General features: G+C 42.5%; 1 protein-coding gene, 1 non-coding gene and 2 pseudogenes across 2 annotated transcripts; 3 read left to right on the top strand and 1 right to left on the bottom strand.

The window, feature by feature from the left end:
- Window positions 1–26,605: 26,605 nt before the first annotated feature.
- Window positions 26,606–114,561, bottom strand: Baz1a (bromodomain adjacent to zinc finger domain 1A). Its single transcript, XM_028781608.1, has 26 exons — window positions 114,375–114,561; window positions 113,903–114,044; window positions 101,302–101,580; window positions 83,885–84,028; window positions 75,862–75,963; window positions 73,231–73,318; window positions 67,908–68,042; window positions 62,410–62,509; window positions 61,677–61,843; window positions 60,696–60,791; window positions 59,903–60,041; window positions 57,772–57,918; window positions 53,210–53,305; window positions 52,700–53,090; window positions 52,383–52,490; window positions 49,461–49,585; window positions 47,248–47,847; window positions 44,033–44,196; window positions 43,181–43,332; window positions 42,266–42,414; window positions 33,856–34,103; window positions 33,547–33,773; window positions 31,501–31,967; window positions 29,303–29,445; window positions 28,037–28,124; window positions 26,606–27,557 (listed from the first exon to the last, which is right to left on the bottom strand). Exons 2-26 carry the CDS (start codon window positions 114,013–114,015, stop codon window positions 27,361–27,363), a joined length of 4,665 nt encoding a protein of 1,554 aa, XP_028637441.1. The 5' UTR covers window positions 114,016–114,044; window positions 114,375–114,561; the 3' UTR covers window positions 26,606–27,360.
- Window positions 30,474–30,578, top strand: LOC114634285. The gene has a single exon (XR_003713305.1). It is a non-coding gene; the product is annotated as a U6 spliceosomal RNA (small nuclear RNA).
- Window positions 114,562–116,956: 2,395 nt separating the features above from the next.
- On the top strand, window positions 116,957–118,403 carry LOC114633757 (annotated as a pseudogene).
- A 9,394-nt stretch (window positions 118,404–127,797) lies between these two features.
- LOC114634293 lies at window positions 127,798–127,895 on the top strand (annotated as a pseudogene).
- The last annotated feature ends 9,808 nt before the right edge of the window (window positions 127,896–137,703 follow it).

Below are 137,703 nucleotides of genomic sequence, written 5' to 3'. Positions count from 1 at the left end.
CCTCTGCCCCTCTGCCCCTCTGCCCCTCTGCCCCTCTGCCCCTCTGCCCCTCTGCCCCTCTGCCCCTCTGCCCCTCTGCCCCTCTGCCCCTCTGCCCCTCTGCTCCTCTGCCCCTCTCTGCTCCCAAAGTGCTGGGCTTAAAACTGAGTGCTGCCCCTCCTGGGTAGGTCTGTTTTTGAGCACTTCCTTTCAGTGTCCCCCTACTGTTCTAGCCTGGAAAGGAGGGTTCGAACAGCTCTGGAAAGAACAGGTCTGCTGATGCCAAAGGAGGGACACCAAAGATGTTAATGAGCCTCCCACAATGGCTTTAACCATTATGAAAGCCTGTGTCTCCTGAGACGTAGTTCCTATCTCCCATGCTCTGTGTTTATTCCCCAATGCACTTTTTGTCTCCACACATATTTTGCATTACACTGACTTGTTACTGCCATCCCATTGACTATAAGCTACCTAAGGATTTGAATCCACCTCATCTTTGAATTTCTAGAGGCTGCCACATAGTGCTCAGGAGATGCTGAAATACTAAAGTTAAACTAGTTTAGTGCTATAACGAGGGAAGCTGGGGTTGGAGCTGCATCTCATTTGGTAGAGTGCTTGCTTAGTATATGCAAAGCCCTGGTTTGATCCCCAGTGTACTAGCTGGTTTTGTGTGTCAACTTGACACAAGCTGGAGTCATCACAGAGAAAGGAGCCTCCCTTGAGGAAATGCCTCCATGAGATCCAGCTGTAAGGCATTTTCTCAATTAGTGATCAAGGAGGGAGGGCCGCTTGTGGGTGGTGCCATCCCTGGGCTGGTAGTCTTGGGTTCTGTAAGAGAGCAAGCTGAGCAAGCCAGGGGAAGCAAGCCAGTAACATCTCTCCATGGTCTCTGCATCAGCTCCTGCTTCCTGCCCTGTGTGAGTTCCAGTCCTGACTTCTTTTGATGATGAACAGCAATGTGTAAGCTGAATAAACCCTTTCCTCCCCAACTTGCTTCTTAGTCATGATGTTTGTGCAGGAATAGAAACCCTGACTAAGACAACCAGTATCCAATTGTGCTTTCTATCCAACTGTGCTGTACCTGTTAACCGTCCTCTGTCAGGTATAGAATGACAATCCCAGCACTTGGGAGGCAGAGGCAGGAAGATCAGATACTCAGGGTCATTGTCAGCTACATAGAGTTTAAGGCTATCCTGGGCTACATGAGACCCTGCTTCCAAAAAAAAGGGTGGTGGGTGAGGGATTCCTGGAGTGATGGCTAGTGGTTAAGAGCACTTCACCTGCTTCTTATACAGATCCAGGTTCAATTCCCAGCACCCATATGATGATTAGTAACTATCTTGAACTCCAGTTACAGAGGATCTGACACCTGCTTCTGACTTTGGGCATCAGGCACATGCATGTGGCACACATAGATACACGTAAGTGAGACACTCACACAACATCTAAAAAGTTATTTTGTTTTGTTTGAAAGAAGACAGATGGGCATGACAGCTTATGCCTGTGATCCCAGCACTTTTCTTTGTTTTTTAAAGACAGGGTTTCTCTATGTATCCCTGCCTGTCCTGGAACTTACTCTGTAGTCGAGATTGACCTCAACTCAAAGATCTGCCTGCCTCTGCCTCCCAAGGGCTGGGATCAAAGGCTTGTGCTACCATACCCATCTTGATCCCAGCAGTTAGGAGGCAAAGGCAAGAAGATTGCTGTAAGTTCAAAGCCATTCTGTTCTAGTCTATATAGCATGTTTCAGGCCAGCTGCATATGGAGACTGTTTAAAAAGCATTGCAAACTCTAACCCAGTCTTTCTATCCAACTGTGGTGTCCCCGTTAGCTGTCCTCTGTCTGTAACCCCTCTCCACACACTTCTCAGCCTCTGTCACCACTCTGCCATGCTGTTTCTCTTTTTAAAGCCATATCATCAAATACTTGTGAAGCGATGGTCTCACCCACTCACATGAAATAGAAACGAAATAACCTGACCCTTATTCCACCTGAAGGCCCAGATAAAGTTTGTTCAGATTCTTTGGAAACTGGGAAAGGTGAATATTCCCTAATTTCTCCCAAGGAACAATCAAGATGGAGAGCTTATGACAGGATAAAACTTTGAAAATCATTTTTAAGATCTTTCAAACAAGCCGGGCGGTGGTGGCGCATGCCTTTAATCCCAGCACTTGGGAGGCAGAGAGAGGCGGATTTCTGAGTTCGAGGCCAGCCTGGTCTACCAAGTGAGTTCCAGGACAGCCAGGGCTACACAGAGAAACCCTGTCTCAGAAAAAAAAAAATCTTTCAAACATGATGAATCCGAGCCAGGCTAGTATGTTCAAAGGCCTGAAATCCCAGCTTCTTGGGAGGCTGAAGCAAGAAGATTGCCATCAGTTCAAGGGCCAGTGTGGGTTACACAATGAGCTCCCAACCACTCTAGGCTGAGTTGTGACTTTGCCTAAAAATCTCCCTCACCCCTCCAGAAAGAAAAAGGATGAATCTGGAAGGCCCACAGAGGTGATTCCGAGCTGCCTGACCTGGGTGTTAGGAAGTGAACTCAGGTCCTTGGCAAGAGGAGCAAGTGTTCATATCCAATGAGCAATCTCTCCAGTCCCTGTTTTGCTTTGAGTTTCATTTTCGTGTTGTGAGACAAGGTCTTCTGTAGATCAGGCTAGCCTTGAACTCACTGACTTGCTGAGATTGGCTTTAACCTCCTGATCTTCCTGCCTTTGTCTTCCAAGTGGGAGGACCATATATGGTAGTGCCCAGCTTTGGTAAAACCACTTTGAAAAGTAGTTTGATAAATTTAAAAAAAGTTTTTGAGATAGGGTCTGACTCTATAGCTGTGGCTGTCCTGGAACTTGCTGTGTACGTCAGGTTGGCCTTGAATTCACAGAGTTCCTCCTGCCTCTGCTTCCTGAGTGCTGGAATTAAAGCCATGCACCACCAAATCCTGCAAAACTTCAACCTCCTGGAAAGCTCAGTGAGTCCATTCTGATGTACATCTCTCAAAGACACTAAAGCTGGAAGTATCATTTATAACAGCTCAAACTGCAAGGGACTGAAATGTCTCCCTACTAATGAATGGATAAAGGAAGTGGACCTATGCCACAGAATTTGATTAGCCATAAAAGGAGAGAAGGACCTGTAATATTGCAACCTGGATTTACCTAAAAATGTTGTTCAAAGTGAAAAAATCCAGTTCCTGAAGACCACATATTACATACTGGATCCAGAACCAGAAAACTTGCAGCCTGTAAACTAGTGTTGTCTATGGTGGGAAAGAGAGGGTGTAGGGACTGCGATGGACAGGGGGGTTACTTCTTCTGGGGAGATAAAAATGTTTTAAAAATTAGATAATGGTAATACCACACAACTGAATTTAGTGAAAACAAGATGATACATGTAAAAAAGTGAATTTCGTGGTCTGTGAATAGCTTTTATTTAAAACTACATTTGAGGAGCCGAACAGGTAGCTCAGCAGTTAAGAGCAGGCACTGTTCTTCCAAAGGTCTCTCTCACGGTCATCTCCAGCACCCACATGGCTGCTCTTTACTCTCTGTACCTCCAACACTGTCTTCTGGCCTTCTCGGGCGCACATGTGATACACAGACCTATGTGGGGCCCCCTGCAAAGATCATGTCCAGAAGAGAAGACATCTAAGCGAGGTAAGGATTAACTTGGATCAGCCGACTTACTTAGCAGGTGCTGGGCCAAACATCTGGAGTCTCACACTAGCACAGAACAATTTCGGAAGAATGTTTTCTGATGACAGTTAACTCAGTTCCAAGTGTACAAACAAACCTAAGTCATGTTTATATTGAAACTCTTTACAAAGTACATATGGCTTCTTCCATAAAGTTGGATTCTGTTGATCAGAAACCGTGCTCAGCGCAAGGATCTAGGAAAAAATGATGGAGTCAGGACAGCCTGGCCCTCAGAAAACATAGAAGTCACTTAGGCTGTCACAGCACAGGCGACATCTCATGAGGATGGGTTCTGTCGATGGAGTAACAATGCTTAAGAACTAGGTGTGTGTGTGTGTGGGTGTATCTGGGAAAAATAAACACAATATTCTGGGGGATTCAGGTGAATCTGAGCCCTACAGATAGCAAAAGACCCCATTCTTTCCCAGCATTCTCAGAGCAAGACAGGTAAGCATTTCCTTCCTTTGAAGAGAAAGCCTGCACAGACTCTGGCTTCTCCAGGGCTTGTCTCTGTGCACAGGACCTCTTGTCCTCTATAGACATACATGTGAAACCCTCATAAATAAATGAAGAATAAAACTGAGGCCGAAGGGGATTTGCGGTGGTTTGATTAAGATTGGCCCCCAAAGGCTCATACATTTGAATGCTTAGGGAGTGGCATTAGGAAGTGTGGCCTTGTTGGAGGAGGATGCATTACCGGAAGTGGGCTTTGGCGTTTCAAATGCTCACACTGTCTCACTCATCCTGCTGCCTGCCGGATGTAGAACTTAAAGCTACCTCTCTAGCACTATGTCTGCCTGCATGTTATCATGCTCTCCAACAGCATGACAGGGAAGTAACCTCTGAACCGGATGTCAAGCCCCAGTTAAGTGTTTTTCTTATAAGAGTTGCTGTGGTCTTGGTGTCTCTTCACAGCAATAGAAACACTAAGGCAGTATTGCTTGGTAGTACATTGCTTTCCTAGCATGCTCTCAGTTGCTTCTTGGTACTGTAGAAAAAGGGAAGGGTGGAAGGGAGAAGAAAAGAGATGGGAGAGGAAATGGGTGGGGGGGGGGGGGGGGCCGAGGCAAAGGAAGATGAGAAAGAGACGGCGGAGTAAGAAGCAGGGGGAGGTGGGGAGGGGAAAGAGGGAAGGAAAGCAAGTTTCAAAACCAGGCATAGAGGCACAGACTTTTAATCCTAGCGTTCTGGAAGCAGAGGCAGGAGGATCAGAAGTTCAAGGCCATCCTTGACCAGGTAGGCTACTTAGTGAGAGCATTCCTGTTAAGACAGACAGCAGCAATAGCAGCAAACTCAGATGTTTATAAATCTCGCCTTCCTAACCACTTGCAGAATAAAGTTCTGACTATATATACAATTGCCTATAAGATTTAGAAGATGCAGTATCTTCTCCTTCCTTCCTTCCTGACCAGTCCCAGAAGCAAAAGCACAAACAATTCAGGATTTCTTTCCTTTTATTTTATTGATTGATTGATTGTTTGAGTCTCACTCTCTAGCCCAGGCTGATCTTGAATTTATGGCAATCCTCTTGCCTCAGTGCTAAGACCACAACCAGAGGTCCCCACATTCGTTTAGTTGAGGTTTTATAATAAGGGGCGTTTGAATCTGAACTGTGTCCATGAGCTAGTAAGTTAATAACTCGCAGCTGGTGTGCAGTTACACCATTGAAGTTGGCGGGCATGACTGGCGTTTGAGGCCGTGTGGAATTGCGTCTCACCACTGCTGCTGCCGTCAAGCCTCCATGTGACTCAGACTGCTAAGTTCCTTTCCTGTGAGGTCATGCTCCCGAGTTAGAAAGAACTAGCAATGAGATGTGTAAGAACCCACAGTGGGTTGTGTGGATCAGAGAGTGAGCCAGAGCTCAAGACTATACAGCCCATGGTGAGTGCTGTTTATTCTCTAGTTCTAAGTTCAACTTGAATGTAGAAGAACATGAAGCCCCCTTAACAGCTTGCCAGTGGTGTAAGGGGTAAGAAGCAGCAGGTGGGAGATGGTGCCACACGTGCCTTTAGTCCCAGCTCAGAAGGCAGAGACAGGGAGGTCTCAGAGTTCAAGGCCAGTCTGGTCTACAGAGCAAGTTCCAGGATAGCCAGGACTACAGAGAGAAACCCTGTCTTGAAAACCAAAGAATAAAGCATATGACAGGGCTGGGAGACATAGCTCAGTGGTTAAGAGCATATACTGCTCTTCAAGAGGACCCGAACCTTTCCTACATTCAGCAGGCACCTGACCTCAAATGTATACACACCCATGCAGACACTCATGTCTTAGGGTTTTACTGCTAAGAACACCCCATCACCAAGGCAACTCTTATAAAGGAAAGCATTTAATTGGGGCTGGCTTACAAGTTCAGAGGTTCAGTCCATCATCATCAAAGTGGGAACACGGCAGTGTCCAGGCAGGCATGGTGCAGGAGGAGCTGAGAGTTCTATATCTTCATCTGCAGGCAGATAGGAGAAGACTGGCTCCCAGGCAGCTAGGAGGAAGGTCTCAAAGCCCATGCCCATGGTGACACACCAACTCCAAAAAGGCCACACCTCATAATAGTGCCACTTACTCACTGGGCCATAAATATCCAAACCACCACAATTCATATACCCATGATTTAAAAATAACTAAAACGAATCTTACAAACAAGAGTTTGTACCATTTTATAATCCTACACACAAGGTAAGATTCCAGACTCCGGTCTCTCCAGCCCTTACCATCCTGTCGGTCACATCTTCATCATCCTAGAGGTTGCGATGTAGATGTCCTTGTGGTTTAGTTTTTCATTTTGTTTGAGAATTTCATATACGAATGCTATATTTACATCATTCCCCTCCCTCTCTTCCTTCCAGTTCTTTGCGTGTTCCCTTGACTTCTTCTCAAATAATGGTCTCTTTTTCTTTACATAGAATTGACATATATGTATCAACTATATCATTATAATATATATATTCATATACATGTGCATATATATTCATAACTGCAGTCTGCTGAGCTCCTTACTGCAGCTCGTATGTGTTTACAGCTGACCTTAGGGATTGGCTAACCTGCCATGGGGCTTATTCCTGAAGGCTGACTCTTTCTCTGTAAGCCACCTTAGCTCTTGGAGGGCTCAGCCTTGTGAGAGTTCCCCCATCTATGTTGCCATGTCAGTTGGTGGTGACATTTTCTGGGTCTTGCTTAGTAACAGTATGTAGTGAACATTGTGGTTTCTTTAAAAACCCAGTTATGTTATGTGCTGATGTTTTTGTTTTAATCCCAGCTGTGGGATACGGGATGACTTCAGTGTGTCCACAGTTTGTCTTGTGCTCTAGGAGGGGATGACTTTTTTTTTTTAGATTTATTTATTATGTATTCTGAGTTCTGCCTGCATGTATGCCTATATGCCAGAAGAGGGCACCAGATCTCATTACAGATGGTTGTGAGCCACCATGTGCTTGCTGAGAACTGATTTTAGGACCTCTGGAAGAGCAGCCAGTGCTCTTAACCTCTGAGCTATCTCTCCAGCCCTACTATGGAGAGGGAAAGCCAGAGCCTCGGGATGGAGGGAGGCGCTCTGAAGAACAACGCTGCTGCTCTCACTGCTGTCCCTGAGCAAAGAGAGGTAAAGCTGGAGATGTCCTGACTACGAAGATTAGAATTATCCCAAGGAACCCAAAGACCTCCATCAGCAGGAAGTAGTCTATTTTGTTGGTTGAAAGAGGTTTATACCCCCTTTCCCCTCTGACCTTCTTTCTCTCCTACCTAGTGGAGGGTTGGAAGGATTAGGGTGAAATAAAGGTTGGAAGGGTGAGAGAGATGAGAATCCATAAAATAATAAAAAAATACACTAACAACTATACTGTTGTGCCTTTTTTTTTATAATGTAAAGAAGCTTCTTTGAGGAGAGCAGAGAGCTACACTTATCTGTGAATAAGTATTTACAACGCACTTGGGAATTATAGTGGTTTAGGAAAGGCAGGAGTGGGTTCTGTGCTTGGCCTCACCAGCCATGCGTAGTTTATAGAACCTGGCATGAATTTCCCTCCTGTCAACTGAGCCTTCAGGCCCAGGATGTAAGAGCCAGGACTGCACCTTCTGGGATGTCTTGTCGTTTGGATCATTGTTGCTGGTAGGTGTCACATCTAGGTAGGATGGTTGTTTTCCTCCACTGGCTGTTCCTTCTGATTTTTTCTTTCTTTCTTCAGGACAGGGTTTCTCTGTGTAACGTGACGGCTCTGGCTGTCATGGAATTTACTGTATAGACCAGGCTGGCCTTGAACTCAGAGATCCTCCTGCCTCTGCCTCCTGAATGCTGGAACTAAAGGTGAAAGACATCACACACAGCTGGGGTTTTGTTAGGTAGTCTTAGAGGAACATTGTTATCCCAAGGCATAAACTGTAAGTTTAGATGTTTAACTTCATTTAAATGTATATATAATTTAAAATAAATGTAATAAGATCTCCACTGGCTTTTTCAAACATCCTAGTGTTATTGAGCCCGCTTCTTCTGTGTTGTCTTCTTTCCCAGTTCCCAACATTCCTCTCTTTCCCAGCCACTTCATAGCCACTCCCCTCTCTGGAGATAAGGTCTCACTTGTATAGTCTAGGCTGTCTGAACCATTATGTAGCCCAGGCTAGCTGGCAACTTGCAGTCCTCCTTTCTCTACCTCCTGAGTACAGAAGTCAGTCATAAATGTGAGTTCAGTCTCCTCTCATGTTCTTTCTTCGTTCTCTGTGGAAAAATATCTGCAGTCTTAGAAATGGGTTACCTTTTTAAAAAAGAAACACATTTTACAGATTTTGATTTACGTGTGTGTGCAGAATACGCATATAGATGTGTGTACATGTACGTGTGTAGGAAGCTGTGATGTTTAGAAGTGGACATTGGATCCCCACAACTGGGATTGCATAGCATTGTGAGCCACCTGATGTGGGCACTGGGAGCCAGGCCATGGTCAAGATCAGCAAATGCTCGTAATTGTTGAGCCATTTCTCCCTGGCTTATCTTTTTTTTTTTTTTTTTTAGCTGGCTTATCTTTTAATTGACTTATAAGAGTTGTTTATATTATAGATATAAGGCTCTTACCAGATACATAGTTTGAAAAAAAAATACCTTCATTCTGTGGGCTTTTAGTTTTCTTTATAGTGTCCTTTGTAACACAAGATTTTAATTTTTGTTGTTTTCTAAGAGGGTATCACTGTATAGCCTAGGCTAGCCTCTCAATCCTCCTGCCTCCACCTCCCAAGCACATGCTGGCCTGGAACTCTGTAGACCAGACTCATACTTACAGTGATCCTCCTGCCTCTGGCTCCTGAGTGCTGGGTTAAAGGCATGTGCCACCATGCCTGGCATTGAAGGTTAACTTCTTGTTAATACAAGCCTTAAAAAAATGTATTGAGGCCGGGCGGTGGTGGCGCACGCCTTTAATCCCAGCACTTGGGAGGCAGAGGCAGGCGGATTTCTGAGTTCGAGGCCAGCCTGGTCTACAGAGTGAGTTCCAGGACAGCCCGGACTATAAAGAGAAACCCTGTCTCGAAAAACCAAAAAAAAAAAAAAAAAATGTATTGAGTGCTGGGTGTGGTGGTGCATACGTGTAATCCCAGTAATGTGCAGGCCAAGAAGAAGACCTGTTCCAGGCAGCCTGGGCTATATATAACAATGCCTCAAAAGTAGACAAGAAGTACTGAGTTCCTACTATGTGCATACTAGCTGGGAATAAGGCAGTGAGCAAAACATGCGTCATCCTTACCCTGTGAATCTTGTGGTCTGATGAGAGAGCAACAGGGGTTCTGTGGTTAGCACAGGGGAGGTAGGGAAGGTGGCTGCAGGTGGAGAATCAAAGGCAACAATGACTGAACTAAGGGTGAGCATCAATCTTCGGAATAGCTAAAAGAACTGGATCATTGCTGATGGGGGATGTCTGAAAAGGCTGCCGCGCTAACAGGCCAGTTTATTAGACGCCTGGGAACTACAAGTCAAGCTGCTCTGTGTCCCTTATTAAACCGCTCCTTGTGCCTTGAGGGTTTAAATCTTTTCTAGAGATGCATTTTGTTTTATTTCCGTACATGTAGATGCACACAGGTAGCTACAAAGGTCGGGAGAGGGTACTGGATCCCCTGGAGCTGCCCCAGTGGTAGTGAGCTGTCCCATGTGGGTGGTGAGAACTGAACTCTGGTCCCCTGGAAGGTCAGAACTTGATCTTAACCCTGAACTTTCTCTCCAACCCTGTATTTAAATGTTAAGGGAAGCACAGCGACACCTGTCGGACAACACAGGAACTTGATCAGGTTTTGTTTTTGAATACTTTTTTATTTTTTAAGTAATTAATCCAGATCACAGTTTCTCCTCCCAGGTTTTCTCCCCCTAACCCCATCCACTCTTCCATTTCTCCTCAGAAAAGGGGAGGCCTCCCATGGGTATTGTCCAGCCTTGGCATATCAAGTTACAGTAAGACTAGGAACGTCTTCTATTGAGGCTAGATGAGGCAGCCCAGTACGGGAAAGGGTCCCAAAGACAGGCAACAGAGTGAGAGACAGCTTCTGCTCCCGCTGTTAGGAGTCCCACGTGAACACCAAGCTACACAACTGTTGCATATATGCAGAGGGCCTAGGTCAGCCCCTTGCATGCTCCCTGGTTGGCAGTCCAGTCTCTGTGGGCCCCTATGAGCCCAGGTTAGTTGATTCTGAAGGTTTTCTTGTGGTGTCCTTGACCCCTCTGGCTCCTACAATTCTTCCTCTCCTCTCTTCTGCAGAATCCCCGGAGCTCTGCCTAATGTTTGGTTGTGGGTCTCTGCATCTGTTTCCATCAGCTGCTCTGAAGTGAAGCCACTCTGCTCTGCCTGTAAGTACAGCAGAATAAAGTGTCAGGATAGGCTCCCTCTTATGGCATGGGTCTCGAGATGGACCAGTCATTGGTTGGCCATCCCTCAATTTCTGTTCTACTTCTACTCCTGCACATCTTACAGGAGGACAAATTGTAGGTTGAAGGTTTTGTATCTGGGTTGGTGTCCCAGTCCTTCTACTGGAAGTCTTGCCAAGTTATAGGAGATGGCCGGTTCAGGCTTCATATTTCTCACTGCTGGGAGTCTTAGCTAGGATCACTGTCATAGATTCCTGGGAGTTTCCATCACCCTAGGTTTCTAGCTCATCCTTGACATACCCTCCCTTCTAGTTTTCTCTCCCAATACTCTCTCCCTCCCTACCCCTACCCTCATCCAGTTCCCCTCTACCTTCCTCCACCCAACATTTCTATCCTATCTCCCCTTCTCAGGGAGAGTCTTGCACCTCCGACCCCATCTTGAGCCTTCCTTGTCACTTAGTTCTTTGGGTCTGTGGACTGTAACATGGTTATTCTTTACAGCTAATACCCACTTATCCGTGAGTGCATACCATGTGTGTCTTTCTGGGTCTGGGTTACCTCACTCAGGATGCTATTTTCTAGTTCCATCCATTTGCCTGCAAATTTCATGATGTCATTGTTTTTAATAGCTGCGTACTGTACCATTGTTTAGATCTACCTCATTTTCTTTATCCATTCTTTGGTTGAGGAACATCTAGGCTGCTTCCTGTTTCTGGCTGTCAATAAAGCTACAATGAACATAGTTGAGCAAGTGTCCTTGTGGTATGATGGAACATCTTTTGGGTATAAGTCCAGGAGTGGTATAGCTGGGTCTGGAGGTAGATCCCAGTTTCCTGAGAAACTGCCAAGTTGATTTCCACAGTGGTTGTACAGGTTTGCCCTCACCAGCCATGGAGGAGTGTCCCCTTGCTCCACACCCTCGCCAGCATGAGCGGTCACTTGATCTGTTCTACACTTGCAATCATGTGATTTTCTGTTCTTTGTAAGGAAAGGCAGGTCGCTTGGGGAAGCCAGCATTGAGAGATGATGCCTCTGTCCACTCTAGTTCCAGGTTTTGAGAAGTTATGCAGTGCCCTGCAGTCAATAGGTTGATAAGACAACACACATTTATTTGATTAACTAATTAATTACATTTAAGAAATGATCTCATAGTGTAGCCCAGACAACCTGTGACTCAGTATGTCCAGGTTGCTTCACACTCTCAGTGGTCCTCCTGCCTCAGCTTCCTGAGTAGTGGAGTTATAGATGTGAGCCATCATGCCTGATAAGATATGGACATTTATTACTGAGGCAGTGTGGAGTGAACCTAGGGTCTTAGGCCCTGTACATCCTCAACTGTCAAAACATTTACAAGCTTATTTTGACAGGTATCAATACTTAGTGTCTACTGACCTGGAACTCTCACTCAAAAAACAAAAACAGAGACAAAAACCTGAGGTTGGAGAGATTGCTCAGTGGTTAGAGCACTTGTTGCTCTTGCAAGAGGACAGGGGTTCAGTTTCCAGCAGCTCACAATCATCAGTGGTTCCAGCTCCGGGGGATTTCCCCAGAGTACCCACTTTTGACCTATCAGGTCACTAGATACATATGTGGCACACAGACACACAGACAAAATACTCGTCATACACACAAAAACAAAATTATTAAATAAAATCAGACTCACAAGTCAAAAAATTATCTTACTGAAACTAGTTTTGACTAGAGAAAGGAAAATGGGAGGAATTTGCCTTGCATGTTCGTGCTCATTGCTGCACTATTCATAGCAGTCAGCCTAGGTGTCTTTCAAAGAGTGACTGGATAATGGACATATGGCACATATACACATCGCAAGTCTAGTCGGCTATAAAGAAAAGTGAAATTATGAACTTTGTAGGAAAAGTGGATGGCACTGGAAGATGGTGAGGTAACCCAGGCACAGAGAGGCAACCACCCTGCATTCTCTCTCATGCCTGGAGCACAGCTTTGAACTTTTAGGTTTGTGTGTTTAATCTGGGCTGTGTGTGGAGATCAGGAACCTAGGAGGACTTAGGAGGGGGGGGGCATAGGCCCTGTGTGTGGAAAGGGATAGCAGAATACATGGAGAGAACAGTAGAAGGGTTAAAGGTTTAAGCAGGGGTCAAGCAGGGGCCTGGAGAGGGGTGGGGACGAACACCTTCTTGATGAGAACCCAGCTGGTTGCTGTGGAACTGTTTGGGAAGGATTAGAGGGTGTGGCTCTTGAAGGAGGTGTGTCACTGCCTTTGAGGTTTCAAAAGTCTAGGACAGGCCTAGCCCCCTCCCTCCGTATTGCAGATAATGTATAAGCTCTCAGCCACTACTATCAGGCTTTCCACCATAGAAATCAAGAACTTACCCGCTAAAACCATAAGCAAGCAAGTCCTCCGTGAGACACTTTATAAGATGCTTTGGGAATGGTGTTTCGTCACAGAAATAGGACAGTAACTATGCACTTTGCCCATGCTCTTTGATGAAAGGCCACCAAAACTAAAGATCAATAAGAAAGCCATATAAGCCGGGCGGTGGTGGCGCACACCTTTAATCCCAGCACTTGGGAGGCAGAGGCAGGTGGATTTCTGAGTTCGAGGCCAGCCTGGTCTACAGAGTGAGTTCCAGGACAGCCAGGGCTACACAGAGAAACCCTGTCTCAAAAAACCAAAAAAAATAAAAGCCATATAAAACCCACTATTTTAAAGTCTAATTTAAAATGCAGCAAAAAGGGAATATGGCGTGTCTTTAATCCCAGTACTCGGGAGGGAGAGGCAGGTGGATCTTGTCAAGGCCAACATGATCAACATAGCAAGTTCCAGGCCAGCCTGTGATACACACTGTGATACATACTAAGGTGTTACCTTAAGGTGTTAAATAAGTAAATGACCATTAGGTTTTTGTTTCTGACATGTAAAAATTCTTTCTTTTTTTTTTTTTAATTATTTCTTTTATGCCTATATGTCTATATTCCAGAGGAGGGCAACAGATCCCTTGGGAGTACAGCTGTAGATAGTGGTGAGCCACCATGTGGGTGCTGGGAAATGAACCCAGGACCTCTGGAGGAGTAGCCAGTGCTCTTAACCTCTGAACCATCTTTTCAGTCCTGACCAGTGTTTTGCAGAACATAGGAAAACTGGTTGTAACTGACCTGTAAACTTCTCTGGTGGTTTGAATAGGAATGACCCCCATTGGCTCATATATTTTACTGTTTAGTCACCAGGGAAAGGCACTATTTGAGAAAGATTAGGAGGTGTGGCCTTGTTGAAAGTGTGTCACTGGGGGTGGACTTGAGGTTTCAAAAGTGCACACTAGGTCCATGGCCTCTCTGTCTGTAGATCAAGATGTAGCTCTCAGCTACTGCCCCAGTACCTGCCTGTATGTCACCACGCCCCCTGCCATGATGATAATAGACTCATCCTCTGAAACTATAAGCAAGGACCAATTAAATGCTTTCCTGGAGTCTCTTCACAGCAATAGAACAGTGACTAAGACACTGTCCTTACTGCTGGTCATTTTTATAGTGTTGGAAGGTGTTATGAAGTTTCCTGGGGCGGGGGTAGGAAAGGCCATCCACAGTCTTAACCAGCACTGGACCCTGATCTACTGGATAAAACGTGCATCCGTGTAAGAGCCGCATGACTGCTGTAGGGTGACCAACCAAACTCTGCTCGAATTCAAGGCCAGTTCTACAGGAGGAAATTTACGTCAGGGACTGTAAATTCCAGTCAAAAGCTCGTGGCTGGGAGGTTGTATGCCCTCGGGGTAGGGAGGCAGCTACCTTTGTTGTTTTGGTAAAAGGGACTGTTGTCAAACTGCCTTCTAAACACTTAGGTCGGTGCTTGTACACTGCTCCTGTTCCCAGCCTCAGTCAGAGGCTCCTTGCTGCAGGCAGCAGTTAATGCAGAGGTGCACAGCTGGTTGGATGCACAGCCATGGATGAGAGATCAATCTTAACATCCCAGCCCATGGCTCAGGGAACACTGAGGGGGAGACGGAAAGACTGAGAGGCAGAGGATGGGGATGAGCGCCGTGACACGTGGTCTTCTGGATATGTTTATCTACTGCACCCATGGTCTCACAGTAGCCATGTTTAGACTCTGGTGAGATCAGGCCAGTGAACATTTTAACATGAACAGAGGAGGGGCTCAATGAGGCCTCAACCCTAGCGGAAAAACTATTGGCCATTGATGGGTACTGGGGAAATTATCTCCGTTTGGAGGTGTGACCACTGGTAGTTTGCTCCTTAGATGGACCTCCATCCATGTGTAAAAGTAACTTTTATTTGCTTAATGTAATTGTGGTCTCCAAGGCTAACTGCCTCTGTCTGCTAATCTAGGACTAGTCCTGGAAGCTTCTAGCCTCCGTATAGTCTAATTTAGGTCTACAATGTTTTCAGCCTCTGAGACTTACTGCTGAATAAGCTCACAGATTCCTAATTCTTTCTGATCTCTGGTTGGACTCAAAACTTCCCCATGCTGACCGATTCAAACTGGCTTCATTCAGCTTCAGACTGAATTGCTCCGCCTGGCCTCATACTAACTCTGACAATCTGTTCTAATCTTCCGTCTCCTTCTCCTTCTCTGGCTCATTCTGTCTTTACCTGTGTCTAGTTTGTTCTCTCTCTTCAACCTGTCTCTGTACAACTGTCTCAGTAAAAAAAAAAAAAAAAAAAAAACCTCTCTCTCCTGCTTGACACTGCTCTCTCTTAAGTCATCTTTCTTTCCTCTCTTTTCCCATGAGAGTTGGGCATGTCCTACTGTAGAGTGAAAAATTATAGATACCGGGTATATAGAATCCTTTTTAGACATATAAAATATTCTTTAGGCTTTCTTTATAAAGACGTAGAAGCAAGTTAGGAATGTGGAAAGACTAGTCACCATTACTGGAACTGGCCTATCGAAAAGAGAAAGGAAAGAATGCAAGTGAACTAGGTGGAACCAAGCTGGGAAGCAAGCTGGGAACCGCAGTCACAGGGCAAGGCCAAAGTAACAGGGCAGGACCACATTCTTGAGAAAGATAAGCGTACAGAGAGTTTTCACCTGACCCTGAATCATGTAGGTTGGGTTCCTTTGGAATGTTCCACTATTTTTATGTTATGCCACCTTAGCAACCCCTCATCCCCCTCCCCATTCCTTGGTTTGTGGTTTTTCCCCTTAAAAACCCCTCTCAAACTGGCTGTCAGGGTCAATTCAGCTCCTGCGTGGGCATACGAATTGACGGGCAGCTAGCTGTCACGCCCTAATAAACCTCGCTATTGCTCCGGTACACGGTGTCTCGAGCAGATTACTGGGTGGTCACGACTTTCTGAGACTTGAGTGAGGGTCTCCCCTCTGCGGAGGTCTTCACTACTTTATCAAGTCTTTCTCTGATTTGTCACTTTGTCTGCCACTCACTTTTAAACATGGCTGCTTCCTTCTTTTTTTTTTTGTTTTGTTTTTGGAGACAGGGTTTCTCTGTGTAGCCCTGGCTGTCCTGGAACTCACTCTGTAGACCAGGCTAGCCTCGAACTCTCAAACTCAGAATTCCACCTGCCTCTGCCTCCCAAGCGCTGGGATTAAAGGCGTGTGCCACCACCGCCCAGCTCAATTATTCTTAACAACAAAAGAAACTTGGAAAGGTTCTGTCTTAGTTAATGGTTTCATTGCTGTGAAGAGACACCATGACCAAGGCAAATTGGGGCTGGCTTACAGTTTCAGAGGTTCAGTCCATTATTGTTGTGATGGGAAACATGGCAGCCTATAGGCAGACATGGCACTGTAGGAGCAGAGAGTTTTACATCTTGACCCAAAGGCGTAGCAGGGGACGCTTTTGTAGGCAGCCAGGAGAAGGGTCTCTTGAGAATAGGGCTTCAGAGCCCACCTCCACAGTGACACACTTCCACTAACAAGGTCACACCCACTCCAACAAGGCCATGCATCCTAAGAATGCCACTTCCCATGGGCCAAGCTATTCAAACCACCACAGGCTGTCGTTGTAATGTATGTAAGAAATTGAACTGCCCTAGTAGAGTTTCTCCAGTAAAGGTAAAAGTTAGTAAATACTTTCTTGAGAGAACTTAGCACATTAAAAGTCGTAAACATGGACTAGAGAGACTGCTCAGTGCTCAGTTAAGAGCACTGGCTGCTCTTTCAGAGGACTGGGGTTCCGTTCGCAGCACCCACAAGGCAACTCACAACTGTCAATAACTCCATCTCCAGCAGATAAGACCTTTGCAGAGACAGACACATAAGCAAAAAGCCAATTTACACAGAATAAGAGTATATACATCATTTAAAATATTTTTTTAAAGAGTCATAACTATGGTAGCTGGGTGTTGATTACGCATGCCTTTAATCTCAGCACTTGGAGGAGAGGCATTGTGGATCTCTGAGTTCTAGGATAGGTAGCCAGGGCTATAAAAGGCACAAACAGGGAGTAAAAACTTCTGATTTTTAAAACCAGATGCTCCTTTTTGACAGCCTTCATTACAGTGCCGTTGCTTCACAGTTCCTTGTAGAGCAAATCCCATCTGGAATCTACTATGATTCTGCTATGGAGAGAGAAGCTGTGTTTCAAACACCTGAGCTAAAGGTGCCTGTAGCCATTTGTTCCTGAGATTCCAAGTGTCCTGGGTGTCAGGGAGCCTTCAAAGAGCCTTTAGTTTTCCAGGAGGAAGTTATAAAATGAGCATCATTGTCAGCTGTGGGAACGGATGGTGTGAGAGAACTTGGGGAGGGAACATTATCATCTCTCACAATGTGTCCCAAGCTGACTAGCTTGAACTCAGGGCCCACTGGATTTTATATCCAAGCGCATTACCCTGACATCAAGAGACTTTGTGTGCTGAATCCAGAATTAGGACATGTATTTTCTTATATTTTGTTTAAACTTTTTTTTTTTTTGGTTTGTTTGTTTTTCGAGACAAGGTTTCTCTGTGTAGCCCTGGCTGTCCTGGAACTCACTCTGTAGACCAGGCTTGAACTCAGAAATCCACCCTGCGTCTGCCTCCCAAGTGCTGGGATTAAATGCGTGCGTCACCACTGCCTGGCTAAGCTTTTATTTTTGTGTATGTGTGTGTCTTTGTGTATATGTGCACTTCTGCAAGGTGCCTTCAGCAGCCAGAAGAAGGTACCAGAATCCCCTGGAGCAGGAGTTACAGGCGGTTGTGAGTCACTTGATATGGGTTCAAGGACCCAAATCCAGGTTCTCTAGAAGAATGCAAAGGCTTAACAGCTGTCTCTCCAGGCCCATTTTCTCATATTTTAGTTGAGATTTAAATTTTTATAATTTTATTGTGTGTTCAGTTATGAGTGTGTCATGTGGTGGTCGGAGGGCGGCTTCTGGACCTGGGTTCTCTTCCTCCACCTTTACGTGGGTTCTGGGGGCCTGATCTCCATCACTCCAGCTGTTGGGCTTGCACAGCAAGCGCCTTTTATACACAGTCATCCTGCTGACTCCAAGAGATTGGTTTTTAAACTGGGCTATTTATCTCTTAGAAATTCTCTTGCTAGAAACTTCAGCTAATAAAACTCCACACTGGGGCTGAAGATGTGCTCAGAGAACTTATAGAGGAAAAAAGGCCAGAAGTTCAAAGCCATCCTTGACCACATAAGTCTGAGGCCAGCTTGAGCTGCATGGGACTCTATCGCCAAAACAAATTTCCACACTGTATTTGCCATTACCTTACTCCAAATCCTGGTTCCAATTTGGTTTGTTGAATTTCAGTCTCCTCTCTTCTCCCCTCCCCGCCCCTTCCCTCTCCTTTCCTCTCCTCTTGCCTCACCCTTCCTTTTGCCTTGTAGTATAGAGAATGAACCCAGGGCCTTACCCATCACCAAGTTACAATGTCAACCCTTTTTACTATTATTTATTAAATTGGATTTTAGAAATAGAATCTCAGTATATAGGCTTGGCTACATACTGTGGATCAGGCCGGCCTTAAATCCACAGAGCTCTGCCAGCCTCTGCCTCCGCCCTTGCCTCCTGAGTGCTGGGATTAAAGTGTGAGCCATCATACCTAGCCTTTTTGATTATTATGTTTTTATTTTTTGGGAATGTGTCTCATGTAGCCTGTGCTGGCCTTGAACTTCTGGTTCTCTTGTCAGCACCTCTGAAGTGATGGGATATGTGTTCCAGCACACTGGGCAGTAGGGTTGAACCCAGGGCTCTGTACATGCAACACTCAACTCCCTTTTGTCTTTACCCCCTTCCTTCTCCCTTTCCTTTTCTGCCTCTGTATTCCTTTCCCATCTGAATGATGATTAAGATATTTGACAAATTAAGAAAGTCGTTCAGAGCTGGAGAGATGGCTCAGCGGTTAAGAGGATTGACTGCTCTTCCAGAGGTCCTGAGTTCAATTCCCAGCAATCACATGGTGGCTCACAACCATCTGTTATGGGATCCGATGCCCTCTTCGTCTGAAGACAGCGACAATGTACTCATATACATAAAGTAAATACATCTTAAAGAAGAGAAATTCGTTCAGCTAACATGTTCTAACAGTACGGTGGGCATTTTTGTTTGGAACCCCCTTTCTCTTAGTGATACATCTTGTGATATTTATGGAAGCAGTAGAGGAATGAATGGGATTGTTTCATTACACTGTGGGGGAAGTGGTGGGAAGGGCAATAGAATAAAGCTGGTGGGGAACTGATGTTTGTTTAAGCTGGGGTGATGGACACAGGGAGATTATTCCATCCTACTGACTCTGTATATATGAAGAGATACATATCCTGACATACTACCTTCCTCATGTTTTATGTGTGTATGTTTGTTTGTATGTGGGTATGTGCTTGTTTGAATGCAGGTGCACTAGAACAGGGTGTCAGATCCCTCTGCATCTGAAGATGGAGTTACAGGTGGTTGTATTAGGAACTGCTCCTGAGTCCCCTGCAAGAGCACTGTGGGCTCTGAAGTGCTGCACTCTCTCCAGACCCATCTTACTCTGTTATTTTTTTTTTTTTTTTTTAAAAAGGGCGTGTGTTGGGCAGGGAATGGCCCGAGAGATGTTTCAATGGTAAGGACACTTGGTAGTATTCCAGAGGACTTACTTGGGTTTGGTCCCCAAGACCCAGATGGTAGCTCACAATTGCCTGCCGCCTATAGCTCCATGGGGTCTTCTGGCCCTGGAGAGCACTGCATGCACATGGTGGACATTCTGACAAAGAAAGAAAAAAGATGTGTGTGTATATGCTGGGGAAGGGATATGCACGTGGGTGCAGGTGCCCTAGAGGCCAGCAAAAGTGTGAGCCACACATCACGGGTGCTGGGGATTGAACTCCAGTTTTCACAAGAACAGTATGTTCTTTTACCTGCTAAACCGTCTTCAGACGTGCCCTCAAAAGGTTTTGGTTTTGCACCTTTCTAAGCTCTTGGTGACTATGAAGGAATGTCATAGGAGACCAGAGGACAATTTGTTTTGCTTATTGTTTTTTTTTTTTTTTTGTTTTGTTTTTTTTTTGTTTTGGTTTTTTCGAGACAGGGTTTCTCTGTGTGGCCCTGGCTGTCCTGGAACTCACTCGGTAGACCAGGCTGGCCTCGAACTCAGAAATCCGCCTGCCTCTGCCTCCCAAGTGCTGGGATTAAAGGCAGGCACCACCACCGCCCGGCGTTATTGTTGTTTTTTGAAACATATCTCTATCTCTCCTGGAATTCACTTTACAGACCAGGCTGGCCTAGAATTTACAGAGAATCCCCTGCCTTCCTTCCTCCTGGGTGCTAGGACTAAAGGTGTGCACCATCACATCTGGCTGAGAACAAGTTTTTGATAACTTATCGTAAAGAAGTTTAGAGAAAGACTTGTTTGTATGACTGGCCAGATCCTGTGAAAGTCTTTGTCTTAGGAAGGCTCTTCTCAAGCTCAATTGCTTCAGCTGTGTGAAATCACACTTTCTTCTTTTTTAAAGATTTATTTTCAAGGTTAGGTGTGGTATGTAAACTTTTACTGTCAGCACTTGGGAGGCAGAGAGGCAGAGAGGCAGAGAGGGAGGCAGAGAGGGAGGCAGAGAGGGAGGCAGAGAGGGAGGCAGAGAGGGAGGCAGAGAGGGAGGCAGAGAGGGAGGCAGAGAGGGAGGCAGAGAGAGAGGCAGAGAGAGAGGCAGAGAGGCAGAGGCACCTTTTGAGTCCATACCAGTCAGGGTTACACCATGAGACTTTGTCTTAGGGTTTTTGTTGTTGTTGTTGTTTTGTTTCGTTTTTCCAGACAGCCATTATGTACCTCTGGCTGTCCTAGACTCTGGACTCAACTTTGTAGACCAGGTTGGCCTTGATCTCACAGAAAACCTTCTGTCTCTGGGGTTAAAGGCGTGTGCCACCACTGACTGGCAAAGAAAAAAATTTAATTTGAATGTGTGTTTTTCTAGCAAGTGCTCCTAAGCACTGAGCTGTCTCTCCAAGCCCACGGAATCATGCTTTCTAACACAAATTTGGACAACGAAGGTCGTTCTCTTTTATGAAGCAGAGAAGGAAGCATTTGATGCTTATTAAAGATTTACAGGTCTGGAGAGATGGCTAGCTGGGAAGTGCTTGCCATGCAAGCATGAAGACCAGTGTTTGGATTCCCAGTATCCACGTGAAAAGACGAACTAAGGGTTTACACCTGTGCCTGTGGAGTCAGCGAGGCAGAGGGGCAGGCTGCTGGAGCTCACTGGCCACTCAGCCTGACCAAATGGGTGCTCTCCAGGTCTCCGGAGAACTTGTCTCAAAAGAGAATAGGTGAAGGATTGAAGACGACACTGATGGCAACCTCTGGCCTCCATGTGCCTGAGGACGTGTGTGTACCCCCCCCCCCACTGTGCACACACAAATACATATACACACATATAATGAAATACTATTCAGTCTCACAGAAAAAGAAGGGCCAGGCAGCAAGATGGCTCAGCATGTAAAAGCACTTCCTACCAGGCTTGACAACATGAGTCTGACACCTGCGACCCACACGGTAGAAGAGAATCAATGTCCAAAAGTCAATACATATAATAAAAAAGTATTTTTTAGAGACAAAGGAAATTCTGTTATTTGTAATGAGTGATGTGATGGAATGCATTGTCAGGTAAGATAGGTGAGGTACAGAAAGATGGTGGGTACCCATATACCTCATCCAGATAGGGACTGCTCAATAAAGCTGCTCTCCAAGATCAGAAAACTAGAATGATGGCTTATCGGTGTTTTGGGGACCAGGCATATGAGAGGTCTGGGGAGAGATTTTTATCAAAGGACACAACATTTCAGTTAGAGTAAGCTTGGAGAGCTACTGTACAATATATTGTTAACACAGTCTCAAGTATTTCTAATAGCTGGGCGTGGCAGCTTACATCTAAAATCCCAGCACCAGAGATGTAGAGGCAGGAGAATTTCTGTGAGACTGAGGCCATCCTGGTCTACATAGTGAGTTCCTGCCCAGCTAGGGCTGCATATTGAGACAAACAAACAACAAAACAAACTCCAGAAACTTTGAATGTTCTCATAAAAAATGAGGCAATGCACATTAGTGTACACAATGCATGCACATATTTGAAGCATCTCATATAAGTGTGTATGGTGGTCTGATCATGCTTGGTCCATGGAAGTGGCGTTAGTAGGTGTGGCCTTGTTGGAGGAAGTGTGTCGCTGTGGGGGTGGGCTTTGAGGTCCTAGGCTTAAGCTCCGCTCAGGGAAGAAGACAACTTTTTCTTTCTGCCTGCAGAAGATGCCTTCAGATCAAGATGTAGAACTCTCAGATTCTCCTCCAGCACCAAGTCTGCCTCGATGCTGCCATACTTCCTGTCTTGATGATAATGGACTGAACCTCTGAAACTGTAAGCCAGTCCCAATTAAATGTTGTCCTTTTTAAGAGTTGCCTTGGTCATGGTATCTGTTCACAGCAATGGAAACCCTAACTAAGACACTGTGCATTTTAAAAACAAATTAAAATACCTTCTTTCTTCAAAGTAACATGCATGCTTGAGCAGAGAGCTGCTTCTGATTTTTTTTTTTTGGGTGTGGCAGATGTTTTTCTAGCTCTGCTTTGAAGTGTAAGCTAGAATCTTTTTGATCTATTGGAATTCCTAGCACATGTGAGCTCTTAATATTCTTTCCAGTTCCACCACTGCGGCCACATTGTACACAGTGAGCCTATCAACTCAAAACCTGGGGCAATCAGTCCCCCGCTCTCTGCTGCACAAAATGGGGTTCCAGATCTTTTGAGTCTTGGTTTGTCTGGATCAGTGGTTCTCAACCTTCCTAATGCTATGACCCTTTAATACAGGTCCTGATGCTGCGGTGACCCCCAACTATAAACTTATTCTTGTTGCTACTTAAATATAAATTTGCTGTTATGAATCATAATGTGAATACCTGTGTCCTAGGGTTCACTGCTGTGAGGAGACACCATGACCAAGGCAACTCTTATGAAGGACATTTAGGGCTGGTTTATAGTTTTAGAGGTTCAATTCCATTATCATCAAGGCAGGAAGCATGACAGCATCCAGGCAGACACAGTGCTGTAGAAGTAGCTGAGAGCTCTACACCTGGATTGGCAGGCAGCAGGGAGAGAGACACTAGGCCTGGCTTGAGCATTTTAAAACCCAGAGCCCACCCCCAGTGACACATTTCCTCCGGCAAGGCCGCAGGTCCTTATTCCTGTAGCACCATTCCCTAATGACCAAGCATTCAAATATATGAGCCCATGGGGACCATTCCTACTCAAATCAACACAGTAGGTTACATTTAAAAGTCCTATTTAAAGCTAGGGGGTGGTGGCACATGCCTTCAGTCCCAGCACTCAGAGGCAAAGGCAGGCTGGATCTCTGAGTTCCAGGACAGCCAGGCTACACACAGAAACCCTGTAAGCAAAGCAGGACAGAGCAACAACAAAAGCCCTACTCAAAATACACACATACTCAAACCCCTAAATGATCTTACTTTTCAAAAGATTTCTTCTAACTTTTGAGTTTGTGTGTCTGTAGATTGAGAGGTTGTGCATGAACACTGGGTTCATGTACCCATGGTGGCCACAAGGGCGCACTGGATCCCCTGGAGCGGAAGTATAGTTGTGAACGGCCCGATAAAGGTGCTGGGAACTAAATTTGGGTCCTTTTGCTAGAACTCTTTTTTTTTTTTTTTTCGAGACAGGGTTTCTCTGTGTAGCCCTGGCTGTCCTGGAACTCACTCTGTAGACCAGGCTGGCCTTGAACTCAGAAATCCGCCTGCCTCTGCCTCCCAAGTGCTGTTTTTTTTTTTTTTTTTTTTTTTTTTTTTGTTTTTTTTTTTTAAAGACAGCATCTCACCTGTGTAGACCTGACTGGCCTCAACTTGGTTGTAGACCAGCCTGGTCTCAGACTCAGAGATCTACCTCTGTCTGACTCCTCAGTGCTGGGATTAAAGGCACTTGCCCATGCCTCACAAGTTTGCTTCTAAAATCACTCTGTGATTATGATGCATTTGCGGAGGTCAGAAGACTACCTTTTGGAGTTGGTTCTCTTATGATCTAGAGATTAAACTCAGGTCATTGGGCAGAGGCAAGCACTTCCCTGCCAGGTCTTCTCATTGGTTATAATTTTTCAATTTACAAGTGTAAATTGAAAATTTCAACTTATATATTCTAAGTGTTTCCTCAAACAGTTTTTGGTAGCAAGACTTGTTATCTTTCACGACAAAATTGCTACCAAGAAAAATAATGATGTAATTACTCAGTCATCTAACATGTTAATACATTGTCTACTGATGGTCCTGGGTCTCTAACATGCTAGTGCATTACTTGTACAGATGGTCCTGCATTTATTTTTTGCTCTTCTCTACCACCCGTCCTCTTGAATGGCAAGCACAATGGCTAATGTGGGATCCAGGATAAGTGTAACCTTCCTCATGCTGTTACTAAAACTAATTGAAGCGGTCTGCCATTTCCCTAAAACCAATGTAATCAGGGTGTGCAAGCGACTGTATCTCCCACTTTTCTCTAAAAAAAAAAAAGTAGAATATTCTTAACACTGACAACAGTGAATTAGAGAACAAATTTATATTGGCAGAATTTGATACCTTCAAAACTATATGAGTATTAACTGTCTGTTTCCTGCTGGGTCTGGTGACTTACTCCTACAATCCTGGCAACTCAGGAGGCTGAGGTAGGATTGCCATGAATTTGAGACCTACTTGGGCTACACACAGTGAATTCCAGGACAGCCTCAGCTGAAGAGTAAGACTTTGTCTCAAATAACAAACATAGGGCCAGCGATGTGGTTCAAAGAGTAAGGACACTTTGCAAGCAATCCTGAATTCAATCTCTGGGACCCATTCCCTAGCAATGCCCTCTGACCTCCACCCATGCTGAAACGTGTGTCCACACACACAGTAAGACAAAGTGAGACACAAGCACCCATGTCTCTCACGCTTCCGCAATATGCTTAGACATTACTGAGGACCCTGGAACCGAGGGGACACAGCTGCAAATCACAGCTCAGAAGCTAGCTCCTTTCCAGGACTCACACATTTCAGCATACAATCTGACAGCACTAGGTAAAACTGTGCCACACAGCTGTGCCTACCTACAACTACCTACCTATTAACAAGGCAGACGAGGGTCTGGGATGGAGCTCAGTTCCTAGCAACATGTAAGGCCCAAGCTCGGTCTCTAGTGCTTGAAAGGAGGCTGGGGTACAAAATGAAAAAAGCCAGATCATGACTATATGCCAGCCATTGTCATTGTTTTGTAACTTCCTACAAAGTGAGGTAGCTTGTTATTTGATGACGTATGTATGTATGTATGTATGTATGTATGTATGTATGTATGTATGTGTGTCATCTGTCTGTCTTGTTAACTGGTAGGTTAATTTTCACCCTATTTCCCCTTCTATTTGACCTCTTATGCTCTCCACAAAGATAAAACTGTATTCACATTTTCCTGAAGGTACCTGAATGAATTAAAAAAAAAAAATTGACCTGAGTTTTAACCTCTTCTGAAAAATGGAGCTGGAGAGATGGCTCAGCAGTTAAGAACACTGACTGCTCTCTCAGAGGTCTTGAGTTCAATTCCTAGCAACCACATGGCGGCTCACAACCATCTCTAAAGGATTCTGATGCCCTCTTCCGGTGTGTCTGAGGACAGCTACAGTGTACTCATATAAATATAATAAATCTTTGAAGAAAAAAAGAAAGACAAATGAAAAATGGAGCGACTAGCCAAAAAAATCTTGCAGAATTGGTTTATTTAACACAAAAAAATTTCACAGTTATTAGGTACAAAGACTACCAACCCTGACATTGAGGGGCTAGGCACACAGTAGGATGTTTTGGCTTTTTTCCCACTCAGCATTCCTTGCAAATTAAAAATCAAACAATTAAAAGTCAATCAGTACTTTTCTGTTGCTGTGATTTAACACCATAGCCAAAGCAATTTATATGAGGTTATTTGGAATCCACCACGACATAACTTTGGCAGCAGGCATAGGAAACAGCAGGCATCTGAAGCAGGGGGGCACAAACTGGGAGTAAAGCAAAGACTTAACTAAAGCCCCGCCCCTAGTGATTCACTTCCTCCACCAAGGGCCCATCTTCTTTCCTTTCTTTCTCCTCTTTGTGTATGTGTGTACGCACTTGTATGCAAGTGGTTTTTGAGACAGGGTTTCTCTGTGTAGCCCTCAATGTCCAGAACTCACTCTGTGGATGACACTTAAACTCAGAGCTCTGCCTGCTTCTGCCTCTGGAATGCTGGGATTAAAGGCGTGCACAACCACCACCCAGCTCGGCACATTTCTTAAGCCTCCCCTTACAGAAGCTACTTGGACTCGTGTTCAAATACAGAGCCCATGGGCAACATTTACATTCAAACTACAACAGGCGAGTTCTCACTGTGTAGCCCGGGCAGGCTGGTTCTGAACTTGTGATCCTCTTGCTACAAGCATACTGAATGCTAAGATTCCAGGCCTCCACCACCAAGACCACTCAAATCAAGGCTTTGTTTGGACTCAGGCAGTGATACATGTCTACAATCTCAGGGTTCAACATGCTTCCTCTCCTTAGTCAGAATCTGTGCAAGATTATCACTGCCACCAACCAGAGGCATCATCTACCCAGACAATGAAACACTGTCTATATGGTTTTTATGGTCTTTATGTATAAATAGACAAAATTCTGTTTTTAATTTGCAAAGACTTCAGAATGCAGAAAACTTGAAAAAATGTATCATTTTATTTGCACACTTAGAAAAGTTGTACACAGAAACTTATCATTTGTAAAACACAACTGTTAGAGAGGGTGACATTTTTATTTTTAAATCATTAAGACTGGTCAAGAAATAAAACAAAAACATAGTAAAATGTTTAAAAAATTAAAGAACATTTTTCCAAGTATAAATTTTATAAATACAAAACAAATTCACAAATGACTTTGAATGCTAAATAAATATCTAGTTAATAGATTCAGTCGACACTGGCTACAGCACTTCAGAGCTGGAGAATTGAATTCATTCATGTGTAGTGTTGAAACCATGTGCTCATGAAACAGTCTTAGGACACATTCTCTGAGCTGTGGTCTGGAAGACGCACTGTGGAGACAAAGCCTCCTTACTACTGAAACTAACTCCTAAAGCTCAATGACAAAATAAATCATAGATGAAAAAATATTTTCCAAGATACCTGAACACATGAATGATCTCAAAATGTACAAAAGCCTCTGTAAACCAGTACTGTACCCGATCCATCTATAGAACTTAGTAGATACTGAACAAAACTGTAGCAAAGGAAGTCTTTCCTACATTCTCCTGAGTGCTTAAGAGTAAATTGAGAATATAGTGCAGGCCACACTTGGATGTGGTCAACCAGCTGTTATTGCTTTATACACACATCTGCTTTAGAGCATGATTTAATGTTCCATTTTCATGAACGATTCATGTTTTTCTTCACGTATAGCCTTTAGAAGGACAAAATTAGATCCGTGACTTCTTTGCAGCGAGCGGCATGCTAACCTGGTCCACGTCACTGGGTGAGACATGGAGTCCAAGCTTTTGAGCCTGAATATGAAAAAACGCTTGCAGCCGAGTTCCTGCTTTCGCTTCACTTGTGTTCCGTGGGTTGTATTCAAAGCAGTTTGAAAACATTAACTCAATATCATCAATAAACTCAGCTGGAGAGAGAAAAACAAACAAGAATTAGGGATAAAAGTAAGCACATCAGAAACAAGTTTTGTATACTATAACTTATTAAGAAAAGGGAATCCAGAAAAGAAGAGACTGAAACAAGATAACAGAACTTGAGCTTAAAATTGTTCAATTATAAATATTTTAAATTGTTTTGGAGAACCTATGGCTTACACTCATTATGTGTTCACACAACTCCTGGCTGGAGAGACAGAGCCCTTGCTTAGCTTTCTACGGGGCCTATGATTAATAACTGCATCAAAACCAAAAAACTTCTTCCACTAAGACCAGACTCTAGAATGTCCCTAACTAACCCAATCATCTTTCACCTCAGTATGTACTATAAGCATTTGAGGGACCTCGAGGGCTGCCAAATAGCCACCTATACTAATGAACATTATTTAAAGCAAAATAAAAACAGCAGCGTCTCTTAAAAGTACTAAAAAGGAGACAGTGAGTTACTCACATGCCAACTTATATTCACATTTATTTACTTTTTCTCGAATGATATTTAAGGCGATGGGCTTCTTAATGATGTCGTAGTAGTCTGGGACCTGCAAAACAGAGTTTCGTAGTGCAAACAGATTATTGGACATATACGGTTAAATTAATTTTATACCTGAAAAAGCAACAATATCAACTTCTGAATACTATTACTCCATTAAAATATGTCACATATTTTGAGTCATTATAATGATATAGAAGCCTGTTTAATACCATCATAAATGTAATTTATTTATTTATTTATTTTTGTTTTTTCGAGACAGAGTTTCTCTGTGTAGCCCTGGCTGTCCTGGAACTCACTCTGTAGACCAGGCTGGCCTCGAACTCAGAAATCCGCCTGCCTCTGCCTCTGCCTCCCAAGTGCTGGGATTAAAAGTGTGCGCCACCACCGCTGGCTTAAATGTAATTTATTATGAAAGGAAAAAAATTATATGCCCTTAATATTTATTAGGGAGCATTATTGCATTTATAGTAATGAATAAAATGTGACAATGTTTACTTAATTGAGGACAAAAACCATCTATGAAAAATTAAAGCTGGAGTTCATGGCTATATTCAGCTACAGAGAAAACTTTAGGCTAGACTAGGTTGTTTGAGTAAAAAGAAAAGCTGGGCAGGAGAGATGGCGCAGTGATTAAGAGCACTGACTGCTCTTCCAGAGACTCTGAGTTCAATCCCAGCAACCACACGGTGGCTCACAACCATCTGTAATGGGATCCGATGCCCTCTTCTGGTGTCTCTGAAGAGAGTGACAGTGTACTCACATTCATGAAAAATAAGTAAATCTTTAAAAAACAAAAACAAAAACCCAGTCCAGTAAGACCCCTCAGGGTAGAGGTTGGGCAACGGCACTTGCTACTAAGACTGCTACTGATGATGTCATTTCTAACTCAAGGTGGGGTCAATCTGTCCGTCTTCACCACTCAACTGGTGGAGTGTTCGATCACATACACACAAAACAAACTATTAAGATGTAATTCTTAAATAACTATATGTTATTCTAAATTAATCCTTCAGATTCTTGCTCTGGAGATCTCAAAGTCGAAGCTAATATGACTTGGTAAAGAGTATCGACTTCTTCTCCAGAGGACCTGGGTTCAAGTCCCAACACCCGCACGGCAGCTCTCTCACCTATCAAGTTTTCCAGAAAGACTACATCATATAATACAAATGTAGATCAGCTAATATAAACATCGTTTGTAGAGTCCAGTTAGATAAATAGTATTACCTGGATTTTAGAAACAAGTTTCAAAAAGGGCCAGCTATCATCATGCCGTACCAATTCCACAACAAGTTGTTCAAAAGCAGACAATTCATGAACACCTCCTTGTCGGCCAGAACTTCTTCGATTCAGTGGTGCAGGAGATGACTCTGAATAAGTAAGACATTTTAGGCAGTATCAAAGCAAAATATAGATTATCAGTTAAGGCGGTTACACTGAGATTTTTGCCTTTCAAGTGTCTGTGGTGTCAGTGTACGGCTGCATGCCTGCATGTATGTGCACAGGGACATGTGGAGGTTTATGCTGGCACCAGGCTCACTGACACGGAGCATGGTGGCTGGCTGACTTGGGACGCCTTGTGTTGGCCCCGTGGGCTCAAGTGTTACAGGAGGGCCCGGCCCCTACTTCCTCTGCCATATTTGCATGGGTTCTGAACTCCTGGTGCTAATGCTTGGGTTTCAAGCACTGTAGCTGAGCTATCTCCTCAGGTCACCTAAGTTACTCTAAAAGACATAGAAATCTGAACCAAATACTCTTAATTTCCTTTTTGATTTAAAATTTTCCAAAAAAGTTTTTTTTGGGTTCTTACTTTTACTAAAGCTACTCTAAAATAAACAAATCAGACTGAGCAATTCTCCAATAGCTCTTAAACCAGACCTTGTATAGGGTGTGGGCACACATTTCATCTCAGCACTCAGGAGGCAAGTGCAAGTGAATTTCTGGGAGTTCCAGGACAGCTAGGGCTATAAAAAAAACCAGAAACTTTAAGTGGTCCAGTGATATCTAGAGTATAGTATGGTTCATTCGTGAGCTCGGGGGTGTAAATCCCTTGCTGTGTGGACCCACAGATTGTCTCACCAGCCCCTTCTCTGCAGAATTTTAAAAAATAAAAGCATTAAAATAGAGCCAGGTGTGGTGGCTCACACCTTTAATCCCAGAGGCAGAGGGGCAGAGAGGGAAAGAGAGGCATGCAGATCTATGTGAGTTGGAGGCCAGCCTGGACTATAGAGCAGTCTGGGACAGCTAGGGCTACACAGAGAAACCCTGTCTCAAAAAAACAAAACAATCCCCTTAAGCCAACCAAGTAAAACAACCAACAATCCTCAAAAAGAAAAACAAAAAACAAACCAAAAAACTAAACACACCCCCTCTAAAACCAAACCACTAAACCTTAGGGAGTCTCTTCAGCAGCATATGTACAAAAATTACAACAATACAGAGATTAGCATGGTCCTGTGCAAGGATGCTACAAACATCTGTGAGGCGCTCCATACAGGTTTTTTGTTTGTTACTCTGGATACAGAATCTCACTAGGTACCTCTGGCTGGCTTGAGACTATCTGTAGAATAGGCTGTCCTTAAACCCAGAGATTCACTTGTCTGTCTCATGCATGCCGGGATAAAATGTATGTATCACTACAACATGCTATTTCCATATTTAAAACAATGATTATGTTCTTGGAGCTCACTCTGTAGACCAGGCTGGCTTTGAAGTCAGGGATCCTCCTGCCTCTGCCTCCTGAGTGCTGGGATTAAAGGCATGGGCTACCACTGTCCAGCTTCAGAGGGTAATATCTTATCAAACAAGGTAATGCTCATGTCTACTGATGACTGTGTATGTTCTGAGGGAGACAGAAGTGGGAGAATGAGATGAACAAGGCAAGCACTCACCACTAGGCTTTATCTCTAGCTCTGAAATGTGTTTTGTTATACCAAGTAATCAAATACTGACTACATTTCTCCATTAACAATGGAATAAATACTAGGACTGGAGAGATGGCTTGCTGGCTAAGAGCACTTCCAGCCTCCAGGACCTGGGTTCAGCTCCTAGCACCTGTATCAGGCGGCTCACCAATGCCTGTGACCGTCTGACCTCCAGCAGGCATCTGTATAAATTTGTTATACATTAAGGGCTAAGGAGACGGCTCTTTGGTATAAAGTGCCTGCTGGGCAAACATGGAGATTTCCGGGTAGTGGCTTAGGCTTCCTCTGGCCTCCACACGAATACAGGCATGCTACTTTCAAAGTTAGGACACCGCCCTGCACCAGGAGAGACACGGATGCACTTTGTCTTTACTTAGCAATAGCTGCCTCTTCAATGATATATGCTTTAGGTCAGACTGTTGTGAAGCATAGGAACAGCTTTTAAAAACTCAGAAAGGACTCAAATTGTATTAGGTAAGGAAGAATAGTTAGACTTCATACCTGTAGACTGTCTTTTCCTGCCTCTTCTCTTAGATTCACTATCCTGGAGAGAAAGTCTTTCAGCAGAATTTAAAGGTATCAACTGTCCGCTTGATCTGGAGGTGCTGACCCTGAAGTTAGTGAAGCTGGGATTGTGTTCTGGGGTATTATCAGCACTCTTCCTTACTCTGCGTTTCCCACGAGGACTAAGCAGTTCCACAAACACATCTGCTTGCAGTGCATTAGGACTGTGGCGAGTGGAGCGACTACCAACTCTTAGAGATCGAGTTTCTGTGGGAGGAGCAGATCTGCTTTTCCTTAGGTTTCTGCCAGCAGGTTTAGAAGCAGTGGTTTTGGGCGTGTTCTGCTGACTCCTTGAAGGGTATCTTCCAGGGTCTTGTCGTTGGCTGCGACTTGAGAAAGAAGGGCCAAATCTTCCTCTTGTTTTAATTGGCAATCTAACTTGGGGTCTTCCTCGTTTTGGTGGGCTACAAATATTGTTAAAAAGTATAATAATTGTACAATAATGAACAATGAAGAAAATATGGCTACTTGTACTTAATCAGTGAGTTGTACATAAATTAATTTTGCATATAAACTTATGCTATAAGTCAAGTCAGTCTCTCTCTCTCTCCCTACCCCCCCCCAAAAAAAAACACACAGGTACACTATGGTATCAAGTCTTGGATTGTGATAAACTAATAAAATCCTCAGGAGAATTGTAAAGAGACCCAGTCAATATCTCTAAAAACACAGGAAACTAACGGACTAACCTTGCATTGTGTTTCCCCTGTGCGATTACCACTAACAGAGGTGACCGATAGGTTAGCCAATGGCTAACATAAGGTAGGTCTCAAACTTATGGTTCATGAAGACCAAGCCAAGAACCTCTTTACTACTTTCTGATTCTGAAAATACAAAACCACCTTATTTTTTGAGACAGGATCTCACATTAAGGCTGGAACTGGCTAATTAGGCTAGACCAGCTAGCCAGAAAACTCCTGGGATCTGCCTTACTCCACATCCCCAGATCCCAGGGCTGGGGTGAGAGGTGTATGCTGCCACACCCAGTTTTTATGTGGAGGCTGGGAATCCAAACTTGGGTCCTCATGCTTACAGTCTTCAGTTTATTGACTACCTTTCCAGGCCTCCAGATTATTTTTTGTTATGCTTAATATAATAGTGCCTTCTAAGGCCGCATATGGTGGTAGACAGCCTGTTAGCTGGTACTCTCTTTGAAAAAAATTATTTTTATTTTATGTGCATTCATATTATGGCTGCATGCATGTCTGTGTTTAGTTGTCAGATACTCTGAAGTCAGGGTTACAGGCATGTGGGTGCTAGGAATTGAACATGGGTCCTCTGGAAGAGCAGCCAGTGCAGCAGGGTAGAACAGGAAGTGGCTTTGACGAAAACCCACATGCATTATGAAATCCTCAAATAAAGAAGAAAAAACCTTAATCTCAACAAAAGAGAGCGGATGGCTCTATTTTAATTAATTTCCTCTGATGGTCGTTTTTGTATTGGACACTTCCATGGCATTGGTACAGATGAATAAAGATCACAATATGATGTCCCCACTGTGGTATAACCCTCTACTGGTGGAGAACTGGGACAGAAATATTCCCAGTAAATATGAATTTTTCTTATTTTAGTCCTGAAACGGTCAATCTGAGTGTGGTGGTATAATCTGAGCACTTGGGGCGCTACAGGCAAGATCGCTTCAAGTTTTCAGCTAGCCTGAGCAACAGCGTGCGGCTGTTTCAAGGAGAGACTCGAGGGAAGACTACCCCAGTGCTACCACAGCAGGAACATCCAGCCTTCAAACTTATGCACAAGGCCCGAGTGACAGCTCGCTGTATCACAGAAGAATTGTTAATTCTGGGGGTAATGGGGTGAGAGCACAGAATACAACAACGTGCACAGCTTTGGAAATATTCTGAAATATTTATAATATGTAAAAAGCACAGGTATTTCTGACATGTTAGTTTCAGGACGGTTATGACTCAGCTATCCCTCGGTCTGAAGAGTCACAGGTGAGAAGGGCCTTCCTCTCACTGTACTCACCTGAGCGCTTCCTCGTCCTCAGAGTCCTCCTCATCTTGCTCCACCTCATACTCTTCCTCCTCACTTTGACCCTCCTCATCATCGTCATCAGCTTCGTCATCATCAGCTTCCACACCCTCTTCCATTTCTTCATCACTTTCCAAGGATGGCCTCTGTCTAGAGGAAAGTCTTCTAGAACGTTGCTTTGGACGACATTCTGGACAAAACCAATCTCCATCAGGAACAGTCTGAACAAATCACAAAAAATGATCATCATCTACTGTTGAAAATCTCAATTTCAATGTGCCCACCTGATAAAGATAAAAATACCTTGAGCTTTGGCCGGATGCAGTAGGTGTGATGCCCCCGGTCGCAGCCGTCACAGAGCACCATGTTTTCAGCGTCTCCTTTTTTCCGGCAGATCTTGCAACGTGCGTTCAGGATGGACTTAGACCACATCACACTACGATCCAAGGTTGATAAATGCAGAAAGACTTGGGATAGACTAGCAGAGGAAAGGAGAGACTCTCTCCAACGGTCCAGGACAGTTTTATAAGAACGTCCGCTGTCACTGCCATCTTAAAATGAGAGAGGAAAGTGATTGGAGTTCCTGGGCAAAGGTAAATGTCTACTAGAATTACTTTCTTGGTAGTTTAAGTAGCTCTGATGTCATGTTCCTTCTAATGTTTATCAAAAAGACTATGCTTAATATTGAGAACTAAAGTTCCATGTAACCCAGCACTTGGGAGGCTGAGGCAGTTCTGTGGTTTTGAGACAGGCTGCACTATGCAGGGAGTTCCAGGTCATTCTGGGTTGCAACAGAGTGAAGCTATCTCACCCACAAGCTGTCCAGGACTAATGTTACACTAGAGAACACATCTGCTGAGCCAAATTTTTAAAAATTGACATAAGGAATTACTTAAATCCATACACTGAAGGCTTGAGGTTTTAATAGTTAAAAGAGAAAAGAATTTAGGCAATGTGTTCCCAATCTATTCTTTGTATCAAATCTTGGTCTAATTTAAAACTGGTTAAATAAGTTACTATTCCTTTGAATCAAGTATGTTACTTCCCCATTGCCAGAAAAATGATTGACTGTTCTCTAATTTCAATATCAAACACACATAAGGTTTCTTTTGAGCTGCTAGTACATGTTCTGATATAGGTAAAAGGTGTTGGCTCAATGTGTTCCTTAGGGTGAATATACTAAACACCACTGTGTAGTGTAATTCAGAAAGTTTACCACAGTAACACTGTTATTATCCCAGCACTCAAGAGACTGAGGCAAGAGGGTCACCCAGAGGGCACCCTGGGCAACATACTAAGTTCAAGGCCATCCTGGGCTACTTTGCCCTATCTCAAAACAATGAAACATGCCTCCATCCTAAACTAGCCAACCAAACAAAACAAAAAAAGGAAACCACAGCCAGCAGCAGGTAAACGTGCCTGAGGATGTGGAAGGAAAGAACCAACTCTAGAGAGAGTCCTCTGACCTCCTACCATGCTGTGCGCACTTGTACACAGATACCGCCCACAAACACTAACTGGAGAGTCCCCTGACCTCCATACCATGCTGTGCACACTTGTACACAGACACTGCCCACAAATACTAATTAAGACAAACAAAACAGAGAAAACCTAACCCATACAAGGTTTGAATGGCTCAGAAGAAAAATGCTTCCTTGCATTGCAGTCCTGGTTTTCCTCCCCATACATATCTACATCCACATACCAGCAAACCAAACATTGTAAGCCCTAGCAGAATCAGACCAATAAAGAACTCAGATATCAGAACTATATAGAATTGGAAAAACTACATTGAGTATGTTTTATTTAAGAGTTCAAATCAGGTATTTCTCAGAACTCTCCCACTCAAGTTCTTATTTTTCTTTAACAAATCTATATTTACTTTGCACAGATCAGGACGTTTACATGACTCAGAACTCTGGCGAGTGTGCACCTCAGTGGTAGAGCATGGCCCCACCAGGCATCAAGTCTTGGGTTTGACTTTCCATTTTTCTCTCTCTCTTTTTAGACAGGGTGTCTCCATGTAGCCCTGGCTGTCCTGGGACTGTTCTGTAGACTAGGCTGGCCTCAAATTCAGTGATCTATCTGCCACTGCCTTGTGAGGACTAGAATTAAAGATGTGCACCACCACAGCCAGTGAACTAAACAACTTCAAAGCTTGAGACAATGAAGTAGGTATTCAGGGCAACACTATGTAGAATGTGAGCAGACAGTATTCCCACCGCCATCTTTTCGAGTCTCTAGTGTGGCTCACATAATTCCCAAGGACTCCATGTGCACTACAGAATTACTCTACCCCCGAATGAGCCCACACCCCACGGGATCTTCTGTAGACGGTATATGAGCAAGTTGAATTCTGAATTCTGATTTCAGCTCCTCTCTACCTTTGGGTACTGGCTTATCTTTGCCCCTCACTCTGTGCTTCTCATTAAAAGGCTTCATGGAAAGCTCTAGCATAAACAGTATCCCCAAGGAAGTACCAACAAGCACTACTAGTTAAAAGATCATGAAGACATCTTTCTGGACAAATCTGCACCAGTTCTTATTCGGTAACGGCAAAAAATAAGGCTGGAGAATGGCCAACACGTTACAGTAAATGACAAGTCACTTAGGAGAGGCTTGTGTCTTGGAAATCATTCTGCATGATTTTAGTACACGGATTGGTGAACTTTTTTCATTTTTTTTCTTTTCAAAGATAACAGCTCAGGCTAGCTTCAAATTTATGATCCTATCCACTCAGCCTCTTAAATGCTGGGATAACGGCTGTACTACCCATTCCAGGTGTAGTGTAGTGTAGGCACAATCCCAGTTCTTTGGGAGTGGAAGTGGAAGGAGGATCAGGTCCCTGTCACCCTTGGCTGTCTAGCAAGATTGACATCTGTTATGGCAACTTAGCACTGGGACTATTTGCCCACATCACCATCCTAGGCTTTTTATGTGAGTGCTGGTGATCTGAATGCAGGTTCTCATGCTTATATGACTGAGTCATCTCCCCCAACCCTCTGTCTCGCCCCTTTGTGGATATAGGGTCTCCTCAGGCTCAGGCCACTCTCCAACTCCCTACAGTTCTTAGAATGGCCTCCACTTCCTAAGGCTGGAGCACAGTTGTATACAAACACTTCCAGATGTGGTTCCTTCACCAGCAGAAACAAGCTTTAACTAGCCCACCACAGCTTGTTTGTTTTCTAAGTTACATGATCATCAAGGGTAGAATGTCTTGCTTCTTTTATCTTCCATTTGCTAGTCTGGATATACTCTTCAAGAAATTGCTGACTAAAATGATTAACATAAAATATATACCAAGATTCCATACAGTTCTCCTGATGTTGTTAGTAAGATGCTGAGAACATCTTAGGTCACACAAGTGCAAGCTCCCTTTTTATATCTTGGGAGCACAGTTAAGTGTACTAAGATTTACTCTGCACACATCAGCTTTGAAGAGCTGTAAGGGGCTGGGAAGATGGCTCAGCAGGCAAAGGTACTTGCTGCCAAGCTTGATACCAAACGTCCATCCTGGGACCAGAGAGACCCAACTCCCCAGTTGTCCTCTGGCCTCTATCCATCCATGTACCACAGCATGATGTGCATGCACAGGCATATTCACACAATACATACATGTAATGAAATAATAAAAAATTTGATTATTTAAAGTGTAAAACGAAGTAGGCAACTATTAATAATAATTGTTTTGTAAGCTTGTCTCCAAGCCCATTCCTTTCTAAAGCATTACATTCAAGATTTTCCTTCAAAACTAAATATGCACATTAGTATTCAGCAACACAGAGGTAAAATAGCTCTTATAAGACAAAACACACATTTCTGTAAGAAGTTAAAAATTTACCATCTCTCACACTAGATTGATCGTCCTCTCTCTTTTTCTTGTTCTTTTTTTTTCTAGCTCCCTTTTGATCTTTATTAATTTCTGTGTTACCTAATTTCAAATTGACAAAGTTAGTCAAAATTCCTATTATAGCTTAAGGATTTAACCATAAGCACATTATGATGAAATTACCAACCCAAAACAAATACTTCTCACACCACCTCATCTAAAATAATTAACTGAACATGATTCTCCTCCCCAAATTAAAAAAAAAAATCCATAAGCCCATTTTTATCAGTGCAATTAACTACCATCAAAAGGTTTGTACTCTTTCTCTTTTCCCTTGTGTACTAAGGATTGAATCCAAAGCCTCACACATACTAGGCAAGCACTCTCAGTGGGACTACATTCCTAGTCTCTGAGACAGGGTCTAATAGCCCTAGCTGGCCTAGAATTCACTATAATATAGACCAGGCTCCTGCTCTGTGTCTAGCCTCTACTTCAACTGTGTATATGAAAGAGAGAGAGAGAGAGAGAGAGAGAGAGAGAGAGAGAGAGAGAGAGATTGATTTTGTTTTTAACAGGCAGCTACCTGTATTTACTTGATATACATGTATGTGCATGTGCCACACAGTGCCTGTAAGGCTAAAGGGCAAAGTTTAGAAGTCAGTTTTCTCCTTCTACCTTTGTGAGTTCTGAGGACCGAGCTCACAACATTGGGCTAGTATCACAATGCCCCTACCTGTTGTATCATCTCCCTGTCTCTATCTTAAATTTCATTTTGAATGTCAGGTGTGTGGTATATGCCTGTAATCCTAGCAGGACTTGAGTGGTGGAGGCAAAAGACTGCAGTGGATGCAAGCTCAGAATACACAGCAAGACACTATTTCCAGAAACACCGCCTAAACAATTATTCTGTGAGGCTAGACTTGTTTTGAATTTGTGATCCTCCTGCCTCAGCCTCCACAATAGCTGTAAAAAAGGAGGAAGTACTAGGTATATTGAGTGAATGTATATTGTTGGCATGAGCGTGGCCTCACCAAGCACTCCAAAGTCTCAGCCTCACAGGAGTGGCAACGCCTTACTTGCGGTGAGGGTGATACTGGCAAAGCACTCCTCAGGAGTCCCAGTGTGAGCGGATCACCAGTATGCACAGAGCTAGCAACCATACCAAGCCCCCAAGGTTTCCAGCCTGAGGCCACTGGCCTACAGAGATCCTCCTCCTGAGACTAATAACCGCCCTCCCACTCCCCATTCTATACATAATAAGCAGGCTGAGGTTCCCAACTGTTGGCAGTCGTAGGTGCCTCCCATCAGGGGTAGCATACCCACCTCAACACCAGCTTCCCTGTATGTGTGTCTTTATGTGGGGTCCCAGGACCTAGGCCATGCAGGACACAGTAACAGCTATAAGCACGGATGCGTGCCACTATGGCCAGTGTATTTGCTATACAGAGAAACCCTGTCCCCAGGAAAAAAAAAAAAAACAAAAAAACAAAAAAACAAATCTTTGAGGCTGCTTAATTTCCTATGTTAAAATTTTAGAAGAATGTAGCATGTATTCTATCTCAGACATTCATAAAATGGAACCCCCTTTTCTCTCTTCCAGATGCCCTGCAGGCTTCTGCCATGCTGGCTTTGATCCAGCTTCTAGCTCTTTCTGATCACAGGGATTACAGCCACGTGCTCGGCCACCTTTGAGCTTCAGTTAAGATCCCAAATTAACCCAGTTTCTTTTATCTCCCAGTATGAAATCTAAGTTCTAAAATGACTATATGTAAATAGGCATAAGAATCACGGTGGCCCTCCATAATTCAAGAGACAACTCCCACTGGTTTTCCCTGGCCCAAAGCTTACTAAGAGATATAGAAGAAAACACAGGCTAACAAAACAACTAGATCTCATTTCCCTTTGAATTTAGAAGCAACTTTCCCCCCTAGGCTCAAGCAGACTGGAGGCTTCTCTTAAATCCTTCTCTTAGATAGTTCAGGGAGCGACAAAACCTTTTATGGGATACAATGGCACGACAACCTGAGGCAACGGTGGGAATCTCTGGGCTAGGCAGGGAAGTTCTCCTGTTCTTCCCTTTCACACTAGAAGTTGAGCATACTTACTGTTATCCTTGATGGACATGCCATGGCTCTGGCACCTCCAATATCTGGGGTCTTCACTGCAGAGCTGAGCCTTTACAAATGATCTCTCCTGACCCCTCCCCGGGACGGGACGCCAACCCTACCGAATGATGCTACACCTCAGCCACTCTTCATGACTCCCTCCTTTTCCAAGGGTTCAAAACCAGGACATATGAGCCTTTTACACACTTCCAAGTTCTGCTGCCAGCTTGAGATAGAGCCTTACACTCTCTGGACACAGCAACCTCTTCGTGCTGACCCTGAGAAAATACTTTCCTATTGTCCCAAGGATCCGCAGACATTTTTACCTCAGTGGTGTTAGTCTCTTAATAATCAGTTGATGAGCACACAGACTTTTAGTCCAGATAGCACAAACAACCTCTATCCCAAGTGAACCTTTGCTTCCCTCTGAAACCTCCGCCACGGCCCACTGTCTGCATTTCTCTCTGTATTCTTCACTCCTAAGCGCCACTAGAAGGGCCCATAAGTTCTGAGCACACAGGCTAAGCATGCACTCTACCACCAAGCTGCGTCCCCAGCCTTCCCCCAAACCTCTCCCCACTACCCACCATCCCTATCACCCCCACCCCTCACATACGTATTTCTTCCCCAGGCTCATGACTTCTGTCTTGGCTTTGTGATCCATGTAACTGGGGTCACCGCATTACCTGGACTGAGAAGCCACTGGAGCCTGTGGACTGGGTACACAGCTTACATAAGGCTCTCCCTGAATCAGCAAATAGTTCGTCAGTGAGAGTCCATCCATCTCCTCGTCTTGAAAGTGATCTGGATATACTGGGGTAGCATCTGCACTTTCTTTTTTGATAAGAATTCAAAGGAATCTGACTAACCTTTGGCCTGAGGGTATACCACCAGCTGAGAGGAGGACACCGAGTTCTAGGCCTGCCTGGGCTACAGAAGAGTTCAGGTCATCCTGGGCAACTTAGTGAGACCCTGTCTTAAAACAAAAAGTAGGAGGAGAGCTGGGCTACAGCTCAATGGTAGTGTTTACCTAGCATGAGTTGAGACCAGATTCAAGCCTCAGGACCAAACCCCAACAAGCAAAACCAGCCATTAGACAGATGATAAGAGAAAGGCCTATGACTGCTGTCTTCAATGTGACCTGATTTAAGTTTTAATAATAATATCAACTTATGAAAATATGAATAGGTTTATAACAATAGGATATTAGATATAAATTCTTCAATCTAGGTACATTATATAAATATATTTACATTCCGAAATTGGATTATACTGTTAATAGCAGTGGTTCTCAACCTGTGGGTCACAACCCTTTTAGGGGTTGAATGACCCTTTCACAGGGGTTGCCTATGACCATCAGAAAACAAAGATATTTACATTATAATTCATTACAGTAGCAAAATTATAGTTATGAGCTAGCAATAAAAATAATTTTATGGTTGCGGTCATGACAACATGAACTGAATTAAAGGGTAGAAGCATTAGGAAGGTTGAGAACCACTAGTCTATAGGAAGTTAAAATTTTGTTTTATTTCTACTTTATGTGTATGAGTGCTTGTCTGAATGTATGTGTGTGTATCACATGCACTCCTGCTGTCCACAGAGGCCAGGAGAGGAAGCTGGATCCACTAGATCTGGAGTTACAGGAAGTTGTGAGCCACTGTGTTGGTGCTGGAAACCGAACCGGGTCCTTTTAATGAAGATAAGTGCTCTTAACCAGTGCTCCAGCTCTCTGGCTCTGACACTTCACTGTCATTAGTCCTCACATAAGTTATCTGATTATTTAAAACATCTAACACTCGGGTGGCTCTTTCCAATGAGCCACAGAAGTATGGTCTTTATCTTCTCTATTACCCCGGTGAAATATAAACTTCCAATGAGCCATAGATGTATGGTCTTTATCTTCTCTACTACCCCGGTGAAATACTAACTTTTTTAAAAATTAAAAACAAGGTCCCACTATGCATCCCTGACTGGCCTGGAACTGGCTATGTAGACCAGGCTAACCTTAAACTCAAGAGATCCACTTGTCTGCCTCTCTAGGGCTAGGATTAAAGGCATGTGCTACCACATCTAGCTAACATGATGAGTTAACTTAAAATCTGAATTAGACAACATGGAATTAGAAGCAAGGATAATGTTAAAATTGATTTGAATTTTGAAATCCATATATTTTGAAGACTTAATAATTAGGTTCCTGGGTTGGCCCTGAAAAGCCTAGTAACTGCATAAACTGCCTACAATGATAGTGTTATTTCTCTGATTCCAGCCACAGCCTGTAGCTCACTGACAGAGTCTGCCTAGCACACACGAGGTCCTGGGGAATCCCAGCACCACCCCCGCACACACACACCACAAATGGTAGAGCATAGTCCTAACACTTTATATTTCTAGCTTAATGTTTCTTAGGTAATGCATATTTTTAAACCAAATATCCAAATGGAGATGTAAATCACTAACAAAAAATTTTAAGTTACTAAAAAAGCCTGTTTTTACCTAATTTATATTATTTGAAGTCTGGATAGTAATACATTTTGGTAAATTTTTTGAAACATCACACAAAAAGAACTAGGTTTAAAAACCATTCACTATAACAAATGTTTCGAGGAAGCCAGGAGGCAGTATTTTACTTAAAATACATCTTACCTGAAAAGTTCATCTTTTAAAAAACGAAAACCATTTTAGCCTATCAAGTTCATTGTGTCAGTCCACAAGTCCCAGGAGGAGGAAATTTCACATTATTTAAAATTCAACTAGTATTTTGAAGTAAGATACTCACCAAGTGGAGCTTTGAGGAAACGCCGCTCAATGCCCTGCTCTATCTGAAAGAGTGCCAGGGCCAGATAATGAACCACATTGCTCACCGACTGAGGTGTACTGGTACTAGTTGAGATGGTACTTGGAGTTTCTGTTTTAATCCCCAAAAGCCTATAATTAAAATAAAAATGGTTTATGATAGTGAAAAATCACAATTTGGTGAAACCTGGACCAAAAGTTTATTTGTGTGTGTAGATGTACATGTATGACAAAGTGCCCCTGAAGGGTTTATTTGTGTGCATTTGTGTGCATGGCTGTGCGTTCATGACACAACCTCAGGTGTCAGTTGTTGCCTTCTGCCTTGAGACAGGTCTGTTCTTTTGTTGCCTGCCATTGCAAATGCCAGGCTAGCTAGCATGAACTCTCAGAAATTCTGTCTCTGCTTCCCATCTGGCCAGTGAGAACACTGGGAATGTGTCCCACTTTATGTGATTTCTGGGGATGTTAACTCAGGTCCCCATTTGCATGGCAAGTGTTTTATCCACTGAGCCATCTCCCCAGACCTCCAAGGTTTATTGACACTGATGTTATAGAGTTTCCCAATCTTTCTGCACCCATTTCTGTCTCCACATAGAAAGACTGGGTTTGCAGACATGTGGCACGGTTATTTTTAAATGGGTTCTGGGTTCAGGTTCTCAGGCTTGTGCTGCAGATGAGCCTTTTACCTGCTGTGTAAGCAGGAGGAACACAGTTCAGATCCCCAGCACACACAGAACAAGTGCCTCAGTGAAGAATGAGAGGTACTGATTTCTGTTTTCCACACACACACACACTGTCCCCAAATAATAGAGTGAAATTAAACACACTTTCTAAAGAACTCAAACAAAAGAAGCTAAAACCTAAGCCAGGACTGACGGTCAGTTCGGCAGCCATTTACCTGTCTCTTACTATGACCCTTGTTTGTTCGACTTCCATCTCCTCCACGTCTTCATTCACAGTTCTAATCACGCCGTTTTCCTTGCTCTCCTCACTTAACAGCTCATATCGTCCACTCTCCAGGGCTGATCTCCAGACTTGTCGATCTGTAACCTGTAATGAAACCCAGAGTTACTAACCCTGAAATATGGCAATACGTTACTCCTAAGAGGTATGTACTTCTAAGGTAAGATTAATTCATGCACATGTTAGAACAGAAGAATCAAAACACCATCAAAAAAAAAAAAAAAACAGAAATAAACTTATTCAATGATGTAATGTAATTTATATGTTTCATTTGCATATTAATCTATGTGTCAGACACTTAAGTGTCTGATTCCCATGGTGGCCAGAAGACAGTGTCAGCTTGGGATGGGAGTTACAGAAGGCTGTGAGCTGTCACTAATTGAAGCTGGGTCCTCTGGAAGAGAAGCAAGTGCTCTTAAACACTGAGCCGTCTCATCCAGCCCCTTCAGAGATGACTCCAGGGGGCCACAGTATAAAAGACTAATTATGGTGAAGGCATGAATATAACACATGAACAGGCATGGTGGTACAAGCCTGTGATTCCATCACCAAGACAGAAAGTTCCAGTCAATCAGAGCTAGTGTAAAATCATGTCTCAATGATAAAGACATCAACAGCTGGAGATATACTTGTTGTTTAGTATCTATGAGGTCTTATTAGTGGGGAACAACCAACCAACAAGAGTAAGCAGAGAAGGCAAGAGCTGGTTAGGGAAGACAAAAAATATAAAACATTTAGAAATATTTACATATAGCAACTAAGGTGTAACTAAACATGAGGGACAAACCTTGATGGCTCCTAGAGTCCCCTGATAGATTCTGTCCTCAATATCCAAGAGAAAGTCTCTGAGCCTCAGTTCAAGCTGCCTCTCTGCAGACATCTGTGATGGGTCACATGCTCCAGAGGACCGTCCCCGAGAAGAAACAGGCTTGCTCTCAGCCTGAGGTTTCTCTGAAATAACCATCAAATATCTTTATTAAGATTTTCTCCACATAAAAATAACAATTTTGAGATAATTTACATGAAATAACCACAAATTCTCAATAGTGTGTCTATGAAAACATGACATGATCTGATTTTTAGTAAATCTGGTAAAGGCCTTTGTCTTAGGGCTTCTGTTGCTGTGACAGACACCATGGCCAATAGCAACTTGGGAAGGAAGGGGTTTATTTTAACTTTCAACAAGTCACAGTCCATCACTGAGTGACGTCAGGGCAGGAACTCACAGAAGGCATCTGGAGGAGGCAGGAGCTGAAGCAGAAACTGCTTGTTGGCTTGCTCCTCGTGATTTGCTTAACCTGCTCTTATACCCTCCGTGACAACCTGCCCAGGGTGGCACAGCCTGCCAGGCCAGCCCCCAGCGAGATGGGTCCTTCCACATCAATCATATCAAGAAGCCCTGCTTCCTTACAGACTAATCCACGGAAGCATTTTCTCAGTCTTTCTTCCCAGATGACCTTAGCTTGTGTCAAGGTGACATAAAACTCGTCATCACAGTCTTGTGTCCAGAACATACAAAGAACTGTTACAATTCCATAAAAACACAAATAATCCATTTACAAAATGAGCAAAAGATTTGTATAGAAATTTCTTTGAGGAAGGTATACCAATGGCTCCTCTCCAGGGAGGCTTCACACACATAGGATGGCTGATACACAAAGTTAGACATTTACAAGGAAGTAAAGAAACTAGAAGCTTCACGCAGGGGTGAAAACATAAACGTGTAGCTGCTTTGGGAAACAAACCAGCAGTTCCTGGAGTATTAAAGTTATTACAAGACAAAGAAATTTTACTCCTATCTATCCATAAATGGATAAATAAAATGTAGTGTATGTATAAAATAGAAGATTATTTGGCCACAAAAAGTAATAAAGTTTTCAGAACATTAGAAGCATTATTCTTATGACACTAGCCACAAAAGATAAGATTCCATTCATAAGAACCTGTCTGAAAAACTAAAACCAGACCAATCCAAACCAAACCAAACCACCTCTCCCCTCAAAAGAAAACCTAGAAAAAAGAATATCAAGAGAAACCTTAACAGACACTGAAAGACTTGTGACTGTCCAAAGTTAGAGACATGCATGTGTGTTTCTTGCAGCTGACTGTCCTGTCTCCACCCCATCTTACTGCAGGAGTGGCAGGACAGAGTTACACCACCTCAGCTGGCTTTTTATGTGGGCTCAGGGAACTGACCCCAGGTCATCAGGTTTATGAGGTAAGCACTTTTAGCTTGCTAAAATATAATATAATTGCTAAAATATAATATAATTTCTTGGCCCACAGAGATTCTTGTTTGAAGCAACAGAAGTGTTTTAAGATGTACAGTGGGGTCATTGTCCATTTGTGAATATACTGAATTGTACACTTTCAATTGGCGAGTGTCTGATCTGTTGAAAATATATAAAAATGGTCTAAACTTAAGGCCCACCCCAGGAGGCAGAGTCCATGCCCAACACTGTCTGGATAGCCAGGACCTGGCAGCTGGACGGCTAAGAGACCTAGGGTAGAACCAAACATGTCTACATCCCCCACCCCAGAGTCAATGAAACGACTCCTAATGACAGTCTGCTGTACTCACAGATCGGTGCCCAGCCCAGTCACTATCAGAGAGGCTTCCTTGGGCATAGGGACAGGTGCCTTTAATCCCAGCACTCGGGAGAGGCAGGAGGAATCTATGAGTTCAAAGCCAGCAAGCTCCTGGACAGCCAGAACTTGGGAGGCAGAGGCAGGTGGATTTCTGAGTTTGAAGCTAGCCTGTTCTACAGAGTTCCAGGACAGCCAGGGCTACACAGAGAAACCCTGTCTCGAAAAACCAAAAAAAAAAAAAAAAAATTATATATATATATATATCTCCTGCTCTTGGGACCCTTTTCTTCCTATTGGATTGCCTCATCCAACCTTGATAGGGAGGTTTGTGCCTAGTCTTATACTGCAACTTGTTATGCTGTGTTTGGTTGATATCCCTGGGGGCCTGATTGTTTGTGAAGGGAAACTGAGAAGGAATGGGTCTGGGGAAGAGAGGAGGTAGGAGAGAAAGAGAGAGGAGTGGAGGGAGGGGAAACTGTGGTCAGGATGTATATTATAAGAAAGTATAATAAATAAAAAAGAAACAAACATAAAGGAAAATATATAAAGTGTGTGTGACACAGTAACATGCCCCAAATGTTCTCCAAGACTCTCATAGCTGAAACTCACACCGCATAGAGATGCTTTTCTTTCTCCTATCTGCCATCAGTGAGTCAGCCTCCCATAGGAAGTACTGCAACCTCATCTGCCCCAGCAGCCACTCCACCCAGAGACCATTCATGCATCTGGCTGGGACACAGTCAAAACATTAATCTTGTTCACCGTAGTAGCTTCAAAACTTCTGGGTCTTGGGCACAGAGGTATAGTAAAGGATACCCCAGGGGTGTCTGTGAGGGAGTCCCTAGACTTTAGTGATATCTATGACATTAGCCAGTAGCAGACAGAGGGTGTAAGAACCACCTCGGAATGGTGGCACCACCTCAGTAGACTGGAGCCCACATGGGATAAAAGGGGAAGGGGGAAAGCCAGCTGAGGCTGGTCTTCTGTTTCTAAGCAACCACTGTGGCGCTCGCTGGCTCACTCCTGCCAGCCCCCAGCCTCATGTTTGCCCAGTTTTCTGTGCAGGTGCTTCGTCATGATAATGCAGAGCTGAGATATACAAGTAGCCCGTCCACTGTCGAGGAATGAGAAGATTGACAACATAACATTTTGAGAACCTTGTCGGTATGAAGAAATGTACGGTAACTGTGTAATTTGCAAACTAAGAATAGGTCAGAATGAAAGCTAACATATTTTAACATATGTGTAACAGCTTGAAATAGGTTTAATCTAGGAATGGCAGCACAGCCCTTTAATCCCAGCACTTAGGAGGCAGAGGCAGACAGATCTGAGTTCAACACTGCTCTACAGTGAATTCCAGGAAAGCCAAGGATATGTAGAGACATTGACTTAAAAAACAGAACAAACATTTACCTGAAAAATGGAATTTCTCTTCAGAGAAGTGAGTGAGCTGTGCGCATATTCTGCTCTTCTCCTGCAGCAAGGTCTCTTTTAAGGCACTTTCTCTGTGTCCTCTGGAGTTGAGCGCTTCGATGAGCTGGTCGAGCTGTTCACAAGAACTGTAAAAGCACCACCTGTTTGGCTTATGCACTGGTTTTGGCAGCAGCACAGAATCATCGAGTGGACCTTGGTCGAGGCTGGAGGTAGATTCAGACATGAAGGACTCTTCAGTTTTAATAGAGACCCGAGGATCGCAAGGCTGCGCGTCACTGTGAAATGATGAAGGCCTAGGCAACAGCATGTCTTCAGTGAGACCTGAATAGTCCTCCTCTATAAAGAGACCAGGAACCGAAGGGAAGATCCAGTACCGCCTGTACAAGCGGTCACGCCCCAGGGGGAAGATGTTGGTACAGGCGATGGCACTCTGGATCTTGTCCAGGAGTTCTTTCTCTTTCTGTTGCTGCTCCTGTCTCAAGGCTGCTTCTGCATCGGCAGTCAGAGGCTCCTGCTTTATACAGTAGTTCATCTCTTCTTGCTTTATACATTGTTTAACTGCAGTTTGTCCCACTTTCCCTGCATTGAAATAAAATGTATCATTATTGTTATTGTATTTATTTATTTTATTTCTTTGTTTTTTGTTGTTATTGTTTGAGACAGGGTCCCGTTATGGAGCAGACTCAGAAGCCCTGGAGCCCACAGAGATTCGCCTGCCTTTGGCTCTCAATGGCCTCTGCCATCATATCTAGCCTTATTATATTTTCAATTTTCACTAAAGAAATATAAGATACAGCAGGTGATGATGGCACACACCTTTAATCCCAGCACTCGGGAGGCAGAGGCAGGCAAATCTCTGTATCTCTGTTCTACTGAGTGAGTTCCAGAACAGGAGGAGCTACACAGAGAAACCCTGTCTTAAAAAATCAAAACAAAACAACAAAAAATAAATAACTATGAAACACAAAGCTAACCATGATTTACTGTGTTACAAACTGAACTGTGTTTTACTGTGACTCTATCTGAAGTTGGGGCCTTAACCGAGCAGGATTGGTATTCTAAGACCAGGACAAGTAGACCTCCTCCTGCCTGGCATGCAGAGAACACGTTGTGTGAAGACACAAGGACAGGTCTTTGTGTGTAGGCCTGCACATTATTTTAAACAATAAAGAGTAAAAACTAGTAAAACCAGACTCAATAAAACTTGCCAGGGGCTGGAGAGATGGCTCAGCAGTTAAGAGCACTGACTGCTCTTCTACAAGACCCAGCTTCAATTCCCAGCACTCACATGGAGTTCACAGCAATGCCAGTCCCAGGGGATCTGGCACCCTCATACAGACATGCACACAGGCAAGACATCAATGCACATAAAAGAAAAATCTTAGAAAACAAAAGACTTGCTAACTAAAATCTGAAATTACTTAAGTGGCAGAGGAAAGTAAGACCTAGTCTACATAGTAAGTTCCAAGCCAACCAGGGCTACAAATTGAGACCCTGTCCCCACCTCCCCCACACCACAGTTGAGGTTAGGAGACACTGATCTATGATAGGCACAGTGGGGATCTACAGTCCTAGCACTTGGGAGGTAGAGGCAGGAGGATTAGGACTTCATGACCATACTTGACTATATAGCAAGTTCAATGTTCAAGGCCAGGGTATACTATATGTAATCTTGTTTCAAATAAACTGGAACAAGGAAGCGGGGGGGGGGGGGGACGACGGACATGAAAAGGACCCATGAAAGAGAATATTGTCTCTCTTCCTTAATGACTTGTAAATGAAGAACTTTCATAATATACTATCCCCACTGTGGAATCACTTCTCTATAATTGCTCTACTTAGGACAACTTCAAGTTTGAAGCCCGCCTCAGCTACAAAGAAAGTTCCAGGCAAGTCTTGGCTACATAGTTAGGCCCTGTCTTGATGCAATACAACACAAAACAATCCCATAAAAATAGTAACATTTTTTACAACATCATTCTATAACAAATTGGTCAGTGTCTTTACAACTCATCAAGGCAGATGTTTAAGATACCACACAGATAGACATGGTGGCATATATCTATTATCCCCTCGGAGTAAAGGCAGGAGAATCCGGCCAGTCCTAGGTACACAGGTTGCCGTGAGTAGAGCTGAATCAAGACCCAGCCATTACACACAAACAACCCTGCTGTGAGGGAGCCGACAGATACCTCTTCTGCTCCTTTTATGTGACCCGGGGTCATCTTCCTCTTCAGTGACCACATCAGGATCCAGGTCTCTCCGCCCTACTTCTTTGCTCTCAGCACTAGTATCAAAATCTTCCCTTCCTTCTTCCCTGAAAGGAAAAGGAACGAGCTAAAATCTCGAGAAAGTGTAGTAAGAAGAGTGATCCAAGATATGGGTGAGAAACAGGCAGAGTTAAACCATGCTTGGCCCTAGGAGCAGTGCAGGGAAACGAGGGTTTACATTTACTTATTTTACACATATGTGTTCTGCCTGCGTGTATATGGGTGAACAATACATGCTCCTGGTGCCTGTGGAGGGCAGAGAAGTAGGCTGGATCCCTTGGACCTGGAGCTGCAGATGGTACTAAGTCACCAAGTGGCTGCTGGGAATCAAACCTGGGTCCTCTCTGCAAGAGCAGCCAGTGTTCTTCACTGCTGAGGCAGCTCTGTGAATGGGACAGTTTAGAGAAGGGAAGATGGTTAGAAAGCATGCCTGCTACAGTGAAGGTGGGAACATGAATGGAACAGAGCTCTCCGTGGTCAGGGGGCTGGCTACCTGCTGACTACAGCTTAGCGTAGGAAGAGATAGGAGACAACAGTCATCCTTCAGATACAGTAATGAGTGGAACAAACAGAATCTGCTTATTCCATTATGTTGCTCAAATTTAAACAAAAATTATATGAACTTCAGGGGGAATTCTATCATTTAAACTAGGTGTAGGGGTCCATGCCTGTAATTCCAGTACACCAGAGGCTGAGGCCTTGAGTTTGAGGTCAGCCTGGGCCTCACAGGGAATATCAGGCCAGTCAGGGTAAACTGCAAGCCTCACAGACAATAAAATATATATGCTATCATTTTTGTCTCTACATCCAAAGTGAAGTTTTGCAGGCTCACGTTTTTATTCATTGAGACAACAGGAAAAAGGCATATGAGGGAGGTGTTAAAAAAAAAAAAAAAAAGGAGCTGGCAAGATGGCTCGGGGGAAATGTGCTTGCTATGAGCAGAGTTCGAGCCTCGAGCCCAGAATCCATGTAAAGGTGGAAGGAGAAGACAAACTCCACTCCCCTTCCTCCAGTCATACAACAACAGCATTTAAAATATGGAAAAGTCAGTTGTGCGGATAGATGCCTGTAATCCCAGCACTTGGCAAAGCTGAAGCAGGAGCCCCAGGCAGCGATGGCTACATAAAGCCCTGCCAAAAACAGAAAGACAGGGAAAGGTAGATGTGTATTCCATGTCTATTTGTATAACTAGTTTGTTTGTTCAGACAGTAAGAACCTACAGCCTGCTAGGTTTAGTCCCCAGTACAAAAAATTAAAAACAACAATCTATATACTATGAACATCATGTCTTTAATCTGAGAACTTGGGAGGCGGATCTCTCTGAGTTCAAGGGTAGCCTGGTCTATATAGTGAGTTCCAGGACACCCAGGGCTCTGTAGAGAGATCCAGCTTCAAAAAACCTAAACAAATAATTAAGTAAACCTCTCTTTATAAAAAAGAAAATCGCCTCCTTCCTTCCTTCCTTCCTCCCTTCCTCCCTTCCCTCCCTCCCTCCTTCCTTCCTTTTATTCCTTATTTCTTTCTTTCTGCCTTTCTTTTGTTCTCTTTGTTCTTTATCAAATACAGTCTAACAGGAGTCAAACTGAGAAAGGAAACTTCAGTTGAGGAACTGTCTCCATCAGATTGTTGAGTAGACAAAAGATCACTGAGTATTTTCTTGATGATGATTTATGAACAGCTGGAATAAGAAATCAGTCTGCCCAAGATAGTAATTCTAGTCTTTCACGACCTCTTCTTCAGTGCCTGCCTCCAAGTTCATGTTTGATTTCATGTCCTGACTACCATTCATAATGTACTGTAAGATATAAGATAAAACAAACCCTTTCCTCTCCTCGCCACTGTTTCAAGATATACAATTTAGTGATATTTCTAGTATATTTACAAGATTGCCTGTAGTGGTTTGAATGAGAATGGCCCATAGGCTCATATATTTGAGTGTCTAGTGTCTAGCCCGCTGACTATTCAGGAAAAGATTAGGAGGTGCGCCCTTTTGAGGGGACTGTGTTACTAGGGGTGGGCTTTGAGGTCTCAAAAGCCCAGTGAGACAGTCTTTTTCTCTATAGGGATGCAGAAGACACTTACCTGTTTATATTTTTCATTAATTGATTAACATTTAGCTTGTTACTTTTTACACTTTACCATTTACTGTTAGGAACACTACTAAGCCAGGTGTAGTTGTATGTACCTATAAACTTGGGAAGCAGAGGCAGGAAGATTTATGTTCAAGGCTATCTTGGTATTTGAAAAAGATGGCAGAAATCAACTTTCCAATTTAACTCTATTCCTCTGTGAGGCTCAGAAGCACTACGAAACAGTGTACCTATGTTGGTGGTGGCTCTGTGTAAAGGGGAGAAGGAGAATGAACTATTTAGGTTAAAAATAACCCATTGAGTTGGACATGGAAGCACAAACCTTTAATCCTGGCAGAGGCAGGGGGAGACTCTTGAGTTTGAGGTCAGCATTATCTACAAAATGAGTTCCAGGATAGCTAGACCTGCACAGAGAAACCTAATCCTTGGGAGGGAGAGGACACACAACCCATTGAAAGCTTTGTAGGAAGTTACCATTTACATGAATTTTAAGAGACAAGTGATATTCCCCAAAATTAGACTAAAAAGTAACACATGTGTAACTGATTAAGAGTCTATACATAAATTTCATAGGCTTTTAAATATAATCATAGAAAATTAAGTTTTTAAACTCTGAAAGCACTTTATAGTTTCAGGTGTCTGGCTTTTATTTTTATTCTTTATGTGTAATGAGGTGTTGTTTTTCTATATTAAAATTTCTTTGTATATGAGGTGAATAGATAAAGCTACATGGGGAGTAAAATTCAAACCATACCCTAGATCTTCAGCTGAATTTCTCTGTTCGTCTTCCTTCAGTTTTTCTTGTTTCTCTTTCATTTTCTGTTCTTGTTCCTTAAGTTTTTCTTCCTTCCTTCTACGTATTCTGAAAGTCAAATAAAAGTCCATCTGACACACAGATACTTTTCACTGAGCATTTTGCCTTTGAGCTAAAGACAGTGGGTGGAATGCTGTTACAAGCCAAGCTGGGAAAGCTCCCCCTGCAATCTGGAAACACAGCTGGTGCTGTGGCTGAGATGCTGTGGTGCACACGAGCTTTAACCGGCAGCGTGAGCGGGAGTGAGCAATGCTTACCGAGCAGCTGTGGCCTCTCTCTCTTTACGGTGCTGTTCTGCTTTGAGCTCTCGGAACTCCTGCTTGGCCTGTCGTAACACGTCAACATAATCTTCAATGAAGTCCCTAGTAGAAACTAGGGTCAGTAGCTTCCCACAGAGAGCATGAAGTATCTTCATTTTTTCTCCTGGTGTCAGGTCGTACACAGAAGTGCTGGACAGCTTCTTCACCAGACTGGGACTACTCAAGCGAAGCTCCATGCAGGCGTCATCCGTAGCATCAAATCCCCCTCGTTTCTGGTACCTGTACTTTGCATTTGCTGACGTCACATCAGCACCTGAAGCTAAGATGTGCAGTCTGAGGATTTCAGAAAGAGTGCAGCTATCAAGATCCAAGCTTTTCAAACTGCAGCCTATATTGTTAAAAATGAAACAGCCGTTTAGAAGACAATGAATACTCAGCAATGTAAATGTACCTTTATAAAGTAAAATAAAATGCAAAACAACAACAAAAAACAAAGCCCACACATACCCTGGTGTAACTGTGGCCATGCAGCAGCCAAGGCTGCAACTGCAGACAGTGCAGATTTTGTGGGGTCTGCGTCCTCATCCAAAGCCTCTGTTAGATCTTTAAGGAAATAAACACTTTATTCTAGTGTAAGAATATTTGGGAAAAATGCCCCTTTAAAACGATCAACAAAACAGCTTAACATTCAGGAACCTCAGAAGAACCAACACCCGGCACAGCGTTATTCACATTCTCTTGGTCTCCACCAAAGCAACAGATCCTAGAACACAGACTGTACACTAACATTTCCTTCCAGAGCACACAAGAGCATTTCCAAATTACCAGCAAGATGCACTTACATATTACAAAAATGGCAAAGTGTATTTTAGAATTAAAACAAATCACTCATTTAATATAACCTGAAAAGTCTACTTTGACAATTGAGTAAAGATACCCAGTCTCCTAAACATCTTAAGACTGAACACAGCACAGCACAGGTTGTCATCATCACTAAATTGCCAGCAGACCTTCAAGCCTGCACTGCTGTCAGCTACTCATGCTTTTCATTCACAGTCCCTCACTTTCAAAATATTCAGTCTAAGAAGTAGGAGGAAGACTTCCCTTTACTTTCTAAGAGAATAGCTTTAGTTTTGAAAACCATTTAAGTTACAGTAGATCAAAACAACAAATCTACTGGTATAAAAATATAAGCATCATATAAACAACTCCTTCCAATTGTAATACACAGATAAAAACCTCAAGTGCCAACTGTACCCCTCATGTTTTCTAGAGACAAACCCAAACAAACCAACCTGCTGACTATATTCCAGTACAGTGTTTATTCTAAGTTATTCTCATCAACAGGTCATGTCTTGTTTTAGCACTGCCAGTACACATTCTTTCAACAAATCAGTTCATCTGGGCTTTATTTTTCCTAAAGGGGTGAGTCTAGATAAGGAATCTAAGTTCTTCAAATATTTATTAGAAGCTCAATAGAAGAAAAGCCTAGGTTAAAATGAGTGAGAAGATCAGACTTCTGTCCACCCATCTTGTCACCTCTCCTGCACTGCCAGCAAGGACCTCAGGCTAATCTGGATCTGTGTTTCCATAATGTTCTAGCATGATTCAATTAGTAAAATTTCCAGGTTGACAAAAGGAACCCTAGAGAATAAAGTGCATAACTTTTCCAGGGAAAAGGCAACTCTGGGGTCAAGTCTGATCACAATTACTGATGATGTTAAGATACAAACAGGACCACATAGAAGTTACCTGATTAAATTTATTGTAAATGCTGAAGTCACACCTACCAGACCTAACTCAAGTAACAGGCAAATACTTTACCTAAAACTTCACATTTTCGATTTACATATAAAGCCACAACACATTTAACATTAACATGCACTATGATTACCCACACTGCTAGACACAGCCATACAAGTGGGCTAGACCTCTTCCTCGGTAGACAGTATCATGTCCACCCTCTACCATCTAGAAGAAATCAGCATTTTAGAACAAAGGCGACAGAGGCCTTAAGAAATGAACCAATAACAGAGTGATTGTTTTTACAGTCATATAAAATGACATGTTAAAATACTATTCTTTTACATTAAAAAAATTACATGTGTGTGTTCACCCTTGTGTATCTGTGTACCATGTATGTGCAGGTGCTAAAGAAGGCTAGGAGGGGATATCTGATCCTCTGGAATAGGGGTTAAAGACAGTTGTTGGTGTTTATGTGGGTGCTGCGATTCAGACCACAGTTCTTTGCAAGAACAGCCAGTGCTCATAGCTGCTGGCCCATCTCTTCACCTCAAAACATGTATTCTTAAACTGTATTATCTACTACATGGCACTCTAGAGAATTACAATTGTCTCCTTAGAATCTCCTCAGTATTCCCTGGGTCCTTTCTCGCAAGAGAGCATGGCTGAACTGTATTCCACATAACTGTACGAAACAGTTACATTTATTAGTTTTGTTTTGTGACAGGTTCTCTCTATATAGACCAGGCCAGCCTCCAGCTCAAGAGTCCTCTGTCTCTGCCTCCCTTATTATTACATGTGTGCTGATTCTTACAAGTGGTGGGTTAAAGGACTGTGCCACCAAGCCTGACTTTATTAAACCGTTCTAATGTATAAAGAGGTTTATATAATTACAACATTCGGTAACGATATCCCAGAAAATAAAAGCTCAAAACTGTTCCATTTAAGGAAGATGCTCTTGTCCTTCAAAGAATTTTAGGTTCATTGTGTAAAAATAAAGACATGGTTATGGTTATGGTACCATGGTTATGGTAGAACATGACCGTGATTCCAGCATTTAGAACATGGAGAAAGGAGGCAGGAATTCAAGGTCAACCTCAGCTAAATTCCAAATCCAAGGCCTTATGTGGAGAGATCTTGTCTCAAAATAGCAGCAGCATCAACAGGAAAAAACTAAAGTCAGGAATAACTGATATGGCTAGAACAAGACTTTTAAAACTGACATTTCTAAGATTTGATATGAAACAAGGATCCCAAGGGCTAATGAAATTAGATATGGGCAATGCTAAGAAGACAAATAATTAGCTTTTTAACTCTGTTATCTATTTTGAGATGATATATTATAGTCATTAGGGGGTTATAGTTCAGATTGCCTAAATTTGTGGTCCATCACCTCACTAGCCACAATTCTTTTAGCTACATATGGTTCTTTGTACAGAAAATAAAACCAATCAAAGTAGAAGTTTAAAAAAAAAAGCCAACGCTATCTCCCTGTTTATAAGAAGACTTTAGAAAACGTTTCTGTTATTGAGAAGGGAGGAAACAGTCACTCCTGTGGTACTTGCCGTCACTGAACCATATGTAACCTTTATTTTGTAGCAAGAATTTATGCAGAGATCCAGTCTTTATTTTTATATTTGAGATTGTTCTGTATAAGAACAGAGATATAGAAAGAATAGATCAAGCAAATCCTGACTAGAAAAAAAAATGGTAACACAAACACCAACAGCTTTCTAATTTTTTTCCTTTGCACTAACTGATTTTCTCACTCAAGTTCCCTTTCATTCTTTTTCTTTAAAAAAAAAAATCATTGTACTTATCATTATTTCATGCTTGTGCATGCCTGTGTGTGCAGGCACACGTGTAGAGGTCAGAGGGCAACTCCTTCAGACATTGGTTCTGCTTATACTATGGGCTCTAGGGAACCAGCGCTGGTCACCACTGCTGGTCACCAGGCCTGCACAGCAAGTGTTTCCATCTGCTAAGCTAACTTGCTGGACCCACTTTTCTTATTGCACTAGAGCTTTCAAAATGGCAATCTTCTGTTTTAAATATGGAACTAAACACAGCTTAATGTCTTATGTTAAAGTCAGAACTTTACCAATAATTCTGTAGTGTTATTGGCTGACACAACACAATGGCCATGTGAATACTTTCATTTGATGAAAATGGGGCAGTCATGCTGCTAACACGACCTTGATATGGAACCTATGGTGATCGACACTTAAGCCAGAGAATACATTTCACTTCAACTCAGACCATAAAATCAGAAGGCAGATAGCATTAGACACAAATTTATCAATCTCATTGATCCAGGAACTAGGCACAGAACTCAAACTACCTACACATCTCCTGGCATGATTTCCTTACGAAGATTTTTACGTAACAGATGGAAGCATTATTTAATCAAGCTCCTAGTCCACAATCACATAAATGTTCATTTCCTCTGACTACAGGAGGTAAACAAAACAGTGCGCATAGTGGCTTGTTGAGGAGTCTCATGTGTCCCAGGACGCAGCTCAGCACATTACTGACGATGACCCTGAGCTTCTGACCCTCCTGCCTCTACCTCCCCAATGCTAATATTATGGTATGTTCTCCCATGCCCAATTTTATGAGGTCCTGGGAGTAGTTAGCATTATCCACACAGTTTTTAAGCGACAGGCATAGAAACAGTTTATTAACAAGGTGTAAAAGGAAAGGCACATCAGGGAACAGAGTGGATTAGATGGCGGGCCCAGCCCAGTGCTTTGAAGGACTAGTGAGCATAGCTGCAGAAGTTTTCTAAAGGCTTTTCAAAGAAAATTTTGCTATGTTAACATATTGTATACTGACCTTGGATATTTAAGAGCATAGAATTTAAAGAACAAAATTTCTAAATCAAACTATCCAGATAAAAAAAATATCCTAAATGTTAGTGCAAAAAGTGTCAGATCTACAATAAAATTAGCAATAGTATTTCAGTTGAAAGTAGTTATAAGAATTTAAGTTTTCCCAATAAAGGGCAGAGGGAAAAGGCTATTTAGCAGAGTTTCTTGGCATTGCAGATACCGGACAGTGAGATGTTTCTAAATTACAAGGGAAAATATAAAGAAACAAAAGGAAGACAACTCGGGGAAAATGTCTCAAAGGCTGTCAGAAACATCAATATTAAGTTTTTACATATATCTGGTAATATGTTGTTAGCATACTATGACTTAGCATCAGGTAAACTGAATATCTATATTTTCTAACTGCAAAAGAAAAGTTAGTTGTGAAATAATCCATCAAAACCCAGTTTTACTACAAAGCTGCTAGCTCAATCAACAGCGGTGTTGAACTCTGACCTTTGGTGTCAGCATCAGTTATCTGCTCTTTGGCTACTTCCTCCTCTTCTTCAGCCATCGCCTGGAAGATTGCAGTCAGGAAGAAAAAAAGCAATTCACACAGTGGGCCTTCACTGTCATTTCCTACAAGAGCTTCCTCTAACACTTCTGTGAATAAAACGTTTAAAAGGAATTTAAAGTTCTGTCATGACTGAAGAAACAACTCCATTGGAAAATAATAAACATTCAATCAACACAAGCCTGTGCACTGTTCCCTCAAGTGCCTGATTATCAAAGCAGAGCCAGGTCTTATCTGAACCAAAGTCAATTCAAGTCGAGGCACAAGCTTAGCTACACCTAAAAATATCTTTTTATAGGAAGTGGTGATGAAGTCAGATTGTTCTACCAGTCTACATAGCAAGCTCTAGATCAGCCAGAGCTATATAATAATACTGTCTCAAAAATCAAAATAAATAAACAAAGAAACCCCATAAAACCATACTTCGTTACTATTGCCCCACTGTTGACGAGAGCTAGGTGGGATGCTGCTTACCAAACAGTACAGGAAAGGCAATTCTCATTGTTAGGCTTTAGTCCTAACATTGTGTGGATATTCAAACGTTCACCAATTGTTTAGATGCTCACGATTCATATGGCATCAGTGCTGCATGCCACAGACCTCGCCCTTAAGGAGACACTCGAGGTCTCGGGACCCCTATTGGTCAATGCGTTCTCTTAGTAAAGCAAGAATGACAAAGAAACCTGTGTCTCCAAGGCTTCTGCATGCAGCTTAAAAAACTTTATTGGATAAAAACGTAAAATTTGATTCAAATTCCTTCTCATATTGGACTCTATTATAAATGTTTATACAAATTTTGTAAACCCACACGTAAATTAATTGTAAATTAGAAGTGGAAACTACTTGTCTGTAAACTCTCACATGGCATTCCTCACTCAAGAAGTGGGTCTATTCGCCAGCCCTTGAGTTCTAGGTCTATGACTGTTCTTACGAGGGCCCATGGCAAAGGTAAGGATGTACCAGCCCCAAGCCTAGGTAACAGTTCCTGTTTCCTAGTGGGAGTCACATGGAGAGGACTGAAACATGTACATGCAAAACCATCTTAAACAACTACCCAGTCACACCTTCATCTCAGTCCCAGCCACTCTTTGACTGCAATCATACTCTAAGAGATGTTCAACGACCCTACAGAACTGTGAACGGTCACTTACTCTTTAAAAAAAATTATTTTTATGTTTATTTCTTTTTACTAATTTATTGAATAAACATACAAGACTGTTTCTTAATGATATTTTCATGCATGTATATAATTGTGTGTTTGCATTTCGCCTCCCCACCATCCTTGATTGTCTTCCTTTCTCCCTCTAGCTGTTCCTTTTCTGGCTCTATATTGTACCCCACCTGCTTTCCTGGAATATACGTGTGTGTGTGTGTGTGTGCGTGTGTGTCTGTGTGTGTGTGTATGTGTGTGTGCCCTGTATATCTTTTTTTTTTGTTGTTTTGTTTTGTTTTTTGGTTTTTCGAGACAGGGTTTCTCTGTATAGCCCTGGCTGTCCTGGAACTCACTCTGTAGACCAGGCTGGCCTCGAACTCAGAAATCCACCTGCCTCTGCCTCCCAAGTGCTGGGATTAAAGGCGTGCGCCACCACTGCCCGGCCTGCCCTGTACATCTTTAGTGTGCCAGTTGTTTTTGTTAACTTGACACAAAACTAGACCTATCAGGGAAGAGGGAGTCTTAGTTGAGCGAATGCTTCCACCACATGGCCGGTAGCTGTCTACAGGGCGCTTTCTAGTTGATGTGGAGTGCTCAGACACTGGGAGTGATGCTACCACAGGAATGTGGTCCTGGATGCTGTGAGAGTGCAAGATGAGTAAGACAGTAAAAAGCACTTCCCCAAGGCCTCTGCTCCAGCTCTTGTCTCCAGATTTCTGCCTTGAGTTCCTGACCTCATTTTCTTTGATGATGGACTGGTGTGGAAGTGCAAACCCCCACCCTCACCACCCCCACCAAGTTGCTTTGGGTTATAGTGTTTTATCACAGCAATAGAAACCCTAACGAAGACAGCTAGAAATCAAGCAATACATTATGTCAGAGTAAACTGTCACGAAGCAACAGGTAACTTGAATACTTGCCTAAAGTTACTCCCTCAGGAAACTCATCTTGAAGATCAAAAAGTTCCCCAAATGCATTAAGGAACTCCAAAACCATCAGAGCATCACCGAAGACTTCAGGAGGTAGTCTAGTTTTCACGGGCGTTGGTTCTGGAAGTTCCTGCAAGGTTAAATAGTACATGTAATGTTTAAAGGTTTAGATACTTTTTATTTCCAGAAATAAATGAAATCCTTATTCTCTTAACCAAATAAACCTAAATGCATGCCTGGCCACAGCAGTTATTGGATGCCAGGTATCATAAAGTCTCATCAACTATTTTGGCAGAATAACCACTGCTACAGTAACAGTGCATCCCTGGAAAGCTAAGAAAACCATCTATCTATATAGCGGCTGTTTCCTTTCAGTTAAATGAGGAAGATGCACTTCTATCAAGAAACAACCTTTTCAAAAAAAAAGAAACAACCTTTTCAGCTAGGTGTCCACTATGGACTTGCAATCTCAGCACTCAGAAGAGTGACACAGGTGAATAGGAGCTGCAGCCTGCCTGGTCTGCACAGGAAGACCTTTCTCACTGCTAACAAACACAAACCCAAACCCAAACTCACCCCCAATTTTTTTTGGGATAGAGTCTCAGTCTGTAGACTAGAATAGCCTCAAACTCACAAGAGATCCATCCATCCGTCCACCTGTCTCTACCTACCAAATGCCAGACTAAATGCATGTGTTACCATGCCCAGCCAAACCAACCATCCTGTCAGCAAAGCCACAAAGGACACATGAAATACATCTGTGGCAAGCACTGCATGGTCATACCTTAAGGTCATCACACTCCATATCTTCTCTGGGTTTACTCCACTGCTTTAAGTATTCCATATATTTTCGCTTTTCTTCACGTAATTTCTCTCTTTCCTAGCAAAAAAGATTATAAAAATTATTAGAAGAAATTTACCTGTCAATATTAACATCACCTGAGAAATGTTAATAAACACTGGAGCTAGGCAGCTCAGCTAGTACAGTGCTTGCCCAACAGTCAAGTTTGATCCTCAGTACAGTGTAAAATGAGGCTTGGTGGTGTACACTTGTAATTCCAGTACCTAAAGGTATTGGCAAGAATTCAAGGTCGTACTTGGCTACAGAGCAAATGTGGGGCCAGCTTAGGTTACACAAGACCCTGTCTCAATTAAAAACAAACAAAAAAAATCCCTTGGAACTAGGGTTTCATGAAGATGGCTGTGAGCTGCCATGTGGGTGCTGGGAATCAAACCTGGGTCCCCTCCAAGAGTGGCCAATAACTTCAATCCACTGAACATTTCTCTAGCCCTGTTTTTAGTTTTAAGGCTAAGAATGAAGACTAGAAATAAATGAATCAAAGTATTATTTATTTATTTATTTATTGTGTGTGTATGGACTATGTATATGTTGTACGTGTGTGTGTGTGTGTGTGTATGTGTGTGTGTGTAGATCAAACAGTGTCTTCAATCATGTTCCATTTTGTAACTTTTAAAAAATTTAAAAATGCAGCCAGGGCTATACAGAGAAACCCTGTCTTGAAAAACAAAACAAACAAAACAAAACAAAACAAAAAGTTGAGTATTGAGTATTAACCTCTGAGCCATCTCTCCAGTCCCCTGGGGAGATTAATATTTTTATCTGTGTTCTATGTAGGCTCAAAAATGTGAATGAAAATGGTAAAAGAATTTAGTTTAAAGAATTAGTGACACATTTAAATATGTAAATTTCTATTATATGTAAGAATCACAGCTATATATATATATATATATGTATACTGAATACCTTTTCTCTTTCTATTTTAAGTCTCTCTTTTTCTTCTTTTTTCTTTAGTCGCTCTTCTTCTACAATTTTCTTCAATTCTTCCCTCTTTTTCTCCTTATCTTCCTTTTCTCTTTTTCTTGCTTCCAGAGCATCTGCTTTTTCTCGTTTTAGTTTAGCCTTTTCAAAAGCTGTGGAGAAGGTCAAATTTAAAACTATACACTGACAAAAACAGAAATTCGGTTTAAAAAAAAAAATCTAATAAAAGAGGCTTTAAACTAATTTAGGTTAAATGAGAGTAGTAGAGATTCACAAATTCTTGAGGGACTAGCAGGTAACTGATTAAATGGTAAGCTACCCACACCAGGACAAACATATCCTGCCTCTAAAACCAAAGACAATAAAACATATACAAAGAACGATAATTAAGTAATCTACTTGTTAAGATATGGAATCACAGCCCTCACAACCGGAATGTATTAATCCCACTGAACTAGATTCAGATGCAGTCAAGCTGGGAGGCAGTGTCAGGAAAGGCCAGACCACTCAGACCCTTACAACAGCTAGCGCTCAATCTAGCACTAAGCAGTCGGGGGGTGGGGGGGATACTTAGAAGAGATGAATAAGGGCCATTCAGGGGAAAAAAAAAAGGCAGTAATCTCTGAGAGATTTATCATTCAGAAATATTCCTCATTTGGGCCCGAGAAATGTTCGTCTTTATCCTTAAACAGTGTTTGGAGGGAATGTTAAAACTCACCCAGTGCCCTCATTTCTTCTTGTTTCAAAAGCTTGTCTCTTTCCTTAATAGCTTTGCTCCGACATCTTGCAATAGTCTGCTTACTAGCAATGTTGTCTTCCTAAAAAATAAATGAGGAAACTAAAGTGGTACACCACAAACTACATAAACTCATAAGTCTGCCAAGTTTTCTAGGTAAGGAAAAAACAAAACAAAACCCCAAAACCCCAAAAGCTCTCACCAGGCCTGCAGTCATAGGTCGGTGGTAGAATACCAAGTTCACATAAGTATCTTGAAGCCCTAGATTCAAATGCCCAGAACAGAAGAAAACCAACAAAACCATACCAATTACAGCTTTCTGTAAGTATTAAAATGAATTCAAGTATAAATGGATAAATTAGTCATTCTAATCTGTACTGGCTGGTTTTGTGTGCCAATTTGACACAAGTTGGAGTTATCACAGAGAAAGGAGACTCCCTTGAGGAAATGCCTCCATGAGATCCAGCTGTAAAGCATTTTCTCAATTAGTGATCAAGGAGGGAGGATCCCTTGTGGGTGGTGCCATTCCTGGGCTGGTGGTCCTGAGTTCTATAAGAAAGCAAGCTGAGCAAGCCAGGGGAAGCAAGCCAGTAAGTAACATCTCTCCATGGTCTCTACATCAGCTCCAGCTTCCTGACCTGCCTGAGTTCCAGTCCTGTCTTCCTTTGGTGATGAACATCAATGTGGAAGTGTAAGCTGAATAAACAAACCCTTTCCTCCAACTTTTTTTTTGTGTGTGTGTGCAGGAATAGAAACCCTAAGACATAATCAAGCCGGGCAGTGGTGGCACACACCTTTAATCCTAGCACTTGGGAGGCAGAGGCAGGCGGATTTCTGAGTTTGAGGCCAGCATGGTCTACAGAGTGAGTTCCAGGACAGCCAGGGCTACACAGAGAAACCTTGTCTTGAAAAACCAAAAAAACCCGGGCAGTGGTGGCGCACACCTTTAATCCCAGCACTTGGGAGGCAGAGGCAGGCGGATTTCTGAGTTCAAGAGTTTGAGGCTAGCCTGGTCTACAGAGTGAGTTCCAGGATAGCCAGGGCTACACAGAGAAACCCTGTCTTGAAAAACCAAAAAAAAAAAAAAGACATAATCATAGAGATATATAGAATATGAGTCAATCTCCAGACCTAAAGAAATTTAAAAAAATCTAGTACTTTGGTAATATATCAAGAGCAATAAAAACTATACATTAGAAAAATAAATCCTCAAGATTGCTTTATAATCTAGATGATATAAACATCAAATATGAAAGACATGTCAGGAGGATTTTTTTTTGTGGTCAATATTAAGCAATCTCAAATTTTTATTTTATTTTGGGACAGTATTCTTGCTATGCAGCTCTTTGCTGGCCCGGAACTTTCTATATAGACAATGCTTCAGACGGCCTCAGGGTTGCTGTGACAGTCCTGCCTCTGCCTTGTACCACAGCTGGCTCTCTAATAATCATTTATAACAAAACATAAAATTCATTTTACTATTTAAGTACTTGGTAAGTACTAGGCCAGTGCTAAATAACAGTGATAAACAAGGTAGACTTGGCCCCTTCCCTCGTGAATAGTTTATTAGAGAAGTCAGATCTTAGTAAGTAAAATATGAGAAAGGTTTTGACTGCTAAGGTTCAATATTCTAAGTAAACACCTTATTTCAAAATTTGGATAAATTCTGAAGTGGAAATTCTAAACAGCTGAAAAAGATAATTACACTTGAACTGTAGCTAGGAAATAAAAGTAATTAACTGGTTACTATGTTGAAGGTTACACTGAAGGAGAAACACCTTTCCTCCACAAAGACTGGAGGAGCTCTGAGAAAAGTGACAAGACTTCCCACAAGGAAGGAACAACTGGATGTCTCCACCGAAGGCTTTTCAGCGAGGAAGAAACGTTATCTGTCCTACTTATTCTTTTTATAACACAGACAACTCTTTCAGCCAACACTTAACAGGAGCCTGGAAATGACCAAGACACTTCAATAAATTCTAAATTATACTGTCTTAGTTACGGTTTTACTGCTATGAACAGACACCATGACCAAGGCAACTCTTATAAGGACAATATTTAATTGGGGCTGGCTTACAGGTTCAGGGTTCAGTCCATTATCCTCAAGACAAGAGCATGGCAGCGTCCAGGCAGGCATGGTGCAGGCAGAGCTGAGTTCTAAACTTCATCTGAAGGCTACTAGTGGAAGTCTGACTTCCAGGAAGCTAGGGTGAGGGTCTTAAGCCCACACCCACAGTGACACACCTACTCCAACAAGGCCACACCTCTGAATAGTGCCATTCCCTGGGCCAAGCATATACAAATCATCACATTCCACTCCCTGGGCCCCATAGGTTTGTTCAAACATATGAGTCTATGGGGGCCATACCTAAACTACAGCATAATGCAAAATATATTTTGTTCAACTTCCAAATTCCCCATAGTCTATAGCAGTCTCAACAATGTTAAAAGTTCAAAGTCTCTTGAGATTCATCCAATCACTGTAATTCCCAAAGCAAGGCAGGAAACAGCTGGGCAAACTCCAAACTCTGCATCTCCGTGGCTGAGGTCAAACCAGTGTTCAGATCTCCCAACTCCTTTCTTTGTTCACTGCAACAAACCTCTTTCTCCTGGGCAGGTTCTACTCCCTGTTAGCAGCTTCCCTCCACAGATAACCCACAGCTCTGGCATCTCGAACATCTTGGGGTCTCCAAGACATTTTCAATGTTACAGCTTCTTATTTCAATGATCCCTTCATGCCTTTGAAACCAGTACCACCTGGGTGACTCTTAGACATTACCAAGTACAGCTGTAGCATGAGGTACAACCTTGGCTATCTCTGGAACACAGCTTTGTGCTCTCAGAAAATACATCCCAGAAGATTTCACCTCAGTGATGCTGGTCTCTTCTTAGTCACCACTAATTTCTTAGCTCCAGCTAACCAGCATCAACTGTCCCAGTAGTGTCTTTCTTCCCTTGAATATAAAGCCAGAGACACATGACCAAAGCTGCCGAGTTCTGCTGCTTACAGAAGCTGGAATATGGCCCCCTTGTTCTATCACTATCACTAGCTTCCTCTTTCCCAACTCCTTCACTAAGCTTGACTGTCCTGGATCTTGCTCTGTAAATTGACCTACAACTCAGAGATCTGCATACCTGTCTCCTGGGATTAAAGGTGTGTACCACTATGCTTGGATTTAAGCTTTTCTTCACCTAGAACTTGCTCTGTCTCATGCTGGCCTTGAACTCAGAGATCTGCTTGGCTTTATCTCCTGGGATAAAAATATGCACTACCATGACTGCATCTAAATTTAGCTGGGTAGGATCTTGACCCAAAATCCCACTCCTTTAATCTGTTATCTCCTACAACACAGGATTTGGCTCAATTTCACTTCCTGGTGCCCCTTTAATACTTGAACCATATACTTTTTTATTTTTTTCTTTTTAAGTTTGTTACCCTTGATCAAAACATTCTTCATGAGACTACCAGATAAAAAAGTCTCTGCTGGACTTTTTTGAGACTTGCTTTGTCAATGCAATTAATATAAATCTCTTTACCTCACACTCAGGTAGACTCTTCAGACAAGGGCAAAAAGCAGCCACATTCTTCACAAAAATACCACAAAAAACAGTTTCTAAGCCATATACTGAAATTCTTCTCCACTGAAACCCTCTTAGGCCAGGTCTGCACAGTTCAAATCATACTCAGCAACAAAGTCTTCCATATTCCTACTAGGTTAGCCCACTAAGCCCAACTTAAAAGTATTCTACTGCTTTCCAAAGTCCCAAAATCCACATCCCTCCAAACAAAACCATGGTCAGGCCTATCACAGCAATACCCCAGTCCCTGGTACCAACTTCTGTCTTAATTAAGGTTTCACTCCTGTGAACAGACACCATGACCAAGGCAACTCTTATAAGGGCAACTCTTATTGGGGCTGACTTACAGGTTCAGGGTTCAGTCCATTATCCTCAGGACAAGAGCATGGCAGCGTCCAGGCAGACATGGTGCAGGCAGAGCTGAGAGTTCTATATCTTCATCTGAAGGCTGCTAGAGGAAGACTGACTTCCAGGAAGCTAGGGTGAGGGTCTTAAGCCTACACCCACAGTGCCACACCTACTCCAACAAGGCCACACCTCTGAATAGGGCTACTCCCTGGGCCGAGCATAAACAAATCATCACATATACCAAACACCCTCCAAACTCCTATTAGAAGCACTGGAAGCTGGCTTGCAAATCATTATAGCTATCAGCAACTTCTAGTCAGAAGAAAAGAACCAGCAAAGAAGGAGGGTAAGAGAAAACAAAAATGCAAAAGGAAAGAGAGTCCAGGATCAGAAGGATCCAATTACACTCCTTCTAGCTCTGAGACCTGCATAGGTTATTAGTTTGTCCACTTCCAGACACTTCCATGGTGTCTCTGTGGGGAATGACAATGATCTGATGAGGAAAAATTCTTTACTGCTATAACAAACAAAGGTAAACTGAGAAGCAACTGACACACTTTTCATGCCACACTGCCCTTCTCATTCTAAAGTCTCTAAGAGATTTACTGTGCAGTCTAGGGCTCTCATTACACACACCTGTAGATTGTTATGTGCTTGGATTTAGGCCACCACTTTTTGGTTAAAGTCTATTTTTAGTAACTACATAAACAAATTGGATATTATATAAAGAATATTAGAACCATTTGATTTGCAAAATGTAGCCTCAAGACTACACATTCTGCTGGCTAGCCCATGAGATCTCTGTGTGTTTATAGATCTGCTATGCTATGTGCACGATGAACGTTCTGCAAAGCAATGCTGAGTCCCTTACAACCATGTTCATGTCTCAAGTACCCTTCCACCCCTTTGCCCTATGGCTCAATGTCTTAGCCACTGTTCCACTGCTGTGAAGAGACACTATGACCAAGACAACTACTGTAAGAGAAAACATGGAGTTGGGGGCTAGCTCATGGTTTCAAAGGTCTGGTCATTATCATCAGGGCAACATGCAGGCAGACCCTGGAACAGCAGCTGAGAGCTACATCCTGAACCATAGGTCTAGACACCTGGTATGGTGTAGGCTTTGGTAACCTCGAAGCCCACTCCCTGATGACTAAGTATTCAAATGTATGCACCATAGGAGCTCTTCTTATGCAAACGGCCAACTCTTGGGATTCATTTAGGCCTTTCTTAAAGCCCACTGGTCAGAACTGCTCTGAATACTTGAATGTTATTCTAACGTCCTGAGTTTCTCATCCCACTGGTTTTTCTGGAGTAACTGCCTGTAGACTCCTCCCTTGGTATAAGATCTGTCTCCTGAGACCCTGAGTCCACACAACAAACGTCATAAATTTTAGTGCTGAGCAGCATCGAGGGAACACACACTCAGATCTTCTTTATGAAGTAAAGGGCACTCTTCTTACAGGTTACAAGGGTGACAGGAACTACACATTTCATTGATTGCAAATCCTGCTTTATTAAGCTAAGGGTAGTTTAGACTTTTCTTTACCTACCTGACCAAAAGATATTCGTTTGGGAGGTCTTCCTCTCCGTCGGTTAGCAGGACTGAAGATAAATGTAGGTGGGTCATCAGGGAAGAAATAAGAAAAATCTTGCTCTGCTATGTTATATGTTGAAAAAGACGATGCCTTAATTAAAAACACACAGGGTATAGTGACAACACATTAGTGTACTGTATACAACGTGTTCCATGTCATATGACCACTATTACTGCTGTTAAAGACTAAGCCAAAAACATTGTGTTTCAAATACACTTATGTAGTTGGTTTATGTGATCCTTTTCTACATTAAATAATTTGTCAGAAAGATACCAGATAGAAAACTAATTAAAGTTTATCATGAACTGAGTATTGTGATACATGCCTGTAATCCCAGCATTTGCAAGATAGAACCTCAATGTTCTTGGCTTCACAATAGCTTTAAGATGCAGTTCCATGAGACTTAGCCTAACAAAACCAAACCACTTTTCCACAAAATAGCAACAATGTTTCTACAGAGTTTTAAATACTGACAGCTATTTCAATGTGTTTTTTAGATTTATTTTATTTTTACTGTCAGGTGTTTACGCTGTATGGGTATGTGCATATATGAAGGCGGGTGCTGGAGTTACATATTGGCAGTTGTAAGCACCTGATGTGGGTGTGGATGCAGGGAACCAAATTCAGTAAGAGCAGTAGTTATCTCTTAACAGTGAACCATCTCTATAGATACAGCTCTGTTTTTTTTTAATATTTATTTATTTATTTTATTTATGAGTATACTGTCGCTGTCTTCGGACACACCAGAATAGGGCATCCAATCTCATTACGGATGGTTGTGAGCCACCATGTGGTTGCTGGGATTTGAACTCAGGACCTCTGGAAGAGCAGTCAGTGCTCTTAACCGCTGAGCCATCTCTCCAGCCCGTTTTTTGTTTTTTTTTTTTTTTTTTTTTACCAATTTTGTCTAAATTTTCTATCCTTCTTTTTTTTTTTTTGGAGATGGGAACTCAGTATGTACCTTTAACTAACTTTGACTTGCTTTTTTAGTTAAGGCTGGTCTTGAATTCAGGCATTAGCCTGACTCTGCCTCCTGAGTGCTGGAATTGTAGGTATACACCAGCATGCCTGACTTGAAAATATTCAAGTTGTACATTTAAAAACTCTGTTATTTTGCTTTTACTTGGCACATAATAATTTCGTATTCTTTACAAAACACAATATAATGTTTCAGTACTCCAATAAATGTCTTCCTCCTTCGTGTTGCTTTGTTCTGTTTTGGTTTCTAAGACAAACTTCTGTGAAGTCCAGGCTAACCTCACACATGCTCTTCTTCTGCCCCAGTCTCCTGAGTAGGATTGCTACTACCTGGCTCACAGTAAATCTTCCAACCATTTTCCAACTACTGAACATTTTGATTCTTTGTCGGGGCTAGGTAATGACTTAAATACTTTATATATTAAGATGAGTTGGTCTTGATAAAAGCAGAAATTCAAATTGCTATAAAGTCCCAAATAAAAAATTTTATTCTTACCTGAGCTGTAAGGTTCTAAGATATTCACCACATTTGAGATTTACCTTTTACTTTCTATCTAAAATTTGTTTGGAACAATGTTTAGAGCATGCTCAACCCCAGATTTTTTGACTTAGTGGACAGATTATAATTTTTTTCCCCTTCCCTTCTCCCTCTTGCTCCAGCTTCCGCTTGCAAGTACACTGTAGCTGTCTTCAGACACCCACAAGAGGGCATCAGATCTCATTACAGATGGTTGTGAGCCACCATGTGGTTGCTGGGAATTGAACTCATGACCTCCAGAAGAGCAGTCAGTGCTCTTAACCGCTGAGCCATCTCTCCAGCCCCAGATTATAATTTTTAACCTCAAAGAAAAATGTCGACCGGGCGGTGGTGGCGCACACCTTTAGTCCCAGCACTTGGGAGGCAGAGGCAGGAGGATTTCTGAGTTCGAGGCCAGCCTGGTCTACCGAGTGAGTTCCAGGACAGCCAGGGCTACACAGAGAAACCCTGTCTCGAAAAAGAAAAAAAAAAGAAAAGAAAAGCAAAATGTGATTTACAGAAATGGTCCAGGAAAGCAAAGCTACAGAAATGTCAATATTATCCAAACAGGGAGAGCCCTACTACACAGCTCATATATTTTGCTGGTAGAACACAAGTTTTAGCATCTAAAACCCTGTCGATCCTGATCATTCTAACAGATCAAGGACCCATGACATTTCTACATTAGACTGTATCAGCATGGTCATGTACTCATACTACAGCATGAGGACCAGAGTGGGTTCTTCTCAAGTACACGACGATCGTGCTTTTTTGGAAATGCCCAGAGCCTAAGGATTTCATATTTTTAAAGATTTTTTTAATGTTTGCAAATATACAAGAAGATATCTTGGGGAGGGGTGTAAAATCTAAGTGTAAATGTGAAATTCATTTGCACAGGAGACTGGACAGCATATCTGTATGTAGTACACCACAGTCACACTTGTGATCTCTTACCTCGGTATCCTGAGCTTACGGGCGTGTCCACTGCACCTGGCCTATACACACCTTCACATACTTTAAAGGTTATCTGCATAATGTCTTGAAATAGTTTGAGATTTATTCCTTTATTTTATGTATGTGGATGTTTTGTCTGTATGTATATCTGTATACCAAATGCATTCAGGCCCAAGAAGGTCAGAAGAGAATTCTGGGTCCCCTGGAACTGGAGGTGGACAGTTGTGAGCCATCATGTAGGTGCTGTGATTCAAATGTGGGTCCTTTGCAAGAGCAGCCAGTGTTCTTAACTGCTGTGCTATCTCTCCAACTCCTTTATGATACTTTTAAATTTTTTGTACGTACCTACATTTAATAGCGTAGACATTTCCATACTTCAGTAATAATAATAATAGTCACCTCAATAATCAACAAGGCTGAAATGCTTTAGGACGTAGAGTATTTTTGATTTTCTAAGTAGGGATGCTCAACTTATATATTTACTCAGAAAATGCCAAAAATACTTCTTATACTTTAATAATGCTTTCAAGTTTTTATATGGCAAACATTACATTTTAAATTTTATTTATTTATTATATGTAAGTACACTGTAGCTGTCTTCAGACACCCCACAAGAGGGCATCGGATCCCATTACAGATGGTTGTGAGCCACCATGTGGTTGCTGGGATTTGAACTCAGGACCTCTGGAAGAGCAGTCAGTGCTCTTAACCACTGAGCCATCTCTCCAGCCCCACATTACATTTTAACCATGTTAACTTTCTCAGTTTCTCACTAGGATGCTTATGTATTCTAATAAATTTTAGTTCTTTATTGTGCCCACTGCAGGTGTTGTCCATACAGTGCTTGCTGTTGGAGGCATTTCACTGATGGCATTTTCACCTGCTGTGTCCACTGTCGACAGTCTCAGTGGCACTGCAGTTGCTGCTCTCTGCAGCTCTGTAGCGAGCATTACCTCAGCACTTGTTTCATTTCATGTATACATGCATGCACAGCTGTGTCTTCAAATGGCTACCCAAGTGTCCTGGTTCTATTTTAATGAATAATTTGTCTAAATATCTGAAATATCATTTTTAAATATAAATTCATCTTTTTTAATTTCTTTTCTTTTTGTGATTCACATTTGCACACAATGAAATACACACCTTAAGCACCAGTAGCTGATTAAATGTATGTTTCTAATCTGTCCTTCTGCACATGTGGTATGCTTGCCTGTACATGTATGGGCTACAGGTTGACAACGGGTGTCTTCCTCTATCGATCTCCATTTTAGATTTGGGACAGGGCTGTTGGGGATTTGTTCTAATGCTCTGTCTTACTTTGGCTCCCAAACGCCATGCCTCCAATTGCTGAGGGTCCCTGCCCCCACCTGGCTTTGACTGGTAATGAAGAATTGCTGTATAGAAGAATTGGTAATGAAGAATTGCCGATGGCTGGGCAGAGAGACAGAGGTGGGACTTTTAGATTACAAGGGACTAAGGGGGAAGAACAGAGAGAATAGTCATGACAGGGGGCTGAGAGATCAGACTTAAGGTCGGGCAGACAGGTAAGAATCAGGGTAAGTGGCCACTCCCCTTATTGGGACTGGGCAACAAAGATAAAATATAGATCTAGGAATTGTTAACTAAGACTTAGGGGAGGGGAGTGTATACTAGCTGCTGAGAGGTTTAGGAAGTGCCCAGCCATTCTTCCCCCCCCCCCCCGCTCTGTCTCCCTCCCTCCCCCCCCCCCCCTCTCTGGCAGGTGGTTAGAAGCTCAATCACCCACTGGGAGCTCAAAGCAACTTAACAACTTAACAATTCATTGCTGCACAGGGCCTCTTGTGAACCCCAATCTTCCCCTTTCAGGGGGCTCAGGGATCCCATGAGCATCTGGAACCCTCTCCTCCCTGCTTCCACCCCAGAACTGGAGTTACAGATGGCTGCTGCTCCCCTGGCTTTTCCAGGGTGACTGGCTTTCTGAACTCAGGCTCCTACTCTTGCACAGCAGCCCTTCACTCACTAAGGGGCCGTCCCCAACATACACATGCTCTTCTAGACAGAATCGCAACACATCTCAGACTAGTCTCAAAATTACAATCTTCCTCCCTATGTCTCTGCAAGTGTTAGAATTATAGGTATATACCACTATGTCTGATTATTTTTATATTTATTTCTCTAATGTGATTTAAACAGTTCACATTAAAAACTAATTTTTATAATTTTTGACTTTTTATTTAATGCACAATGGAAGGAATATCTTGATTTTCAGGGCTGAGGATGTAGTTCAGTTGCTAAAGTGCTTGCTTCATGCACAAAACCCTAAATTCAATTCCCAGCACCACATATACCTATATATGCCTATATGGGCATATACCATATATGCCTATAATTTAGCATGTAAGCAATGCAGGAGGACCATAAGTTCAAAGCCAGTCTTAGATACATAAAAATTCTATTTCCCTCTTAATGGCCATAGTAAAATCTAATGTATGGGGTTAATGCATGGTCTAGAATGCCTTTGATTAGTTCTCTTAATTGAGCATTTATTTAGCACTATTCTGAATCCTTCTGTTCTCTGTAAGGCAGATAAAATACATAAGTCACTAAACAGCTTTTCAAGCTCTCCTCGTTTCCATCTGCCTTAGTTGGTCATCTGTATAATAAAGAGCAGTAATAACTGAGCCACCCGATTCCATAGAACATGTAAAAAGCGCTAAAGATTAGCTCGCAGGACAAAATGACAGCTGTTTAAGTTACCTTTGAAATACTATTTTATCAATGTTACAAATTTATAATACTATACATTTATTTTTATTTCTTCCCAATACATAGTTTCATTTTTTAAATTACCTTAATTTTAATGACTCCATCTTGTGGTTCACAGTGTTGCTTGAGAAAAAGCTTTAGTTTATCACGAGAAAATAGGTGTTTTCTCCGGCTGATGTTGGGGGAAGAAGGCAGTATTAATACTAACAATTTAATCAGAATTCTATAATCATTATACATTTGAAACTTGACTTCTACACCCAGGCGTCTACACAGTGAGAATATTCATCCTTCAAAGATACTTAGTAAACTTTATTAGAATTCTACACAGAGAGATTATGCCAGAACTTAGAAAAAACAGAATGGACCAATTATAAAAGGCCTGCTACAAAAACAACGCATGCATTTGCTGTTCAAAACCACAGAGAAATAAAGTAAAGAGGAGAACTGTTTTTAAAATACTATTTTAAAAATTAAAATTAGGCTGGTCAGTGATGGCGCATGCCTTTAATCCCAGCACTTGGGAGGCAGAGGCAGGTGGATTTCTGAGTTTGAGGCCTGGTCTACAGAGTGAGTTCCAGGACAGCCAGGGCTACACAGAGAAACCCTGTCTCGGAAAACAAACAAACAAACAAACAAAAACCACACACTCACACAAAATTAAAATTAGTAGAAAAATTAAAATAAAAATGATTAGCTATGACATAGCATCAACTAATCACCTGTTCACATATGTATTATAAACAAAATATAATAAGACCTTAGCAAATTTTAAAGCACTTTGTGTTTAATCTCCTACAACAACCAACAAATTCAAGATTAAGTTAAAGAGAATTAAGATTAGATTTCGAACAAGCAATTTCAATTATCCCCTTGATTTTCCTCAAAAGCAACAAGAGCAGTAATAAAAACCACAACAAACAAAACCAAAACAGTCACAAAAAAAAAAAAAAACCAAAGGAAAACAAACCCAGCACACAACAATTCTGGTAAAATGTAATGTTTTAATTAAATTCAGTATATGTCTTTCAAACAAAAGTAGAAAGTCTCTCAGTCAATAAACACCCCTCAAACTGCATTTGTTTCCTGGTCTTTAAAGGTTTTTGCCAGCTGCTGCCCAGGACTTGGGAGCAGCTGGCTAACAGAAGGTAGTAACTTCCTGACAATGGACACATTGACTCCTGAAGTCGGCACTGTCTGACATACTCCCCAGTAGCCACAGCTGGATTTTCATTTTATAAAGACATTAAAAAGTTAGTTCCTAATTTTCACTTCAAATAAGGACTCAAAAGCTATAGGTGGCAATTAGCTGTCATTGAACAGTACATAGGACATTTCATTTAACAGTGTTACAAGTTCTCTAGTGTAGCAAGTCTTTTACAGGAAAAGTACTGTCTTTCAGTGAACAAGACAGTACTTTTGAGCCCAATAAGAGCTGTAAGTTAGAGGCTGGGGAAGGTTCAGTGGTTCTGAGCACTTGTTGCCTTGCAGAGAAGACAGCCCACGGTGGTAACATAAAATTAAAAAAGAATCTAAAAAGTAAAAAACAAAAACCAACTGAAGAGTGTGGAAGAGTTGTGTGTATTTTACTGCTTCACTGTCAAGCACAATTCTCACTCTAATTTAGCTCATCAATGAAAAATATAAAAAAGAAAATGAGCCAGCAGGGATGGAACCGAAGTCTAGAGGAGTTATCAACTAGAAGCCAAAAAGTAAATAGGCAAATGAACAATATTACATAGGAAGCAAAGCTGTAACTGCTATCTCTATTTTGAACTAAAGATAAAAGGAGACAAAAGAAGTCAACTGTGAGTGAGTGAGGGTATGACAGACCTCCACTTCCCAGTCACTAGTGCGCACACCGCATCAGCGCTCGGTGCCTTAGGCACCTTCCACTGCTGACACTGCTATACAACACTGGCAGCTACAAAGGTCACCCTAGAGAACCACACAATTGAGTTCTAAAATAAAGATTCTAAAATAAAAATTTTAAATAATAAATTGTAACATTTTAAGTACGCTTATGATTTTTTGTTGGGCTAAATGCTGAAATGAGTGTGGATCCACTGGCCGTAGGCTGGACATACCTGCTACAGACCTGAAACTAATGACGTGGCCTGCCAAACAAACCAATCACACACCTCACTGCAACTACAGAAGGGGATATACCTGGGCTGTTGACTGGTGCAGCACAGCACGCAAACAGCACTTGATGCCAGGCCTGCTGACCTAATTTTGATCCCTGGAATTTAACATAGCAAAAGTGACTCAAGAAATGACTCCAGCAAGCCGTCCTCTGATCTATGTGTTACACGGCATGTGTGTGCATGCGCACACACGCACACACATGCACACACGCACACACACACAACGTGTTTAAAAGCTCTTTGTTTTGTTTTGACATAAAGTGGGATCTCACACTGCAGGTGGCGGTACACATCTTTAATCCCAGCTCTCAGGAGGCAGAGGCAGGAGAGCCTTTGTGAGTTTGAGGTCTGGGCTACAAAAAGTTCCAGGATAGCCAGGGCTATCACACAGAGAGTCACTTCTTAGGACTGTGTCCTGAGCTCCCTAGCTGCCCCAAAATAAAAGCAGGTGATATCTCTGACTCAGGATCTACCTAATACATCACTTTTCTTAGTGAAACATAGGGCAAAAGGGAAGGGGGAACAAGTAAAAATTATTTTACAACAAATGTCAAGTACTGCGTTTTACCTGATTTGTGTTGCTTTAACAACAGCAGACTCATAAATCTCCTTTTTAGTGGGTTGTACCCTATATCTGAATAATAAGGGATCGATTGCATCTTTCTTCTTCCTAAAAAGAAGAGGGGACAGACCGAAATCAGTTAGTTAGTCCTTTGAAAACATGAGGTACGTAAAGCTTCATGTCTCGGCACACTGTTTCTTTTGAAACAGGGTCTCATATGTAGCTCTAGCTGGCCTGAAAGAGCAGCCTGCCTCTGCTCCCTAAGCACTGGGACTGAAGGTGTGCTCGACTATGTCAGATAGAATATAGTCTTATGTGGTTGTATTTTAACTAAGTTTTTTTGTAAGTTGCATAGCCTTTCTACATTGTATTAGACAAAACACTGTAAGGCATAATTTAATCTTAGGTAGGCATTTTAATTATTTATTCAATAAAATTTCCTCTGGTGAAATTAGTACTGGAATTAATTAATAAATTACCTGGAAATAAATTAGTACTTAGTACCATTTAAGTTAGGTTTTTTGTTTTGTTTTGTTTGTTTTTTCTTTTTGAGACAAAGTCTCGGACACTCAGGGCTGGCTTTGAGCTCATTACATAGTTAAGGATGATACAGGACTCACCATATAGCTGAGGTCCCCTAACCCTGGTCCTCCTGCCTCCCCCTTCCTGGGGCAGTGTTACAAGCATGTGCCACCCGTTCCAGTTTATGGAATGTGACTGGGGAATTGAAAGCATCTTCATGCACGCTAGGTTAAGTATTTTACTAACTGAGCTATCTCCAGCTCCTTTGTCAGAAAAGTTTGTAGAAAACAATGTCACAGGAAGATAAAGGGAAAGTGAGCCAGAGGCACACTGTCTGTAGTCCCAGCACCAGGGAAGCAGGTGTGAGGGTCAGAAAGCCAAAGTTAGCCTAAGGGGCACAGAGGGCGGCAAGCTAGCCTGGGAATCTGAAAAGAAAAGGGAATTATACGGTTACTGGAATCACTTTTCAATTTTCTTCGTAGTGGCCGGCTGGTGTGTGCGGCCTGCATTCAGGAAGCTGAGGTATGAGATCAGGCTATAAAAGTACAAAGTACAGTCAATATGTACTTTAAAAAAGGAAGTATAGGTCTGGTAGAATACTTGTCTAGTTCAAGCACACACGCAAAAGACAAATACACCATACAGTTAATCCTCATTCCAACTACCTTCTCACCAAGCTTTAGGGTGTGTCTATTCATTCACCATTCACTCAGCAGTGGAAAGCCTACCGTATTGCTAGATACTCTCTGTACTGACAAAAGTCAGCAATTGCTATGACCGAAATGATGAACAATGCAAGCAAACAAAACAAACAAAAACCCAAAACCCAAAAAAACAAAAAAACCCACTACCTTATATGAATTTATATCAATTTATAAATTGACTAGCTAGGCCTTCCAGGAAGTTGGCATTTAGAGAGGTGCGTGTGGTGGTAATGATGGGGGAATGAAGAACAACCCATTGGGAAGTCTCAGAAAACCTTCAGAGGAAGAAGAAACCCTGAAGAACTTGAGGTAAAAGTGTGCACATTTAGCACAGGAAGCAAGATCAAGAAGAGGAAGAAGATTCATTCAGTCAGAGGTGGCGACAATACAACTAATGGAGCTTTGCTGTAGCCCTTACATTAAAGCTTCCTTTGAGATAAAATCCTGACTGCGCTCTAAGGAAGCATGACAACCAGTCAGAGAGCAACAGAAACAGTTCCTACTACAACTCACCTACCAAATAGGAAGAATGTACAACTGACTTCCATTTGTGGTACTTTGCTCTCTTGCTACTCCATGTCTAGGTCTACACAGAGGAGAAATTTCACTCAACTTAAGTATCTCAATGATAGCTGTTGAGCCACCACCAGCAAGGAACTGCAGGGACAGATCTGTTTCTTTTTGTACAGTGACATGCTAACACCAAACATACTTCGTGGTCCACGTAAATCACTGGTCCAGTGAGTCAGCCCTCTATACCAGGGGATTCAGTCAACCACACTTAAAAGTATGCGGGCCAGGCGTGGTGGTACATGTCTGTAATCACAGCCCTTTGAGGCTGGGATTATTATTAATGGAGTTATATGAGTTCAAGGCCAGTCTGATCTAACATAAGGAGCTTCCAGGATGCACAGTGAGACCTGTCTCAGAAAACCAAGTATTGGGGGAGGGGGGAGATGCTCATCTGTATTAAGAATACAGAAAAGTTTTTCTCTGCCACTATTCTCTAAGCAGTACAGTATTATGCCTATTTACATAGCACGTACAGTGTATCTGAAATTACAAGTAACCTATGGATGAGTTAGACACACATGTATATGCAAATACTGTGCCACTCCATATAAGGAGCTTGACTGAGCATCTGAAACTTCTTTATTTGAGGAGAAGGATGGTGATGAGTTCCTGGAAGAAATTTTCCATGGATACTGGGACAATTCATTGTATTTACTCACAACAAAGTGTTATTTTATATAAATGTTTCTTTCTCATATGTATGTGTGTATACATATACATATATATTCATTCTACCAAAAAGCAATATATTTATATTTGATAAAGGAGAAAAAAATTAAAATTTTAATAGTCTAGAAATAACCAATAAAAATCTACTGTATTTTCAATATAAAAATATCTTTTAAAGAAATTATCAAGTTATGTTCACTACAACTCTTCTGCAATGAGAACCCATAAATGAGTAGTTTCAGCACAGATAGCTATTTACAATAATACTCACACATACATATTATGTTCACCTCAACTCACATATTATAATTTCATGCATAGAACTACAAATAATAAAACAATTAGGACCAGTTCTTTAAAAATATCTCTGCTGAGATGGCTGAACAGGTAAAGGTGTTTACTATCATCAAGCCTGACTTCAGCCCTGCAGCCCACATAGAAGTAAAGAACTAATCCCGCACGTTGTTGTCATCTTCGTCGTCTTCTTCATCTCCTTCTTCTCCTCTTCCTCCTCCTCCTCTTCCTTCTCCCCCCCTTTCACACACACACACACACACACACACACACACACACACACACACACTCCACATCATCTTAAACTAACAATTCAGTTATCCTGACAGCCAGATTATATTATATAAAAGGAATTCAATGAATGTAAAATCTTGAAATAAGTAAGGCATGGTGGAGCATATGTATAACTCCAGTACTGAGGAGGCAGAGGCAGGAGGATGGCAAGTCTATACCAGACTGAGTTACAGTAAGTTTGCAATAGCTTGGGCTAACATAGAAGGATCCTCAAGGAAACAAAAATTTATATATATTATCTGTATAGTAGTAATATCATATAGTTACATATTAATATATTAACAAATATGCATTATATTTTCATCCAGAGGTTTCTGAAATAATTACCTCTCCTTTTGTTCCTATAATCACCATCATGATTGTATTTTATTCAAAATATACTCTATTTAGTATGTCTGGCCAGGATAATAATTTTTCTTTCAGCCTACTTCAACTTTAGATGGTATCTGTTTAGAGATGACCCCATAAAACCCTTGATTCATGAACCAGTTTGGGGGCTGCAGAGATGGGTGAGATCCCTTGCTGCTTCCTCTTGGAGAGGACCCAGAGTCAATTCCCAAAACCTACATACTGGCCCACAACCATCTGTGAACCCCAGTTCCAGGGATCCCAACACCATTTTCTACCCTATTCCAACTTTCCAAGCACACACTGCACACAGACAGACATGGAAACAAAACCAGAAAACCTATACACATAAAATAAATAAAAAAAATTTAAAAGGTTGTTTGACGGCTTTATCATACAGCAGAGTATATTAGATATGACCTAAATCTAACTATACTGTTTGGAAATAAACTGAATAAACCCATACTTGCCACCCCTTACTCAGATAGAAAGCTGTGAATATTTTAGCCAAGAGTATCTATCAGTTTAGCTCAGTTTTTGAGAAACCTTGTGGCTATAGGTAAATGTCAGCATTTGGCTATTGATGTAACTGTTAGGTCCACTATGTGACAATTACATACATTGGTTTCCCTACCTCTAAAACAGTCCAAATGTTTATCTAGTACTACAAACAGCCAAGAAGCCAACTTTCATAAAAAGCTTGAAATACTTAAGATGGATATGTAATTCTAAACCCACGGTGTAACGTCTTGTGCATGCTACAAGAAGGACTCTAGTGTTATCTCAATCCTATTCTACAGTCTTACGGGGTGGGAGCCAAGCATGATGCTAGATATTTATAATTCCAGCACTTATGAGGCAGACACAGGCGGATCTCTGTGAGTTCCAGGCCATCTAGGGCTACATAGTGAGAGCCTGTCTTAAAACAGAAACAAATTGAACAGAAAGAGTCAAAGACTATAAAGATGCCCAAAGCTTCAGTAAACACAAACTGTGCTTTGTGATGGGAGGACCAACAGAGATTCTTTGAGAAATATAGTCTAAAAAGCATGTGCACAGGACTGAGAAGCTAGCTCAAGAGTTAAGATAACAGGCTGCCCTTCCAGAGGACCTGGTTTCAAATACCAGGCCCTCATGGCAGCTCACAATTGTCAGCTCCAGAGGATTAGATGCTTTCTTAAACATACATGCAGACTAAACACCCATACACAAGAAATAAATAATTGCTAAAACGAAGTATGTCTGCATGTTCGGGGAGGGGAGGCAGGGAGAGATTGAGAGAAAGAGAGAGAGAGAGAGAGAGAGAGAGAGAGAGAGAGAGAGAGAGAGAGAGAGAGAGAGACAGAGAGAGAGAGAGAGAGATCTGATCTCCCAACTCGATGAGTATTAACCAATAAACCCTGATCTACAAAGGAATATTGTTTGGATGATCAGTCTATCATCCATGTCCAGACAGATAAGTAAGCTAGTATGTTCTGAAGGAATTCAATTGTATATTTATGTGAACTGTAAGCCATCCCTAATTAAATATTTTCCTTTATAAGAGTTGCCATGGTCATGGTGACTCTTCACAGCAACAACACCTTAACTACGACAGAAGTTGGTACCAGGGACTAGGGCATCTCTGTGATAGGCCTGACCATGCTTTCATTTGGAGAAACACAGACTTTGAACTAGAAAAGCAGTTGAATGCGTTAATGGGGCTTAATGAGCCATCCATGTTAGTAGGAACATGGAGACAGCGGTGTGGGGAAGACTTGAACTGTGGAGGTTAGGCTCAAGAGGTTTCAGAGAAGAATTTCAGTACGTGGCCTAGAGACTATTGTGAAGCCATATTTTGGTGAAGAATACGGCTGCTTTCTGTCCTTGTCCCAAAAATCTCCCTGAGGCTAAATTGAAGAGTTTTGGATTAACTGCATTAGCAGAGGAAATCTCAAAGTAGCCTAGTTTGGACTATGTGGTTACCAGTATTCACTCTTACACATATCTATAATGAAAAGAAGCAAGCTGAGAAAGGAAAATACAAAATGTACATTTTGAAGACAAAGGAGTCACTAGGAAGTAGAATGGAGCCAAGCCCAGTGTTCAAGGAGATGAACAGACTGAAGAAAAGCCCAATGTCTGAAGGAATAAAGGACTGGTGACTTCAGGAAAAGACCCCACCCAACTATGTTTCAATTTATGAAAAGAATGGAAAAAAAAAGAAAAGCTTGTAGCTGGTGTGCTGGCTGCAACCTTTTATATCTTAGCACTCAGAAAGCAAAGGCAGACGGATCTTGGAGTTTGAGGCCAGGCTGGTCTATATAGAGTTTTTGGACAGCTAAGTTGCTAGCAGTGAAGGAAACCATTGAAAACAGAAAGCTAGCCAAGTGGTGGTGGTGTATGCCTTTAATCCAGCACTTGGTTGCAGAGATAGGCAGGCAGATCTCTGTGAGTTTAAAGCCAGCCTGGACTACAGCTTGAGTTCCAGAACAGCTAAGGCTACAGAGAGAGACCCATTCCCTAGAAGAAAACAAAAACAAAATGACAACAAAAACCCAGAAAGCTTGTGAAGATGAAACAAGGGGGCCATGTTCCAGCCCAAGCAAGCAGCAGAAGTTGGTAGCTTTAGCCACAGGGTTCTGGCTTTAGTGTCAAGAGTAGAAGAAACGGGGTTATGGACTCTTCCTCCACAGCTAAGGAAAGCCACTGAAGCCAGGCCTAGAGCGGCCACTGTGGGAAGCTGGAAAGGTGAAGCATGGATGCCTTGGAGACCTCAAAATGTTGGGGATGCCAGAGTCCTGGGGTACCTGTTGAGGATAGCTGCTCTCAGGGAGTGGACACAGCCAAAGAGAGAGAAGTATTTTGCAGTCAACAGCGCTGAAAGGACTTGGAGATCTGAAGAGTGCTTCAACATCAGACATGGAGAGAGACACAGAGTTTGGTGCTTTCCCTGCTGGTTTCAGTCTCGCTTTGGTCCAGTGCTTCTCACTACGTTCCCTTCCTCCCTTTTGACACCACAATGTACATCCTATGCCATTGTATTTTGGAAGTGTGTGATCTCCTTTTTCATTTTGATTTTACAGGGAATTACAGTTAAGAGATTGCTTGAATTTTAGAAGTCTTTTTAAAACTGTTATAGATTACGGGGACTTCTGAAGTTGGACTAAATGGCATTATGTAAAATGAGGTGCTTTGGTGATGGTACAGCTGCCATGGAAGATGGCTGAAACTAAATATGGTAGATGGAGAGCTAGCTCAGTGGGTAAGGTGCTTGCTGTACAAGCACAAAACCCTGCATTTGATCCCCAACACCCATGTAACAGAGCTGGCTACAGTGGAATCCCAGTGCCGAGGAGGCAAAGACAGGGCAAACCTCCAGGGCCTTCTGCCCAGCCAGTCCAGTGAGCTCCAGGTCCTAACGAGAGAACCTGTCTCAAAGAGTAAGACAGGTGACATATGAGGAGGACTGGAAGTTAAGGCTGTCTCTGGCCTCCAAATATCATGTGAACATACATCTGTACACACATGCATGTATATCATATGTACCTACAAAATAAAATTTAAGAAAAATTAGCAACAAAAAAATCAAAACACGCTCTTGTGATTTAGCACTCATATTCCTTGATATTTACCCAAATGTGCAAAAACCTTACACCAACACGGAAGCCTGCCATGTATGTTCATCATGTATGTTTATTTCAAATAAACATCAGTGTTTATTTGAAATTGCCAACACATAGAAGCAACAAAAATGTCCTTCATCCAGTTCTCGAGAAGCAGAGCCAGGTCTGTGTGTTTGAGGCCAGACTAGTCTACAGAGTGAGTTCCAGGCTAGCCAGGACTATTAACACAGAGAAACCCTGTCTCAAAACAAACAAACAAACAAACAAACAAACAAACATGTCCTTCAGTAGCTAAGTGAAAAACAGTGTATGGGGAGTAGAATATTAGGCTGGTGAGATGACAAAGCAGGTAAAGCACTTTCCCCAAGGACCTGGGTTCCATATCCAGAGCCCACACGGTGGAAGGAAAACACTGGCTCCCATATATCCTATGACGGTCATAGAGAAGCTGTAGCACACATGCACCAACACGCATGAACAAACAAAAAATATAATAATATTTTAAGATAATGTAGTATTATTCCATACAAAAAGGAAACAAACTATCAAAGTTCTTATAAAAGAGACCTGGTGAGAACTTAAATGCGCATGCTCAAGTGAAAGAAGCCAGTCGGGAAAGGCTCCTTCTGGGAAGGGCAACAGGATGGAAACTACAGAATAGTGACTGCCAGGAGTGCAGAGCAGTGAGACCCACCTGTGTGGTAGGTGGGGCTTGTCTACACCACTGGTGGGTCTAGGGTCAATCCCAGCTAAACATAAACAAACTGTGGTTTAGCTTTTGTTTTGGAGACACTGGCTGACTGTGTAGCCCAAAGGCAAGCGCACTGTCACACCCAGCAAGGGGACTGTTCTTAACAGCTAATTAGAGAGCTTAACTAGGGTTATGTTTTGAAAATTCTAACAACTGTTGTTGAAATAGATAATTTAAGGACAATATGACTAGAAAAGAAAAGGCAGGAAAGAAAATTTATATTTTAATAGACGATCACCAATCTGATAGCTAAAGTACAAACTACTTACCCATGTTGAAAAGAGCCGCTTTGTGTTTCTGAGTCATCACTGTCACTGATGACAATAGTCTCCCCCTCGGCACTGCTCATGTGTCCATTAGCAAAGCCATTTTGATGTAACGGAGGGAGGACTTCCAAGATTCTACACTGCAGCCTGAAACAAACAGTCACAAGATGCAAGTTATGTCAGCTGAGTACTGTGTCTAGTTGTAACAGGGTCTAAAAGAAACACATTTTACTAGCAATATAACCCAAATTCATTCACAAACTACATGGGTCTATGTTCTGAAGACTATGGCTAACTAAATACTTCAATTAAAAAGAAAATATGACATCTGATTTTAAAATTCAGTTCATCGGATTCTTGAGCTGGTGATATTGCCCAGCTGGTACAGTGCCCGCCAGCATACAAAGTTCAACCCCTCGGGTATTACACACAGTGACAGTAACAAAAGAACATGGTTTTCACTGTTTCCAGAGGAGACGGAGCTGTGAATCAGCGGGACTGGAGGGGCAGATTTGCCCTCCATGTTGGCAGGTATAGCCCACTTAGCTTCTCCCCATACCTAACAAAAAGGCAGAGAGACGGTAAACTCACTTTCTTGCTGGGCTACCTTACTCTACCCTGGAAGAAGAGTGCTCCGAGATCTCTGGGCTCTGGTCCTGCAGCACCCTTCCCGCTGTCCCCAGGCAGGCCTTCATCTTCAGACTGACAACTGCACCCTCAGCCTCCTGATTCTGCTTTCAGATATGGACAGCAATGCTAGACTCCCAGCCTCTGAGTGAGAACTATGCTTTCAGAACCTAGGAAGCCAATTTTTACATCTTCTCTCTCTACCATCTGAAAATACATTTTCTATCTGGAAAATGTGATTAATACACTTATTTATCTTTTTTAAATCTAGTGATGCTGCCGGGCGTTGGTGGTGTACGCCTTTAACCCCAGCACTCGGGAGGCAGAGGCAGGTAGATTTCTGAGTTCGAGAGTTCGAGGCCAGCCTGGTCTACAGAGTGAGTTCCAGGACAGCCAGGGCTACACAGAGAAATCCTGTCTTGAAAAAAACAAAAAAAATAAATAAATAAAAATCTAGTGATGCTGAATTACTCCTAGGAATTGTATTTGAGACAATTTCAATATGCATATGAGGCTAGCCTCAAACTTTTGCTTCTCCTGTTTCAGCCTCTGGAGTATTAGGGCACATGCAGTGTGCCACCAAACCCGGTCAGTAATTACACTCTTTTTTTTTTTTTTTTGCTTTTTCAAGACAGGGTTTCTCTGTATAGCCCAGGCTGTCCTGGAACTCACTCACTCTGTAGACCAGGCTGGCCTCGAACTCAGAAATCCACCTGCCTCTGCCTCCCAAGTGCTGGGATTAAAGGTGTGCACCACCACTGCCCGGCATAATTACACTGTTAACTAATGTAATTGCTTAGAAAATAAAATTAAATAGCCAGGTGGTGATGGCACATGCCTTTAACCCCAGCACTCGGGAGGCAGAGGCAGGTAGATTTCTGTGAGTTTGTGGTCAGCTTGGTAAACAGTGTTTTAAGACAGCCAGGGCTACACAGAGAAGCCCTATGTCCAAAAAAAAAAAAAAAAAGTCATCACACAGAATGAGTCATAGTTCTTCAAAGAGCCAATATTTTAAATTCTGTAAGTCTCTTGACCACATTTTTTATTTTTATCATAAATCTAGTGATTTTGTTTTTGATCTCTGGAAATTTTTTCTACTCCCTAATTCTGTAACCATCATTCTGACGTTCTCTTAATTAAAAACAACAAAACGAACAAAACCCTACCATTATAGTTGTTATTTTAGAATGCTGGGGTTCAAACGTGGGCATCTCATACGTACCATACTATAAGACATATTCCCAGTCCTAACTTGGCTTCCTTTTACTCTGCACTGATCATCTGGATTGTATGGGACCAATTACTGACCCCTTTACTAATTAACACTACTTAATCCCATTACTATTGGGTCAACGTTCAATGACAGAAAAAAAAAACCCATCACTTGCTTTTTCCATAATCCCTCTAGCACCAACTTCCTGTCTAGTTACCACACACACCACACACACGTTAGAAAAGACACACCATTCCTCACGTGGCCAGATATCTTAATAAAATGTCTTCCCCTTTCTGAATTCAACCTTGTGTCCCTATGGTAGAAGGAAGGAATCTATTCCTGGAAGCTGTCCACTGACCCAACATGTGCACTGTGGCATGAACACATGCAGACAGACAGACAGACAGACACACACACACACACAATGTGAACACTGAGGCATGTGCCCATAATCCCGTTACTAGGAAAGCTGAAGCATAGGAAGGGTGAGTTGAATGGCAGCCTGAGCTACACAAACAGATAACTGTCTCAAAAGGAATTGCATACGATACATATAATGTGGACCTTATGCTAAATGAAAAGGCCAGGCACAAAATGTAGGACTCTCTATTAGTGTCCAGAGCAAGAAAACTCACAGAGAAAGGAACCAGATGAGTGGATGCCAGGAAGCGGGGGTGAGGGGGATGGGGAGGTGGGGTGGGGTGCATAGGGGTAGTGGAAACCGGTAATGATTTCAACCACACACACAAGCTTCTCTCTAGGTGTTGAAAATGTTCTAAAATTAGACTGTGGTGACGGTTGTATAGCAGTATGTCTTCAAGACACATTTAACAGTGTAAATTTCAGATAGGCTAATTTTATGAAAAGTAAAAAATATATTCGAGTTACTAAAACACTGACAGTTGGGATTGGAGAGATGAGTCAGTGTTTAAGAGCCCTTGCTGTTCTTCTAAAGGACTGGGGTTTAGTTCCCAGCACACATGGGTCACCTCACAACCATCTGTAACATGGTGCACAGACAGAAATGTAGGTGAAACACTCATATACATAAAATAAATGAAAAAAAAATCCAGGTAAAGCAGACATGTAGAACATAGTAACCAAAGAAGCAAGAGCCAGCCTGGTGAGATCTCATCCCCGGGCCCTTGCAGCTCAGACAATCGAGGGTAGTCTCAGTGAGAATAAGCATAGACATTTCTAGCAATGAGCTAATTCCATGTCCTCTGAGGAAAAAGGTGGGTCCATGTTAGATACTGTGCTATTCATTTACATATCTCATTCAATGAACAAGGCTGTGTGTGTGTGTGTGTGTGTATGTGTGTATCAGCATTGACAGGACTATTCATTTGCCAGCTCTTCTCCTAGAAATAATGATAATCAATATATATATATAATATTTATATTTGGGGGAGGAAAGATGGCTCACAAGTTAACAGTATACACTGCTCTTACGGTAGACCTGAGTTCGGTTCCCAGCACTGACATCACCTGGCTCACAGGGCCTATAACTCAAGCTCCAGTGGAATCCAATATCCCTGGCCTCTGCCGACACCTGAATTCATGTGCACAAACCCACATGCACACATGCAATTTAAAATAATAAAAATAAATAAATAAATAAATATTTTTAAAGGGCTGGAGAAGTCATCAGTTATGAGCACTTACTGCTCTTGCAGAGGACCTGATTTCAATCCTAGCACCCACACCAGGAGACTCTCAGCTAGCTGCCTGTAATTCCTGCTCCAAGGAGATCCAGTACCTCTGGCTTCCTCAGGCATTGAACTCATGTGCACACACACACACACACACACACACACACAGATACACACACATAGTTCTTTAAAAATTTAAAAATCATAATCACTGAGCCATCTCAATATTTAAGAGCAGTTGCTACTCCTGCAGAGGACGGAGGTTCAGTTCCCTGGTCCACATTTCAGCTTACACCACCACTGCAGGGGATCTAATGCATGAAGTACCCACGCACACACACAGTATCCATGCACACACACAGCAATCACACAAACATAAAACTGAGTCTTTTAAAAGACTGAAAAATAGAAAATACTTTCTAACTCATTCTAGAATAAATACATGAAGAGTTCTTACAACTGAAAGAAAAACAATGAATTTTTTAAAAAAAACTAGTAGGTCTGAGTAGACACTTCTCTGAAGAAGATATAAATGGCAAAGAGCATAAAAAGATGCTTGTCTCATCTGTAAAGCACAGAATTAAAATCACAGAAAGTAATAGACCATATATCCAGTAAGGTGGCATTTATCTCAAAAGCAAAATCTAACATTAAACAAGTACTGGTAAGGCTGTGGAGAAATAAGAACTGATGCAAACTGTAGAGAGAATATATCTGTATGGATGTGGCACCTGCCAATAATAATTCTGATAGCCTATGGCTTAGACAAAAAATAGGAGATGGGACACCTGGGAGGCAGAAAGGATTCTGGGATAATACCAGGCTCGGGAGATTCACACAGGAAGATGTGGTAAGATGGACCCATGGTACCAGAGCACAGGTAACACAGGCACATGGCAGAATGTAGATTAGAGTAAATGGGTTATGGTAAGTTATGATCTAGTCATAGAAGAACCTAGCTATATGGCCAATGTACTTGTAAATATATTTTTGAGTCTGAGTCTTATTTCTGGGAGCAGGGGACTGCGAGGATGAACCAGGGCCTAACTTCTACAGCAGATGTTATAGAAAACAGCATTTCCATTTCCCCACAAAGTCAAACACTGAATTTTCATACAACCTATCAACTCTATGTAAAAAATTAAAAATTGAAAAAAGAATTTAGATACTTGAACACCAGTGTTTCCACTAGACAAAACATGGAATCAACCAAAAAGTCCACTGACAGAGAAACAAAATGTGGCTATATAAACACAAGAGAGTATCCTGACATAAAAACAATGGCATTCTAATAAATCCTAAATATGAATGGACCCTGGGAACAGTCAGCTACAAAAGGACAAATACCTGAGCCTGCTCTCATGAAGCAGTTCATAGACAGAAAGCAGAATCAAGGGTACTGGGGTGTAGGAGGGTCAGAATGGGGAGTGATTGCCTAACAAGAACAAAGTTTCTGTTTGGATGATGAAAATGTTCTGGAAACAGTGGTGATAGTTATACAACACTGTGAACGCCACTGAATTTCACAATTAAAGTGATTAAAATGGTAAAGGTTTTTTTTTTTTTAACACAAAACTTAAACCTGTGCTAGTGTCCTAACAGAAAAGCCTGGGAGAAAAATTCAATGAACACATCCACATTGCCAGCAAGGGACAAGAGAGAAGTTGATGTAGCTTTACATGAATATTATTTGGAAGAGAGGCAGCTTATAGTGACAGAAATGTTCTGTATCCAAATTATATCTATCAATTCTTATCAAGAGCCTGTTATCGTTATCATAATTTTGCAAGACGCCGGGCGGTGGTGGCGCACGCCTTTAATCCCAGCACTTGGGAGGCAGAGGCAGGCGGATTTCTGAGGTCGAGAGTTTGAGGCTAGCCTGGTCTACAGAGTGAGTTCCAGGACAGCCAGAGCTACACAGAGAAACCCTGTCTCGAAAAAAACAAAACAGAATAATAATAATAATTTTGCAAGACAATACCATTGGGGAAAACTTTATTGTATTTCAGCCTTATGTGAAGCAATAATTATCTCAAAACAGTAATTTTAATTTTAAAGTAATTTTAAATGTTAATAACAAATATAAAAATGTTAACTCTGATTACACGTGTTTATTTCATATATGAGAAATAAATCAATAAGGGATGAAAATAATGGGTAGTATGCATGTTACTTTTAGAATAAGCTCAAAGTCAAAGCCAGCCTGGGCTACATACATAGTGAGTTGAGGCCAGCCTTAGGCAACATAGTAAGAATCTATCTCAAACTTCCGTTGCTGCTCTCTCCTCTCTCTTTCTGAGCTGATAGCGCTCCTGCCAACATGGTGAATGTTCCTAAGACCCGCTGGACATTCTACAAGAAATGTGGGAAGCACCAACCCCACAAGGTGACCCAGTACAAGAAGGGCAAGGATTCCTTGTATGCCCAGGGAAAGCGGCGTTATGACAGGAAACAGAGTGGCTATGGTGGGCAGACTAAGCCTATTTTCCGAAAAAAGGCTAAAACTACAAAGAAGATCGTGCTGCGACCGGAATGCGTCGAGCCCAACTGCAGATCTCAGAGGATGCTGGCTAGTAAGAGGTGCAAGCATTTTGAACTGGGAGGCACAAGAAGAGAAAGGGCCAAGTGATCCAGTTCTAAGTCGATTTTGTTATGAAGACAGTAAAATCTTGACCTTTCACCCCCTTTGATTGTCTTTGGTGAGGGAATAAATTAAAGCTTTCATAAATTGAAAAAAAAAAAAAGAATCTATCTCAAAAAAATAAAAACCAAGTCTACTAGGATAGCTCTTGGGAATTGGTAAAGGCACCTGTTTGTTACCAAGCCCGATAACCTGAGTTTGATCCCAGAACCCACACAGTGGTGGGAGAGATCTGACTCCTCCATGCGGGAGGCCCCGCCACCCCAATAAATACATAAATGTAAAAATAAAAACAACTATCCTGAGTAATTTTTTAATTAAAATTTATTTTATCAGGCACTGTTATATGCCTCTAATCCCAGCTACTCTGGATGCTGAAGGAGTAGGACCATGAGTTCAATTCTAACCCAGGAAACAAAGCAAGATCTCATTTCAGAAAGCAAGTAGGCAAACAAAAACTATCATTATCTTAGGGTCATCAAGAAACAATGAAACAGACGTCAGGATGTCGTTTAAGACACCACTCCTTGGCAGGCACTAGCAGTCTGGCCGCATTATAGGTTCATCTGTGTTGCTGTGACAAAACTTTGACAGAAAACCAGCTGAGGAGACAGGGGGGACTTATTTTAACTCACAGTTCTGAGTTATAGTTCATTATTTTGGAGAGGTCAAAGGAAGGAACTCAAGCAGCTTGTCACATTATAGCCACAGTCAAGGGCAAAGAAAAAATAAAACATCCTTCCTTGCTCATCTTAGGAATCTCATCTTAAGAAATCCCTGCCCACAGAATGGTACCACCTGCAATGGACTAAGTCTTCCTTTATCAATAAACAACCAATTCCCAAGACATGCCTGCAAATCAATATGATGTAGGTAACCCTTCACTCCTATATCAATTAACAGCCAAGACCATTCCCAAGACACGCCTGTGAATCACCATGATGTAGGTAACCCTTCACTGAGACTCCCTTCTCAAGCCCTGCAGCTTTTAATCCCAGAGCACAGGGATCTCTGCTGGAGACCAATTGGTTCACACAGGAAGTTCAGGATAGCAAGGCCTACACAGGGGTCTTCGTCTCAAAACAAACAAGCAAGCCAAAGCAATGAATGAGAGGAAACAAAAAACCAACCAAACAAACAAACCCCAAAGAGTCTTCCTTATAGGGAGAATACTGGTTCTGTCAGCTTGACAATAAAAACTAATCAGCACAAGCATTAAAAGATCAGTTGTAAACCAGAGTGGGTGTGGTGGCTCATGCCCTTAATCCCAGCACTCAGGAAGCAGAGGTACCTGGATCTCTGTGAGTTCAAGGCCAGTCTGGTCTAGAGGGAGTTCCAGGACTAAAGCCTCTCTTGAAAAATCAACTAAACAAACAAAACAAAACAGGTCAGTACTATATGCTAGCCAAATTAAAGCCTTAAAAAACAAAATAAAACAAAAAACAGTGGAGAGCTGGAGAGATGGCTCAGAGATTAAAGTTAGGAGTGCTGTTGCTGTTGCTATTGCAAAGGACCTGCGTACAGTTACCAGAATCCCCACGGTGGTCCTCTTATGACCTCTATGGGCAGCAAGCATGCATATACTGACCAGAAGGCAAAAAAACATTCATGTGCATAAAATAAATAAACAAACTTTTTAATTAGGATGTTGCTAGAAGCCTCCCTCCTGCATTCCTGTCTGATAAGCCCCTTCCCCTATCTACACCCCCAACCCCTGCTCTGTGTGTGTGTGTGTGTGTGTGTGTGTGTGTGTGTGTGTGTGTGAAAGAAGAGAGGGGAAGAGGGGAGGGGGAAGGAGAGGGAGAGGGGAGGGAGAGGGAAAGGAAGAGAGGGAAAGAGGGAGAGGGAGAGAGAGAGAGAGATCCTTTTAAAGTTCTAATCAAACTCAAAAGCAGTAAGACATCTGTAATTCCAGGCAGACCAATCAAAAGTTCAAGGTCACCCTTAGGTATGTAACAGATGTAAAGAAGACAGCCTGGGTTACACGACACCTTGTCACTTACAAACAAACACCCATTTCTAGTTAACTCTTTTCCAAAAATGTCTTATCAACCTCACCAGGACCCAGTCACAGGCATTAAGCATGTATATGTTTAAATCAAAATAACTCTAAGTGTTTCATTTGTTCTCAATGTGAATACATTTTACTCATGAATCACATTGAAGACAGTAATATAAAAGAAAGCTCAGGCTGGTAAAGTACTTGCTGTTCAAAGCCAAGAGCCTGAGTTTGATCTCCAGAACCAATAGAACCGACATTTCACACGTGTGTGTGTGTGTGTGTGTGTGTGTGTGTGCGTGTGTGTAAGGAAGGGAGCTCTCTGTTCCTCCTTGTTCCTGCTCTTCAGTTCTGCAATGTAGATGCTGCTGCCACCCATGGCCCCTTCACTGACATCACTACATGGTCTACATACACATTCCAGGATGATCTTATCCACACAGTCGCAGTCAGACTGAGAAAGGGAAACTTAACCAACGGGAAGGCTATCTTCACCTTCCCGGAACAAGATCGCACCAACATCAAATGGGATGATTCTGGTGCCAAATACGCTGGAGTCCACTGATGCCTTCACCACCATGGAGAAGGAGATTGGAGCCAAAGTGTCAATCTTTTCCCCTTTGGCTGTTCCCTCCATGTCTGTGATAGGCCTGAACTACGGGAAGTATTGACAACTCACTCAAAATTGCCAGCAATGCCTCCTGCACTATCAACTGCTCAGCAACCCCCGACCAAGGTGACCCATGACAACTTTGTGGAAGGACTCATGACCACCATCTACGCCATCACCACTGCCCTGAAGACTGTAGATGGCATTATGGAAAACGGAGGTGATGGCCACAGGGTGCCCGGAACATCATCCCTGTACCCACAGGAACTCCCGAGACTGTGGGCAAGGTCACCCCAGAATTGAATGAGCCCACTGCTGTGGCTTTCTGGGTTCCTACTGGCAATATGTCTGCTGAGGATCTGACCTGCAGATTTGAGAAGGCTGCTGGGCACAATAACAGCAAGAAGGTGGTAAAGCAAGAATCAGAGGGCTCACTAAGGGCACCCTGGACTAGCTGTAGTGAGAAGCAGGTTGCCTCCCATGACTTTAACTGTGACACCCATTCCTCCATCTTTGATGCTGGTGTGTTCTGGCATTGCCCTCTGTGACCACTTTATCAAACTCATTCCTGGTATGGGATAACAACAAACTTGGCTACAATGGCAGGATAGTGGACCTCATGGTCCATGTGGTCTCCAAAGAGTAAGAAGTCCTGGACCCATCAAAGACACAGGTGAAGAGAGAGGCCCTCAGCTGCTGAGGAGTCTCTGTCCAATACCAGACCCCAGCACTGAGCAGCTCCCCTCACAGCTTCCATACTAGACCTATGGAAAAAGGGGAGGGACTTAGGTAACCCTATTCTCCTAAATACCATCAATAAAGTTCATTGCACAGGGGGCTGGGGTCGGGGAAGAGTTGGGCAAGAAAGTACGTGCTTGTAAGCCCAGCTTTGTGAGGCTGAGGCAGGAATCCATGGGGTCCACTGTCCAGCCAGCTTGGCCTAGGTGGTGAGTGAGCTCTAGGCCAATGAGGGACCTGTCTCAGTACGATGGCACTTTAGGAATGATTCCTAGGGCCATGCACTTAAGACATATAAACATAAAAGAAATCTAAGAGAAAAATGCCCATTTTCTCACTTCTAACTGTACCATACCCTGAGTGCCCACTCCTTACATGTCTTTGCTCAAATTTTCTCTTATTAGTTCAAGTTACTGAAAAAATATTGCAATAGTTGACATGTTCAGAGTAGTAATATGTTGGTCACCTTTCTCTTTTTTAAGCCAAACCTCACTATGCACAGTTCAGGCAGGTCTGGGATTCACAACCCAGAGGCCTTATCTTGCAGAGACCTTTCCACATCTGCCTCACAAGTTCTGAAACTACGGACAGGCACTACCATTTTCAGTCTGTGGGCCACCATATGATGCTAAAACAGATATACTTACAAGGTTAAAAGAAATCTATATTTACTTTCCAAGGTAGTTTGAAAAACAATATTGAAGTATAATAGCTTATGCTTTTTTTTTTTACTAAATAGTATTTTTTAAAAAGTTAATTCCATAGGGCTGGAGAGATAGCTCTGCAATTAAGAGCACATACTTCTGTAGAAGACCCAGATTTGATTTCCAGTACCCACAAGACAGCTCACAAGTGTCCAGACCCAGAGAATCTGATAGCCTCTTCTGGCCCCCATACATAGTACAGCAGACACACACACACACACACACAGGCAAGAATACACATAAAATCTCCTTTAAAATTCTTTAAAACCTTAAGCCCAAATAGTACAGGGATCATCATATTTAGGAGCTCCCTGGAGATCAATTAAACATTCTAGTACAAATCTAAATCTGCTATGTGACTTATTGACCTAGGTTGGTAAAGACAGTCAGCTAAAAGTCTTTTTCTTTTCTGCAGCCTTGGAGAAGGGCAATATCCAATGGTGGTCTTAATGAACCAACAGTTTAATCAGGTTCTACAAAACCAGTTAGAAACAGTATACATTTAAGTGCCTTGGTATGTCTGCTTGCTTTCTAAGAAAGGTTCTCCCTAAGTTGCCCCAGCCTTCCATGAGCTGGGATAACAGATGTGTTACTACGCCCAGTATTCTGACACAAGAAACCATCCAAACTATTCCTAAGTGAAAAATCAGTTTGCTAGTTTTTGAATTAGTACAATATAGGAAAAAGTAATAACAGGAGCACATGAGAAATGGACTCTAAACATGTCATATTTCTTTCATATATATTATTTTAATAAGTAAAATTATATGACAGAATTATATTGGCATCTAGAGTTTAGGGCTTCCCAAATAACATGGTGTGTGCGCAGACACGCACGCACACACGCACACACGCATGTTTGTATGGAGAAGGGGGGATGAAGACATATCAAGATCTTATTTTAGCCAGGCAGTGGTGGTGCACGCCTTTAATCCCAGCACTTGGGAGACAGAAGCAGGTGGATTTCTGAGTTCGAGGCCAGCCTGGTCTACAGAGTGAGTTCCAGGACAGCCAGGACTACACAGAGAAACCCAGTCTCGAAAAACAAAAAAAACAAAACAAAACAAAACAAAAATCATACTCTGAGCAAGTAGCATATAGCATTTTAAAAAAAAAAGTTCTGGGTCAATTAAATCTGACCATGAAAAGTAAAATAGTAAAATGAAAGCACCTAGTGCTGGGCCTGCCAGACCTGCAGGCCCAACATTCTCCTATGTTTTCAGTTCTGTAATGTTCTAACTCTACAGCTTGCAAAGAGACTCTGCCAGTATATTTTTTCCAGCTTCTCTTCTAGTATTAGTGATCACTTCTTGATGTTGTCACTGTGCTTTAGAAATGCCTTCTGACATCTATTGTTTCAAGTCTACTGTGAACTCTTCCAGCGCCATCATTTAGTGAGTTATATCTTTTCAGTAAGTTACAGGACAGTTGAGGCCATTTTTTTTTTAAGCCAGTAGAAGTTGACCTCTGCACACACCCCAACCAAAATTCCCAAAGCAACAAACCAAATAAACAAACAAAAACCCCAATCAATTTCAAAATTATCCTATAAAACTGTGTAGTTGGGGCTGGGCTTGGTGGTACATGCCTTTAATCTCACCAGTTGGAAGGCAGAGGCAGGTAATCTTTGTGAGTTTGAGGCCAGCCCGGTTTACATAGTAAGTTCAAGTCAGCCAGAAGCTATACAGTGAGACCTTGTACTGGCTGGTTTTGTGTGTCAACTTGACACAAGCTGGAGTTATCACAGAGAAAGGAGCCTCCCTTGAGGAAATGCCTCCATGAGATCCAGCTGTAAGGGCCCATTGTAGGCGGTACCATCCCTGGGCTGGTAGTCCTGGGTTCTATAAGAAAGCAAGCTGAGCAAGCCATGGTCACAAGCTAGTAAGTAACATCCCTCCATGGCCTCTACATCAGCCCCTGCTTCCTGACCTGCTTGAGTTCCAGTCCTGACTTCCTTTGGTGATGAACAGCAATGTGGAAGTGTAAGCTGAATAAACCCTTTCCTCCTCAACTTGCATCTTGATCATGATGTTTGTGCAGGAATAGAAACCCAGATTAAGCCAGGCATTGGTGGCGCACACCTTTAATCCCAGCACTTGGGAGGCAGAGGCAGGTGGATTTCTGAGTTTGAGGCCAGCCTGGTTTACAGAGTGAGCTCCAGGACAGCCAGGGCTACACAGAGAAACCTTGTCTCAAAAAACCTAAAAAAAAAAAGAAAGAAAGAAAAAGAAATCCAAACTAAGACAGACCTTGTCTCAAAACAAGCAAACAAAAACCTGGAGGGGGCTGGAGAGATGGCTCAGAGGTTAAGAGCCTTGATGCTCTTGCCAAGGTTTGTAATTCACAGGATCAACATGGTGGCTCACAACCAATCATAGCTCCAGGTCCAGGGAATCCAACACTACCTTCTGACTTCCAAAAGGTGTCCGGTATTCAAATAGTGTACAGACATACATACAGGCAAAATATTCTTACATGTAAAATAAGCAAATCTAAACAACAGAACAAAACCAAACAAAGAAACTATGGTGGATGCCTACAATTCTCAGCACTTCTGAGGTACAGGCAGGAAGATTCAAACTTCAAAGTCATCTACAGCTACATTTCAAGTTTGAGTAGACACTTGAGCTACATGTGACCTTTTCTCAAAAAAATGTGTGTTGGGGAAATGAAGTTATAGCACCAGCTTTCTAATGTTAGAATGAGAGTCAGGTCAATAGGCCCTTGAGTAGTATGCACAGTCTAAGCAGAGGTAAAGCACATGGGTAAACACCAAGCAGTGACCTTCTATCCAATTTTGGATTTTCAGTTCACTTTAAGTTCACATGTATGGTTCAAAGGATTGGGACTGCCCGTTCTTTTTGTTTGTTTGTTTGTTTTTGTTTTTTTTTCGAGACAGGGTTTCTCTGTGTAGCCCTGGGGGAGATTGCCCGTTCTTCTAGAAGACTTACTATCATCTTTCTTTTGGGGGGGGTTTTGGTTTTTCGAGACTTACTATCATCTTAAACACACTGAAATTATTAATTTATTCTTAAATAAATCTGTTCTTCAATTAGTATTTCCATGGACAGACACACTCACTCTAGGCACCTTCATTCAGTTTGGTCTAAATCTTACAGTATTTCTTTACTTACTTATTTAGATATGTAAATTATGTCACCCAGGATAACTCCTGATCATCCTGCCTCAGCCTCTCAGGGATGAGATTACAAATGTCATGCTGGAAGCTATTTAGTCTTTATGTCAGGAAGCAGTGACTCTTTCCTAGACGCACAGTAGTCTTTCCTCTTTTTGAGAGAACAACAGGTGGATATGATTCATGATTCACTGGACTGGAAGGAGAGGAGCTGGATATCTGTAGTCAAGTTTTTCAGGGCTACCCGAGGGAAAGCTGAGTGCAAGTTACAACTGTATAGGCAGGACAGTAGTATGGTACAGTAGCCCTATCTCTCTCAAGAGAGAGAGAGAGAGAGAGAGAGAGAGAGAGAGAGAGAGAGAGAGAGAGAGCGAGCCAGCCATATGGCACCTAACTTAAGACACTGAAACATTATCAAGACACTTATATATAAAATAGCAATATTACATAATACAGTTAAAAGATTCACATTTATTGTGCCCGTGCATCCTGTGAGGCAAACCTATATAGCAAAGATTCGCTTAGTAGGTTAAAAAAAGATGGGCTAGAGAGATGGCTTAGTAGTTAAGAGCATTTGCTCCTCTTGCTCTTAAAGAGGACCCCATGTTTGACTCACAGCATCCATATGGAGACTCATAACCACCTACAGTTCCAGGGGATCCAACACCCTCTTCTGGTCTCCACAGGCACCCCAAAACATGTAGATTTGTATGCAGGTAAAAATTCATAAAATGTACAATAAATCTTAATAAATACAACTCAGAGAGCTTAAATTTCTTGCCCAGAGTCATATAACTGCACATAAGTGATAGAACTCAAAACCAAGGAGACTGGTAAGAAATGATGCTGTAAGTCAGTCCTATTTGAATTTACATCTTGTAACCTGTACTTTTAAGGCTAGAATGAACGAGCCAACTATTCCAGTGTAAGGAAATGTATACTAAGCCAGTGGTGGTGCATACTTTTAAATTCCAGCACTCAGGAGGCAGAGGCAGGCAGATATCTGAGTTTGAGGCCAGCCTGTCTACAGAGCAAGTTCCAGGACATCCAGGGCTACACAAAGAAACAAAACAGAACAAGAATACTAAAGGACCTAGGCTGAGTCCCCAGACCCATATGGCAAGTCACAGTCATTTGTAACTCCAGTTTCAGGGGCTCTGGTGCCTCTTCTTGCATCAGAGAGCACCAGGGATGCACAGACATCAATGCAGGTAAAACATACATGCATATAAAAATGAAATAAAATAAAAATTAAGGAAAAGGGCATATATGAGGCAAATATGAGAGCACTGAGATGAGCCAATCCGGAGTACCGAACTCATTCAATAGAAAAAAGGCCATTTCTCCGCATGCTCTTCCCAGTAAGCCTAAGAGAGTCAAGCAATTTTAAATATTTGGCCAAGACTTATACAGGCATGATTCCTGATGTGTATAGGGTATATTTTAGCCAAAATTTAAGTGAAAAGAGTAAGAGCAAAGACTGTATTCAGTAACCTCGAGTCTGAACTGAAACAGTGTGTCTTTTGAGTCCATGTGGCAGACTGACCATGAACTCATTTTGTAGCCAAGATCACCTTGAACTTCTGATTCTTTCTACCTCTTCCGCACTCAGTTTATGCCATGCTAATAATGAAACCCAGGGCTCCCTGAGTGCCAAGAAGCACTCTACAAAGTGAGTTACATCCTTTGCCTAAAAATAAAAGTTCATCCAGTAACAGAAGAAAAATATTAGCAGACATAAGTCTACTGAGTTAAAAGCAGCATAATTTCCCCAGTATCTATTTATATGAAGATTCAGTATGTGTACAAACTTTCTTCCTCTCTCCCTCCACCACCCTCCTTCTCTCTCATTTTTATCTTTGAGATGACTTCCAAAGAAGTCTGTGTAATTCCAAGCTTCAGCCTTTCACTATCAACATCTGTCTCGCAATGAAACTAAAAATTTAAGGTCAGCAAGATGGCTTAATGGGTAACGGTGTTTGAGAGCCAGCCAGTCCAGTCATCTGGGCTCACATGGTAGAAAGAAAGAGAGAATCAACTCTCACAGACAACAGACACACACACACACACACACACACACACACACACCTCCCTCTCTCTCCTCTCAGTTGAACTCAAGTGGATCTCGGTCTCTCTCGAGTCTACAACACCCAGCCTAGGACTTAGCCTGCAGAGCCCAAAGTAAAACATATACAGTAAAAGGAGGTAAACAACTCCGAAGATTGTCTTCAGACCCAGCGCGCGTGCGTGTTCAACCCTTCCCTAATCCTTTTCAAAATCAAGACTTCCACCACTTCTTCGCCGTCTGGCTTCCCTTTCTATGTATTTTAGCTACTTTCCTCTTATTGTGACAAATATCTGACAAGAAGCAACCTTTGAGGAGGCACTGAGGCTTGGCAGCACAGTGGACGGCAACAACCTGCTTGTAACCTAGCTGACTAAAAGCAGCTTTCTTCCCCCTCCAAGTAGACAAATCTAATCCCGCTATAAATTCCCCAGCCCTGGTGGCTTTCTGGAATGCTGACGACGCTTCCGTGAACTTCTCCACCTGACATCTTATACACCTCTAAAGCCAGCACAAAAGAGATACTGCCACAGTTTCGGCTGCCTGGACCCTATGGACCACAGCTGCAGTGGCCTCTATAGCTAAATCTAGGGAAACACTTCTAGACAGCTGCTTTCCAGCATGGCACCCCAAAGACTCTACCTAGTCAGGCTTTGCCCTAGGCAGTTATTTTCTAGCAGGATGCCCTGACAGTTCTACCCTGTTGGGCACTCCCCTTTCAAACGAATGTCATACTCTGATGTGTCCATGGATGTCTGTCTTGCCCTCATGACCCCCAGTCTCAGTCTACGGAGTGGCAGAGAATATAGGCATGAATACAGGCATGTGCAGCTATGCACAGATATATGCATCATTGTTAAAGAACATCACTTTCTTGTTCTATCTAACAGAGGGAAAACTTTAGGCATGATCTCAAGAGTAATCAAATCCATCACTGGGAGGTGGAGAAAAAATCAGGAGTCAAAGGTCATCGCTGGCTGATAGCAAGTTCAAGGCCAGCCTGAGATATACAAGACCCTGCCTCAAATAAATAAAAGAAAGGGGGGGGGCTGCAAAGAAAACTCAGTGGTTGTTTAAGAGGACTTCTGCTCTTACAGGACCTGGTTTTGGTTGTTAGCACCCACATGGACTCCAACAACCATCTGTAATTACAGTTCTAAAAGAACGGAAGCCCTTTTTTGATCTCTGTGAGAAATAGGCATGCATGAAGTGCAGGTATTTATATGCAAAGCACTCATAGATGTAAAATTTAATAAAATGTTAAAAAAGCCAATCTAGGGTGCTCTGTGTATGCTTCAATGTGTGAAAGTGCTTGCCTGCCAAGCCTGACAGCCTGAGGTTGATACCCAGGACCCACGTGGTGCAAGAAAAGGACCTACCCACTCAGTCCCATGGGGATACAGATACAGGGTCTCATCTATCGCTACTGAATTTGCTATGCAGCAAAGGGTGGCCTTGAACTCCTCCTGTCTTCACCTTACAGGATCTAGGTGTGCTGAGACTGTCGGTGAGCACCACCACACATAGCTTATGACGTGCTGGGGATCAAGCTAAGCATCTCAATAAAGGTATATGAAGTTTAAGAGACAAAAATATACAAAAAGGTGGACATGTTCAAGATCTAGTTTTGTTACATAAAATACTGAAAACCATCAAAACATACAACTATATTTAAACTATTATTTAGTATGAGGATATGGTAGATATCATTTTAGGCTTTTAAAATATGGACTGTCCACATAAATGATTTATTTTATAGTAAATTAACGTGAAGATGGTTTATATCGCAACATGATCTCAGATGTATTAGAAGTAAAGGGTTACAGAGAACATTAAAAGGAGGACTATGTCTGTATGTTTGTGCAGATACATGACACATGCATGTACATATTTCTGATGGTATCTAAGTGGAAATATATATAAAAAGTAGACACCACAGGACAATATGTAGGCTAACAGGGTAGCTAGAAGAAAGAAAAAGGAAAGATGTCTTCAGATCTCCTTAGATCAGGAAAAATGAAACGTACTTTACCTTGTACCATTGTTCCTAATGACTTCCACAGTTTCTTCAACAAAATATCGGTCCTTGACATATGCAAAGACATCATCGCAAATCTCATGCAAGCGTGAACGATGAGTAAGGTTGGTCAAGTATAAAACTGGAATAATTAGTGGTTCTGGGAAACTCTGGAGATTCTGTCGTGCTTTTCTTTCTGATTCCAGTGCTTCCTGATAGGTGAGTCCAGGTCTGCCCGTCACAGCACAGCTCCACACAAGGCTGTTGCACAGGATGGTTCGTTCAAAAAAGTCACTAAGAAACAAAAGCAAATCCCATTACCTATCATGCACAAACTTTACATTAAAATCAATACCTTTATGATCTTTTCCCCTATGCCACCTCATCAACTTATTCTTTAATACAAAATTAACAAAAATTAACAAAAAGTCTTTAAGGCAGATGCTTACACTCCAACTCACGTGTGTTACCAGCACAGTTGAACAAGTTGTGCCACTTCTGAAACTTGGAACCAAACTAAATGCAGATTCAACCTTTCTTTTCCTTTATATAAGCTTTTTTGTTGAAAAGCATAACACTAATGTCAAATTAAGCATGACTTTTTATAAGACCTTAATAGTAAAAAACAAACAAACAAACAAACAAAAAACAATAAATCTGGGCAATTAACAATAAGAGAAAACTAAATATTTTATGTGATGAAAAAGTCAATAAGCAGTACAAGAATTCTTAACATAAGAGGGCAAACATGGCCGGGCAGTGGTGGCACACGCCTTTAATCCCAGCACTTGGGAGGCAGAGGCAGGAGGATTTCTGTGAGAGTTTGAGGCTAGCCTGGTCTACAGAGTGAGTTCCAGGACAGCCAGGGCTACACAGAGAAACCCTGTCTCGAAAAACCAAACCAAAAAAAAAAAGAGGGCAAACATGTTGATCAAGTCTGAGCCTTTGTTCTCTTTACAGTAAGCAATGACTTTACCTTCATAGAAAAACAAAATAGAAAAGGGAGAGAAGCAACAACAATACGGAGGGAAGGGGGAGAGCGAGTGTGGTGGCTCCTCCTCGTCAGCTTGACTGCATCTGGATGAACTACAGCCCAGAAATGGAGGGCACACCTGTGATCCAGATCTTCAGGTTAGAAGCCCGGAAGATACAGGCTTCTGACCTGAATCATAACATGGGATGACACATGCTTTTGATTCAGATCTTGAGGCATAGTGTCCATGAAAAGCTTAAGCCCAGGAAAGGTGGTATACACCTTTACTCTGGGCCACTCCTTCTGCTGGAGGCCTACATAAGAACAATGGAAGAAGGAAGACTCACTCTTCTTCACCTGCTTGCACTTACTTGCCAGCACATCTGTTGGAACCTACTTCTTCAGTTCAGGATTCCAGCTTATACAGAAGACCAGCTGAAACAACTAGCCTCGTGGGATTGAGCAACTACTAGATCCTTGGACTTCCCATTCACAGCTGCCCATTGTTGGGTCAATTGGGTTGTAGACTGTAAGTCATTACAATAAATTCCCTTAATATATAGAGACATTCCAAAAGTTCTATGACTCTACAGAACCCTGACTAATACAGCAAGTGAGGAGAGAGAACTTGAAAAAGCAGAGATTTTTGAAATACTAAACAAAATTAGGATAATAAGCTGGGCATACTTGGCTCACTCCTGAGTAATCAATCCAGATTCAGCAGGCCGAAGTAGGAGAGCTCAACAGTTTCAAGGCCTCCAAAGTGAGTTCCAGTTCAGCCTAAGCTACAGTTTAATGCCCTGTCTTAAAAAATAAACCTTCTGAGTTCGAGGCCAGCCTGGTCTACAGAGTGAGTTCCAAGACAGCCAGGACTACACAGAGAAACCCTGTCTCAAAAAAAAAAAAAAATATATATATATATATATATATATATATGATTTATTTATTTAAAAAAATAAATAAAAATAAACCAAGGTGCCAGGAGTGCTGGCACATGCCAGTTCATGTAGCACCTGGGAGGTAGCCTGAGCTACCTGAGTCCTATCTTAGAAACCAAAGGCTCAGGTTACAGCTAGGGAGGGGATAAAACTACCATTCAACATGCAGTGCCATTGTGAACTACAGTAGTTTCTTAATATGAACCTTTGTTTTCTGAAAATATACCTAGCTTCTTTTAAAGTACAAGAAACATATAAAATAGAAAAACTTCAAAGAGAGATTGGGTAGAAAAATGCCCTGACTATACAAAAAAAAAAGCCCACACACATACATTAACCACAAAAATGTGTCTTTATAGACATACTATAAACAGATGTTCCTATAGAGAAAACAAGACTGAGAAGGAAGAAAAAAATGTTGTGTGTGCATGATTCTAAACATTTCCACATTATCTGACTTCTTATTTAATCATGTACTCGTGCATCATTTTACAAGGAGGTTCTTCTAAATATAAACCATTAGACACACACAACGTTAATAACAGGTAGCCAGCTGGGAGGTGTGGTATAAAACACACTCTGGCCTATTTTTCAGTAACTGCGTGAACATGTGAGCCATCATTCTCTAAGTCTCACCTTCCTGACACACGCCCATCCTCCTCAACGTAATCTTGGCTAGTCAATCTGTCTTACACATTATCCCTGTAAACACTCAGATCTTCAAAGACCATTTGGGGCATATCTATTAGGACTGGTTTATGTATGTTTGTCAAGATAGCAACAAATTTTTTTAAAAAATCTATGAGAAGAGAAACCAATGACAACACAATAAAAGGGGTGATGATGACAAGATGGTGATGATGATATTGGTAATATGATGACAATGATAAGGATGATGAGAAGCTGAAGACGACGATGATACCCAAGGCTGGAAAGCTGACTCGGTCAGGAGCACTCACTGTTCTTACAGTGGACCCGAGTTTGAATCCTAGCACCCATGTCAGCAGCTCACAACTGTCTGTAACTCCACCTCCCAGGAATCTGATGCCTCTGACCTCCTCAGATACCTGCACTCACGTGCATACACCCACTCACATGCATATATGCATAATTAAAAATAAAAAATTTTACATGTGCCAACTCAGATGACCCTGATTCTATTTGAAGAACCTTTTCTGAAGTATGTTTTGGTGTAGCAATAAATGGTTATTTTTATAAGAGACAACAGGTATACTAACAAGAGAATTCAGAAAAAGGTAAAATGGATCAGGAAATTCTAGAACTTTTTTTCAAGTGATATTAAGGGTTAGGTCTTAACCTGAAGAAAGCATAAAGTTAGCCTGGTGGTGGTGTTGGTACCTTTAATCCCAGCACTCAGGAGGCAGAGGCAATGGAGTTTGAGGCCAGCATGGTCTACAGAGCAAAATCTAGGACAGCCAAGGCTATGCAGAGAAACCCTGGCTCAAAACCCAAAAAACAAACAATAACATAAAACAAAGCATAGGGCTGGAGAGATGGTTCAGTGGTTATGAGCACTGACTACTCTACCAGAGGTCCTGAGTTCAATTCCCAGCAACCACACAGTTGCTCACAACCATCTGTAATGGGATCCGGTGCACTCTCCTGGTATGTGTGTCTGAAGACAGCTACAGTGTACTCACATAAATAAAAATAAACCTTAAAAAAAAGAAAGCATAAAGTTAAAGAATGCTGAGGTGGGGGTGGAGGAGTGGAATCTATTTCTAATAAGCAAGAAAATGTCATAATAATTTATTAACTAAGATAGGAAAAGATACAGCTAACAGCGAATTTTGAGTATAGAAGATAAAATGGATATAAATAACAACAAAATAATTTATGTTTTTGTATATTAAATCCTACTATCCACACCAAACCACTTCAAGTGGTTAATGGTCCATATGGCCAAGCAAAAGCTTCTGTGTCAGACAGCACAGGTTTCACTGTATCAGCCAAGTGCCTAGGATATTTGGTGGGCCAAAAGGCATCCGAAACTGCTACAGGGTGACAGTTAAGTATAAAACAGGTTTTGACAGACACTAGAGTCAATACTGTCTAAAATTATCAAAGTGAGCAATGGTACAAGTGTATTACAAACCACCAGGTAGCCGGGCAGTGGTGGCGCACGCCTTTGATCCCAGCACTTGAGAGGCAGAGGCAGGTGAATTTCTGAGTTGGAGGCCAGCCTGGTCTACAGAGTGAGTTCCAGGACAGCCAGGGCTATACAGAGAAACCCTGTCTCAAAAAAACCAAAAAATAAAAATAAAAAATAAAATAAAAGGAAACCACCAGGTACCATGTTACCAGGTAAAAAAGGGGGTGGGAGCCAGCAAGGATGGGTCACCAAGCCTGAGAACCTGAGTTCCATCCCCCAAACCCACAGCTTGCAAAAAGAGAATCAACTCTCACAAGCTGCACTGATACATTCATTCAGTGCTAACTAAATTCATGTGCATGCACACAAAGAATAAACAGGTCGGTGGGTAAGTAGATAGATAAATATAAAAGATAAAATGAAAGAAAACAGGATGGGAACCCAATGATGCAGCTGCTCCACTCCTCCCATGAGGTTCCCTTTATCTTCTGCAAAACCTTACTGTTCTCATATTTCCTTTGGTCTCTAGACAGTTTTTGTTACATTGATAGCCTTGTACACAAAGATCCAACGCTCAGGAGATAGGAGGCAAGGTGCACTCCACCACGGTGGCGGTGTTATCACAGAGGAGGGAGAGTTCATCACCCCAGCAGCACAGCCGGCCTGACGCACATCTTCTCCTCAGCCCACTGGACCGTTCTGCTTACACTTGACCTTCACCGCACCCATTCTAGATTATCATTCACACCAGACTCAGGGGAGTAGGTCACACTGTCACTTCAACATCTCCAAGTACATTCTGCTATTGTGAGCAAAGAGAAAATACAAAATGAGAAGAACTGTTTCATATAAATTACTTAAGCCAACATAAATTATATCTGATTTATGACTACACTCTTCAAAAGGACTCTTTAGGATAGGGACATAGTACTGTCTAGAAGCCAAATCCAACCTTCTTTTGTATTTAATTTTACTGGCACACAATTTCATCTTCACTTCTATGTATTCTCTGCTTTCTCAATTCATTTGTATAGAGTGTGGGAGACACTGTGACCAGAACAGTCTAAAGTATTTGTTATCTGCTCCTTCAAACACACAATATATGATGGCCTTTCCTCTTTACCACTGTTTCATAAGAAAAGAGTCTGAGTACAGGTTAAAAAAAAAACTTTCCTAAAAACATATCCTAGAGTCTATGTATTCTGGTAAACAAGCTAAGAAACAAATTAACAGCATGTTAATTTGTTAGGGATCAGGGAAACTAAGAGCCTCACGGATTTAAGAATTACGGAACATCGCACACAATTTAGATGAACACAAAGAGTTCTTTACTTAAGGACTGAAACTTTACAGCCAGATGCAAAATGTGGTGAACTCCAGAACAATCCAACACAAAGATCTAAAGCACTGTCTCCCCCACCCCATCCACGCCACGCCGCCAGAAAAGATCAGACATGCTAAAAATTAGAATTCCTAACTTAAAATAGTCTGTGATGTGCAAAGGATGAAAAATTGAGCTTATAAATTTTTAAAAGTGGCCACTACTGGAAGGCTGGAAAAATGACTGATAATTTTCTCCCCTGAGAGGGTTATAAGTGCAGATTAGATCATGGGTGAGACAGGATTAACATGCCTTATATTATAAAGATACTAGCAAGATAAAAAACATGTTTATACTCATTTCTAAACAACCAGAAATATTTTAAACTAGCAGACACGGGGTCCAGTTTTTAAAAGCCACTCTCGTTAACGAAATTTTATTTTGTATTTTCAGTGCTGCCTTTGACAGAGAAAACATGCCTGAAATCTGCAGGTGGTACAAAGCTGAGACTGGCAATAACGAGCTTGAAAATCTTAAGAGAAACTGGCAAAGGCAAACCTGCGCCGGTGCTGGGGGTGAAGTCCTTACTTTAAAATAATGGGTGAGAATAAGACAGTTTTAAGTGAAACTCAAAAGCATAACTTCAGTGTTGTTTTTAATACACTGTCCCTTGCTTTATAAAGGTTCTTTACATCTCCTACCTAGAATCTTTTTCTGGCTCACCACATGTCCTACGAGCCTTGTCCTTCAGAATCCACTTTAGATACTCTCCTGGTTGAGGGCTTCCCCAGTTCCTAGCAAACAGTTATCAGCTTCCTCTGCCATGTCTCCATTATGCTGGCCTCATAAGATAGATGGGACTTACACTATTATGCTGCAGACACTTCTCACTAAGGTGACAAATTATCTCAGCATTTTCAGAGTCTCTTCAAAGAAAAATGTCAAGAGTAAACATGTGTACTCTCAATGGACCACATTCTTTTTTTTTCTTTTTTTTTTCTTTTCTTTTTTTTTTTGGCTTGTCAAGACAGGTTTCTGTGTAACTGAGCCCTGCTGTCCTGGACTCAGTTTGTAGACCAGACTGGCCTTGAACTCTGAGAACCACCACCTCTGCTTCCAAGAGCTAGGACTAAAGGCATGTGCCACCATGCCTGGCTCCCCACATTAATTTTTTTTATGTGCACTTAGAAAGAGGAAGAAAGGAAATGTCTAAACCTAGCTTTATCACTCTTGAGGGGGTAAGTTACATAATCTCTCTGAACCTGGTTCCCTCTTCTATAAAATGGGTTATACAACTGTTTCATAAATGGTTTTATGTAAAAAAAAAATTAAATGAGATAATTCTAAACAAATGACTATAGGGTATGTGCACTCATTTCTTTCATTGATTTTTTTTAATTGTTCAGGATCGTATGTGCAAAGAAGATCCTAAGACAGTGCTTCTCAGCCTTCCTAATGTTGTGACCCTTTAACACAGGTCCTCACGCTGTGGTGACCCACAACCATAAAGTTATTCTCCTTGCTACCTCATAACTGTGATTTGCTACTGTTATGAATCCTAATGTAAATATCTGTGTTTTATAATGGTCTTCGGCTACCCCTGTGAAAGAGTCATTTGATCCCCAAAGGGGTGGTGACCCACAGGTTCAAAGCCACTGTCCTAAGAGAATCTCCAGGACAGTGAAGAAACAATGTCAGAGGAACACAAGAGAAAGTTGAACTTTGGGAAGAAGAATAGGAATTAATTAGCTTAAGTACCTGAAGAATTCCTTCCTGGCAACCCCGTGAGGGTAAGCACAGGAACAACAGAAAGTTTTAAAAGACATGGAGCTTAAGTCACTATAGAGTCACTATATAAGTCACTATAGAGAGGACAAGGGCAAGCAACAGAGCAAGTCCACGGAATATTTAGAAGGAATTTTTTAAAGTGTGTAGAGCGTGTGTGTTCTGTGTGTTGGGAGTGTAAGCACACAAGGGCCATGTGTGGTCAGTTCTTTTCTTCTGTGGGTTCCAGGATCTAAGCAAACGCAGGCCTCTGATTTGCACTGCAAGTGCTGAGCTATCTTGCTGGTTGGCAAGTGCTGAGCTATCTTGCTGGTTGGCAAGTGCTGAACTATCTTGCTGGCCCAATTTTCAGTGTATTTTGATTAATAACATCAGATTATAATAAACACTCTAAAATCCAATTTGTTGGCAAAAAAAGCTAAAGATGGGGCTGGAGAGATGGCTCAGTGGTTAAGAGCACTGCTTGTTCTTCCAGAGGTCCTGAGTTCAATTCCCAGCAACCACATGGTGGCTCACAACCATCTGTAATGGGATCTGATGCCCTCTTCTGGTGTGTCTGAAGACAGCTACAGTGTACTTGTCATATATATATAATAAATAAAATCTTAAAAAAAAAAAAAAAGCTAAAGATGTACAGATGCCTTTGAATTATGACTTCATTTTTAAAAATATATATGTGGATGTTTTGCTTGCCATGTATGCCTATGCACCACGTATGTGCCTGGTATCCAGGAGGCCAGAAGAGGGCACCGAACTGCCTGGAACTAAAGTTACAGACAGTTGTGAACCCTACTGTAAGCACTGGGAATTGAATCCAGGTCTTTTAGAAAGCAGTCAGTGCTCCTAACTGCTGATATTTCTCTCCAGCCAACACTGACTTTCTTAGACATGGGGTCTAAGTTCATGACCCCTTGAATCTAGAGTGGTCATTGTCTTCATCAATATAACAAAGATGACACTGAGACCTCACAGCTCTCTCTCGGCCTCAAGCACCTCAGGACACCCTCTTAAGATGAGAAGTCATCCTTCCGAGTCCCACACATGTATAGTATCAGAGGTCATTTCTTACTTTACTCAAGATAGCTTCGCCTTCAACTGGACGTCGTTAAATGGATGTGTCCAGAGGATGCCAGCAAAACATATTTTAATCCATTAACTTTGGGGTAAACCATTACACTACAACTACTGATACACATATTTTGACTGAAGAAAGCTATGTGTTAACAAAAAACAGTATAGCCTGCTAAATGTAAGAAAGATAAAGCTGAAAATTGGGCTTGTGGAGGCAGGGAGATCTCTGTTCAAGGCCAGTCTGGTTCAGAGAAATCCTGTCTTAAGAAAAGAAAAAGAAAGAAGTAAGAGAGAGTGGGGAAGAGTAAAGAAAGAAAGCTTTAAAGACTGTGGGCTCAACAATCGGGGACATGTAGCCAACTTATTCCCAAAAAGGAGCTAAATACATGTAGTTTGAAGACACTAGTTGGAAAGCTTACCCACATTCCCTTGCAGAGCGCACACTCATCACACAGCTTCGGATGACACCTAGCTTTGTGTGTCCTGTCACCAATGTGCAAACTGGCTGGTATGAAAAGCATTCTACCCCACCACAGATTGATGGCACCAGGTGTGGTGGCACATGCCTGTAATCTCAGCTCTCAAGGACAAGAGGGTCTCAAGTTCCTGGCCAGCTTGGGCTACACAGCAAAACCTTGTCATTCATTAACAGCCTGCTGATTTCTCCACTTACTAGAGCCTAATCACTGAGGGTGTAGTAAGAGCCAATGCTGAGCTGACAACAGACAGCGGGGCCATCTACAAAAACCCAGGAAGCTAACTTGAATAGCTTGTTCCTTTGTGCATATTTTCTACAAACTATGGTAACAGGAAGAATTCTTCATAGAAGCAACATGTGATAGTAAACAGCAAGAAGCATATAAAGTGGAAGACCTTAGAAATATAAATTAAAATTCTAGTGCCATCAAGTGCGAAATACGTGATTATAATTGCAATCTTTGAGCTTAATCAATATCCCGGAACCCTTCCTCATTCATGAAATGAGCTAAATTCATAAAAGAACTGACAAACAATGAAATACAATGTACTGTAAGCTAGTCAAATCTTTTCCGCTGGAAACTTTTCACTGTAAATTTCACTTGTTCTGGGTTGAAACAAGCTGGATTGCCTACAAGTGTGAGGTGGAAGAGATTATTAAACTTTACATGGAATCAAAGATGTGGAATTTTAATTCCAAACAGAAAAAAAATAGTCAAAGATATTAAATCACTGGATAATACAAATAATCATTTAAAAATATTTAAGATGTATAAGTTCTAGTATTAGGAGCCAACTGTCTTTTTCTTTTCTTAACAATTAACAACCAAAAATAAAAATTTGGGGCCAATCGAAATTATAGTATAAATATTTACCTGTCCTGAAACTAAATCATGTTCTTTAACATGCATATTTGCCCATACTTAATGTACTTTCAGAAAGCAGGTCAAACAGGTTAGCAATTAGTTCAGATACATGCAGTTCAAACCATTTAAACAGAGGAACTTAATACTGTATAATCACTGACAAGCCATCCTGGTCATAGTCTCTCTCTTAAAGAACACAGGGTCTTAGAAATAATGAGCAGTAATAGGAATGAAGCACACTCTTCAAAAGGAGGACAGTGTGGCAAGAGGAGGCCGACTTCAGCGCAGAGACAGAACACTATCTAGCAACGAAAAAGTTCCCGACAAACTAACCAGTAAGCTAGAGGTTTCTCGGAAAGTGACCAAAGCTGGAAGCTGAAGGCGAGGCTGAAATGTACACTTAAGAGAGAAAAAAATAAAAATAAAAAATAAAAAAAAGGTGAAGTAACAGGGTGAGCAGAGATAAACACTCAGACCAATAAAAGATTCTTTTTTTTTTTTTTGGTTTTGGTTTTGGTTTTTCGAGACAGGGTTCCTCTGTGTAGCCCTGGCTGTCCTGGAACTCACTCTGTAGACCAGGCTAGCCTCAAACTCTTGAACTCAGAAATCTGCCTGCCTCTGCCTCCCAAGTGCTGGGATTAAAGCAAATACAAGATTCTTAATACAAAAGGTAACCTTCAAATTAACACAAACCAATTTAAGATGTACGTTAAAATAGCTTTCCTTCTGTTTCTATAGATCAGTATATACCATCCACCTTAAATGCAGTTTTGGAAAGATAACTTCTTACCAATTAAGGGAATGGGAAGACAATTGAAAATAAATTAACACAGCTAAATGACAAGTCTTGTACTTTATAGATGATCCAAAAATCATAAGGACTAAATATCTAAGGGCATAATGCAATTTTGTTTAAGACAAATGATCAAATATGTTACCAAAAATCATCTCTCTTAAACTGTAACTTCCAAAACCTCAAATACTTTAGCACTGGGAAGAAAATACAGAGGTTGTTTTGTTTTGTTTTAAGCTATCTTTAAATGTTTTAATATCCTAAAACTTCAAAACATACAATTCCTCATTTTTCCTATTGGGATGCAAAAAAAAAAAAAACAAAAAAAACAAAAAAAATCTTTATTTCAGCATTTCAGGCTTCTCTGTGATTAGAATAATTCATCCCAGGTACCAAAGTACACCAAGGGTTTTTAATTCACAGGGGATAAAAGTCAAGTCTACCTTGCCCTCTGCAATGATGGCAGTAGCCTCTTTTTGAAGTTTGGATTGGAGGCACTGTTTGTGTTTTAACCTGGGGTCTTCACTTTGTAACCCAAAACTCACTCTGTGGCCCAGGGCTGGCCTTGAACTTGCAGACCCTCCGCTTCAGCCTCCTGAGTATCATGCCAGGGGAGCCTTTTCAAAAGATTGTTTATAGAAAAACCAAGGAAGGGTTTTGGATGTAAGCGTGCTCACTATTTTCTTGGTACTCTTACATTAGAAAGCAATCAGGACTCGTCCTCAGGATTTTAGCTTCAACATTAGATGAAGACATCATCCTTGCACAGTTACTCAACTCAAATCCACCGAAGAAGTTACAAGAGTGCACTCAAGGTAATAAAACAAGTCCGTACAGGAGCCCAGCGAGATGTGCACTCCTACTTCAAGGTGCTGTTTGATGAAAAGTACTATCTGCGTCTCTAGATAGAACACGTTTACCTGCAACCCCTTCTTGGTGGGGATGGGGGTGGGGTCTTACTTGGAACGGACTTTTCTAATCTCACTACTTTCTGAGCTGGCTGTAGAGTTTGCCCAAAGACCTGCCTGGATCAAGCCTTGCTCCCGGGCCCCCACACTCAGAAATCCTCCTACACACAACCTATTTGGTTGCTATTAACATACGGTTTCTAAGCCACAAAAGAGAGTCTGCGTGGAGGATAAAGGACGAAAAAGGGCTGGGGGTGGGGTGGGGGTGGGGGTGAGGACCAGGCTGTTCCTGTGACTGATCAATTCGGGCTCTCACTTAAAGAGTCCCTGTTTAAACGCGGGTCGCTGAAACATATCCCACCGCTTCGTGTCACTGAAACCACGGAAACTCTTGGATGTGCCAAGCAATGAACTAAAAAACTGGGAGTCGAAGCTACATCTTCGGCAGCTCCGGGTTCTTATCAAAACAAAAGCAGTGGCACATGTCAGGCGGCCCACATGCGCCAGGGGAGGGGGGGGAGGCGACAGAATGAAGCTAGAGTTGAACTTGTCTCCCCCCCCACCCCTCTCCTAACTCCCACCGCCGAGCGCTTGGTTACTCGAAAGGAAAACCGGGGTGGGGGGCGTCCGGGACCCAGCTTGTCTCCCACTCCCTTTCCCCACGCTCGGCCAGACTTCTTCCTCGCAGGTCTCCCGGGGGCGGAGACGCCGCCGAGTTCCCCGGGGACGGGGAGTTAGTCACCAAGAAGAGGCGGTGACAGAGCGCGGCTCTCGTCGCACACTCTCAGGCCTAGGCGGCGCGGGGCGCGAGGCCGCCGCTCGGGACACCCGTGCCCCAACGCCCCCGGCCCGGTCCTCCTGGCCGGTGAAGTACACCCCTCGCCCCTCGGCGGAGCGAACCTCCACTCCTGCCCCTGTCCACACCTTAGCCATGGCAGCTACCCACCGCCACCGCCACCGCCGCCACCAAACGTCAGGAGCCACGCGCGACCGCGAAAAACCCAGTCCCGGGGCCAGCCGCTTCCTGCCCTCGGGGTCAGGGATCCCCACCCCGGGCTGCGGGACCGCGGCGGCGCGCGGCTGACCCCGGCGGGGGGATCCCGGAACCGGCGGCCGAGCGCGTGCGGCCGCGGCGGGGAGGGGCGAGGCGGGGAGTTTCCGCCCGCCTGGCGAGCGCGGCGGCTCCGAGCGGTCGCCGGCCTCTGCGGGCCCCGCCGCCGGCCGGTCCCACGCGGTCCCCACGGCGCGCGGGGGAGGGGAGGGGCGGCCCGGCCACCCGTCACGGGTCCCGGAGAGAAAAGAGGAGACGAGACAGACAAAAGGGCGCTGGGGGGGGGGGGGCCGTCCCCGCTGCCCCGCGGCCGGCCTTACTCGTAGTGGCGGAAGATCTCGTTGGTGACTTTACAGTAGAAAACTTCCTCGTCCGGCCGCAGGTCCCCCGGCGGCTTCTGCCTCACGAACGGCTTTCGGTGAAGCAGCGGCATCTCCCGGCTGCGCGCGTCCGCCCGCGTCCCTAGGCAAATTGGAGGGAAAGGAAAGCCGGTAAGATCGGGGAGCGCCCGGGGCGGCTCGGCTGCCTTTTGTGTGACAGACCAGTCCGGTCCTCCCCGCCGCCGAGGTGCCGCGTCTGTCGGGCGGCCGCGGCCCCGGCGCGCCCCGCGGGCACCTCACAATGGGGCGGACGCCCCGCGGCGGGCAGTGCGGCGGCTCCCTCCCCCCAGCGCCGCTCCCGGGACTCGCAACGTGCTCGCTCGACGCATCCCGGAGCCGGGCGGCCGCGGACCCCGGGCGCCGCCGCGCTTTGTTCCCGGTTCCCCGGGACGCCGGCAGGCGAGCCCCTCACCTGCGAGCACTTGCCCGCCGCCGCACCTTCCCACGAGGAACGCCGCGAGGGCCCGGCCCGCCCCGCCCCGGAGTCTCTCCCCACCGCCGCCGCCGCCGCCGCCGCCGCCGCTCGCGCTGCCACTGCCGGGCTCCGCGCGGGGAACTCGTCCCGCCGGCACTTCCCCGCCTCTCCGCGCTCCCGGGAAGTTTCTGAGCTACTTTCGGCTCTGAAGGAGGAAGAGCAGTGGGGAGGAGCTTTTCGCTTCTCGCTTCTACCTTTTTATTGGCTACTGGATGACTTTTACAGCCTGTCACTGATACAGGAAGAGAGGGCGAAGAGCCTGGGAGAGCTACATTATTAATTAATGGAGCAACCCCTCGTGAAGAATCAGAAGCATCCTCCATGTTTGAGATTATCGGCCAGAGGATCTAGGGAAAGCGCTAGTGTTCCTTAAACACATGGCTGACAAAGTAAAGCCTTCATCTTTTCCAGTGGGCCACCCGCGCTCAGCTATTGAACGGAAAAGGGGATTCTGGCTCCGATTTAAATTGCGTTTTGAAGAAGGGAGGACTAAGAAATGAAATTGCTAAAACCCTCAAAGTATTTTGCATGCGTAAACATCCATCTTGAAAGAAAGTACCTTTCTTGACACCACTCCGTCTTAATACTTAAAACAATTCAAAGAGTTTGATAGCTCAGGGAAAGACAGAAGTTTGAAATGCCATCATACTTACAGGATCCCCCACATATTTAAAACTAAACACAGAATTTTTAAAAAGTGTAAGTAACTTATCATCTATAAGTAATTTAAGGTCAATGTTTAGTTCAATTAGAATCTTAACAATGTTAAATTTACTACTGAAATGTCTCATAAAACAATTTCCCATATCAGTAATTTTCATAAATGAAAACAGTTTTAATTCTTATAAGACTTGGGACTTTTGACTTGGAAAGGATATTCTAAATTAGAAATCATTCAGAATGTTCACAAGCTTTTAATATTTTTTGCCATCACTCTGTTTGCTTATTTGCAAATTAACGTGTAAGAATGAGTCTAAAAGTATTCCTGAAGAATAGTCATCCAATAAAATGTTACTTTTTTTCTAATTTCTAATACTGTGAAATGATTTTTAAAACTGGGATCTTCTATAACTATTTGTACTGGGAGGGGGAAATGTTTGAGACTATTTACCAGTTATGAACTTCTCAAACTACTTTTTAGCTGATTATAGAATTAGCAAAACAAAACAGTGAAAGTCTATTCTATGATACTTAAAAATTATTAATAGTATGTATGCACACACATTTCTATATGAGCATAGTCACAGAAGCTTAGAAGTCTCCCAGTGGCAAGTATATGCATAAGCCTGTATGCTTTTCAGAAAAGTACACACTTAAAAAGATTTGGTGTTTTTAAGATTGGCCTTCAAATAATATACAGAATAATAAGTGAGAATTCTCTAGGAAGTAGTTATTAATAGCACCTACAACAGTCACCTAAACTAGAGGCAAGAAGAAAATTTAATTTACAAGGTGTGTGGTGTGTGTGTGTGTGTGTGTGTGTGTGTGTATGTATGTGTGTGATATGCAGGTAACCTAGGGGCCTAAGCATGTGAAGCCCCTAGCCTGAGGTCTAGATTAGCACAGTCCAAAAGCCAAAATTACTAGTAAGCTAGAAATCCAAATACTTCTAGTTTTTAACTTACTGTTTGCTACATTTTAAAAGTTGTTAAAATTATCAAAAAGCAATAAGGTAGGCAGGCAAATGGTTCTGTGGATTAAGACACTTGTCACCAAACCTGACTACATAGGTTCCATTTCCAGAACCCACATAATGGAGAAAACCCACTCCCATAAATTGTCCTTTGACCTCGTTTGTGTCCCCTATCCCAATAAGTAAATATGATTTTAAATCTTTCTTAAAAATTTTAAAAGCAAGTATTTATTTTCTTTTTCTTATAAATACAAGTATTGACTAAATTATTTTATTATGGTATCAAAATTATTTATTTTGTTTATTTTTTAGTTTTTTGAGACAGGGTTTCTCTGTGTAGCCCTGGCTGTCCTGGAACTCACTCTGTAAACCTTGGCTGGCTTCAAACTCAGAAATCTGCCTGCCTCTCCCTCCCAAGTGCTGGGACTAAAGGCATGGGCCACCACTGCCGGGCCAAAATTAATATTTTATTCCTTTATCAAAATACTATCAAAATAAAATTTTCTGTTCTCATACTTAATTTTCTGGGTTACATGTATTTATTTGATTTTTGACTGTTCATAGATTGTTATTTCAGAATTATGTAAACTTAGAAAATTAAAATTTCAGCATATTATCATGTGGAAAAGTTTGTTTTCTTGTGGTCATTAGAATAAGAATGGCCCCCTTAGGCTCAGATATTTGAATGCTTAGTCACCAAGGAGTGGAGTTTGAAAAGATTAGAAAGATTAGGAGGTGTGACCCTGTTGGAGGAACTGTGTCACTGGAGGTGGGCCTTAAGGTTTGAAAAAATCCGGGAAAGCACTTCTCCTTGAGTTGGAGGCCAGTTTGTCCTACAGTGCTACTTCCAGGACAGAGAAATCCTGTCTCAGAAAACAAAAATCAAAACAACAAAAAGAAAAACAACAAAGATTTGCTATTCAAGCTCAGATAGAAATTGAAACAAGGGACTTGATTTTATGGGAAAGACAATTTAGAGTGTGTAATGACTGAGAATCGTTAATGGGGCCTCCAAAATGGTTCACTGGACACGCAAAGACGATGATGCAAGTTGAATGCTGATAGCCCCTCTGACCTCCACATGCACAGCACAGCACAGCACAGCACACATTCATCCATACATCACAGACACACAACAGTAAGTAAATACATTTAAAGTAAAAGAAAATCACAAAGACTATTTATTCACCATGAAAGTGCCACAGGAAACCATAGTTTTTAAAGGTATCTATAAATGAGGAAAGACTAAATATAACAACACAAAGCACAGAATTCACAATATTTGGTTCCATAAAGTAAAAATCAAAAGTTTTGCGTGACAGCAGCTACCACAAAGTTGAAATACAAAAGTCAAATTGGGAAAAAAAAATATTTGCAACTTGTGGACAAATTTCCCTCCTAGATGAAGAATTCTTATAATCACAATCACCCAGGGGAAACAGTAGAAATACAGCTGGCTTTTGAGTCACTCCCAGTCCCATTAGTAAGAGAAATTCAGGCTAGGGCTACACTGAGAGCACAGTTTTCATCTTCTATGTTAGCAAAGCTCACCACCATGTTGACGAGTCTGTGGAAAAGTACATTTCTATAGAGGGGAAGATAGACAAAAAAGTCTACATAAGATTACAAACATGCTAGGAATTCCATGTGTAGGAAGATATTCCACAGGCATCTCGATATGAATATTTAATTTGGTAGTGTTGGAAATGGCAGATTAAAACAAATGGAAATGTCAACAATTACATAAATTATGAGTGGATACAATGGCTAGTATTCGGGCATTAAGAAATGAGGAAGACATTGTAATTGTTACATTTCAAGGAGTTAAAGTTCCTCGTAATTTTCGCTTGTTGGAAGAACTTGAAGAAGGGCAAAAAGGAGTAGGTGATGGTACGGTTAGCTGGGGCCTTGAAGATGATGAAGACATGACACTTACAAGGTGGACAGGCATGATTATTGGGCCACCAAGGACAAACTATGAAAACAGAATATATAGCCTGAAAGTAGAATGTGGATCTAAATACCCAGAAGCTCCTACATCAGATTTGTAACAAAAATTAATATGAATGGAATCAATAACTCCAGTGGAATGGCGGATGCACGGAGCATACCAGTATTAGCAAAATGGCAAAATTCCTATAGCATTAAAGTTGTACTTCAAGAGCTAAGACGTCTTATGATGTCCAAAGAAAATATGAAGTTTCCACAGCCACCAGAAGGACAGACGTACAACAACTAATTTTAGTGGATCTCAAACTTGTCTTAATTCAACAGCTCATGTTATTGTCTTGATTAAATATCACCATGCAAAATACCCACACATTAAGTAAAAGAATTGCAGCTGGTGAACATGACCTGGACAGTCGTAAGAATATATTTAATATATGTACACCTATTATGTTTTCAGGTAACAAGAGAAGTGCAGCGCAATTTTTTTTTTTTTTGTCCTCTTAAAGCACTGTCGTTTAAACATGAACCTGAAGTACTCAAAGTGGAATTCAGGTTTTCAAGACAGGAGCATGTTAAAAAACTGTCAGATGGCCATGGAAACCTTTGTTTTTCTGAAAAGTAAAGTCTCAAGATGGAAGAACAGAAATGGCATGTTTTATCCATCATATTTAAGAGCTGCAGTTGGAATTGTTTAAAGTAGCAGATAGAATGACTAGTCACCAATTGTGTTAATTCTTGAAGCAGTGTGGGTACTGACTACTACTAGTATCTAAAATAGGTTCAGGATTGTTTTGATACCTGTATTTATAATAAAAAGATGTTTGGGGTTTTGAATTTCTGTTAAAAGCTGTTCCCGTTTGTTACGTGTAACAGACATAATCTGTTTACAGTCTTTGTTTAATAAAACATGCTTAGAAGTTTTAAGTGAAGTGAACAAAAAGGAAATAGGTTTATGGATGTATGATTTTGAGATGAAAGTTAGTCTTAAAATGTAAATAAAATGTGGAATGTGTCTTCAGAAAAAAAAAGAAATGAGGAAGAACAAAAGATACACAAACATTTTATAGCTTGATATCCTTACATATCTGCTTGATATTAAAATACATCTAAGGGCTACAGAGACGGCAACTGCTGCTCGTGTAAAGGACTCAGGTTCAATTCCCAGTACCCATATGGTTTCTTATAATGTTAACTATAGTTCCAAAGGATCTGATGCCTCTTCCAGACCTTCATGGGCACTCACATGATACACATACAAACATGCAGGCAAAGCACTCATACACACAAATCTAAAAGCAAACACTAAGACACATCTGGAAGGATAGTCTCCAAAGGACACTGGCTGCCTCTGGGCAGATAGAAGGTGGCTAGCAGATTGAGCCGAAAGGTAGACTCTTCACTGAAGAAAGATACACTGATTGTTTTTAAAGATACACTGATTGAAGATAAAAGGGGAAGACAAAGACAGGTAACTGACAGAAATATTTACTTTCTAATAGGAAAGAAGAGTCAAATAAGTTTAGAACTATTAAAAAATTATAAAAATAGAATTTTATAAAAATGTACATACCTTATATAAATATATAAATAAATAATAAATTTATAAACATTTTAAATACCTGTGTTACGTGTATCACACAGAGCCGTGCATGGTGCCCCTCTATGACAGGAGTTTGGCACACATTTGTTGTTTGGGTCAGTGATTAAATAGATGTACAAAACAGAAATTTAATTTGATTATATTATTTGATGCAGAGTCAGGTGAACACCTGCTTTCATTTTAATATGGAGATAGAATGTCCATCATACATCTAAAATCTACCTGGATTGTAGCTTACAGGATAAATTGTTACTATGTTCAGCCAAATCTATTGTTCTTTTAAGAGACGAGATATACAAGGAATAAATCAGTGGCTTTAAAATATGGATTACAGAGTTCCCTTTAATCAATAGCAAAACGGAGTTTTACAGTTTCACTAATATCTGACATGTCATTTACTGACTAATTGTTACTGGAGTAGAAAATATTAGGATATATTTGTTCTTCTTTTATTTTCCCCTTTGTGTTCATGCTGCAGTCTACAAGCAGGGATCATTGAAACTCTTACTACTTGATTTTTAATTTTAAAAAAAAATTCAGGACAATGCCTGGAACACAGCAAGTATGCAAAACCCACTGGGGAAGAATACTGCCTGTATCATATTTCTGAAAGTACTTAGAATAGTATTTCTTACCATTTGGCTTCTATAGTTGGAACTGGATTGCCAAGAAATGCTATTTTGACATCAAGAACTGGCCATCTGGCTTTACAAGGAGTACACTCATGTGGTAACACATATATCCAGAGACTTCATGGCAGCAAAGGAGAGGCACAGAGCAGCTGAATTCAGAAGCCAGCCGTGAATATAGTTTGTAAATAAATTCTAACCTAAGAATCCCACATGAAGCATGCTAATCCCATAAGCTCCTGGAAATGGAAACACTTAGGATTTTCTCCCTTTTAGGTCGGTTACCAGTACCCGCTCTAGAACCTGGAAGTCGTGCGGCCTCTGTGGTTTCTGTTGTCTTCGTGTTTGCTTCCTTACTTAGCACAGTTGAGATTTATTTTTCCAGCTATATTTCTCTTTACAGACTGAAAGGAAAGTTCTGGCTCAACCAGTTGACCACTTGTCTACAACTTTGTAGCCCTCACACTCCGAACGCCTGGCCTTTAGAATCTAGTTCACCTAGATTCCAGTTTGACCAAGTATCTTTTCCAAGTCAAGTACAAATATCAAACCTCTCTGTATTTTTTTTTTACTTAAAAAACAGATGTATTTGTTTGTTTCACAATGAGTGTTTGCCTGCATGTATGTATGTATGTATGCGCGCATGTATGTATGTGTGTATGTATGCATGTATACATGTATGTGTGCCACTTGTGAGCACTGTCTGTGGAAGCCAAGCAGGGTGTGTCAGAGCCTCTAGAGATGGGTTTACAGATGATTGCTAGTCGTGCATGGGTGCTGGGACTCTCGTATGGATCCTCGAAAGAACAGCAAGCGCTTTAACCACCGAGCCATCTCTCCAGCTCCAAACTTTCCAATATTAACTATTTTGCCTGTCTCAAACTGCCGCCTTAAAATAACAACCTCATACTTAGCTCTAGCGTGGTAGGCAGAGTAAGGCCTCCAGAGGCGCCCATGTCTGTATGTTAGTTTACACAAGATACTCACAAGTGTAATTACGGCTAAGGACCTTGAGATGGGCAGATTGCCTTGTGTCCCCCAGTTGCATCTAACCTAACTACAGGAGTTCTTACAAGCAGACACTTTGCAACTATGCTTAATTTTTTTTTTTTTGATACTCTCCTGAGGGGAACCCAGAGCCTAACACATTAGGTAAGCACTTCCCGGCTGAGCTATGGCCCCAGTCCCTAACTGTGGTTAGAAAGAGTAGAAGATGATTGCACAAAAGTCAGAGACATGTGGCACTGCTGGTTTTGGATGAAGAAACTAGGTCAAAAGCCAAGGAATGTCGTTATCTCTAGTCAAGGTTTCCACAACAGGCTGCGTCGCCAGCCTGTGTGGTTGTCTCTAGAAGCTAGAATCGGGCAAGGTTATCCCCTAAAAAGGTCCAAAAGGTGTACACCCCTTCTATACTTTTATTTTAACCTGCTGAGACCTAGTTTGGACACCTGACTTAACTAAATGTGTGGCAGTTAACATAAATTTACACTGGCAATATAACATTAAAAGATCCAGTTTAGAGTCTGAAAATATTTGTAATACTCGCAGATGTTTAACGATTTCTGTTGTCATTCATATTTTGCATACGGCTATGCAAACAGCTCTCGGGTGTTCGTTATTTGATTGTTGCCCGTGTCATGAGATCAGATGTGGGGATCCCCCCCCCCACTTGTGCAGTCATGTCCATACTCAGACTTTAGATCCAGAAGCTTTTCAGTTTATAGTTGTGCAGCCTGTACACTCATACACGTGCAAATTGGCATGCACACAGTCAGAGGATGATCATAAAGGCACAAAACCATTTTCCTGATTAGATTCCATCTTCTCAGACCCCTGTGGGGATCTTTCTCTCTTCAATCACCTTTCTCTAAATAGCAGCTTCTTCACCGCAGGGATCTATGCCCCTAGGCTCTGAAATAGAGCAGGTCTGTTTCACAGGGGCTGGGAGGACTAAGCCTGTTGGCTTTTATCCTCCTCCTTCCCTTCTCAACCCATATTTTAAAAAGATCTATGAGCCTTCCCCATTCTCTGTACTTGTGGCATCTTTACCTATCCTCTGTACTTCCTTTTTTTGCTACTGAAACTGCACTTGAATCTGACTCCTGTCTGACAAATCCAATAGACTCTACCCAGGGAAGACATCAGTCCACTCCTTAGCATCTTCTCTCTCCTAGTCTCAGTGACCCAGTCTTTTTCCTGAAACATTCTGAATCTGCCTGGTATCAGTCTGTTCACTATGCCCTGGTGTTTCCAAGCTACCTGCTATCTCTTCCCTCTCTTTCCCCTCAGAGAAGCCCTTCCCAAATCTGTCTCCCTACGCCGGTCCTGAGTACAATAGCTGTTCCCGTTCTCACTGAACATGAGCTCCTCCAGGGTCTTCTTCTTTTTTCTTGGGGATCCTGTATCAGCTTCCTGATGACTTAAATGATGAGTGACTCTCAAGACTGACATTATCGAGATGAGTCTGGTAGTGGGTACTGGATCTGGCAGAGCCTTCAAGGCAGGGAAACTACTGGGGGAGAGGAGGTAGCAGCTTAGTCACAGTATGAGCCTACTGCAGCCCTCCCTCGAGGGCTCTCACTCCCTGCGGCCTCCAAGTACCTGCTGTCAGCTGTGCTCTGCAACAGACAGCGTGTCCTGACTCTTTCCAGAAGGGAGCCTGCGTGGCATTTATTATGATGTATTACCGTAAGCACTAGTGTTTATCTGTTATTGTGCCTTCTCTGTAAATTAAACTTTGTCCTCGTATGACTGTGTCAGTGATGGCATGCTAAGGGAAGAAGAAAAGATTTCAGGCCAGGGAGTCTAGACTAGCAGTAGCAGCATTGGCAGAAATGTGGTGATCAAGAATAGACTAGGGCCGGGAGGGAGAGGAAATATCGCACTCTGTGCACTGTGTACTGTGGTGGCTCCTGCCTTCCTGAGGCAGGTGGATCGTGTGAATTCAAAGCCAGGCTAGGCCACAGAGTGAGCCTTTGTCTCAAAAACGTTAATAATAATAATAAATTTCCAGAAATAGGAAATAAGAATGTTCTGAAATTGATAGATTTACCTATAAGCCCATTAGTCAAATCTGTTTCCACTCTTCCCTTTCTTCAAGTAACCCCCCACCCAGCCAAGTGCCTGCCTACTCAGGGAGTTCAGCAGAGCTATGGGAGACCTCAGCGTTGTGACCATTTCTAGACATTACCAAAAAGCTGCTGTCTAGTCAGGGGTCTTTGCCGACCCCCTGCTTGTCTTTGAAGGCATCCCACGCTGACTTTGTTGAGTGTGCCCTACAGCAGGTTTTTCTAGGCAACCTCTTTCCCACTTTGCTGAAGGCTCTGACCCGAGTTCCTTCACTTTTTGCTCTAACCTTTATCCTCAGCAATTGCTTCCACCCTGCTTTATTTACAGAGCCTGGGCCATGTTGCATGTCCTCTTTTTTCAATACAAATTCCTCATTTTTCTCCTCCCCAAGAGTTTAATATGCACTGTTATAGTTAACGTCAGTGGTCACCCTGATCCATCTGGGACTAGGGAAGCTGTTCAATTGCCCATAGGTCAGTCCTCCATTGGATTGACCTGTGAGCATGTCTGTAGAGCATTTCCTTGATTGCAGATTGATGTAAGAGGGCTCAGCCCACTGTGGGTAATACCAATCCAGGCGGGTGGCCCGGGGCTGTAAAAGGAAAGTAACTGAGGGACTGAAAGGAACTTCTGGCCGTGGCATTTATTACAGCAACAGACAGCAAACTAGAACACGTACCTTTGGCATGTTTTGTCCACCTTAGGTCCTTCCTTATTCCTGGATGTCTCTTTCTCTAATACCTCTCCCCTTCTTAGTGTTTTCCTTTGGTCTATGGTCTCTTACCATACCCCAGCCTCACTTATCCTGACACACTTTAGGACTTCACATTGATTCCTGAGGAGGAACCTAATCGTATCCCTCTCTTGTGTCTTATCCCTGCATGCAGGTGGTCAAAGGGCAGCTTGCAGGAGTCATCCTCTCCTCCCAGTAGATAGGTCCTGGCAGTTTAACTCAGGTTCTTAGGACTGGCAGCAGGTGCCTTTAACCACTGAACAATCCTGCCTTCATTCTGTTTGTGTTACTAAGTGTTCTCTACAAGTTCCTGTAGTCTTAGTTTGAATTCTTGCTATGTTTTGTTTGTGTTTTTATCAAGTGCACACGCACACACACACACACACATTTATATAAAGAGTGTGTGTGTGTGTGCGAGCGCGAGAGTACACTGTGAGTTTTTGAGTAATGAATTTCCTTATTTATTTTGGTACTGAGGGTTGAACCAAGGCCTCAGAAAGGCAGTGAGTGCATCACCACTGAACAACATGCCAAGCTCTTTTTATTTTATTGTATCTTATTTTACACAGGATCATACTTAGTTGCCCAGATTGGCCTCCAACTTGTGATCCTCCTGCCTCAGTCTCCTAAGAAGATGAGTTACAGGAGTGTACCACCCTTCCTGTTCATGTAGGTAACAAATTGTTTGATAAATTAATCATAAAGCTTTTACAAAAGAAAAAAGCAATAATGTAATGTTGCTTTGCTGTTGTCTCTTTCCTTTTTTGTTTGTTTGTTTGTTTGTTTGGTTGGTTGGTTGGTTGGTTGGTTGGTTGGTTTTTCGAGACAGAGTTTCTCTGTATAGCCCTGGCTGTCCTGGAACTCACTCTGTAGACCAGGCTGGCCTCAAACTCAGAAATCCACCTGCCTCTGCTTCCCAAGTGCTGGGATTAAAGGCATGTGCCACCACTGCCCGGCCTGTTGTCTCTTTCCAAGGAGTTAAATTGTGAATGTAAATTCACTTAAGAGTTGACTCTTGGTCACCAGCCAGGTTTTTCTCTCCCCACCTTTTCTTTTAAGTTGTTTCTTTGAGACAGAGTCTCCTATGGCTTAGGCTGGCCTGAACTCCTGATTCTCCTGTTTCTACTTCCCAATGCTGGGATCCACAGGCTTGTACCACTATGCCCAGATAAAAGCTAGAATGTTCCAGATGCCCACACAGCACATATACCGTTTGAGACTGTAAGCCAAGAGTCATGGGCAATCCTTACAGCAGTGGGCATAGACGTGAGCATGAGAAATAGGTAGTCAAGGTGGAAACATGGAAGGTTCCATGAAAACACTTCTTTCCTCATTATTTAAACTCAGTCTTCCACCATAAATATATTTACTTTGTGTCCTAGAACTTTCTGATAGGAGAGGTGGTATTGTCTTCTACTAGGTACATATGCTTTTCTGACTCCTTGTATTCTAAAAAGTAAGTGTTTACTCCTATCCCACAATAAATGAACTGCTTCCCTATTGGTTTTTTGTTTGTTTATTTTGAGACGTCGTCTCACTGTCTAGCCTTGGCTAGACTGGAACTCACTATATAGACGAGGCTAGCCTTGAACTCACAGAGATCTGCCACTGATGCCTTCAAGTGCTGAGAGCAAAGGCATGTGCCATCATGCCTGGTGGTCTAATCCTGCTTGGTTAGAAAAACTGCACAGAAAATAATGATATGTCTTTGACTTGAAGAACTAAGGAATCAAATATTTAAGACATATCAAATATTAGGAAAAATTTTAAAAGATAATTTTATAAAAACGAAATCTGGCCATGTATAATGTCATATTCTTCTGTGAGTTCAAGATCAGACCATTCTACAGTGTTATTTCCAGGCCAGCCAGAGCTCTCAAAACAAAACAAAAGAAAAACCACCGCCACCACCACACCCTCACCCCCACTCCACACACGGACTATGATACAGTGGTAGTGAATCCTCTGTACTTGGGGAAGCTGGCAGGGGATCACGAGTTTGAGACTAACCTAGTCTACAAAATAAGGTCTTGCCTCAACCAAGGACCGGGACAGTGAGATGGTTCAGAAGGTAGTGTTTGCTATGCAAACCTAGTGACCTGAATTCAGTCCCTGGAACCCGTATACAGTTGGGAGGAGATAACAACCTAAAGTTGTCCTCTGATGGCTACATTATACAGTAGTATCCACACACAATACTTCTAATAGTACCAGAGTTTGTTTGCTTATTTATTTATTTATTTATTTATTTATTTTTATTTTCTCTCTCTCTTTTTTTTTTTTTTTTATTTTTTTGAGTCAGGGTTTCTCTGTGTAGCCCTGGCTGTCCTGGAACTCACTCTGTAGACCAGGCTGTCCTCGAACTCAGAAATCCGCCTGCCTCTGCCTCCCAAGTGCTGGGATTAAAGGCCTGCGCCACCACTGCCCGGCATTTTTTTGTTTTTTGGGGGGTTTTTTTGTTTTTGTTTTTTTTGTTGTTTTTGTTTTTGAGACAGGATTTCTCTGTATAACCCTGGCTGTCTCAGAATTCACTGTAGGTCAGGCTGGCCTCAAACTCAGAGATATTGCCTGCCTCTGCTTCAGGAGTGAGTACCAGGATTAAAGGCACTCGCTACCACCACCCAGTTCTCAATAATTTCTTAATTAAAATAAAAAAAATGGCTTGGGAAGTGATTCACTGCAGACACATGCCTAACATACGGAGGGCCCCAAGTTTAATTCCCAGCACTACAAAAAATAAAAAAGGTACAAAAATTAAATTTAAAAATCTCTTAAACACGTTGCCAGTACTAACCTGAAGAACAATGAAGTCATAATGACTCAGATGAAAGGTATTTCAAACATCTTGTATTGTTATTCTCATTCTGTAGAAAATAGGAATAAAGGAAATTGGACTGTGGAATGTAGCTAGTCAAGCTGGAGTGCTTGCCTAGTGTGCACGAAGCCCTGGGTGTGAGGTCAGCAGTGCACACACTATGCTTGTTAACACATTCCTATAATCCCAGCACTCAAGGGCAGAGGCAGGTGAATTCCTTTGAGTTCAAGTCCAGCCTGGTCCACAGAGTGAGTCCAGGACAGCCATAGCTACACAGAGAAACCCTGTCTTGAAAAATCAAACTAAAAGAAGGAGGAGGAAGAGGGGGAGGAGGAGAAGGAAGGGGAGGAGGAATAGGAGGAGGAAGAAGGAAGAAAGGAAGGAAGGAAGGAAGGAAGGAAGAGAGATAGAAAAAACAGAGTTCATATTCAGCTGTTTAGTGGATTGGCGGGCAGCCTAGACAAACAAACAAAAAACCAAAAACCAAAACAAACAAACAAAAAAAAATAGGAAAGCAAAGACTGCCCGAGGTCCTACAATATGTATCCATTTGACCACTATTTCCGAAGGCTTTGACAGATCACGAGAACACAATCATAGGAATCTGGGCCCCTCCGAGAAACCAGAAGCTCTCCGGTTGTGTTCTTCACTAGGAAAGTGCCAGCCAGAAGAACCATCTACTTTGGCATCTTTCTTTGGAGAAAAGGGTAACAACCCTGAAGAGCTGCCTTTTGGAGTTTCTAACAACTTTTGATAGCAGCAGAGTGTGTCATAGCTAGAAAGGACGGTTATCTAGAAAAACTGTAAGGCTAACTGATCCTCCCCCGGAGGCTGCCAGCGAGCGCTGTGGGCTGAAGCACTGGAGGACTTGACGAGCTTGTTCGAGGCTCTGAGTCCACTCCCTAATACTGAAGAAAAAAAGGATAGAGGTCTGCTCGCCTCAGCAGCACGTATGCTAACATTGGGACAATATGGAAAAAATTAGCATGCAAGGATGACTCGAAAACTCATGAAACATTCCTTTTCTTTCTTTCTTTTTTTTAAGTGAACAGTGGGAGCTGGAAGGCGGGGACTGCCAGCCATTAGGTGATCATATCAGGGAAATTCAAAAATAGAGGAGTTTCATTTCCCCTCTATGCTTTGGGTAAGTTCTGTTTTATCAAATAAAAGTAGTCTCTTATATTTGCCAGCTATCTCTGTGGTAGTTAAGGATGCCTCACCGTGCTAGAGGAACAGTAGGCTACTGCAAACGTTCACTGGCTGGGACTGCAGAACTGAGTTTAGGTTTCCATTAGCACAGGAGACTAAAGTCCATCACCTATGGAGTGGACATAGATTCCAGAATCAGATTTTGTTTTTTGGAGACAGTATCTGGACTAGAATTGGCTATTCAAACTTCCAATTTGTAGTTATCCTCCTGCCTCAGCCTCCTACACCTGGAATTCCTTAAGTGTTTATGTATTAATTCCAAAAAGATTTTATTATTTATATAGACATTATCATCAATACTACCTAGGCCATTGTATTAATCAGAACGGTATATAGCACCAAGAACAGAACCCTACATACATAGGGAAAACCAGAATATAATAAAACATGACTAAATGAAATGAATTAAACTTACTCAAACAGATGTGAAAACACTTCAATAAACTTTAGCATTAAGATCCAGTGGCATATTAACTGAGCAATACAACTGAACAGAAGAGGGCTTATTTTAGTAATAAGCAGAGCCGGGCGGTGGTGGCACGTGCCTTTAATCCTAGCACTTGGGAGGCAGAGGCATGCGGATTTCTGAGTTCGAGGCCAGCCTGGTCTACAGAGTGAGTTCCAGGACAGCCAGGGCTACACAGAGAAACCCTGTCTCGAAAAAACAACAACAACAAAACCAAAACAAACAAACAAAAAAAAGACTAAGCAGAAGGAAGATGCAGCATTGGGAAAGCAAAAAGTAAAACTCATCACATTGGCAGATCAAAAGAGAGAAAATCTGAGCAGAGAAGCGGTAGCATATGCTTTTTGTCCCAGCACTTAGGAGGCAGAGAGGCAGGTGGATCTCTGAGTTCAAGGCCAGCCTGGTCTACAAAACACTGGGACAGCCAGGGTTACACAGAGACACCCTGACCTGGGGAGGGTGGGGAGGAGAGAAAAGAATGGATTCCCAAGCGAGTCCATAGTAGTCTGTGCCTATGGGGACTAAGACATGAGGATCACAAAGTCAAAGCTAGCCTAGGCTATCTAGCCTATATTGAGGCTCTGTCCCCAAAGGGGAGGGAGGAGGAGACAAAACTCCAGAGTCATTTCTGGTTTAGTAAAAGTCAGAGCGACAATGAAGACATAATAAACCACAGCTTCAGTTACATTTTCCTTACGTCCGCTCTCCTTCCGCTGTTTTGCTATTATTCATGTCTATTCAAGGTATAGCTAACAATTCAGAGATAAAAAGGTATAGATACCAAAAACAGACCAAGAAGTTGAGTAAGGTACGGTGACACACCAGTCACCCACCTGATTGGATGCTGAAGCAGGAAGTCTCCAAGTTCAAGGCTAGCCTGAACAATGCGGCTAATGCACACACACACACACACACACACACACACACACACATGCACACTGGAGGAAGAGAAAGAACTTTCCTGTGTGTGACTAAAATGCATCTGTGAGTTCTGGCGAAGGGTCACATGTGGAGGTCAGAGGACAACCTCAGGTCTTTGCCGTCCACTTTACTGAGATGGTCTTTTATTCGCCGCTGCATAAGCTAGGCTTGCTGGTCTTCAAGCTTCTGGTGATCCTCCTGTCTCCACCTCTCATCTCACCATAGGGACTGTGGAACTACAGATGTGTGTACCACATCTGCCTTCATGTGGATTCTGAGGACTCCATCTCACAGCCTAGCAAGTGCCAATTGCACGGCAAGCACATTATCCACTGAGTCGTCTATCTACTCAATCCCAAGGGGAGGACCTTTTCTTTAGGCATAGATGATCTAATAATCTGACTGGAAAACCGACAGTCAACTAAGAATTATTAAGGGAGGTTCGAAAACGTTTCACTACAAGACAGTATTCCTGTATAGGCGCAGCCTCCATTTGGAAAACTGAGAGAAGAAAGATGTCTTCAAAACGAGCCCAGATTGAGTGAAGCGTTTGCACTTCTCGTTCTTCTGTTGGACACACCTGGCCTGAACCCCCGTGTGCTTGCTGCTGCGTGGACCTTTACTTGTCACCTCTACTTCCTGTTCAGTGAGGACTGCCACCCAGTCCCAGGCACAGGCCTGCCCAGCTGTGATGACGCAGGACTTTGCAGCATTTCCCGCCAGACAGCGCCCTGCGCACTTATTTTCCTCCTGGGTACACAGCCTGCGTTTCCTCACTTCCCTGTAGCCTATAGCCATAGCCATACTTGGGCCGCTGTGGGTGCCTTCAGACTGTGGGAACCAGTGGTGCTTCTGCTAGAGAAAATTCTCAAACACTGTTGCACTTCCCTCTCCCTTTCCCACTAAATAACTAAAGAGATCCCCCAAACCTAGAGGACAATGGCCCAAGAAGATGAGAGGAAAATTGAGGAGCTCAGGTCCCTGAGTCATAGCTGAAACAAAAATCCTCAGCCCAAGTTGGCTTGTTGCCTGAACAGGAAGTAAGTTCTTTCAGGAAAGGAATTCTAGGGTTTGCTGGGTTTCTTCTTTTCCTTCATTTATTAACTGAGACCGGGTCTCACTGTGTAGCACTGGCTGACCCGGAACTCACAGAGATTCACCTGCCTCTGCCCACTGAGTGCTGAGATGAAAGGAGTGTCCCTGATTGGGGCATTTTTCAATCAGTAAGTAACGTGGTCTTTCAAACTCTATTTTCAAGTGAGAGAAAAGAATTTAGTGACCTTTACAATCTTGTCACAGGTCACCTAGCTATGCAGTAGGAGAGCCTGTTTTTGCTTCGGAACCTACCGGCTACCACTAGGTTAAACTGACTCACCAGAGCAAAAACAATTTTGAAAGAGTTTTGTACTGGAATCAAAAGCCATATACGAAAGCCAGGCAGTGGTGGCGCAAGTCTTTAATCCCAGCACTTGGGAGGCAGAAACAGGTAGATTTCTGAGTTCGAGGCCAGCCTGGTCTACAGAGTGAGTTCCAGGACAGCCAGGACTACACAGAGAAACCCTGTCTGGAAAAACCAAAAAAAAAAAAAAATTTTATATATATATGAATCCCCAGCACTGGGAAAGTAGAGGCTGGAGAATCAGAAACTCAAGGCTAGTTTATCTATCGAGTCCAACATTATTATAGGCTACAGGAGACCATGTCCCAAAGAAACCCAAACAAAGACAAAAAATGGTACCATACATCTGTAATCTCAGCTCTAAAGATTCTGAGGCAAGAGGATTACTCTGAGTCCCAGCCAAACCTGGGGTACATGAACCCTATCTCAAACAACATGATCTCTAAATAGAAAACGAGTAAAAGACAGGAATAGCCAGGTATTTCATGGAAGAGGTTCAGATGAGGTAGAACACGGCAGGATGTCCTGTCTCATTAGACATCAGGGAAAGGCAAGTTTAAAAAACTGTAATGGCCGGTTGGGGTTTGTAGTGAAACCCATCTCAGCATTCAGGAACCGGGGGAGGCAAGATGAGTCCTTGGAGTTTGAAACCATCCTGGGCTACATAGCAAGTAACTAGGTCAGTCAGTGAGACAGAGCAAAACCCTGTCTCAGAAAAGTCAAACAAACAAACAAACAAAACAAAACAATCACAAGGAAAGGCTAGGCATGGTGGCTCACACCTGCAATCCCAGTTCAGAGGCAGAGAACTACTGTAAATTCAAGGGCAGCCTGGCCTACACACCAAGTTCCACACTAGGCTGGAACTATTCATAGGAAACTTGCAAAGAGCCTAAGAAACAGATTCCACAATGTGATATCGTGGCAAACCGATCAAAATAAAACAGTAAATAAAGACAACAGCCGACGCTAGCCAAATGCCAGGTACCATAAACTCATGCATTGCTGCTGAGACAGCACAATAGCTCTGGATCGGGTTGTTTTGTTTGTTTTTATTAGCGTGTGTTTTGTGTCAGGCTCTCCTGTAGAGGAAACTCCCCATGTAGAGGAAGCTGACCTTGAACTTCTTGTCCTCCTGCCTCTACCTAAGGTCTACACCACCGTAGGCAGTTTATAGGTGTTGGAGATCCCGCGTGTGCCTTCCTGCATGCTGAGCAAGCACTCTCTATCAGTTGAGCTGTATCCCCGGTCCAGGGTAGGTTTTCATAAAATTAAAAATGTACCCTAGCAATTTTACTTCTGGGCACTTATAAAAGAGAGATGAAAAGAATCTGATTCTCAAGCAGCAAACCTTCATGAACACTCCACCCTTCTAGCACAGACCACCCTACCGTTCCACCCCCCTCACCCCCGCTGAAGAATTTGTGAGCTAAAATTTGAAGAGGGGTCTGGCCCCCATGTTCTCTTACCCAAACAAAAAAGGGAGCATTGTGAAGCAGACGGGGCATGGCTCAGTCACCGTGTCACTCAGCCACCATGGAAACCATTTGAGGAAAATCATTTATACCTCTGTGTCTGTCTGATTTCCACAGAAGTTTCATGTGGCATTATATTGCATTATAAATAAAACTTTGCTGGGCAGTGGTGGCACACGCCTTTAATCCCAGCACTTGGGAGGCAGAGGTAGGCGGATTTCTGAGTTCGAGGCCAGCCTGGTCTACAGAGTGAGTTCCAGGACAGCCAGAGAAACCTGAGAAACACAGAGAAACCCTGTCTCAAAAAAAACCAAAATAAATAAATAAATAAATAAATAAATAAATAAATAAAACTTCATTAAGGTATATTGCTGTGTATTAGGTCAGGAATGGTGGCACGTGCCTATAATCCTAGCACACAGGAGGCTGAGGCTGAAGGTCATGGTTTAAGGCCAGCACTTGAGTACAAATGGAAAAGGATTTTTAAAAGTAACATTAAGAGAAACCGTGTGTTATATAACCTTAGTACAGTAGTTCCCAGCCTGTGGGTCATGACCCTGCTGAGGCAGTGTTGACTGACCCTCAAACAGGGGTCTCCTAAGACCATCGGAAAGCACAGATGTTTATGATTCAAAACAGTAATAAAATTACAGTTATGAGTAGCAATGAAAATAATTGTATACTTGGGGGGTCATCACAACCTGAGGAACTGTGTTAAAGGGTCTCACTCAGTATTTAGGAAGATTGAGAACCATTGCCTTAGTACCTAAGGGTGATCCAGTAGGCATCGGTAGAATAGAACGATAGATTCAGATAGACACTAAAACATTTGTTTGTTTGTAATTCGAATCTCAGGCCTTCAATTCCCTCTTTGTTACTTAGCTTTAAGAAGTTTTCAGGAGCTGGCTCTGTGTTTAAGAGAATTAGCTGCTCTTCCAGAGAACCTAGGTTCAGTTCCCAGTACCTCTATGACTGTAACTCCAGAGGATCTGACAGCCTCACACAGACACCCATGAAAACCAGAAATGCAGCTGGGCAGTGGAGGCGCACGCCTGTAATCCCAGCACTTGGGAGGCAGAAACAGCTGGATTTCTAAGTTCGAGGCCAGCCTGGTCTACAGAGTGAGTTCCAGGACAGCCAGGGCTACACAGAGAAACCCTGTCTCGAAAAAAAGAAAAAAAAAAACCCATCACAAATGCACTTAAAAAACTTAAAGTTTTTAAGTTGGGGGATGGAGCAGTGACTCAGTGACTAAGAGCACTGGCTGCTCCTACAGAGAGAGGACCTGGGCTCAATTTCCAACACCTACAAGGTGGCTTACGTCATCTATAACTGCAGTGTTAGGGGATCCACTCCTTCTTCTGACCAGTTCAAGCACCAGGCACGCACGTGACGCATATGCATATACTCAGGCAAAGCACTCACACATCTGTAACACCAAAATTCAACAATTTTTTTTCTGGACTCTATAAGCACCTGCATACACGTTGCATACTTACAGATAGACACAGAAATAAGAATAAAAATAATATTTAAAAAAAAGGGAGGGGGCCGGAGAGATGGCTCAGTGGTTAAGAGCACTGACTGCTCTGCCAGAGGTCCTGAGTTCAATTCCCAGCAACCACATGGTGGCTCAATCTGATGCCCTCTTCTGGTGTGTCTGAAGACAGCAACAGTATGTACATATAAAATAAATAAATAGATAAATAAATAAATAAATCTTTAAAAAAAAAGCTGGCTAGGAGGTGGTGACCCATGCATTCAGAAGGCAGAGGCAGGTGGATCTCTTGAGTTTGAGGGCAGCCTGGTCTACATAACTAGTTCCAGGACAGCCCAGGTTACACAAAGAAATCCTGTCTCAAGTAATGACAGCAAACAAACACAAAACAAACAAGCAAAACCCCAGACCTTTAATCCCAGCATTCAGGAGGCAGAGACGGGCAAGATCTCTGAGTTTACGGTCAATCCGGCTTACGCAGTGAATTCTAGGCTAGCCACGGCTACATAGTGAGACTTTGTCTCTGTTTTCTGTAAGACTTATTTTTATTCTATGTGTGTGCATATCTTTCCTGCCTTTATATATGTGCACAATATGCAGGCCCGGAGGGTATTAGATCCTCTGGAACTGAGGATACAAACCGTTGTAAGGTACCATGTGGGTGCTGGCAATCGAACCTGGTACTTCTACCAAAGCAAGTACTCTTAACCACAGGGCTACCTTTCCAGCCCTGAGACCCTTTCTTAACAACAACAACAACAAAATTATAAGAACAAAAACAAAAAATATAAGCTTAGGGCCAACAAGACAGCTCAGCAGGTAAAAGGGCTTGCGGCCAAGCCTAATATCCTGAGTTTGATGCCAGAAGCACATGGTAGAAGGTCAGAAACAGATCCCAAAAGTTGTCCTCTGACCTCCAAGCTTGCCATGGCGGTGCTCCCCTTACCTTCCAAAATAAATGAATAAATGTAATTTTTAAAAAAGCCTAGTCTTTTTGTGTGTTCATGTGCACATGGGGACCAGAGGCAGCCTCAGGTGTCATTCCTGAGGTGCTGCCTACTGGCCTGGAACTCACCAAAGTGGTCAGACTTGCTGGCTAGTGAGACCCAAAGAGTGACCTGTCTCGGCCTCCAGAGCACAGGAATCACGAGCACACCACACAATACCAGTTTTGGTTTTTTGGTTTTTTTTTTGTTTGTTTGTTTGTTTTTTTCCGAGTCAGGGTTTCTCTGTGTAGCCCTGGCTCTCCCGGAACTCAACCTGTAGACCAGGCTGGACTCGAACTCAGAAATCCCTCTGCCTCTGCCTCCCAAGTGCTGGGATTAAAGGCGTGCGCCACCACTGCCTGGCACAATACCAGTTTCTTAATGCAAGTTCTGGAGCCATTTGCCCAACTGGAGGCCCTGGATGTGGTCCCTAGGTAAGTGTGTGTTGTGGGGGTTGGGAAGGGTTGTCTTATTAGGTAGAGAAGCAATATGATTACATTGTAACTACAATGTAATTACATGTAATTCCCAGGCATTGTGGCTCAGGGTTTACCCTCAGCACTCAGGAGGCAGAGGCAAGTGGAACTCGGTAAGTTCAAGGCTAGTCAGGGCTACACAGTGAGTCCTTGTCTCAAAAACAAAACGGGTGTGTGTCAGGGGGTGAGGGAAGGCTGGGTGCATAATGTACCTTAAATTTCTATCAGAATTTTAGTACAGTCTATCGGTTACTTCTGGATGGATGAGTTTTAAACTACCTTTTCCTGATTCTTTTCTTTTTCCTGAAGAGAAACGTGTGCTGTTTTGTGACCAGCACAAAGTAAGGATTATGTGGGTTTTGTTTGTAACTGCCACTGGACTAATAATTTTTTTTTTTTTTTTTTTGGTTTTTCGAGACAGGGTTTCTCTGTTTAGCCCTGGCTGTCCACCTTTGTGTGTGTGTGTGTGTGTGTGTGTGTGTGTGACAAACGGCATGACCATGACCAAAGCAACTTATAAAAGAAAGTGTTTAATTTGGGGTTCATGGTCCCAGAGGGTTAGAGTGCATGGCTGTCACGGTGCTGAGCATGGCAGCAGGCCGGCAGGCCGGCGTTGGCGTTAGAGCTGAGCTGGCAGCAGGCCGGCCGGCCCGCGTTAGACCAGAGTGTTGCAGGTGCCTCTTGCGGGACCTGTCACTTCACACCGTCGTTATGTTTCCTCGGTGGTTTCTCTTACTAGACACTAATGTGGGACAAGAAACGAGGCTCTGGAGATAGATGTTAATTTCCATTGCGCTTTAATTAACTTACTGTGAGGGAGGCACGTGTCACAGTGCACCCGTGGAGGTCAGAGGACGACCTGTAGGAGTCAGTTCTCTCCTTCCACCGTCCCAGGGATCAGCAAGCACCACTACCCGCTGAGCAGTCTCACTGGTATTATTTGAGGAATGAATTTTCATTCTTTTTTTTGTTTTGTTTTTTGTTTTTTCGAGACAGGGTTTCTAAGTGTATCCCTGGCTGTCCTGGAACTCACTCTGTAGACCAGGCTGGCCTTGAACTCAGAAATCTGCCTGCCCCTGCCTCCCAAGTGCTGGGATTAAAGGCGTGCGCCACCACCGACCGGCGAGGAATGAATTTTCAATCATCTAGGTCTACTCTGAGCATGCTCACAAGCAAAGTTTCACATGTCTTTAAGTGTGTATTCATGAATGTGTGCAGGTGTCCTCACAAGAAGGTAGTGCATGTCCTGGAGCTGGGGTTGCAGGTGGCTTACGAGCCACCTGGAGTGGGTGTTAGGAATTAAACTCCTTGCAAGAGCAACAAGTGCGCCTAGCTTCAGAGCCATCTCTCCAGCCCTGCCTCATAGATTTCAAAGGAATTCTATTTTAATTTGGAAACTGTTATGGTAATTTTAAACTCCTCAGCTTGTGGCTTTATTGTTATTTAAATTTTCTTATTTTGTTTTAAATAAGTAAGAGGGTGGGTGTATTAACAGGAAACTGATTCATGTGTCAAGAGGGGGGATCACAGAATTTAATTACCTGTGAACTATTAGTCAGACCGAGGTAGCATGAACTTGAATACCTGTAAGGGCTTTTACCAAGCTGGGGTGAAAGACAGGAAGAGTAGCACGTCATCAACTGCGGGGGTCCATGATCTACAGGCGTGGATTTAGAATATGTTGAAATGGCACTTTAAATGTTCTGAGAAGACAGCTGACAGCAAAATTAGAAATCAGATGTTTCAAAAATATCTGATTATTTAATGTGTGCTTTGCCTGCATGTATGCCTGTGCAGTACACGGTGCACATGAGTACCTGATACCCATAGAGGCCAGAGGAAGGTGTGGGGTACCCTGGAACTCGAGTTACAGTTATGAGCCATCATGTCGGGGCTGGGAACTGAACCCAGGTCCTCTGGAAGAACAGCCGTTGCTCTTAACCACTGAGCCATCTTGCCAGCCCCAGAAATCAGATTTTAGCAATTACAATTAATTATTTTTTTAGCAAAACATACTGTTTGTTAATTGAACTTAACTACATTTTATGAAGGTTTTTGTTAGGTTCTACTATAGTGAGATTGTTGATTGATTCCCAAAGTATTTTATCTCTAAATCATGACTATTATTTTATGGCAAAACCACATTTTTGAGTGATCTGTTGGTTCACACCTGAAACCAGGTGTTTGGGAAGCTGAGGCAGGAGAAGGAGTGGCCAGTTTGGGTAGCAGTGCGAAATCCTATCTCAAAATAGAAATCTAAGGAAAACCACACTGCTTCTGTCCAGGCTTGGTGCACATCTTAATCCTAACATCTGGAAGGTAGAGGCACACATGAGAGAGGAGAGGGGCAGACGGGAGAGGAGAGGAGAGAGGACAAGGGAGAGAGAAAGGAGAGAGAAGGGAGGGG

This window comes from Grammomys surdaster, unplaced genomic scaffold, assembly GCF_004785775.1.
Source record: "Grammomys surdaster isolate TR1022 unplaced genomic scaffold, NIH_TR_1.0 98, whole genome shotgun sequence".
Taxonomy (NCBI): Eukaryota; Metazoa; Chordata; class Mammalia; order Rodentia; family Muridae; genus Grammomys; species Grammomys surdaster.
The sequence above is the reverse complement of the archived record's forward strand: the minus strand, read 5'-3'. Positions and strand labels throughout refer to the sequence as shown.

Bases quoted from the DNA above. Each gene is read 5' to 3' on its own strand.
- Baz1a (XM_028781608.1), bottom strand. From the start codon at position 114,015: ATGCCGCTGCTTCACCGAAAGCCGTTCGTGAGGCAGAAGCCGCCGGGG. The intron at 53,306-57,771 runs GTCAGAGTTCAA...ATTTCCTTAAAG, and splicing joins AACTGATGCTGACACCAAAG to ATCTAACAGAGGCTTTGGAT. The intron at 27,558-28,036 runs GTGAGTAACTCA...TTCTCTCTCCAG, and splicing joins ATGTGAATATAAGTTGGCAT to CTGAGTTTATTGATGATATT.